The sequence below is a fragment of the Schistosoma haematobium genome, chromosome ZW, assembly GCF_000699445.3.
Source record: "Schistosoma haematobium chromosome ZW, whole genome shotgun sequence".
NCBI classification, from domain to species: domain Eukaryota; kingdom Metazoa; phylum Platyhelminthes; class Trematoda; order Strigeidida; family Schistosomatidae; genus Schistosoma; species Schistosoma haematobium.
In genome coordinates this window covers 53,530,847-53,675,025 of record NC_067195.1, presented here as the reverse complement: position 1 = coordinate 53,675,025, position 144,179 = coordinate 53,530,847, and the positions used below count along the sequence as shown (strand labels likewise).

The 144,179-nt window shown below is 33.8% G+C and overlaps 6 protein-coding genes across 9 annotated transcripts; 4 read left to right on the top strand and 2 right to left on the bottom strand.

Moving 5' to 3' along the window:
• Window positions 1-4,040: 4,040 nt before the first annotated feature.
• PSMA7L_1 (Proteasome subunit alpha type-7-like) lies at window positions 4,041-7,635 on the top strand (the record flags this gene model as incomplete). Of its 2 annotated transcripts, XM_012941714.2 has the most annotated exons (5): window positions 4,041-4,221; window positions 4,255-4,381; window positions 4,414-4,661; window positions 4,694-4,903; window positions 7,443-7,550. In XM_012941714.2, the coding sequence occupies exons 1-5, from the start codon at window positions 4,120-4,122 to the stop codon at window positions 7,548-7,550; spliced, it is 795 nt and encodes a 264-aa protein (XP_012797168.1). In that variant the 5' UTR covers window positions 4,041-4,119. The 2 variants fall into 2 exon arrangements, with proteins under 2 accessions (XP_012797168.1, XP_051071848.1); XM_051211750.1 differs by lacking the exon at window positions 4,694-4,903 and having other exon boundaries at window positions 7,443-7,635.
• A 43-nt stretch (window positions 7,636-7,678) lies between these two features.
• On the bottom strand, window positions 7,679-48,696 carry MS3_00010421 (uncharacterized protein; the record flags this gene model as incomplete). Its single annotated transcript, XM_051218787.1, has 23 exons — window positions 48,507-48,696; window positions 48,083-48,474; window positions 47,939-48,045; window positions 47,691-47,899; window positions 45,971-46,175; window positions 44,388-44,750; window positions 43,513-43,907; window positions 41,934-42,009; window positions 40,098-40,189; window positions 38,894-39,021; window positions 35,995-36,473; window positions 32,982-33,265; window positions 30,651-30,794; window positions 29,031-29,453; window positions 27,359-27,523; window positions 24,223-24,413; window positions 20,999-21,094; window positions 20,204-20,480; window positions 18,132-18,446; window positions 14,316-14,732; window positions 11,045-11,238; window positions 9,501-9,642; window positions 7,679-7,909 (listed from the first exon to the last, which is right to left on the bottom strand). The coding sequence occupies exons 1-23, from the start codon at window positions 48,645-48,647 to the stop codon at window positions 7,679-7,681; spliced, it is 5,466 nt and encodes a 1,821-aa protein (XP_051071847.1). The 5' UTR covers window positions 48,648-48,696.
• A 7,728-nt stretch (window positions 48,697-56,424) lies between these two features.
• WBP11_1 (WW domain-binding protein 11) lies at window positions 56,425-61,105 on the top strand. Of its 2 annotated transcripts, none has more exons than XM_051211748.1 (8): window positions 56,425-56,659; window positions 56,696-56,918; window positions 56,950-57,091; window positions 57,903-58,062; window positions 58,105-58,174; window positions 59,062-59,190; window positions 59,706-59,978; window positions 60,644-61,105. In XM_051211748.1, exons 2-8 carry the CDS (start codon window positions 56,903-56,905, stop codon window positions 60,766-60,768), a joined length of 915 nt encoding a protein of 304 aa, XP_051071845.1. In that variant the 5' UTR covers window positions 56,425-56,659; window positions 56,696-56,902; the 3' UTR covers window positions 60,769-61,105. The 2 variants fall into 2 exon arrangements, with proteins under 2 accessions (XP_051071845.1, XP_051071846.1); XM_051211749.1 differs by having other exon boundaries at window positions 56,696-56,793; window positions 56,831-57,091; window positions 60,644-60,839.
• Window positions 61,106-75,828: 14,723 nt separating this feature from the next.
• On the top strand, window positions 75,829-90,988 carry MS3_00003880 (uncharacterized protein). 2 transcript variants are annotated; one of them, XM_051211747.1, is made up of 4 exons: window positions 75,829-75,860; window positions 83,139-83,265; window positions 86,214-86,311; window positions 87,075-87,454. In XM_051211747.1, the coding sequence occupies exons 2-4, from the start codon at window positions 83,140-83,142 to the stop codon at window positions 87,280-87,282; spliced, it is 432 nt and encodes a 143-aa protein (XP_051071844.1). In that variant the 5' UTR covers window positions 75,829-75,860; window position 83,139; the 3' UTR covers window positions 87,283-87,454. The 2 variants fall into 2 exon arrangements, with proteins under 2 accessions (XP_051071844.1, XP_051071843.1); XM_051211746.1 differs by lacking the exon at window positions 75,829-75,860 and adding an exon at window positions 80,319-81,241 and having other exon boundaries at window positions 87,075-90,988.
• A 6,829-nt stretch (window positions 90,989-97,817) lies between these two features.
• MS3_00003878 (uncharacterized protein) lies at window positions 97,818-110,539 on the top strand. Its single transcript, XM_051211744.1, has 10 exons — window positions 97,818-97,921; window positions 100,912-101,136; window positions 101,172-101,317; window positions 101,354-101,532; window positions 103,065-103,316; window positions 104,772-104,972; window positions 106,332-106,456; window positions 107,155-107,322; window positions 108,892-109,148; window positions 109,814-110,539. The coding sequence occupies exons 2-10, from the start codon at window positions 100,983-100,985 to the stop codon at window positions 110,021-110,023; spliced, it is 1,692 nt and encodes a 563-aa protein (XP_051071842.1). The 5' UTR covers window positions 97,818-97,921; window positions 100,912-100,982; the 3' UTR covers window positions 110,024-110,539.
• A 4,238-nt stretch (window positions 110,540-114,777) lies between these two features.
• Window positions 114,778-139,196, bottom strand: FOXF1 (Forkhead box protein F1; the record flags this gene model as incomplete). Its single annotated transcript, XM_012941708.3, has 4 exons — window positions 114,778-115,647; window positions 117,931-119,541; window positions 123,939-124,148; window positions 137,036-139,196. 4 exons carry the CDS (start codon window positions 139,194-139,196, stop codon window positions 115,547-115,549), a joined length of 4,083 nt encoding a protein of 1,360 aa, XP_012797162.3. The 3' UTR covers window positions 114,778-115,546.
• Window positions 139,197-144,179: the final 4,983 nt, after the last annotated feature.

The window sequence follows — 144,179 nt, the reverse complement described above, 5'->3', positions numbered from 1 at the left end:
TTACGAACACAATGCGTTCAATTAAACCTGCTTCCACTCGACCTCAATCAACTGATGTTTTCGTTCAACCTGACTTACGATATAGTACACACGTCTTCGTTCGTCGAGACTCACATCGACGACTTCTCCATTGAGCATACGAAGGACCATTCAAAGTTCTTCAACGAGAACCTAAGTACCATATAATCGATAAGAACGGAACCAACGATCGCATCAGCATTGATTGCCCCAAAGCAGCGTTTTTAGAATAAGTCCTATACACGTCGACTTTCCTTCAGTATAATCGAACGACACGGCTCCTACACTTGTAATACCTCACCCGACAAACAACGCACACGATCATACTTCGGTAGTATCAGAAAATAAAATTAAAACAGCGCGTTCTAGAAGAAGAGTGAGATTTCCAGACCATTTAAATGACTATTGCACGTAAGACACCAGTTAACCTTTTGCTTCATCTCGATTTACCATGGCATTATATATAATATTTAAAAAATCGGTATTTATATGCTTATATTTATATATATTTATTATTTGGCTAATATGTATACTAAAGAAATTATAAAAAACATTCTGTAAAAATCGCTTTTACGCTATCACATGTACATGAGTTTATTTTCCTTTTTTCGCTCACTTTGTGTCTTAAAGCTCGCACGAGTTTATTTCGACATGCACTTACATATTCTTTTTTTCTTTTCCAGGACGGCTGGAAAAGACAACAAAAAGAACGATGAGGTTTATGAGGAACTAAAATATTCATTGTACATTATTTTCTTACTATATTGTATTTCATGGTCCCTTAAAGTAAGGAAGAACGACCAGACGCTGCTAGACCTAAAAAGCTATCAGAAGAGTGTTTACCAACGACAAACTCGTTGGGTTTAAAATTCTGGCTGGCCACGTCTTAGGGTCATCACTACCTCACTAGGGAGGAGTAATCTGTAGCGGTAAATTAACCCCCAAATTAAATAGCTCTGTAAGTTTTCGACATTGGATGTTGACCACATTTGTTTTATTGGACTCACCTAGTTGAAGGCGCTCGGTCATGCATCCACACCAGATCACGAGTGGGAACGCCGTGCTCAACAACCCCTGCAATCGCTAGCCAGTCTAGATCACTCAATTGTCGACATATTGACAGCCTACCAGATATATCTCTTAACCTCCTCACCTTTGACTTTTGATTTCACTTGTTGGGTACGAGATATATTAGAAGGTTTTTCTGGTTAAAGCTTTGTCAGACGCCGAATACCTGTGGTATCTTCAATATTATCAAACTAACTGAACATTTGGTAGTATGTTCGTAATAAATATTAACTTTTGATATACTCAAAATGTCAAATTTTACGAATCATATTTGTGTTTTCTGTGATATAATATCATCTCTGGTTAACCTCTGGTATGATGTCTCTCACATTCATTATGAGCATCCTTCCTGTTTTCCTTCAGAAGATTCTCTTTTGAGGTATTTATTTACCACATTTGTTTATTGCATTTCGTCCTGAGTCTATTCAGACATTCAACTCTCAGGTGACATGAAGCTGAAAATGAACCAAACCGAAATAAATAATTATGAAATACGTTGAATTGTTCTATGAGTTTCCGTCCGTATATCGCAAATGTTAAATCTTCTGAGGCATTTTGTCAATAATCCTGTTGAATCCAAGTTATTAGACGAAATGTGTGGGACAAATTGAAAGAGATATGAACCTGTAAATAAATTGTTCTGTACGTCTTAGACATTGATGCTGACAGCATTAGTCTTAATGGTTTCACCTCGTTGAATGCGCTCGGTCACCCATCCACACCAGATCACGTGTTGATACCTCGAGCTACGTAATTCTCACAATTGTTAGCCAGTTAGATCAAACACTTCTCGGTTTATCGATAGTCTTTCAAAATTTTCTTCGAACGTCTTCGTTTCTGACTTCTGATTTGACTGGATTAGCAAATTTTGATTATGAGGGGTGTTACTGGTTAAGGCATTGTGAAGCTACGGATAATTGCGGAATCTTTGATGGTGAGGCTGACGTGAACTTTTCATTGTCTTCTCTCAGCACTATACATTTTGCATGCCTTTTTGTCTCTCAAATACTCTGCCAGACATCTGAATTTGTTGAATATTTATTATACCTTTTACCCAACATCACTTCATGTTCACTTCAAACTTAAATAATATTTTGCTTTTAACATTCCACGCTATCATTGTATAGTTTTATCCCGGTTGTCATTGATCTAACTTCACTAATTCAAATGGGATTGAATCAAAGTACCTTAAATATATCTACCTTTACTTACGCTTGTAGAGATATTTGTTTTATCCCTAACAGAATCTTATCTCCATAATCTGGGGATGCTTTTATCGAGAAATAATCATTCTTCAGTACTTTCTATCAATTTTATAGTGCCGTGGTCGTTTGTGGGTAATAATCTGCTGTAAATTATGTCTAGTACGCAGTAGATAATGCAGAAAAGAATAAATATATGTTGTGTCTAGCTGCCGAACGATCTTAGCCATGTGGTTGGCTAATAAATCCAGGACTATTGCTTGAACCATTAACAGCTCCATCCAAAGTCATTATTGCAAAGCTTGGTCTAGGGATCTTCTTGTCACTATTAACAAAAGGCTCAAAATCGTAGAACACCAATACTTCCACAAATTTTCATCGTGAGACACTGCAAGTGATGACTTCCCGATGTTGTATTTATATTTCGCAACACGTTTCAAGTGGAATACTTCACGTTTTAAATTTTAGAATTTTGGTTCATTGATATCTGCCTGCCTTTGACGTTGAGTACGGTGTTTCAGAAGTTTTGATTTACCTAACCAGTTACAAGAATCGCTTGAAAGCATAACGTCGTCAGAGAAAGGTAATAACTTAAAAAAATACTTTTTGAGGAAGATCATTCACATAAATGAAAACAAGAGTTCCTAGTACTGAATTATAAGGGATAGTACTTGATCCATTCTCATCGTGCCTAGAGCATGGAGACCCAGTCATAATTTAAGGGACTAAAGATTAAATCGAGGACTATCTACCTCATTACGTTCAGGCCTTTGATAAACATTCCGGCAGTTTATAAAAATCCACAGAAATTCCAATCACTACAGTTTTGTAGTGAATTGCAAACTCTACAGTATAATCGTGGTGATGTGTATCTTTATCCTTGTGTTAAAGTAGGTAGCAAGTCAAAGAACCAGGCTAGCTGATTGAAGTATGACTTGGTCTAACGACACTTTCGGTTTATTTTCTCTGAACTCGTTCTGGGAGATTTTTAACCCTACTGGAACTGAGAGAGATAACGGGGAAAATTATCACAACTGAGATTTTAAGCGATCGTCCGAAGATTATTACATCATGCAGCAATTACGAGATTAGTGCACCAATACGATTCATGGTTGGGACTAGATAGATGTGCCTTACTGTATAGGTATCATTACCAAGGTTTGATTTGATGATCTCGAATAAATTGAGCATTGGGTAAATTGTTATAAATAAATAACGTAATTGTAATATCCCAATGAGTAGAAAATCTATGTGCCTCACTGTATGTTCAACAATGTGACGTATATTCAGGGTTTGACAACGCTTTTGCCTGTTGTGCCGTTATAATCGAAGGGCAGCAAACCAGCCAGATCAAAATTCTGTGGTGAATAGGTTAAAAGACATATTTTTAAGGTTTTCAATCTGTTGAGCAGCGTTTGATTCAAGCTGGCTAGTAGCTGAATTGGATGTGTTGCACGGCATGCTCAATCATGACCTGGTGTGGATGGGTGACCGAGCGCCTTCAGATAGGGTGTGCCCAGTAAAAAATATAATGTCAGCATCAATGTCGAGGACCTACACAACTATTCATACTAGGTATTTATTAGCCGCTACCGATTCAACTATTTGTGCATATCAGCATTGTCGTTCATTTAACAACGAAATAAGGAAATTAAATCTTATAGTCAAATCTTTTATTTCAAGGCTGTCAAACAAAAGTTTATAATCAAGTCGTTGGTTAAATTTATGCAGTATTTATTAAATGGCCAATAGGTGAAAGCTAAAATGACCGCTACAAACGACCTTACGGCGTTACTGTGATTAAGCCGTCGTATACGTGTTTGCACATATCATGTCGACAAAATATGATAGGGCGATTACCATCTTCTCTCCGGACGGTCATCTTTTTCAAGTAGAATATGCACAAGAGGCAGTCAAGAAAGGTTCAACTGCAGTAAGTATATTATTTAAGTTTCCTAGTCTTTAGATTGGTGTTAGAGGGAAAAACTGTGTTGTTCTGTGTGTCGAAAAAAAGGCAACAACTAAGTTGCAAAATGATAGAACTGTCAGGAAAATAGCTCTTTTGGATGATCACGTCGCAGTTGCCTTTGCAGGTAAACAATTCTATTTACTAATTGCTTCGTAGGGCTCACTGCGGACGCTCGTATTTTGATCAGTCGGATTAGGGTAGAATGTAAAAGCTATAAACTTACTGTCGAAGATCCTGTGTCTCTGGAATATATTGCTAGGTATATGGCTCAGTTGAAGCAGAAGTACACTCAAAGTAACGGTCGTCGCCCTTTCGGTGTGTCGACATTAATATGTGGATTTAATCAAGACGGCACTCCCCATCTTTACCAGACGGACCCTTCTGGAACTCACTTTGAATGGCTGGTAGGATATTATCAACTTAAGTTCACTTTAAGGCTAATGCTATCGGAAAAAATGCAAAAGTCGCACGTGAATTTTTAGAGAAAAACTATACCGAAGACGCTGTTGCAGATGAATATGGAACTGTCAAACTTGCAGTTAAAGCACTGATGGAGGTAGTTCAGTCAGGCGCTAAATACATGGAGTTAGCTGTAATGAGGTGGAAAGCACCATCTAAGCCTGGAGAACCATTTGTAGATTGGCAGGTATGTTAACAATATCGTGATTTTAAACAAACTATCGATTTTGGGGAAGTTACAATAGAAAATTTTGGGAAAGTGCTACAAATACCCCAAAATTTCTCCGGACTGTAGGGAAAATTACTACTTTTCATATGACTTCGGGAAGAAAACCTGTTGTTTTTCAAAAAATTGAGAGATTGGGAAGAATGTTTTCAATTTAGTTTGTTTTCCAGTGTAAATTTTCTAACTTCACTTACCCTCTAATGTGCATATTTGACTTTCATTCATAGTTCTAACTATCATGAACGTTGTATTCGAAAATTTTCGCACTTTATATCTAGCACAGAAATACTACATTAAACTAAGTAACTTATTATGGGTTGGGGGTTGATACTTTTCAAATGTTTTGGGATATCACCTTCTAAACGTTAATAAGCAGAGCATCACAAGCGCTTTGGCGTATCTAATATCAGGCCTCTGTTAAATATCTTGATGTCGGCTCATCCATGTTCTTAGGAAACTTTTGTAATCCAGTGCTTTTTTTGTGAAATTTCAGTGCATAGATTAGCTTTCATTTCTGTAGTGATGTCGACTTCTACTTATGAGTACCATAGTGACTAATAAATCAAGTACTGGAACTTTAAGACATTTCATCTGTATTTACTCCTGTTATATGCTCTATGTTTTTAAAAACGGTGATAATAGATATTCATGAATGTCAATCCTATCTATAATTATTAAAAAAAACTCGTTACATAAAGGGAGTTGAAAAGAACCGTAAGCTAAGTAAAAAATCCGGTATCTTTTTTTCGATTGCTTTCAACTAAAATGGATTCTTATTTGGATATGAATAATTGTTTTAGGGGAGTCAAACCAAAACTTGTCACTGGTCCATGACATCAATAATTGTTGGCCTGTGGTATGTTAGCAGACAGTATCTGGTAGTCTTCGCTTTCAGTGATAGGGGACATTGGGTGACGGTTCAAAATCAGACACTGGCTCAAATGCATCTATTCTTCACCTCCTTTTATATAATGAGTTCTAGTGTTCCTTTACGTATACCTTCTTACTATATTCTCACCATATAGTCTTTCCCATTATCATTGTTACTACACTATGTCTACTCCCTTACTAATCTTGTTAATATCGACTGGTCGCACTGTAGTATCCCAACACATTTGTTCCAGGCTCTAATTTCTTCATTACTGACTGACTAATCATTTAAATGACTTTTACCATTGGTTATTTTGATTAATGAAAAATCCTGATAACTATAGGAAAATAGTCTTAATGTACGCATTTTATTATAGTTTTCGTAGTCATTTGTCGTCTAGTTTTAAATCGCAAACAAATTCAAGAAACTAACGGGTTCAGCAAAAGTTGAAAGCACATCTGTCAAATTTTCACTCCACTAAACTACCTCCCGACATCATATAAGGAAGGGCAGTATGCCTGAAAGCATTGGCTACGTAACCTTTGGGCACAAATACTGGAGATAAATGGGTTTATAGATTTACAAAGCTATCGGATGAAGTGATGTGTCATATGTATTATTATGTCAGCGAAGTTACAGGTAGGGCTTAAACGTTTGAGGATTTAATACCAGATAATATAGAATCCAACATATTTTCTGAATTATTCTGAAACGTGTTGATTTCATAATTAGCATCCAACTACCTGTCAAAATTACTTTGGAAGTGTAATGTAGTATAATTAACAATCAGTGATTGTTCTTATTACTGATTAGCCTATTCGTAATGGTGGGTGTATTTTTAGTCTTCCATGTCGATCCTTTCATTGTTTTTGTTTCTACCAATATAGTCGTTCGTATTATCTTTATTCTTTTTGTCTACTCCCAATATCCACTTTCTTCAAAGCTTGACGGCCTAATTTAGTACTTTTATGTGTCAGGTCCCATGTTTTTTATATATTATTCGTAGGCTATAGGTATTTCTCAATCTCTAAACTAATCTACTTATCATTGGACTACTTATCTTATCCTGAGACTTTTTGATTTTATCCATTTCTAAATAATTAATCTGTGAAATTGTTTTGTAGTGGTGTTATTATGCTTTAAATCAGGTCATTTATATGGTTTATGCTGTCTTGTCCATAATAGTCTCTTTGATCACTGTTAATTTGATTGGTCAACAAATGTTTGGCATTTGGGACAATCGAATTGTTGTTTTCGTAGGCTAATGTAGCCTCGAAATGCAGTGAAGGTTTTGTTGGATTTTATTCGTTAGTAAACAGATATAGTTTGTTAACAGAAATTTATAATTTTTATTCTGAAGGATTACTTATCAATCCAACTAAATATCTTTGCAATCTTATCTGTAATAAACCTAATGTATTTAGACAGCTTTATACAGACAGCTGACTAAACAAATGAAATGTTCACAATGAGTAGTCTTGTAAATTGCAAAACATCCACACCAATTTGTTCTTTCGTCAACAATGTACAGGTTGTTTACTTATTGTTTTTTATTATGTGGTTGAATGAGTGTACATTGCGTTAACATATACATATCAAGTTATGATACATGCTTTTTTCATCTTCTAGATGCTCGAACTTGCTGATATCCAAAAGTATGTTCAGGCTATCGAAAAGGAGAGAGAAGAGGAAGCTGAAAAAAAGCGTCAGAAAAAGGAAGCAGCTGCAGCATTGTAATAGATAGTTATTGTGTTAAGGTGTACAATTCTGGTTCTCATGTTTTATACATATATAACTAAATTTGTTTGATTTTGTTATAAAATATGGAATGAAGTTGTTGAATGTTTTTGGGGGATATTAGGTGTTTAACAGTCATTCGTTTCGTCGCTTACGTTTCCATCAATTGCATTACCCTCATATGTAGGCGTGTCTAAGGCGTCGTTTTCAATCGTGATCTTATCTGAAGTGTGCTTATCATATTCAATTGAGGTTAAGTTTAGCGTCTTGTAAATTTTCTCCAAAATTTCGTGATCCAAATATCGGAAAATAATGTTATCTCCAATTCGCTCTTTCATTTCATTGAGACATGTCAATGCCTGAAAACAAATAAAATTTTTAGATTATCCTGTATACTTCATATCAATCAAAAATCCTACGTAAAAGTAGTTTTTCCACAATTTATTAATAAGTTCAAGCCTAAATATCAAGAATGAACAAATAAGAACCTGTAAACGATACAATGTATTTATGAAAAATCTGTATGTTCCATACAGTCGCTATTACTACTTTTACAAAATTGTGGTTTATTATCAACGTCATTTTCGATTTTATAATACGTTGCAACTTTGCCAAATAACGGAACTTGTGCTAGGTCATAACTTATTTTACAATTAGCTGATGCTATCCGGAGTTCGAGTAATTAACATATATTCTCGATAAAATCTTTTCCATCATACAGAAAGTGTATGTAACGAAACTGTTCCTGCGTATTACTAGTCCTAACTCAGAGTGAATGTTAGCAAAGTGGGTCAATCGAGGGAAAAAGATCTTGAAATTATTCTGATGTTTACCAAGTTGAATCGAATGAGGCTACATCCCTTTGTTGCTTTCTTCAGCTTTTGGATTTCGAACCGGTAGTTCTGACGGTAAATGTTTATAAATGATAAATAAGCTCTTCTACCTTGTCTGAGTCGATTAATATTCGCTCCAACAGTGTCTAAAAATGTTCAAGTAGTCCTTTTAAGGTGTAAGAATCCTAATTGTTTGAAAGAAGACAGAATATCGATAATCCCATACCAACACAGGCTTAACAAAAGATGTGACGTCATACTTAGTGGCTACTGATGTAGACATAAATTATTTTTGTATACGTTGTTTCTCTGAGCTTTAGTCAAAAATTGATATGAGCGACTATGCTCAGATCTTATTGGTAGTAGGATTCATACAACTGAGTAAACTGTATCCAAGGCTTAAATGCTATCCTCAGATTCCCAAAAGGTAATGGTGTTGCTAAATGTTCTTGAGGTTTAAACTAAGAATTGAAGGCCCGGGATTTCCGTGGTGGTAAGTAATTTTAGTTAGAGACGTTCACTTTTCCTCTTCCATTTCTGTGAAAAGTACAAGTGAACCAATCATAGTATAAAAATCCTTGTTACTCAATGGGTTTGAGTGCTAATACTATCAGATTTATTGTCTGAATACCGTTTCATCTATCAAGTGAATCTTATTGTTCGTTCATGAGTCATTCAAGAAAAGCGAGTTTTCAATATTAAATTGAATCTGTTTTTAGGAAAATTTTCATAAGGGAAAATATCGGTTGTAATAAAAGAGTGAGTATTATTGTTTGAGTGTCTCACTCAAATATTATTCGTAATTATCACTGTATTTGATAAAATTACTCATAAATAATCAAATTCTAATCATAGTATGAGGATTATTAAACTCAATCAGAATATTGAGTTACGCCGAAATATTGGATATAATACACAAGTCAATCGAAAATGCCTTGATTTACACTGTCTAGGTTAGATGATGACGTATATTATGATATAACATTTAAGCACTAAATATATCAATAAACTTAGAAATTATTTTAGTGTTATATAGTGATATTTTTTAGCAGGGAAACAATTCGTATTGATAATGTTGATTCCTCTTTAGAATTTACCAGTAATAGGATTGACTTACAGCTTTGTACTTCTCTTCCATTACTAATCCACGTATTATTAAAGAATAAATATCTCCAGGTCTCAATATATCATCTTGCCCAATATTTTCTAAAAGTGTATAACATCTTTGCATTGCATCTATTGGGTTTGTAGAAAACAACCTATTCATTTGAACGAAAAGCGCAAATATCTTATTAGTAAATGGGGGATGAGCTACTCATATTTCATTCGTTTAACAATAAGAGTACACAATTGTATTGGCAAAAGTTTATATTGTGATCAAAGATGACTACTTTTATTCCACGGACAAATCAAGTTGTTTCGCCTTACTGAAAATACTTTTAAAAAATTCGTGATTTTTGTAAATAACATTGACTTCTCTTTACTTTATTATGCGGCTAATTCGATTTCCAAATGTAGAACGTCCAGTTGTGCTCATCGAGTTCTGTCTGTCTTAAATTGGACTATACTAGTAATCCTTAATTAGCACGTCATTCCAACTAGTCCTGATTATCATAAATTTGTATATCTAGCTCTGGTAAATTACTAAGGAAATTAGTCGATTGTCTCATGCCGAGAATCAACTGCATTTGAAAAAGTGAACTTTCAGATTCCAACCGAACGGGCTAGAATTCATGTTCTCATTACAAAATTTGAAGTTCTTGGGTTAAATTCCGCGTGAAGTCATAGAGAGTCGCGAACTAAGAAGAAACGGTTTTTCCTAGTTTCTTCTGTTTTTTTTTGTTGTTGAGGGAATGACGTACTGCACTGTGCGAAAACAATCATTAATAAGAAAAATGATTAACTGAATAAAATAACTAATGTACCTTTCAATGCAAAACGTTAAAATAAATAATTCAGGTTTATTATATTATTCTGGATCAGCACACGTATATGTTACGACCATTTATTTGAGTTTAAATTGGATTTCTAGCAGAGCATAAGCTAGAAATATACACAAATAGGTCTGTGGATGGAGTCATGGATGTACTAGAGTAAAATTTTCCGTTTCCGAAAATAATACTGTGCGACAGAATCTCTTCAAGGATTTAACTGTACTTTTAGATTTACATTTTAATGTTTGACTCAGAAATAGCCGAACGCACTGATGATTTTACAATCCTATTGAAGGAAATCACTTTCGAGTAACATCAGTTTACTTACATTGCAACTCAGTTTGTGTTAAATAATGGTCTCGATTTTTATGATCGGTGAAATAATGGATAGGGTGCTGATAGACAAATGCTCTAAAATGAGGCAATACGGGCCATCGGTGGTTCCTTGTTAAACAGAATTGACAAACTTTCTGTACATATGGATCATTAATGGAAAGATAAAATATTGAATAATGCGATATGCAATTACAGTAGTACTATACTTATTTATCTTGTCAACCACTTCCCTATAGAGGTATACGTGGATAAAAAGTATAGTAACATGTAGTTTATCAATCACTAAACATTCAGTAAGTTTATGACTATAGAATAATCCACCTCCTATTTGATGTAACAAAATATAAGCACTACAATGAAGTTTAACAACTGGTGCTGATAGTCAACCTACTTCTGAATTTCTATAAACTCGTTGCATAATATTGTCTTCTTTTTTATTTGAGTTAGACGTTTCTTAAGATGACATTCATTTGTTTGATTATTATCATCATTTATAGTTGAACTTGATAATTTAACTAAGACTTTATATGCTTCAGTTAATGCATCCAATGCTTTTTCATAATTGCCAGATTCTTCAATTTCACTCTATTGTTAGTAAATATAAACAAAACCATGTACGATTGCGTTTAATGTGCTACTGATTTTAACTGATATCAATACAAATTTGACCACAATTCCATAAATTTATTATGAAAATTAACGTTTACTAAAGTGGATAACTTATTTATAAATTTTCAAAAATTAGTCAGTTAGTCAATCAAACGCAGCATAGGACCTGGCACACGAGTATATCGGTTCACGTTACCGCGAGATGAAATTGTTAGGGCGAATCCAGGAGTAGTAGAATTAGTAACAGCTTTAATGGTAATAGAAAAGATTAGGTATTCAAGATAAAATTCGGGAAAATGTAAATTTGTGAAGTGATCAGAAGAATTTGTGTAGAATTTAGGAATCTAAGAGAAGGCAGATGCGCCTGGGCCATTACAAACAACTTTTTTAACGATTTTGAAAACATCACTCTCTTTATATGAAATAAATAAATCGTCAACTGAACTTTAAATTGTGAAACCTATATTCATTTACAAATTCAAATCAGTGTTATGGAGTAGAGAGTACTTCATACATTTTATTCCTTTAAATTTTCAAATTATTGATACACAAATAATGGTTACCTTAATAATTAAGTATTTCCAACTTTCTTTTATTCTGTAACTACCCACCTGAAACAACATACTAGTAGCATTAAGTATCAAAATCTTAAACCGAACCTATGCATTCAGAGATCAGACAATCGTCAACTTATCACTGATCTAATAGAGTGATATTATTCGCTTTATTACTGCTCAGTTAGTATTATCAAGTGCAAGTTCCTGTCAGTTTTGGAAACTTTATATTTCGAAAGTGCAAAGTATATGCAGTGTTTACTGACAGTGATTGTCAACGGACGTAGTGAAATTTGGTTAGTTTGTGTATTATCAAACACTAAAACCATATCATCAATATACTGAAGGTCAAAAAGTTGTACTCCGAGAAAAATATGCAGACCGCCACTTAATTAATACGAAGCTGTTTCCAGAATGTTATCAATGGAAAATTTGAAGAAAAATTCAGATTAATTCCACTGCTGGATTGAAATAGTAGAGAGAGGTGGTTATGTGTCTTCAGTCTACCATATCATATGACCAAGTATAAAATGATAATATAGTTCAATGAATATTACATGGTATTAAATCTTGTTTGAATAAAGCACACTCATATATAAATTGGATAAGATTGTATTCAATCATAATATTCGAATGAAATATTAATTATCACAAAACGAAGTTATGAATTGAATTGACGAATTCAAGTTCTATAAATTTTATTTACTTGGCACAGATTTCTACTATTTCATATAGTAGACTATAAATATTATAATTTTTGAGGATAAATACTCAACCTACACTAATTTACAACCATGTTCATAATAATACAATTACATAGATACTGTTAACGATTTGTTCTTGAGCCATTAGTGCAAAAATAATTTTCCAAGTTTTATTTTCATATAAAGACATTTATAAATTTCTCACCAAATGTTTCAGAAAGCATGAATGTATATCACAATTTGCAAACAGGTATCATTGTGTTGATAGCATACAATTCTTTTGTAATAGAGAACGAGTAGATACATTTCAGAAAATTCTTTCAACATCTAATGCACCTTTTAATTATTTGATATTAATAATCTATTACAATGAAACGAATCTGTAGTGAAAAAGAACACAACTGTGGACAACCGAACATCTTACTAAAATCTGAGAGCCAAACATTAAATCTTTAATTTGTGAAATATCAATCCATTGTTTCAAACTTGACTTTTCCTTTTGTAAATATCAGTCCATTGCCTTAGATTTCATTGTTCATACATTTTCATACCCATTAGTTCTCCTTCCCTTTCTTTCCTTTTCCATCTTCTACTGAAATACATTCTATTTCTGACTATCGTTATATACTACTTATGTAGATATGAGTAGCTCACACCACAAATCTAGAAATCAGGAGCTGGTTCACAATCATATATATATATATATTCATTAGTTGATATTGATAGCTAGTATATCTTAAACATGGTCTATTAAGGTGCCTGTTACCTGTGTGGCTTCACCATAGGATTGAGCTATATTATTCAGATTGTAACGTAAGAACCTATTTAATGTCTGATTCTCCTGTGAAGCAGGATTGAGCTGTACTGTCCGTGTTATAAAGTTTAAGCCTGAATAGTGTCTGACTCTCCTGTAAAACAGGATTAATCTGTACTGTTTGGGTTATCACGTTACTTACTTACTTACGCCTGTTACTCCTCGTGAAGGAGCATAGGCCGCTCGCCAGCATTCTCCATCCAACCCTGTCCTGGGTAATCCTTTCCAGCTCTTTCCAGTTCCTATTGATCCTTTTCATATCTGCTTCTATTTCCCGACCTAATGTGTTCTTTGGCCTTCCTCTTTTCCGCTTCCCTTCAGGACTCCAAGTTAGGGCTTTGACGATTTGCGTAATATATGTCCTATCCATTTCCATCGTCTTTTCCTAATCCCCTCATCAGTTGGAAGCTGGTTTGTTCTCACCCACAGAAGGCTGTTGCTGATGGTATCCGGCCAACAACGGACATTGAGTATCTTGCGTAGACAACTATTTATAAATACTTGTATCTTCTTGATGGTGGTTATAGTAGTTCTCCAAGTTTCAGCTCCATACAGTGGAACTGCCTTGACGTTGGTATTGAAGATTCTCACTTTGATATTGGTTGACAGTTGTTTTGAGTTCCATATGTTCTTCAAGTGTAGGAATGAAGCCTTTGCTTTGCCAATCCTCACCTTTACGTCTGCATCTGAACCTCTTTCTTCATCGATGGTGCTCCCCAGGTATGTGAAGGATTCTACATCTCCCAGAGTTACGCCATGTGAAAGTCTATAAATGGTATCTGGTTCTCCTGTAAACCAATGTAAAATTACCCTGACTCACAATTGTATTTAACCATTATATAACTTATCCTAAACAAAACTATTATTAAATAATCTAACTTATTGTTATTATTATTATTATTATACAATCGGTATCAACCGAAAACTAATAATAATAAATACAACAATTTAATATAATTAGATAAAATTATATAAACATACATGAGCGCATGTTTCATAAAATGTAATTAATGATTCCATTGCTTGTCCACGTATATAAAATTGTATAATATTACGTATAATATTTATATTTTTATGCCAATTATTTATTGTTTGCAAATAATTTGCTGTTATAATATAAATTTCTTTTTGTTTACTAATATTAGTGAAAAATATAATTTTCTCTATGTCACCTGATTTAATTAATGATTTAATAGCTGATATATAATTACCAGCTTGAGTGAATTTTTTACATGCTAAATAATAATATTCATTTATTAAACATAATTCACCTAATTTTATAAATATATTTGATAGATCATGATTAGATAAATGATTGGTTATTGGTGTAAGTTTTTCAATTAGATCTTCTGTAATTGGAATATCATATTCATTACATAATTGAATGGCTTCCAAATACTGTAAAGTAATTGTTTTATATAAATATAAATATATATATAATATTGTAAATGGAAATAATTTATTAAATAGTGAACATATAAAATACATGACGTATTGTTATAATAGAAATTAAAGAAAGATTTACCATTTATGATGGAGTTCTTTCATTTTTTTAATTTGAACTGGATGGTTTAGTTGTGGAGTTTTTTCATGATATTATCAACAGAAGTGAATCAGAAAAAATTATGTATAAACAAAGGAACAAAAATTTAATTCATGAAAGATACGGTGAGATTCTAATTTATGGACAAGCCAATCAGAAGCGTTTGAGGGATTTCAAGGTCACAGCGACAACTTCAGTACTTAATGCTAACGTACGATCGGATTTTATACAAAACATGATAATTGAGCGACTATGACAAATAAAATGGCTGGATTATAATTAATGGACGAACCAATCAGGTATAAGATAACAGATCTCAGATTTTGGCTCGAAAGTCTTTCATCCATTTGGTTAGAGTTTTGGCATTATAGCTGATTTCAGTTCGTGATGAGAACCCCATATATAGATTCCACGTATAAGAAGTGTATCCACCTTATTTCCTTGGTTTTGCATAATATATTTTTACTCTATATTGACTGATTCCTGATTGGCTAATATTTATCAAAGTCACTTAAGATTCGTTCAAAGGTCGTCCATAAATTAGAGTCTCTCCGAATAAGTTGTGAACCACATGTGGAGAAATTTGAACACTCCGTTTCTAAATGAAGTTTGTGCTGATAATATCGTTCAGAAGAACGATAAAAACTCTATGAGTAAACCATCCAGTTCACAGAATAAAACTTCATCAAAAATCATCCATCTGAGTTACAAATATTTCTTTTGAAACTCATCACCTGGATATCCCGGTATCTAAGTGTTAATATTCACTTTCCAATTCAAAATCTCAATGATATATCTATTATGCTGTTTAGTCAATTTACCAGCTAAATTTATTCAATGCACATTATGTTTATATAATTATTAGGAAGGGTTTAATCTTATTCTGCATATAATAATAGTTTTCTGAATTTATTCGATGAATGTATCAACTTTACATGGAACAAAATACTCGTTTTAAATTCTATCAGTCTATTTTCTTATAAAGTTCTAACGAAATGACAATATCGACACAAGATACGCATATCTCAACAACGACTGATGAAATATACTGGTAATTATTTTACTATTAATGGCTTTAATCAATATTAAATTTTGGTACAATATAGAATTTTCAGCACGAGGTATTTCAACAAGTTCCTTTCACAAAAAAAGAAAGGAAAAAGGTGGAAAAAAGATCTGAATCTGTACAACTTTTCGAATTAGAGACATGATTAAGAATACAGGTAATTGACTAGGTTAACTCTAACAACCTGTTCGTCACAGAGTATATTTGTTAGGTAAGGTATTACAGAACTTTTTTACCTTTGCTTGCGTGCATGGATTTTAATGTATTTACGTCTCATTATACTAGAAGATATACAAGGAGAAAGATATGAGTGAAGGGGATGGTTAGTATCTGATAACACCTGACAGAAGTTTGCAAGACTTTAGATGTCTATCCACAATCATTTTAATAATGACCTCGAAAGATTCACCACACACCTTGCTAACTGCCTTCGGCACTATCCGCAATACAGCGAAGTCTTTTCTCAGGACAGAATAATGGAGAACAGTAAATAATAATAGCTAATATGCAGGAATTGACAAATTGTAATAATATATGTCGAGTAATTCCGAAAGCATGCAGCCTCTTTATGTGGTAAGTCAGACGGAAAACCTTCTTTGATAACATTAAAACATGAGAAGAGCAGGAGAGATCAAAGGAAAGTAACACCAAGATAATTGACTTTTGACACTGTGTTTATCAAAGAGCCTCCAATGGCACAAGCATTATGGGATCTCAAAATGGTGTTTAAATGCCGTTCATGTCTCATGCTAAAGTTAACAGCTTGACATTTAGACGGATTAAGTATGAGACCATTACCAACAGACCAACAATCAATGAGAGACAAAAACTCATTCATTTCTATGGGATGTAAAGAAGTAGAAATCGGCACACATACATTGAGATCATTCGCATATTTCAAAAAGGTTTTCTGTGGAAGATGGAAGATCATACAGAGAAAAAGAGAAAAGAAGAGGTGAAAGAACGGCCCATTGTGGTACACCTTCATGAGACAGTAGAGACGTTGAACATTTTCCTCAAAACACAGTGTACTGTTCTCTTTCAGAGAGGTGAGAACATAGTCGATTGGTTATCCAGCTGTCACTGTTGACGCTGATTAACTTATTAAGTAAAAGTTGTCTTGGAATATGATCAAAAGCAGAAGTGTAGTCCAGATTTTTGAGGTCACGATGGCATAGTAGCCTATATATATATATACTAAAGCAGTACTTGTCAAATATACTCTAGATACGTATCCGTTAACTAGCCACAATTACCATGTTTACGTGATGTTACAAGCTTATTTGTAGCTGTTTTACTATTTTTACCCTTATCATTTGTGATTGACAGATGATCATTTTTTAAGTCAGTAACGTTAAATACCACCTTTACATCTTTACTTCTATTTATGACCAGTTTTTTGACAGGCTGTGCAAGCAATTCGCAAGTGAATCATTACTAACTTATGGTGTTGAGCTGTCATCTTTTCTATATCACTTACTTTGATTTAACTACTTTGGTTGATTTTTAGTTAATGTAATCTATCTGTGACACATATTTTAGTAGGAAGAACTTCAGTTGTTCTCTGTAAATTTACAATGTCAATTTTATTTGTGTTTTAATTGTACGGTATTTCTAATTATATGTGGTATGTACTTGTTTAAATTTCAAATTTTGTTTGGAATAAATAATAATTAATTTTAATAGTGTTTAAAGAATCTTATATTATAGTTAAAATGATTAATCTATTAGTCGGTTTTTTTAATTCAGCAGAGAATTGAAGATGTGAAAGAACATCGTTTAATGTGGAATCACTAACTCTTGACGCGGTAATTAAAGTTTTAATAGCATTGACAACTTCTTAGTTAAGATTAGGAGTGTCAATAATTCCAGATATCGAATTGCTTGCTAACCTGGTTTATCTATGAGATTTAACTGACTGTAAGATCCCTTGAGTTCACAGGACGATGAAGTGGAGATTTCTAGACAACTACGAGCTATACATCATGAAAAAACCTGTTAAGATTGTAGGTAGGAGGCTTTAGATTCCGAATACCTCAAAGAATACGCATCGCAATAATAACCTACCGTGATATAACGGACTGATAATACTGTTGATATAAAACATAGTATTACATACTACCTAATCATCAATTTTACTAATCTTTTGTAAACATTTATATTATGAGTGAATATTTCATGATATTACCTGTTTACCAGCTGCAAGTATTTCAACAGCTCGATCAAATTGATTATTTTGTATAAAGAATTCTGAACATTCTTTTAACATAACTGAATCTAATTGTTCATCATTTAAAGAACTAATAATAGTTTGTAAAGCATCAAACTGATGATTATTAATTGCTAATTCTATAGCACGATTAATTTTACCAGCTTTATGATATAATAATACTGCTTTATCAATATAATCAGGATAATTTTCCAAATGTTTTGCTGATTCTAATATATCATCTGATCTGCCTAATTGAGCTAAACTAAAAAGATGATCATTACGATTATGTTCCTGTAAGAAATATTTGAAAAGAAAAATAACAATATGGGAAATATTAAAAATATCTTCTGTTATTAAAGTGATAAATATAGTAATATACTAAAGCATAGTTCAAGATATGAACAAGTTTCACCAAATAAATAATGAAATATCAAAGATTTTTGAAAATCTTTATGTCATATCGATAAGTATCTATGCGATTTTTGGCATTCTTAAGACATGAAAATAACTAACAAACTTTAAGTAGATCGTTTATTGATCATTTATGTACAAATTCTTTTACTGTAAGATAGATATTAATAATAGTCGATTTATTTGATTAATCATTGAGGTCCCCCCCCGATTTCCAGGTATGTACAGGTAGTTTTCTTAGGAGACCACTTCCCGAACGTTCGACTCAAATATCTACCTCAAAGGCAGTTAAGCGATGTCAGAATTTACAGTCTAGTGTCAGGCAGTGAATGGGATAAGTTCTTACCTTATTCTCTAAGGGCTCTTGAGCATGATATTCAACATGGATTAGGGGTCGGAGTTTTATAAACCCCAAAAATGGACTATCTGTATCTAGCAACCCGGTTTAAGTGCTAGAATTCTGTTTTATTTCCCCTTTTGTGAAAACCTCTACCACATAAAAGCGATGAATAGCACTTCCTTAACAGTGGCTATAAGCACATGGCTATGTAAAAGTATTTTGAGATGGAGAATCAACTTTCTAACTTTGTTTGTACCAGTCCATTTGAGGGCAAGGTGGACTTTAATATTTGACGACTAATGAAAATTCTCGATATAAGATTATGAATGGGACATAATATTCGTAGTTTTCAAGTCAGTGATTAGTGTTATTTTTTCAAATACAAGACATCAGCTTTATTAAGAAATTTTCGTTCATCCATCATCCAACGAAATAAAATGATATAAAAATACGTAGATATATGGTGTATGGTAAAAATAACTAAAAGCAGAACTGGTGTAAACCTTCGCAATTAAAATGTAAAGTGAATTTAATTTAAAAATGTCACGAATATTCAGGACTTGACAACGCTGTTGACAGTAGCAACCTAATGGTTGAGGATACCTAGCGCAGTCAAACCAGGGATCAGGAATGAAGGAATCGAAGATATATTTGAAGAACAATTGATGTGTCAAGAAGTATGTGACCTAAGCTGACAAGTTATTGAAAGGGGGGCGAAGCACGGCGTGCGTAATGGTGATCTGGTGTGGATACGTGACCGAGAGCCTTTAGCTATGGTGTATCAGGTAGAACTAACGAGGTCAGCATCAATGTTGAAGGCTTATAGAACTATTTATTGTGGGGATTTATTTACCACTATAACGTTCATGGTAATCAAAACACAAGTCACCCAATTCCGGAATGATAATGATCAATGTTCTTTAATGTATGATAGGATATGTTCAAGTCCTGAAGTCAGATAACTCTTGATAAATGCTAGTTATTATACCTGTTTTTCAACATAAGCAACATTATGATCATTTTGGGTGGTTGAAGTTGGTCGGTAAAAAAACTCTGCAACAACGTTTCCTGTCAGTTAGCACTATTCATCAAAAGATATCTGAAATTGTTAGGAAACTGATTCTTCCCATAGGATTCAAGTTTCACATTGAAAAACGTTACCATTAAGTTATTCGGGGTGCGACATACCCTGAGTGGGACAAAGGTATTTAAAATTGACTGATCAATTAATCATTACCGATTTCATGTTAGTCTAATTTTTAGTGTTGATGATATTATGATGATTCGATTTTATTACCTTGCATAAACGTATTGCACTTGAATAAGCTTTTGCTCTTGTCAATAAACGAATTGCTTGATCTATACAACCTTTCAATTTTAAATGATTCCCTAAATGATGACAAGCACCAGGATCATCAGTTTCATTACATATTATTTCAGCTTCTGATTCTTCACCAAGACAACATAGTACACGTACTAATGATAGGTAATCTTTCGAGTTAGAATAATACGTTTTCGCTTCTTCGAGACACCCCTGAGCTTCTAGTGTTTTTGCCCACCAACTTTTGATATTTCTAAGTTCAAAAAGAAAAAAAAGAATGTTTCAACGTTTAGTCAGTCAATTTATATTTTTTTGAGGTTTCCCTACAGTTAGCGGTACAGAATGAGATCATTTCGTAATCATGTTGGAAGGGTCTTATTTTTAAAACTATCTACACAGTCTTAGTTTTCACTTTTTGCATATCTGGATTTTCACAGTTGAAATAACAAATCGGTTTGAGCTAGACCATCATTAAAACCCTGAAAGCACTGAACGGCCGTTTCGTCCTAGTACACCACTCCTCGACATGCACACACGGAAGTCGGAGCCAGGACACTTGACCCTGCGTATGAATCTTTAACCTCTAGATCTATCTATCTATCTATACACAGCAAAAACTAGATTATGTATTCTCAGATTTGTTTTACTTCAACTTATATTACATCCATGCATATTTACCATTGAAAATCTATTCATGTTCAATGAAAATAATGATCAATATCAATACAATTTAACAAAAATGTTTTATTCAAATAAATTAAGTATACTTACTGATCATTTTGTTTATTCACAAATGATTCTAATAATTCTGGATTATTTTGTAACATTCTAGGAACTTCAAACTGATAAGTTCCTGATTTAATATAACTAAATATTAAATATGAATGATCTTTTTTTATTTTAAGAAATTAAAGTCAATAAAAACAAATGTGAATCTAAAAACGGTGAGACTATAATTTATAGATGAACCAATCAGATTTAGGCGCGAAGTTCATTCACCCATTTGGCCAAATATCATTTTGGCATTTTAGCTGATGTCAGTTCGTGATGAAATACCGTAAATCTAGTTCCTAACCTTACCTATCTAATTGTAAATCATAATCCTTATTCTTCAAACTACTTTATAACCCTCATTTAACCCTAGTAAGTAGGGAGACACTCTGAAGGTCACTTTGGTTTCGCTCAAAAATCGTCCATAAATTATAGTCTCACTGTAAAAACATATCAGGATCAATGTTTTAACGGCATAAATTTATAACGAACAAAATGTATGGTATAGTAAAATATAGATAATCACAATTTGATGAAGTTTATCTTAGTATTATATCATTATAATTATTGTTAGATGTTGTAAGTTTAACATTGTAAATGAAGCTACGATATGAAGACTATGGATCATCGGTGATTCCTTCTTCTTGCATTTTTTCTCTGATTGGTTGCTTAACTTAAATTATTCTTTTTATCAAACTGTGTTTTATTATCAATATTCCAATATAAAATAATCAGGAATATTGGAAGATAATTTCACTTGCGTCCTTGAATTTACAAAATTTCAAACATTCCACTGTGGAAACCCAAATGGATCCTCTTATCCCATATGGAATATTGTATATTGTAGAAATGCCATTATCTTACAAATTAATTTTTAATGACTGTGTTATATTCTTACGCAGATTAGAATAAGTTCATGGAACGTAGTCAGTCAGTCAGCCAACTACAACGTAGGACCAGGCACATATATGCATCGGTCCAAGTTCCCATACCTAATTAGCACAACAAGATGAACACAAAAGTAACAGAAGTAGTTAATTCAGTGGTGGTAATATGCATAAGAAATATTGCGTATAAGGACGTAGTACACGAAGAAAGAATTAGTTCGTAGAAAGAAAGATACGAAGCGATTTTAATGTCATAGTTTAAGGGAAGACCAAGAGTGTACACACCGACGCCATTGTGATCGATTCTGATCCATGTCACCCAGAGTCTCTAACCATTGGTTATCATAGTCACGCGGACCCCAACCAAGTACTTTGCATCTACCAACATGGCTCAGACTAGAAGTTAGTGACTTCAAGCACTAATGCCATGTTTTGGTTTGGCCGCCCCTAACTTAATTCCAATCATCCCCTACACTAGTCAGCATTGAGCGTCGCGGTAATCGGTGTTCAGGCATACGTAACACGTGGCCCAATCATCTCAGTCAATGAAGATTCACAACGTAGTACCACTAGTTCAGGTCATAATACAGCTACATTTTATGAACACAATGAAAAAAGTTATAATCGAGTTAATCCTATCTATTTATTCTATAACACATGCTTGCTGATATCCAGTTCTACATAGTCTTCATGACACTAAAACCAGTTTATTTTTTTATATATTTATTTATATTGTGTAAGATTTGTGGAAATACCTGACTGATGGTATTTCAATTAATATAAATACCTTCTAAACTGTTTTTAATGATTTGTAATTTTGCCTACTGAATTTTTAATTGAATTTTCCTATTCGAATATATCAAGACATTCGTTTAAACTACTGATGTTCTTGAAATCAAGACTATTAGTATTTAGTCTTCTGATATAATACATTTTTTTACAGTTATCGGTTTCAAGCTAATACTTCGGGGGTTTATTTGTCATTTCCTTACTGATATATATCTTTGTTGAATTGAAAATAACTTATTTCCATTATAAAACTAATGAAGTTAATGATATCATGTTTTAAAAGAATAAACTGTTACTTGTTTGTCTTAAAAAAACAATTTCCATGATTTTGACAAGAAAATGATGTATATTCCAAATGTTAAATGAATATGAATTTTACAAAACTAGCAAAGATCTTTTTATTTCCAGTAAGTACGAAACATAAGTCATTATGTCAATAGTGGTGTGGGCTACTGATGTCGACAGATATAAGTAGTATGTATTATCAATCGGATGTGAAATATCTGACGGCAGAAGGTTAAGAAGATCGGAAAAAAAGAGAACAAGAACCGAGAATGCTTGATGTGGAGAAGAAGGAATAATCAAGTCTGCGACAATCGGTTGACATTTTGCACATGAAGTATTCACTGTATGGCTCACAGATTTTACTGAGCGATTCCTTGATTGTGTTCTCGTTCACTATAATAGGATAATGAAAAATACTGTCAAATCTCATATTATTTGACTGTCTGTTCAAAAACAACTATGTAAGCATTTACTGAATATATTTTAGTGAAAATGTTGAATTTCTTCGATAAAAATCAAATTAATTAACTGCCAAAAGCTGACAGTATCATCAAAATGACAGATGGACTAGCTTAGAATCCCTGAAAGTTTAAATTTCCATCCTACTAATCGTGAAGTTTGACAATATCTACCTTGTACTTGCAGTTAAATTTATGATAAAAGGATATTTTTAGTTGTAAATAACCAGTTTTTCTAAAAAGATAATACTAAATAAGATTATATTGGGCATTTAGAAATAGAACAAAAATCTCAGGATACTTTCGATGATACTTTCAATAAGGACGAATTCAAGCAGCTAAATATTTGACTTGAGAAGCTTTAATTATCAATATCAACAATGTTATGAGGAATTATTTCTTAATAAGTAGAGTAAATTAGGAAAATAGCTCATTCTACAGTAGAATATCATAAATATAAATAATGGTCAACCATTTTATCTATAAAACTCACCCTTGTCTCGTCTAGCAACATATTATTTAGTCTTACTACTATCTAAATAAAAACACTTAATGATCTTCAACAAACCTTTTAGAATTCAAAGTATGATCGTTTGTGAGTGTAAATATTAGTACTTAAAAACTGTTTTTTGTTACAATATTATAATCATTGTTATATAGATTTCCATTAGAATGACAATGTTTAAATGTTTGAAGTCAGTGTCTTAACAGATGTTCAAGACAAGTACAGTTCTTTATCACTTTTAATCGGGTAGCTAAACTATTTTAACAATAAAAAAAATAATTTTGAAGTAATAAAACTTACTGTTCAATAGCTTGCTGAATGTTACCCACAGACTCCAATTCTTTAGCATAGGCATAATGAATACTACGTAATAACATACGATTATGTTGTTCAGCCGTTATCAAAGCTTTGTTCCAATTACCAAGCGACTGATGTAAACGAATTACCAAGTCCCAACGATTACATTGAATGAATAGTTGTTCAGCCTCCTCCTTAATAAATTAAACCAACATGAAGTGTTCAGAGTTATCAACCTTTCAAAGTATCATCGTACCATACCTTGTCTAACTAATGTATGAGATATACAAAATATATCATGGATTTTAATATCCATCTATTTTCAGTAAATCAAATACAAATCAGTGTCTTGCGGCAAAAAGTCACATGAAGATGTCTGTTTTGCACGAATATTTTGAGCCCAAGAAGTCATTATGTAACTCTACTCTAGCTAGTGAATGAATAGTACGGTATGCGATAGTTAGTTTTAAACAAAGTATTAGACCAGCTTCTGCAGATATTTTTACCATAACTTCAAACTGCTGACTAAGGCATCTGAATTCATTCTTAGACTTGGTTCTCATCTTAAGCTGTATTCATTAAAATTACAGAAAAAATAATTTTAATGGCATTGTCCTTCTTTGAACTAAGTGCCTTAATCAACGAAACCTTTTCAATCTATATAATGTCAACTAAGGGACGTAATAACAATGCCAGACAAGTAGAACATTGTCTAAAAAATTAAATTGTCGCAACTATGTGAAACATCATACCGAAGGAAGATGTCTTCTTCATTTCCTTCATAATTCAACAGTTTCAAATCTCATGACATAGCTCCGCTCAAATGAACACATGTTACCTAATGTTACCAAGATTTTCATTGGAAAAGTGTTAAAATCGTCAAAATAAAAAACGAAAAAAAGATTAAAGGATTTTTAGAAGCATGTCACTCATGTCATTTAACAATCAAGAGATTTGTTGGAATACCTTCAGTTTATTAGCTATTGAGAAAAATGTTAAGTAACTTCAAGATCAAGGATTAGACGAGTAATGAACATTTTATAAAAACCTGGTCACCCTTTACAATGCAATTAGTGACAAAAATCAATCCCATTCCTATAGTCAGTAGAAAGTATAAGTAAATCCTTACAAAAAAACTTTGTGCATAGACCAATCAGTTTACAGAATCCATTATCACCAATTCGCTTAGACCGTTTAAACATTATTTGGGAAAGTCTTTTGATCTGTTGTTATTTTCAGAGATCAAAAAACCATCTAGGTAGATTGCGTTTGTTACAAAATCTACAGTTCTATACAGTTATTATTAACAACTACTTAAAAGTAATCTAAATGAGCAGTTTCATTTTAGTAAAATGTTCATAGAATAAAACAGTAAATATTAACTCCAATTGTTACCATTAACAAAGAATATGCTATCAAATACTTAAGAAAATCTTATAAATGTTTTATTTGGAAAAGATTTAATACAAAAACACGCGTAAAGGGGTTTTTGGGAGCTATCAAATATCATACTATGCATAACGAACTAACCTTAGTTATATAACCATTGAAAACTAGGGAACGGTAAACAGCTTTTTCGCCCCGATTATGTGACTCTTTAGCGATACACAAACTGACCTCATATGTAGTACAATTGTAAACAATGAACGACTGGAAGTACATTGAATAATACTAATGGTTGTGTTACTAACTGAACATGACATTCTGTGGTTAGATCCCTGACAGTATCATCGACGTGCATTTCTGAGTTCCACATTAAGACAAAATATGTATCTACTGCTTTATAGTCCTCAGTGGTTATCTAATTTAAATCATTTCGTGATATAAACCTTAAAATAAAACAAGTATAGTTGTAAAGTAAAAAGATAATAGTCATTTTGGACTTCAGAGTTAGATTTTAATTCTATACTGTTTACCTAGAGATTTAAATTTATAGATCCCTGGAAACAACTTAGATTAAGTTGGATCAGTTTTACATCAGTATGGTACATATATCAATAACTTATTAGCTGACAAATTATTGTTAATGACTATAATTGTATGATAATAAAGTTCATTTATTTATTTCACGAAAATTAATAAGACTTTAATACTGTCAAATTAGCAATAACAAATTAGATAACTACAAAATACTAAACACTAGAAGAGGATTTCAGCTTATGTTTCAAATCATATCTTAGAACCACATAAGTGATATCACAAATTTATACATACGATTAAGGACTAAACGTATTTATACCTTAGATCACAATCTGAAACAATGATAGTTAAAAAAAGGATAGGAATCTAAAGGAGATTTGCAGAAATCTAAAGAATTTTGTATATATTTTACGTAAACAACCTAATCATCTACTCCAAAATACAGTATTCGCTGGGGTAAGAATACAATAGAATAAATCTTAACACCGTAAGAAAGCAAAAAATGACATATTTGTCTAGACTAACTGTAACTAGTGAAATGTAGATTGTAAACATCATGAACGAATTCTATCAAATATGGAACTAATGATTAAACAGTCTTTTTTAAAAAATGACTAATACGACTGTTTGTGGTATAACCAGTGATAAAGAAGAATTACTTGCCTACCGATATAAAAAGCGTTGTGAGGAATTAGAAATGCAGCAAACACTCATTCCTTATACGAAATCATTCACTGATACTTTTGTTCATAATGCCTCATCTCGATTCATGAATAAAATGAACTTTAGCCGGATTAAACTATACTAATGATCAGTATCAAAAAGAATTCCCAAAGTTTCTATAAAGAAGGCATACTTAGTGAAATCCAGTCAACTTGCTAGTGAGTCAGATATCCTTCCCCCGCACTGAATGATGATAGCGCTTTGCTGTAAATTAACTAAATTTGAAAATATGAATCATTAAATTCAGGTTAATTATCTTTAGAAGTAAAGTGCTCTCTCTCTGTGAGACACAAAAGCCCTTAGTTCATTCTCTTACAGGTGTACAATTTTAAGGGAAGTCTAAACTATGATATTTAATGTTTTCTGGCTTATAATTTTTCTGGAGATAATTTAAACCTATGACGAAAACCAACGACAAAAAAATCTTCCTAAAAAAATCTTTTAAAATATTTGAGGAATAAGACAATTGAATAGCAAATTAAAGTTTAACACTTACAGTCATACCAATTTGTAAAGCTAATTCTCCTGCTTGAGCTTCTAATTCTGGTTCTTTGCTTTTAAATTCACGTAACATTTTTGATCCCATTGGATTATATATTTTTCCTAAGCAAACACGAGCAACATCCAACCGACAAGTAGTAACACACATTTTAGCCATATTCTATAAAAAATTATTTTTTTTTCAAGAAGAAAAAGAGTTTGTTTAGGCAAATTGTATCATAAAGAAAGTTTAATTAAGGTGAAAAAATATGTGTACAAACTCATTCATAAATATATATCTACTTTCCTAAGAAAATTGGGCCACATTTTGAATCAATAGTGTGTGGTCGTCTTCCTCAGAAAATCAAGCCCAATCTTGAAAAATAGCGCACACTCATCAGCAATGCTCAGTTATTGTTTGACCTTGAATTGAAATGTTTGATTGATCAAACCTATCAATATGTAAGGTGGCTGCGAGTAGTCTGTTTAAACATTAGAACTAGGTTTCGCAGTAGTGAGCACTCACCACGATGTCTTACTATGAATCTTGAGGCTACTGATGCTCTCTATGGGATTTAAACCATAGTCACTTAGATTCATAGTTTAAAATGTTGAAAGTGAGTTTTTGAGTCGCGACTGAATCTTTGCGGGTTCGAGATATTTACATTTACTCATGTTTCCGTGGTCCTTAGTCCTGATAGAAATCGATCATTCAAGTTATGATTTATTCGCTTTATAAACCTTGTTATAAGGTTATATGAAATATTAGCCTAGAATCCCAATTTAAAAGTTATTTTAACATGAGTAACAGACCATACTAAATTGTTTCACAGTTGAATAGTTTCTTTTCTCATAATAACTATGATTATTATTAATGTCACTATTATCATTTAAATTTTATATCAAATCACTCAGTACAAAATACATCTTGTGAAAATCTATCAGAATCCACAATATTAACGGATGATTTGAATGACCCCATTTTTATCAAATCATGATTATTAGTATGAGAGTTTGTGTAGATCACAGTATTTCCACAGTTGAAATCACGAGTCTATCTAAGCTAGGCCGTCAATGAAAACCTGGAGACACTACTGAAGAATCTTATACTAGAACGAAACGGTCGTCCGTTTCACCCTGGTATGGAAATCGTCGGCAGTGCACATCCATGATCCCGCATGAGGTACTCGAACATAGGAGCCTCTGACTCGCGCGCAAACACTTAATCTCTAGACCGCTAAACTGGCATCCAGCGGTGTTGATTTATAACTTCAATCAATCCATAATCTTGTGCAACCCTTCATCCATTGCCTGAGGTAAATAACTGTCCGACACCCGACATGGATTGGACTCCGCTGGTCACGGCTACTCTCTAGAACTCCATAAGTTACATCTTGAAGCTAATCACTAGTGATTACATGTTTGTAATCAGTATGGGGATTTGTAGTCGAGACTCATACCAGGACAAAGTGGTCATTCCGTGCTTCTACGTTCTCACTAGTGGTCTAGCTTAAATCCACTCATGATTCCGACTTTGGGAATCATTATTGATCGGGTTTCGTAGATGACAAAGTCAAACTCAAGTGTGAGCACTGTATTTTTGTATGGTAAGGTAATTAAATAAAATATTTGTTTAACTAAGTCATTATACATTTCCCTGTATCAACGAATGATTTACTATAGCATACCTGCCAAACTACTGGACTTTTAATCAATTTCATGGCTCTAAATGCAGAATCCATTTCACCTAATGCTAAATAATAGCTGAAATTTAGCATAGCTTCACGTGTTTTCTCATCATCATCTTCAAGACCAATAAAATTTTGCATTACACATCTAACAATATAATGTACTCTATTCTGAGTTGTTGATTCATCACCATCATTCACTTCACTATTCATTGATTTCCTTCTTGAATGACTATTGATATCATCATTATCATTCAATTCTTCATCTTCTCTATGCAATGATGTATTCAGATCTAAACCATTATTATGATTACTTGTAATTGTTGATGTACAATCAATTTTATTGATTATGGGACGATTAGATGTAATCTTTTCAAAACGATTTCGATATTGTCCATCAAGAATAAGATGATTTAAATCACACTGAAAAATTGAGAATGAATTAGATTACTACTTTTGATGTATTACATGGGCACATAATAGGATCAACTAATTGAATATAAATGGATGACATTTTCAAATGATATATAGACGAAAAAAGATCATTTAAAATGGGCATATTAATTTAGAAATAATTGTAACATCAAAGTGACCAAAATAATTAACTTCGAATATCGATACCCTTTTATATCCTCTTAACAACTATTTTTATTGTAAATGATTACGATTTATGTATAATGGATAACATAGACTTCAGGACATCCTTTACATATTTATCTTTACTTTCTCTTGATAGTATGCTAAAATTGTTTAACTTTTTAGGATAACTACTGAAGTATAGAATGTTGGTAAATCTGACTGAAAAGTCCTTTAGTTTTACAAGTCAATATGTATGTGAAGAAAAATATGACAATAGTTTACACCTCGCTCTGCAATCATCTGGAAGGTGAACGAAAACTAATATGAACCAAATAGTTGTTTCTCTGTAATCTAGAAATCTTCATCAGTTCAAGCGTTCATTACATTACACATGATCAAACTTATAATTTGCAAATTGACTGGGGTTCTAATCATGACTGGCTGGATTTTCACTCTATGAGTTAAAATTGTATCGTACTTATCGTAGAAATGTTTTCCTGATTTTGAATATCATGAACTGTCTTGGGATAGTGTATATAATCAGCACTATTTTCAACTTTAATGTATCGCATTATGAAGCGAATTTTCAAATTCAGGTTTTGCTAGTTGAATATTATCAAAAAGTAGAATGTCATGAGTGATAGTTTATTCCTAGTTTAAAACTTTTCAGCATTTCGTTACCAGTTGCCATCGGACGGGTTAAACAAAGAGTCCCCAGATTATATAACAACCTCCTTTATTGATGGGCACAATGTTAACATTTTCCTACTTTCATCAATCTATAAAATAGCTAGAACGTTCTTCACTTGTATCATATGTTAATTGTCACCCTTACAACATCGTTAATTTTCGTACCTTTTGACTTCTCATTAGAATTTTGGGAACTTTAACTCTAAGCAAATCACATGCCAGCCCACAGTTATCATTTTCGCTTATTTGTTTGTTCTAAAAGTAGTTCACGTCAGAGATTTGTATAAATTTTCTTAATAAATATAGTTTAATAAGGTTTTGCTTGTATAAACGTAATAAGTAGTAACGTACACGAACAGAAAAATATATGAATGGTACTTCAACACCAATCAATGCACTATGATGAAAAGACATTAGAAATGATCCTTGAATTATTGTATCATTTCGATCTGGACTAATAAACAATGAAACAATCGAAGTAGAAACTTTCGATTTCTAAAGAAATAAAAATGGAGAAAAGCAAAGTAAAATTCATCAGTACAAGATTGTACTATTAGTTGTTTGACATAAATAGATCAATGGTTACTAAAATACATTTGTTTCTGGTAGATTTGTTTATCAAAAATACATCTCTTTCATGATAATTTATCCATTAAGTACTACATATTTGTTAGTATAGTGAACATAAAAGCAGTCACAAGTTTATTATATGTAAATTAATTTTAGTCTAAAATATATCATATTAAAACATCAAGGTGGTTAGTCGAAAACTACAGCTTAAATCTTTGAGGAAAACCGAAACTTAGTTAAAACAAAAAATTCATTGCTTGATCGTACCAAGCCATCATAATCTGTTTTATGTTGTAATGAAGAATAATTTCTATTCTTTTATTGAACGAAGGAAATCGTTATCGCAACTATAAAATCAGCTGTACTGCATTGAACATAGAATTAGTTACAAAGTATATTAACAGTTCCAATTAAACAAAAGTAACCAATGAACAATCGTGGAAGTAGTCAAGGTCAGGTTCAATATCTATCAGTTTAAAACTATAAAAACAAACAATTCATTAGCATGGTTTTTTTTAAATTTTCATTGAGTATACAACTGTGTGATGTCATCTTTAATATAAACTACAATATAAAACCCAGTAAATTTGGTAAATTAGTTGTGGTGTATTTGATATTTTCACTGATTACCTACATCCAATCAAAATCACATTTTGTAGTTTCACGTCAACGTCCAACCTTAGTTAGAGAGCCATTTAAATCCAGAAAATACTGGAAAGCTAAGCACCCGACTAACGAACACTTTACCTGCATTTAGATCACTGGGCTGGTATTCAGTAGATCACACTTCTAAATTTAGTCGATTAAAAATGTTCCATGGTCATCATGGTTGAACTTCACTAGTCAGTAAATTCCGCTATAGAATAATACAAAGTTCGAAACTCTCCACATCCAAATGTGTTACGAAATAATAACCAATTAATCAAACGCTTCAAACAACAAGATTCCTTTCTACTTTCAACTTTTTGAAATAAACAAGGAGTAGTAATGATAATAATTATAATTAAAAGGTCCTTATTTGTTTGTATATCAAATAAAAGCAAAATTTTGGGATGTTTAAGGAGTACGTTGTGAATTATGTCTGTAGATAAAAGTGTAATCAGCTAATTCGGACATTAAACACTGAATCAATCTGACCATGGTATAGTATTGTGGTGCATGCTACTTATGTCTGTCGACGTATTTAACACCAATCAGAATTTTAATGGCTGGCAGCCGAAGGTTGAGAAGATCGCATTGAAGTGAACAGGAATGTAAACAGAGAGTTATTGTAATAACAACAGGAATGAAGGAACGATACGTTTCATAATAGTCAACTGATGGATGATATACAAATGAATTATTTAATGTGTAGTTTTTGTACTTTATGAAGACAATCGGTAATTTTGTATTAACTAATAAATTGGTCTTTCCCCGGTGGGTGTTCGTTCACTATAGGATGTCTTTACTTCAATAACAGAATACCTTGGATCACTTCAGTTATATGGAATACTAGTTAAGATATGCTAACTCAACCAGCTCATTGTAGACTCTTATTTCGACTGATATACTTTAAAAAGAATGGTTGTCATTTTCATGTTATATATATTGAATTACGGTTACCAGTAGAAAACCCTAAGGCACTGAAGTTCAACAGAATGCCAACAATGAGCATCGACTAAAATAGAATGTATTATTTACATTCATCTATCAGCCAATAACATTAATAGCAAGAGAGAGAGCGGTTTTATTCAATGTAACCTTGTGCAATAGAAAACTGGAGTTTATTACCAGTGATACGTTAAAATATTTAAAGTTGCAAATCAAAATTATGAAAAATTTCTACAACCATATTCATGCGAACATAAGGAGTTTCAAAATAAGACTGATTGAATCTAAATAATAATAAAGGATAAAGGCTTATACATTTTTTTAGCCCAATAATCTTCAAACTAACACTCGGTAAATTTTGACCAAGAAGATATTCAGAATACTTTTATAAATGTACAAAACAAATTCATTTAAAATGAGATTGTTGATAAGCAAGCAACTAAACTGACTAAGGATAAACTAACATCATACGAAGAAAATTCATTTGTAAGTTATTTTGTATTTTTGGTAAATAATTCATACCCTTTTACTAGATGATCGATTATCCACAGTAGTACATTGATCAGTATCATTATCAATTCTATAATTAATTCCAGAATGTTCATTATTTAATTTTTCAAGTACATTTAATTTAGATTTTAATATCGGATGATCAGGTGAGATTGGTGCAGCTTCTACAACTAACATTCTTGATTCATATTGATCCCAATAATGATGTTTTGGCCATCTTCTCTCAATAAGATTTGTACTATTTAAACGGATTAGGTTTAAATTAACTGAATGATTATCACTTTCAGGATTGTTTACTAAAATAGATAAACCAATATAATGTAATGAAGAAAATAATTAGCATAAATAAACAAAAAAACACTTAATTGATATACCTTCAAATTTTATCAAATCTAATAGTTTTTATCAAAGACCTACAATATCAAGGAATAAAGAACAATTATTTCAATTTACATCGAAACAGCTTCTAAATAAGAGCACTTAAATCTTATGACTTATAACAAATAGATTTTCATTTAGCAATTCGACTGTTTAACCTCCTAGTTTTTATTCTTCTAATAACAATGTAGATATCCCACTATCCATTTCAAACCAAATTATTAAAATGAATTGAAATTGACGTTTAAGTGATTTTTGATTAAACTGAAGATAGCTTTCTCTGTTTTACAAATACTCCTCAATTTTTTTAGGCAACTTTCAGCAGATGCTTGTTTTTAGTGATCCCTGTCGGATAACTTATCAACCACTAAACCGATTTATTTCCTACTTTGTTCAGTTCTGAAATCAGTATACAACGATTGATTAAACTGTATAGCTGTATATGTCTTGCAGACAGGGCAGTAACATACTATGGACAGTGAGGTGAATAATTTACTTAAACTTAATTAATGGAACCGTCTTTAACACTGAATATGTAGATAGGTACTCATTTACCAAAGATATACGGACTACCGAAGGTACACAAACTGGATATTCCATTGCGACGAATCTGTGATACGTACGATTCCCCTTACCATACTGTAGCAAAGAGGTTGGTAACAATTTTAATACCACTCCACAAAGACCTAGTGAAACATAGTATTAGGGATGTATTCCTTTGTAACGACCATAGTGATCGGGTAAAGACACTCAATAGATTTAAAGAAGTTCTTCCGTTTAATAAATTCACATGTGAGAAAGAAAAGAAAAGAAAACTCTCTTAAAATGTTCTTCTAACAAGGATAATAGATGGTTCACTAGGAAGAAACTTAGACAAGAAAACTAGTTCAACTGGCTAGTAAACAAATTTGATTAGTTTTGTTCCACTAGAATATAAAAAGAACCTGATCAAGGCGCCTCATTATAGAATCAAGACAATTTACTTGCTAAATGCGGTTGAAGAAGAAACAAAGGCACTGAGCACTACTTTGAAATAAAATGGATATCCGGAAAAATTTATAAACAAGCATCTAGGCATGAGAGAGCATAAAGAAGGCTTAACTGTAAGCAAAACGTTTCTGTATATACGTCTACAATTTAGAGACGATACAACCAGCACAATGCTAATATAAAAGTTGCATAGAGCAATCCAAAGGACTTTGAATCCAGGTAAACTGCAATTGTTGTTTTCCACACATCCGACGGTCACTCGGAGATTGAAGGGTAATTCACCTAGACTACCCGCTTCTTTGTGTATCTATCAATTCAATTAAAGCAATTCACATTGGCAAGTATTCTAGAAACTTGTATTTTCGTGCTTGTGAATACTTCCAAGTGTGAATAAGCAAAGGTTTAGTTAAAATTGTTTACAGCTCGATGTTAACTCATTTAGTACAAACGCGTCACACAACCAACATGGAGTACTCATTTACAATAAAATATCGTGTTAAGAGCTTGAATCTGCTTATATCCGTCAAACTAAGGATGGCTGAAAAAATAGCTATTCAGATCAAAACGTTGGGATTTAGCGTCCAGAAGATATATGTTCAATTGCTCTTTTTACCTTGGTTAATTTCAGGCGTAATTAGTTAATAATGATTTTGATGTATGGTGACGTAATTCGACTAATGTTCATACAACCTTTCTTTTTGTATTTTCACAGCTTAAACGTATTCACATATATTATTATCATTATTAAGAAAACACTTCCAAACGTTTTTGAGAAATTTATTCAGCATCCAGCCCTATTTACTAATTCGTACCCGATTCGTACTATTTAACATACCACGTGATTTCTGATTTGTGATTACATTATTACCTCTCTCATGCCATGTTAACCATATTTATTCCGATCATCAGTTTCAAAGTTCCATTTAATGTACAACATTATTCGAGTCAACACTCTGTATTAGTTGTCCCAACATTAACGATTATATTTTATTTGACAATCATAAATTCACATGCTATAATTCTAAACGATGTAGTTTGCCTCAAACCTGGCCACTTCTTAGATTAATAAGTTGACATATAGATGCAGAACCTGATAAGAATTTATTGAAAGGAATATTTTTTGTTCATATATTTCATTTATTCACCATCGATATTCTATGTTTCTGAGATAAACTGAAGCACTGTCATATTGATTCACATCACTCACTATAACTACAAGTGACACTCATAAGTATAAACCGATCGGAAAACTTGTTTCTTGTATATCATATCTACCAAATTTTAGTAGTCAGGATACAGCATAGTCACACACAAGGAAACTATATTCCATAGATTTTCGGCTCTCTACCTCATCAGAGCCATCAAAGAAATTATTCCTGTAAATGAACCAACAAATGTAACAACTCAGTGCTTTCTACTTCATATCAAACCAAATAACCAACTTCTTAGTGACAACACAGTTTCATTCAAATTTAAAGGTTGTTTCATTGTCGCATAACAACAAAGTTTCTCATGATTAAATAAATTATCTCCCCGATTACAAATAAACATAATGGCTCCAAAGTAATTGATGCATATCATTTATAGCTTTCAAATGTAATAAAAATGTCATTCATATTTTACAAATACACATATAGTATGTTTAATGAATACTTACTTGTACGAGGTATATCATGAATAGAATTTGTTAAAGTTTCGAAAAAATTGAAACATTTCAATTTATCTTCATCTATATGATAAATATAAATATTTGGATCTGGAAACCATTTTTTTAATAAATTCTCTTCTTTATTCATAATTCCATTTATGGTTCTTTCCATAACTTTGTCATTCACTTTATCTAATTGCATTTTTGTTAATGAATCCATAGAATTTAACCATAATAATTTACATAATTCTCCATTGTATAAAATTTCTATTGTAAATGCTATTGAATTACCAGAATTATTAATTGAAATCCATGAAATATTTAATTCATTGATGAACAAATTATCTGAATTATGTAATAATGTAATAGTCTCTTGTAAAGATGTAATTGAATGGTTATATGTTGAAGTGTTCTGTGACATATAATTTAATAATTTACATATAATTAATTTAGTTAAAGATTTTGTTATATTTGTTGATTTGATTTCTCTAAGTTTAGAAAATATATCAAATAGAAATAGGACAAATAAGCTTAATTATAATTTGTATATTAAAGAAGAATAGAATTTACTCATTGAAATTAATCGAATATGGCAGATTGAAGAATTCTATTATATAGATGCCAGCTCAATGATCTGATAGTTAGGCGCTCGCGTACAAGACTGATAAACCCTACGTTCGAATCTTGCGGTGGGGCGGGATTGTGGATGCATACTGCTGAGAAGTCCCACAATAGGACGAAACGGCCGTCTAGTGCTTTCAGATTTTCCATGACTGTCTAGCTTCAATTGACTGATGATTTCAACTATTGAAATTACTAAAATCTTCATAAAACTACTTCTGATACTTAAATAGTAGTATAAATATTAAAATTACTAAGAATGAATGATGGTTTAAAAGTATAAAACTAGAAATTAAGGTATTCAGAATGTCAGAAGAGGGGTTTTTGTGGATATTATGGTAGTTTCAATGGTTGGAATCATATGTTGATTGAAGCTAGACCACCATGGAAAACCTGGAAGCATTGGATGGAAACAGATTTCTTGTATTAGTAGCAACTACATAAAACTTGTTATTTGGGTGAAATATACTCAAAAAATCAAATAATACGTTTGAAACATTTTAAGGAATTATTATAGAAAAAGGGTCTTGTGAAGATGAAAGAGTTTCTTGTTAAGAAATAATAAGAGTTATTAACTTTGAAAACATATCATAGTTTGTGACAGACATCTTAAGAATCTTTGTTAAGAAGATTGATGTGATTGCGTTAATTCTAGAATTTATTAGCAAATATTATTTAGAGAAAATTGTACAGTGGTTTTCCTATATTTGAATAATCATATAAGACCATCTTCGTTATGAACTAATGTTCGATCCAGTTACTGATGAACGTTCTTGAGTGTTCGACACCCTTCTTATGGAGACTCAAAAATCTGCATCTGAAGTTCTGCTGCAAAAAGCTGAGTAATAATGTACACTACCCATGAGTACATGTAAGTTAGCGGACTTATACAAAAAGTGACATATTTATAGTGACCTGTAGTCGGTGGATAATAACGTTTACCAGCACGGATATACTTGAAACTCTTACTTACTATATAGTCTTGAAGCATCATATAATTCCTCAAGACTTCCTTAATTTATAACATTTAAGTGAGTAGAAGATATCTGAGGTCTAAATTGTGATTTTTATGTTACTAGACTCAACCTCACTCAAAGGTCATTCAAATCAGTGTCACTCCATTAAGATTTCGTTAAATACTATTGAGCTAGCACTTTGAAACTTCTTGAGGTTATTTTCAAGGCATTTATGACTTTAGTGGCTCCATTCTCTTGGCTAAAGACACCTTATCTATAGTAGTTTATATTTAACTCTCCAAATTTACTATGTGGCAACATTCTCCAAACAATCATCATACACATTGCTAAAGTATAATGTGAAGGAAGAATGAGATGAATAAAAGCACTGGAAAGAGATACACTCTTGAAATATTGATTTTGTACCAAATTATTGATATAGGTTACCATAACAGTAAACATGAGAATAAATGTAAATATATCTAGAAAGAATATATTTATTGTTTAAAGATACTTTCTGTATAACTATTTGCTTCTTTCTGAACATTGCGCTAAGGATTTAAAATTTTTAAAAATGAGAAAACTGCTCATTCTAACAACAAAGTTTTTATGGTATATTTATAATATCATCACTATTTATATCTAGTTTATCTTAAATTTTGATTAAAACAACTATAGTCTTCATTTTTTGATTGAGATCATGAATCGATTGATGTTAGACCACCATTGAAAACCTGGAAACACTTGACGGCCGTTTCGTCCTATTGCAGAGGAGTCCCACAATAGAACAAAACGGCCGTCAAGTGCTTCCAGGTTTTCAATGGTGGTCTAAGATCAATCAATTCATGACCTCAATCAAAAACTTAACAATCTCCACAACCCCTAACCTGATATAGTCTTCATTAATTATCGGATTATTAATTTTGTTCAATCAAATTCCATTAGCTTTACTTCCATCTTTGATATTCGTTTGTTAAAACTGAACATTTGGTTTTAATTTCAAAATAGATAATATAGAAGCAATCTACTCAGGTTGCTCATCTACCAGAAGAGACTAATCAATCGTAGATCTTAACAACAACAATGGGAAAATACAAACCTTGATGGCTGAATTATAGTCTAAAACTTGGAAAAAAAATCATTATCAAGTGGAAGTTAGAATTTTAATCAGTATGCGATCTTCAACATTGAGCTTGCAAGTGTTTACAATAATTAGACGGTCCTAAAATCAAACAAAATCTATAAAACATTAGCTAGTATAGTGATTGAACATTAAATTGACAGATTATCAGGGTGTTACATAAGAAATAAACATTTGAAAGTCGATTTACCTTCTGCTTAGATCAAATACTCGTATTTTGTTTTGATCAGTAAGACATGCCATATAATTGCCACATTGAGCAGTCATAGTAATACTGCCCTCTATTTCTGTAAAATTGATTAACTGTTTAACATAACCCTAAAATATTGAATTAAATACAGCTTTAATGTTCAATACAATATCCACTGAATAAATGTTTAAGTAAGTGTGGACAATGGTCACGACATAATCGGAAATAGTAATAATAATTGTGTTTAAGATTGAAACGATCATCATTAGACAAGCCTACTGAACAAGCGTTCTATTCTTTTTAACGTTTTTTCAGTAATAGACCAGACTGGAATTTTTTTTAGATTGTGAACTAAGGAGCTTTGGATACTGCACAGACATTTATCTCTGACTCAGTGATTTGATTATATAGCATTCTCTGAACATTAGATTTGTAGAGAAGGTAAGAAATAGTAAACTTATATATCCCAAACTGTCGACGCTTTTAATACACTCGTTAAACATTTCAGTTATGATAACATTACAACAGATATCTTTCTACTACACGTCGAGATCATCTGTACCAGAAATCTCAATTGTAACCTGTATTTCGAAGAAAATAAATGTTATTGAAATCGTGAAGCGATCTATGATATAAAACAACTGGAAGCTTGTAAGCAATGTGCAGCTGTTTTATTCTAGTGATCACCCAAGATCCGACAACTGAGGACCAAACGTAGGACCTACGTTCTCGTACAAGAATTCTTTGAATTCATTTCAATGACACAGGACCCTATGTTAAGCAAGTTTAATTTCAGTCAATCCACAATATTACGTAATTATCTTCTATTGTCTTCAGTGAGTACCTTTTTCACACCCAATAGAGTTACACTCCACTATTCATGGCTTTTCACTAGAACTCTGGAAATTTTCTCACTATACTAATCACTATTGAACAAATGATAAATAAAGGTTTATTATAGCACATTTCATGAAGTACAATAAATATAAAATGGTATGATAATATTTCTGTTAAAAATAAATATTTAGGAATACAACTTTAAGATCTTTCCATTCGGAATTTATCTTTGATTTAGTCAAGATATAAAGAACAGAAATAACTTTAACAACGCATCATTGTTATTTTAATGTTTACGAAAAAAAAAGAAAAAAAACGTTTTTTTCTTTAGTTGAACTAATTTTGAAATTACAAAAAAAAGAATTACCTCCAAATTACGAACTTGTAATTTATATGGTTCAATTGTAAATATATTATGTTGATACATTCCAATCAATTTATATTCACATGGGAAATTAGCTATTAATTACAATTACAAATTAAATGATTATTAATTATTAGAAAAGATTTTGTGGAGATTTTAGTAATTTCAATAGTTGAAATCATCAGTCAATTGAAGCTAGACCACCATAGAAAACCTAGAAGCACTAGACGGCCGTTTCATCCTATTGTTGTGATGATGTCTTAGACAGTTGTTTTCAGCTAGTAATTACTATACCAATAGATCATTTATTTGGAATCCAGTGATCCATGATAACATGTTCGATACGTTTGTAATCATCACTTAACGACATCAATTATATTTATTTACCTTTTGATACAGCTAAACGCCATTATATATTCTTCAAGTTAGTCACCAATAAGCACATGGTTATTACTAATCGAGCAGAGAGTTTTCGGTGGTTATTTCATTTAAAGTTAATTTATATACTATGAATTTGATTCATTTCATTTATAAAACTTATCTACAAGTAAAACCATCTATATGAATATTTTGACAAGCTAAGTAACTTTTCATCATCTATATATAAATTTCCTGTGCGAAAGATTCGCACTTAAAAAATCGTTCATTCAAGTAGAGATGTTATAAATAAATACTGAGCTGTTTGCTGATACTGTGTGCCGTTACATTTAAAAAGTTTAAATCATATCATTTATGGTTGCTGGAGATAACAAAATGTCTTTCCCAGGGTTAAGCACAGACAATTATTTTTATAAAGAGGACCAGGATTACATTTACTAATCTGCATTATCGGTAGTACCGTAGTTGTGAATATTAAACCATATAACTTTATGAATTCCTACTTCACGTCTATAATAGCTCTGTGACACAACTTTTTAAAAAGCCTGTAATAAGTATCTATGCTCGTTTCATTATCAGGTGGCCTTTATTAACTTCACTATTTCTCTAACAATATGTTCAGATGATTTTCTCTTGAGAACTCATGTCTAGTGATTGGTATTTTCATGAAAATTGTTTTGCTTTGAATCAAAAATGAATTTCTTCAACAGTGCCCCGAGTTTTATCTGACCTTCGAATATTTCACTTTTACCAGTGATCCTTTTTATTGTTGTTATTACGTGATTTTGATTATCAATTTTTTCGGCATTAAGCTATTTTCATATACATTTTAGGAAACTCCTCTCCATGAATTTTCATATTATTTAAGATATAATTATTCACCTATTCGATCATTTTCTATAATTCTTCCATAATGATTTCTGCTTTATCATTCTTTATTGATGTAAACATTTTCAATATTATGATACAAAGTACTAGCACACCAACTTTTAATAATTTAAACTGGTAGATCCTGGATTCTAATATCGCGGTGGGCAGGATCGTGGATGCGCACTGCTCAGGAGTCCCACAATAGGATGAAACGGCCGCCCAGTGCTTCCATGTTTTCTGTGGTGATCTAGCTTTATCTGACTCATGATTTCAACTATTGAAATTACTAAAATCCTCACAAAACCCCTCCTGATTATAAGGAACTGATAAGAAACCATCAAATGAAATAAACTGCTACGTTTGTTCTCTTAGCTCTATCCAAATTTATTAACCAAGCTGAAAATCGGGTCAACCAATATAACATACCTATTTTAACTTTAAAATAAATAAGGATAAAAAAGAATAGATTTAATTGCAGCTTTAATAAATCCATGAATGGTATAATGAGCTACAAATCAACCAATTGATATCAACCATTGATTTGTTTCTGTAAAATGATTTTTATACTTCAAACTTAGAAGTTAAACTTACTTAGGTGGATTATGCAACCTTTAGTGGACTGTTTATAGACAAAAATATGATGACCATTCCAGTATGTAACATGTTCCTATGATCGAAAAAAAAACCAAATACATATATAGTGATTTAATTTATATAGTTTCAGTGAACGAAAAATGAAGGCACAAGTATTCAAAATGAAAATACCAAACAAGAATTTTATGAATCTATAGATGCATTAAACAACACGTAATATCTTAAAAGATGTTAAACTGCAAAACAAAGATGTGAAAATAAGTTTCAAATACTGATGAAGGCTAGAAACATCTTAAAATAACTCATCACCAACATTGTGAACTACCGAAACATTCGTCAAATACAGAAATAGTAATGTCATAAACAACGTAGACCAAGACTTCACAATTCATATCTGGATATCAAAAGTATATAAGCAAAATACATAGTGTGAATAAATTAGTCATAAGGAATACAATCCAAAAGAACCAGTGAAGTCGAGTTCTAAATAAATGGCGTAATGTTCATAAATAAACATATGCAGGAGGATAATGAATACGTCTGTTAATGTCGGTGATCGATTTTGAGCCTTACCATTCAAGGTCCCCAAGGTCTGATTATGATTAAGTCGAGGTCCCCAACAAAATTACCTAGATCTCACCACACCATAATAAGTAAGTTAAACTGCTGAAGACTTTACGAACTGGTACCTTGAGTTGACTCAGGTTTACATAGCTTTCATCTTACTTGCTTCTACCTTAGGCAAAATTGTACGCCTGAGTGTGCCATGGAGTATAAACAATATTGAGTCAAAAAAGTAGCCTCATACCTAGGTCCAACAAAATCAATGTGTTCCCATGCTTTACCCGTATTGAAAATATAAGTCTTTTTAATGTATACCAGTTCTTAGCGTAATGAGCTTCATTCACTTAAAATACTACCTAAACTCTAACCAAGTTATAGATTCTCCAGAACTTCTATAGCTTTAGGAGGGATAATAAATTTATTTACCAAGATAAAATCATCCAGGTGACTTAAGTAGAGATTCTGGTTCGAAATTTACAATTTCCCAAAAAATATCATTCAATTTACACAAGTCAGGTCGAATTTTTTAATTCATTACCATGATCAACAGTTGAACTAAAGCATATCAAATCAATATCCAAAATGATCCATTCTTTTTTTATATCTAGAAAGGCATATAATGGGTATAAAAAGGTTGACTGGACGTAGTAAACGGTGGGAGATGGACTTCACGAAGATTTTATTACTGAATAACTTTTAGTACCCTAAGAGCGGTAAACAAAAATATTGCCAAGTTGAAATATTTGACAGAAAATTGACGTTAAGCCGGCTAATAACATTTCATGTTGTAATAAACGATGAGATATTTGTTAATATTCTCTGAATTATTATTGCAGACATTCCAGCTATATAGAGGACAAATCTTGGTTACCAGTAGCTGTTATCACCATCTAGCATCAAATCAAAACTGAACTTTAATCAACTACCGACCATTTTGCACGAAGAAAAAAAAAGCACATGGATTATAAGCAATACAATTAACACATTTTGTACAGAATAATCTAAAACATACTTGTGTGCAATATACAGCCTTAATTTGGTCTTCAACCTGCGCCTCGTACTCACAAAGCGAACAATTGTCTTGACTAATGAAGCCAGTAAAATTCTGATTTATATCTTTACAAATCTCTAGTTGTTTTGGTTTGGTTATGAAAGATCCGCGGCAATTCTCGTAATTTTCATCTTCAATCATATTCATTTTCCCTTTTATATTCTCAGTAGTATTGTTTATTATCGATATATTCTTTGAAGCGCTTGTATTTGTTTTGTTTACACGTTTATTATATATTGTGGTAAGTACTGCCAATGATCTTGAACCAGTTTGTACAACAGCACATCCGTATCCATAGAAATGCATTTGTGGTGATTGCCGTTGAAGTATATACACAGAAGACTTGGTTTGGGTACCTGAAAGTTTGATAGTGAGTTTGATATTTTACCAAGCACCACCAGTCCAGTTATCAAATAAATGATATGTTCAATGTACTTATGTGACTGAAAAAACCTGGGGACTTTATGGCATGTGTACTATGGTGACTTTGGAGTACTATCGATTTAAATCAACTATTCAGTAAAATATGATCTTAGTTACCGTAGGCTTAAGTTTGAATAAGTTTGCCAAAGAGTTAGCGATATAATTACTCCGAACTTTGTAAAGATAAGTGACTATCCCAAAACACTGACGAATCACTGTTTTTGCAGTTTGCTACCTTTAAAAGATAAGTTCAGTTGGTAAGCTGTACTGAAGGTATATAATATTATCTAAGCGTGGTCAGAAACATGATAACATTAAAAACTTGATAGACAGAAATAACAAAGAAAAATAGCTCCTATTTAAATAAAACTAGTAACACATTAGGAGTGTCCGTCTATACAGTTAAAAATTACCTTGGCTTTCATATGGCTTTTCTTTTGACTGATGTGGTATGAGCGTAATTGCTAACTTTTCCTGCTGACAATCCCAGGCTAGTAAATGCGAATGGTATTTCAAATCCTCTGAAATTGAAAACAATTCATCTTCTTTGTTTAACCAAAAGGTACTTGGTTGTGGATGCCAACTGGTCTCCGGTGTTTTTTCTGCCAAAGTGTTTGTGGAACTAAAAAGTTCATAACTACTTATGTAATCACAGGGATTTTGATTTGACGTCAAATTTGACCTCTGAACGTTAGACAAATATTTGAGTGATTCCATTTCTGTACAGTATTGCCAAAATCCCACCATTCCATTGTTAAAACTTGCTGCCAGAATACCTTTCGTAAATTCCAGAAAAAGTTTCGATTTTAGACATAATATTGTACATAAACTACATAAACTAGAATCCTAATACATATGAGCTGATTTAAAACAATTACAGTATTACTTCACTATGTATAGTTAATCCAAGAGTTCATTTTCGCACCGTTTTCTTGAATCTTCCCAATAATGTTTGGGACTGCAATTGATCAGGCTCTTATTGGCATATGTGCATCCCGTGAGGATTGCCTCGTTATTGCCTTGAGCCACAAGCATTTTGAGAAACGATGGATAGTGGCTAGTAGCGGAATCCAGGATTCAGTAGCTTAATGGATAGCGTAATGGCGTTCTAAGAGAACGGTATGTGGTTCGAATTCTTGAGTGAGCATCATCCCTGAGATGCAGGTATATCTAGCCGACAAATCCCAAATAAGACGAAACGTGCGTCCTCAATTTCACTGCCAACCACCATTCATCTTTGCTTATAATCAATACATTAGTTTTGCAAACAATTTTTCTAATAACATATGAGACTTTACCTGCTGGAATAATGAGCGAAAGTAATATAGTATTTGTAAACAGTTTCTTTATCCCTGATTCACTTTGTAATAAAATAAATCAATAGTCTTTCCGTCATTCATTATAAAATTACGGCAAACCAGCCTTCCGTTCTTAATCAGTCGATAAATCACAAGGGACCTAATATCTAGCATATACACGTATAGCCCTACGTTGTCGCAATATATCAGCACAACGGGATAAAGTTATAACGACAAGTGATAAGGCAATAAAAATAGTAACACCATCAACGGTAGTAAAAACTACAATCTGAGAGGAAAAGGTGAACTCCATTCTTAGAAACAATAACCTTGTGTTATAGATAAAAGAGAACCGTCTGATGCTGATACGATGCTTTAAGAGCCATACTTTGATTTACAAAACAAAACCTTCATGAAATGTTTCCCATGCAAATTAGCATTGTTGTATAACTTTTTCTTACGCTACCACTCTTTTTGTTTATGATACAATTTCAGTTGATTTAATGTTAGCATTAATCGTACTACTGCTACTTTATCTAACTAAAAATCAGCTATTTAGATTTAAAATTGAAATTTTACTTTAACAACGAAACACAAAAATCGTATATACACATAATAATCTGTACAAATCTATTTTGATACCATACACTACGTTTTTAGAATAGACATATGTCACAAAAGTATAGTTTGCAACTTACAATATGTTTCCGAGTAAGAAACACTGATCACCTTCAGTTCACTTGTACTGCTTTTGGAAATAAGCATGCAGGGAGCTAAGGTATAGTTATCGGCTCTTTCGACATCCCATAGTCTAACATTTGTTTCTCCAAGTGCCATAGCAAGCGTAGTTCCTCCAGCCCATGTAACGGACGGTTGATTGCACATTGCCAAAGCCAGTTTCATCTAAAAGATGTACAAGTATGTTTTGTCTTTATTACCAAAAAACAGCAGCAAAATACTTCGTAAAATGCAGGTAAAACTGACCGATAAGTAAGTTAGAATAAGTGCTTTCAATTCATTTTCATCCCGTTTTACTTAGAGCATAACGTTTTGTTATTTATTTCTTTGTATTACATTAGCCTAAATATGACAATTCTCCGCAAGTAACCGATTTTGCGGAAATAATAAAATATCTCAAGAAATATTCCAATTTGCGTGAAGCAAATTATCAACTACTTTAAATTACAATCGTATTATAACCACTGTGAAATTACAACATCTTGCCCATTTTTCACCAAATAAATTAAGCAACTACTCTCTATGCAAAATATTATAATGAAAAATCAAGCCAAAACCATGCGAAGTAATTAACTGCGTCCATAGGCCGTGTTTAAAAGCAAACGCCTTGAGTCTTACTGTCATAGATGCTACCGTTACATATTCATCCATATTTAACCCAATAATTTTCCTACAAATCGATGGTTTATAGTGATAGCTTGACGATAGCCTGCTTGTGCAATGTTCTATACCACTTATCTATCATTTGTATCATGTAAAATTCTGTGTCCTTGATTTATAGTGTTTCGAATAGCTTCAAAAGTTTTTTTACACTAGAATAAATCGATGGTTTTATGACCAGTTTGGTTGAATTAGGTGATGGATGACCTTGAAGTTGCTATCTAAGCTAATATCTCATACGGTCGCTAATCGGACAAAATATACAAAACACAAGTTTCAAGTAGAAAATTTACATCTAACTAACAATTTCTCTAATAATTAACTAATAACAATTCGAGAACTGTAACTATATGAAATCTAGTCAGTTGTTATATCTCTCTTAAAATACCATTTGGTCATGGTAAGACCAAGATGATGAACATTTTTCCGATAAAATGAATTTTTCCTCATACGTAAACTCATACTTTATTCGTCTGGCAGTAATTTTTAATAACTATTGTGTTTGATATGATTTAAACCTGTGACATATATGCTGGTAAAAATAGCCTAATATATTATTACAATAAAAATCGTATTACTCCAGATGCAACGGAACCTGAGTAAAATGCAAGATTTCGATTAATTTGAACTTAATAAATTTTGAACACAGCTATAATCGGGAACCTCATTTAAAAACTATACAATCTGAGATGTTTTCTGAACTTGCATGCATATGAACTATCACAAAATATTAAGATTTTAACGGTTCGAAGAACAAAAAGCACGCTTATCATGGATCATTTTCAGTTGATCATTTAACAATCTAAAGTTCTCAGTTTTCTTGTATATACCAGCATATTTGCTACTCGGATCGATCCAAGACTTCAGAAATTCCTGAGTTTTAAGGGTGAATATATTTTTTTATAATAGTGAGCGAACAATAAAACAGCATGATGTGTTAGTATTTCTAAAACCACACTGGACTTTTAAAGAAGTTCTTAGATTATAGATAATAGTGCCCAAGTAATAGTCTTTATTTACCTTTGTTACTTCCTTGATTGATATTTCAGAGTTTAGCTTGATATGATAGTGATATAAAAGACCTTTCTCAGTGACGGCCAACAAAATATTTGTGCTTTTGTGAGAAATCATATTTAAAATACATCCTTCACAGCATGCTAAGTTATTGGCTTGACTCACTGCAATCTCATTCTCTTTCGATTTATCGTACTTAATGTACATTATACGTCCTGCAGACCTTTGCGAGTTTACGTAAAATTATTAATTACCATCGTAGCATCCAAAGAGATAGAAGCCTAGACACAAAAACTTCATCATGTTACTTGATTTACATGGAGTTTCGGTGACGGCGGATTCAGCAAATTTATTTTCCTCACTGGAAAATTCTATTGAGTATATACCACTTTTATTACCTAGAACTTGAATACAACGGTGCAAGAGTTATACATGAACTTAATTCATCGGGATTTCGGGTACTGAGCATAAGAGCACATGATATATTTGTGTTGACTTTCAGAATGGATATGGGCTTTGCACCAATGTCTACATTTTTATGCCACCGGAAAACATAAACAGATCCTTTATTGTCTGTTGCAAACACAGAGTACCCATCAAAAGTCCAAACTAGTGACATCACAGACCCTTCTAGTTTATAATCCATATCGAGAGCGTTATGCTCAGAATAGTAACAAACAGTCGTACAGCCATTATTCCATCCAACCAATAATACTGGCTCATAAGGATGCCAAGAAATACACGTAGGAATACAAGGCCTTGTAATGGTTGCATCTTTACAGTTTGGGACCTGAATAATTAGTAATGTTTGTAGAAATTTACTTTCAGGGCCGAAATTGTAACTTCACCTGACTCTTTTCCAATATGTGATGCGACCGCTAAAATAAACGTGCGAGGATGCCATTTGATATCAGTAATTTTTCCAGAGAAAATACCTAATTTCTCACTCAAAAATACTGACATCGTGACCTAGAAAAATATCACAAAACCAGCTTAGCAACAAAAATATAGTAATTAGTTATTAGCATGATTAAACAAAACTTCTCAAAACAACTGACGAAAGTTCCTTCAAGTTAAATCATAATAAATGCTTCAGTGTTCTTTGCACACAATTAAAATTTCATTTTACAACGTGATTTTCGTATTTTCATCCACAGACATCGAGTTAACAGTAGCAGAGAACTCCTAAAATGATCGACTTTTTGTATATTTGAAACTATTTATCACCATTTTATCGTAAATGGATACTTTGGATAAATGTGGTCAGTTAGTGGTTGTGGGCACATTTCTGTACACTAAATGAGATACTTGTATTCTTGCAGTTAGTCAGCTTTTATAAAACTTATTTGAGCGGTCTGTAGAATTATACCATTTCTGTCTGGTCCTTTGTATAAAGTTCCTGACAATCATTGTGAGTATGCTTCCTGTTTTCCTTCGTGATATTATTTTTAAAATATTCATTTATTAACATTTTTATTCGGTTGCCTTCAGTCTATTCAGACATCTAACTCTGAAGCTACACGAATCTGAGTTGACCGAGTAGAAATAAATGAATTGTGAAAAACGTTGAATTATTCTATAAACATTCGTCCGTATGCCTCAAATGTTAAATATTACGAGAAATTATATCAATAATACTGTTAAATTCAGATCACTGTAGAATAGTCTGAAAGATATTTGAACCTGTAAATAAATTTACGAAATAAATTGTTCTGTAAATCTTAGACATTGATGCTTACCGCATTAGTTTTCTAGCAGAAGGCGCCCAGCCACGCATCCTTCAGAAATATCTACGAACCTCTATTTCCGACCTCTGATTTGATTGAACTGGCATATTTCGATTATGATCGGTGTTACTGGTTAAGGCGTTATCGAACTTCCAATACCTATGACATTTTAAAACCTCTAAGTTTTAGGGCCAGCAAAATTTCACTGCGCCTTAGCCGAATCATCTTCCAGGCAAATCACCTGATATCGAACAGTCTACCGATCATGGTCAGCGTTAAGGACATTCAACGCGCATCGATCAGTTGCATACAAAGGGTGGGCACATCCGATAGCGTTTCCTCCTCGTACTTTCTTAGTTTGATAATATTAATATGTCCTGTTGCCAATTGGGTGTCATTCTAGCCTATCATCTTGGAATTCAATTCACTTGGTTGCCACAACTGCACAGTTACGGGAGAACTAAAGACATTTGGCTGATTACAACCTTTACATTGTATATTATTAAGCTTACTGTGTTTTTTGGATGTATTTGTTCTACTCAACTTCTGAACTTGTTTGTTTATATCATTATTTTCGGACATTTTTGGTTTCTTTTGTCTTTGTTTTGTTATTTGAGAATTTTTGCTCCGGGAACCGACAAATTCGAAGAACGACATCTAGGTCTACTATTTATAAATTGCGAATAAACTTTGGTACCTAAATTGGAGTTTGGTTCTATTGTTAATTTGGGTTCGTATATTGCAAATAGATCGATATACCGTACTTCAATAGCGGGAAAGAGCAAAACCTTTAACGTAGCAGGCACAATGCAGTTTAAGTATCAACTGTGGAGTGTGAATTTGATGTAAGATATGGGTTTACACTTTTCCCTTTCATTAACAATGAACCTCCTACATCGACAAAGATCACTAATGTCGGTAACTTGGAAAATGTTCTCGATTTAGGTTACACTACTCACAGCGTTTTAAACTTATACTGTTAGGTTTGACCCGTTCATAATGGAATTATTTTGAGTTATCAGATCAATTGCAGACTACCGAGCGTTTAAAAAAGGGGCAAGTGACTCTCAACTTTGCTGTGTTAACTATGGTTTTTAGAATCCATAGAAGCCTCTCGGTTGATGAGATTTAATTCCAATTACTTTGATCTTATTTCAGGTTTAATTAATTAATTAATTTCTCTTCCTGCTTTATTCAGAATTTATTGCGATATTCAGCACATTTTCGCCCTTTTATTAAGTATTCTCATTGCTTGTATATTGTTTGAAGAGTCTAGATCCTAGATTGACTTATAACTTCGTGAAATTTCAAAGCACCTGTCAGCATAGACAACGAATCGCTTCTTTTTGAAGAATAAGAAGTAGAAGAAGAAAGAGAAGAGGAAGGTGATAGTACGAGAACATCAAGTTGCTTCTTGGTAAAAGGACAGTGCATCAGTTAATAACTAGAAGTAACATAGGCCAGCATAACAAAACATAATTGCAAATCTTTTTAGAACACAAGCTAAAGTCAAAATGTCTTCAGAATGATCATAAGCGATACGTGATAATCGGTCGATCCATATCCTGAAGTTATACAAGGTAGGGGTGTTTATCAATTGAACATACCAACAATCTGTTGAGAGGAGGTAGAAAGAAAGAAAATTATTGAACACATGTCATGAAGACTCCTTTAGATGGTACTGTAGTAAAGGAGAATACAAGTGAGGACAACCGAATTATATTCGGCACGAAATTGCAGAGTTACTTGCTAAAATAGAAAAATCATACTATAATACTTAATTTTCAAAATGTTCAATAATTGTCTCGAACTTCATTGTTATTGCATTTCCATACTAGTCGCTTTCTATTCCCTTTCTTCCTTTCTTGATCTTCACGGTCTTCTGCTGCCAGACATTACATTCCTGATACGCGTTATATACTACTTATGTCAATATAAGTGGCACGCACCACAGTACTACTACCTGAAACGCTAGTAAATCTCCTCTTAACTGGACAATACGGATTTTCGGTTAGAACCTAGTATTTTACTAGAGGTTGTAAAAATGAAAGAAAAAACGGCTATAGACAAACTTGAAGCCTTTTTACAGAATTAGGACCTAGTCAGAAGCTACCGTACCAGTCCACAAAAGTATATCTGAATCTCCAAAAATAGGCCCAGACAAACACTTGACTATGGGAATCACAATCCTAGCTTACATATCGGCGAAATCACCAAGTGTTGCTGATACCCCACTATTTGTTGAAAGTAAGGAACAGTGGATGGACGTTCAGAAAAGAAATGTCAATAGCTAGGCTCCCAAAAGGTCAAAAGTAGGTACCAAAAACTTCAAACGGAACTCTGATTTTATCTCGTGTCCCAATGCCGAGGAGTAGTTTGTTAGAAGGCAGGGCAGCTTTTGATAAAGAACATTGAGTCAAACACTATACAACGATGGAAAAAGGCACCAGTTCAGCCAAGCCGTGCCTCCAGTATAAGTGCCAGAACGTAAGCAAAAATACACTCTCTTCATGATGGGTAACTTTATATTTAGGGAAAATTTTACCGATATCCCAGAGACCATCGGTTAAACGATTCTCCCAAGTCTGATATAGACACGACAAATGGTGGGTGGTAGTGCAGGCCTCCAAAAAGTCATCAGACACCGGAGAATCAATCGGCATTGTGGCTCACGGAGTGCCTGTATTATTAGTCGGTAATCGGGATGAAGCTCACGAACAGAATATGCAACAGTGGCGTTGGTTATTCCGTAAAATAAGCATTTACACAGCTACTATAAGTAGCGTGCCCAAGATACTTCGTCCGTTTAACCCCGTGACCATTTGGTCTCCGCCTTTGATGTCTGTGAACTTCAAAAACCGAGAAGACGTAACTGAGGCGCAACTCTGAAGCGACACAAAAAGCTGTTCGTACGGGATTAGGAAGTACACATTAAACAATGAGCTGCCTTAGAACTAGAAGACAGATGCTGTTATATATGATCACTAGGTAATGAGAAGAACCATCATATGCCTATAAAGCACTGTAAGAGGACTAAGGAGCAAACCAGGAAAAGTCCGAAACATGCTTTCAATTAGATTTGAAGATCATCGTTCTAGCTAGATTGTGGCTATCGACCGACATCACATATTCAGAAGTGGGCATGCAGAGCATGACATTTCCGGTAAATTAGGGTGCATAAAATAGAAGGTGGCTATAAACATTAACGGTTATCTCATAGAAGTACCAACATACGATTTCGAATTAACTAAGGTGGCAGAATTATGCCAGTGTTGCTCAATGTTAATGGAACGAAGTACCTGATTGGAGGAGCATACCGGCCTCCACATATTCTAACACTCGAAAAGATGTGATAATGCAGGCGATATACGGCCATTACACCTGCAGTTTGACAAGTGCTGCAAGCTGGAGACTTCAACAATCCATCCCTACATCTCAACAAACAGGTGACAATCCTCACGAGGTGGTTGCATAAGCGGCTTGCCATATTCATCAGAAGTTCAGGACAGACGGAAAACCCCCAAACAGAAATCATTTACTGACAAGTTGTCAGCTGCCAGTTGAGGATTTCGACGTCCACGCATCATTAAGAAGTAGCGACCACGGTACAGTCATTTCCAACACGAGACTCCGAACGGAGCAGAACACTCCTTATTTGAGCCGCACTAGAACAGACCACACGACGATAAGGAAGCAATTTCAATACGCACATTGGTGACGAGAGTGGTTGGGATAACAGTGGATGACCAATGTGACGTAGTCACGGTCATCATTCAGAATCCCAACGTCTCTCAGACAACAAACCTGAAAATTAAAAATCTTGGATTAAGAGAGGCACAAAACGCTTGCTACAGGCCAAACAGAGAACCCGGAACAGAAAGAAAGTCTCCCTGTGGGATTGAAAAACAGATGCAGCACCAAAGTCCGGTGTGATAGATGTTTTCAAGCTATTATAGCAGTTGCAACGCAAGCTGATTCCAAATATCCTCACATATTCATAACCAGGAGAAAACTCACAAGCCATGGGATCTGTATTATCGTATGGTTAGATGGCAAAGACCCTACTAACTTACAGATGATAGACATCTTCAATGTCAACTCCACACACAGTAAAACTAAGGGCCCGCGAACTTGAAGCACCTTACAACTCTAGTCCCATTTGAGTGTCCGGGAGAAATTCAACTAACTCACAGGTTATTAATAAGGATAATGAAATCCCTGCTCCCAGGAAAGTCGCTAGGACGTGACAGAATTCATCCTGTAGTCCTGATACAGTGAGCGCGAAACATCAGCACACCAATATGACCCGTTCAGGCACTCAATGGATTCACATCAACTCCCAAGAAAACAGAATAGGCTCACACTCCAATATTCGAAGGAGGATACAAAAAGACACAGCCTGTTACAGACCAGTCGCATTACTTTTGAAGATAATGAAGGGATCGTTCGGTGAAAAAATAAGGGAATACACGAATAAAAACAAAATTCATGAAATCCAACATGGGTTCAGAAAAAGTAGGTCATATGCTTCCCATGCGATTGCTGGACAGACTGCTAGAACCAAAAGACATTGGTTCATGCAATATTCCTCGACTTCGAAAAGCCTTTGATGCAGTACCTCATGTACATCTCATATCGAAAGATCGAACGATGGGTTCCACTGACCGACTTTTATTCCGGCACAGCAGCTACCTAAAGAATGAGATATTTTGTACGAAGATGGAGTCCACGCTGATCAGAGTCTCTCGACATCAGGAGTTTCACGATGAACAATCTTAGGTTCGCTCCTGTTCATGATCCTAACTAAAACCTGTAAAATAAAATTAGCTTGGCGGCACTGATCTACGAAGGTGACGCAAAGATCTGGAGGACGAAAGTGAATCACTTGAGCTTCAGAAGGACCTTACAACGATAGAGGGATGGATATCAGATAATGTAGTAAAACGTAACCTGTCGAAATGTCACGTTATAAACACTATACCTCCCGCGAAAATCTGCTACCGACTGTCTCCTCAGTGCATGAGTTCGGACTTCTGACAACGGAAAGTTTAAACACTAGTGCAAATCACATAAGGGATGTACATAAGACAATCCCAAGTCTCCACCTTATGCGAAGATAACGTAGCTGAACCATCCCAGACTTGTTCCTAGCACTGTTAAACCTACACACGGCCTCACCTTGAAGTTCGCAAGGCACCCCTCCTGCTAAAAAGACAAGTCTATAGACCAAGCACAAGGACGAGCAACTAAGCGGGCGGTAAGTCTAAGACACAAATCGTACGAAAACAGACTCCAACACCTAAGTTTATTTTTATTCAGCCACGGAAGAATAAGAAGTTATAATAGTATAGAACATATTAAGTATACCAGGCCACGCAGACAAATGTACATTACCAGAACATCCCCACCATGCTCCCAGAGGGAACTCACACAGTATAGCAGCAAGTAAGTAAAATATTTATTTATTCTTGAGACAATTGTCTTCTTTTATCACTCAAACGACCACTTCATTATTTTCACATTACAACCAACCAACGTCTTACCAGGTAGTCTGATGGCTACCTGGTGTCCAGAAACCCTGCTTCCCTGAGGCAAACTTACTCAAACTTCAAAAACTTCAAATCCATAAAAAACCGCTACACTGACTAGACTTAGTGGGGCTGAGGGACTGGATTATCCTTCATTAGACTCTACAAAACACCTAGAACCGTACCGAAACATTGGGAGATGAGAGCAGAGAAATCATTTGGTTAATATGGACTTGACAAATAGATATTGCACGCTAGACATTAGGAGGGAATCCCTGGAGATTTAGGTTCCCGAAAAGGAGAATTCATACAAACTTCTCCTGCTCTGCGTAAGTGGTCTGTTAAATAAACAAGGTCATCGATTTTATTTCTAAAAGATGACATTGAGGTCTGGTGACTCGTGGGGAGTTTTATGATAGAATCGCACCTGAAATCACCAAACCTTTACCCGTTATAGTACAGGAGTCTTAGAGGTGACCTTCTAATGACATACGGTATCCCAAACACTTCAGGGCATCCCCTCAAATACCTATTTCAGCTCACCCCCAACAAAAGCTCACGGAAAGCACACAGAAACTGGGGAGCGCAACACAAAACGGTGGATTTAGCTGCCGAATGAGCTAGTCCAAGAGAATGGCCAATTTGACGGGAGAATTTTTCACCTAATCTTCAACAATTTCATTCCTCCCCATCCAGAGTACGGAGAAATAGTATTTCCTCCCTCACTTCAAAAGGATAAGGACACTCTGAAACGTATCTAACGGCAAGTCATAAAATGAGTCTGAGGACACAAATTCAAGCCCTATGAAGAGCGTCTCCAATCATTAAACCTTTACTCGTTAGAACATAGACGTCTTAGAGGCGACGTTCTAATGGCGTACAGCATCCTTAACACTTCTGAACATCCCCTCAAACACCTACTTAAGTTAAGCTCCAATACATGCATAAGGGGTAATACCCAGAAACTGGAGACACGGCTCAAGAGAGCGGACTGTAGACACAATTTTCAATCCCTAAGAGTAGTCAATGGCTAGAATCTGCTCCCGTCTAAGATAGTTCAATCGACTTTCCAGGAGTCCTTCAAGAGAAAACTTGATATATTCTTAAGGAGTAAAGCTAGTATCTTACTTTGATTTACCAATTTCTCTATCCTCTTTTATTGTTAATATACCTAAGTTCCTGCCTGGAGGCATTGGTGATCCACTGCTGCTGGAAACAAAGGCCAGTTAAGCAAAACCTTCTTTCATTCCGTCCACAACAATTTGAACCATTTGAATTCTCAGGGGTCATCCAAGATGAGACTTGACATATTCTTAAGTAACAAGGACAGTATCTCTATAATTTACCAATGTTTTTCATCTTTTATGGAAATATATTTGCTTAGATTTGTTCCAGACTGCTTATTTCATATATCGCTTCAAGTTTAAAAACAAAAATGTACTTTTTCACCACACACATTTTGGACTTAAAAGTTTATAGGTCACCAACTACCATCGGCGGTCTTTCCGAAAAATCTGCAAATTGTGGAAAATGGGTCGTCGTTCGGTGAATACTACAAAAAGTGGGAAGTTTATGAACCCAACAGATCAAGCGAGAAAAGAAGCAAGAAAACGGGAATTGAAGAAAAACAAAAAACAACGCATGGCTGTGCGTCATGCAGTGCTTAAATCCAAAGACCCTCTACAATTATTAGAAGAAACGACTCTCTATGATAAACAAGGTAAATTGTATTAGGGTTAGAATAATTTAACTTCAGAGTATGATCCCAGTGTTCAAGCTCAACTTAGTGAAAGGGTCATTCAGGAAAAACGCCGAAAGCTGTTGGAAACATTCGACCGTCTTGTTATGTTATACGTAAATGATTTCATATTGTTGTTAAAATTATATTCAGAGGAAAGAAGATGCAGAATATGCCAACCGGCTCCAAGCAGCTCGTCAAGACTACGACAAAAGACGGCATGAGATGATGCTTTATTACGGTAAGCATTTATTCTTACTTTATGTCCACAGAACAAGTAAAGTTAGCTGAAAGAGTAAAAGCTAGTGAAATTCCGCTCCCAAAACTGCCGCAATCACAGATGGGTCTTATAACGTCCGACATACCGTTGCCTCCTGGAGGTTACGCTAAAGGTATTCTGAAGAAGTCATTAGGGTTAGTTAAAATATTTGTCAATATCAATTTCACTCACGATACACAATAATCTTTTCCATCTATAAACTAAGGGTTGGCTCATTATTGCTCTCTGTAATTGCACGATTCATGTTGGTCTGTCTATGCACTGGTTCATGCTTCCGTATATAGTTGTATCTTGTGGACTCAAAACTACAAATATACAAATAACAGCTTTGTTGGTGGGACTATAATTTATGGACAATCTTTGAGCGACACCAAGGTGACCTTGAGAGTGTCCACCTAACAACTAAGACTGGAGGAGGGTTATGAACCAGTGTGAGGAATTAGGATTTACAGTCGATGGTTGAGGTTATGAATTAGATTTAGGGTCAACATAAATATACGTACGTGAAAATTAGTTGTTATGAAAGTAAAGTTGATAGAAAATTGCGATTTCGCTTATCAAGTAACATGAAATCGTCTGACCGAATCCCAGAATAATAGAGATTACAAAAGCACCAATGGTAATAGAAATATTAGGCAAATATTTATACTGTTCTCAATCAACAGTTACAATCGATAAAATAAAATGTTACGGTAAGCTGTCCGTTGTCGCCTCCACACTGCATCAGCAAAAATCAGGTCACAAGTGATTTGACTTAGACGAGCATTGGTTGAGAATATAGCACAATTTCATACTATTCGCGATTGTGGTTTTTGTTTAGCTAAGTCTGATGACGTCTTTGGGAGTAAACTCACCTAATAATTTTGTGATCTCGTATTAATACCACTGCATTAAATTCCAAAACAAGAAACTTAGTTTTTATTTGTCTTGTTTTCATACCGACAGAGCTCCAGGGCTTCCACCTAGTATACTTCCTGCAGGTCGTAAGCCGCCTGGACCACCTCCAGGAACACCTCCTGAATTGTCAGATAGCGAAGAAGAAGATAATTTTGCTGATAATACGACAAAGCAACGCAAAATCCGGTTTGCTGATGCAGACCCTATGGTATGTAAAGTGGTATATATATGCAATAACGTTTCTTTATAGCCGGAGCAAGAAGAACTAATTGGTGATTCATCTCTGCATCTCGGCGAAAAATTCACCGGTGGTTTTACAAGTAAGTCAAGCTCTCAACCTCTTTTTACTGAATTTATATTTATTTATTCGAGCACAAAATGGTACAAAGGGGCACCAGATACAATGATTGAATTTCCTCATTAGACCAAACAGTGATAATTTCTGGATTTTTGTCATGTGTTGCGAAGTCGGCATTTTCGGAATATTAAACAATAAATATAGGCAGCGAGAGTTGTTAAAGCACGTGACATGTGGCTTCACATCATATTGATTTACATTCGACTCAACATTTATTGAATTTCACCAAAGTCGTATCCCACTTAACTTCATGCATATGGCGTTGCGTACTGACTGTGCCCTATGTTTGTGTATTGACTTCATGTTTTTTGACTATCTATGCCTTTGCATGGCATTGCAGAATGAGTCCACGTAACTAAAAGAAATCACTGTCTAAATACTTTTAACCTCACCCACCTAAATATTTATATAACTATTTATTATTTATTTGAACACAAGGGGTATTATCGCACAGTAAGACAATATCATCCTTATATTCAAGGTCGAGAAGTCCTTCTCCAGGCAACAGGTCCACGCCGTCCAAAAATTAAATATATGGTCATTCTCCTCCAAATTTTGTTACTAACCTATACATCTTTCTACCGGTGGGCATGCTCTAGTCAAAATCTAGGTATTATTCAGAGTAAGGAATTTCAAAACTCCGTCTTTCTAAAACTTAATAGAAAATATTGGTCTAATCACTACATGGTGTTTGTCCGTATTCTTCTGATATATTTTCCATTCACCATTTCTAGTAAGTCAACTGCTTTAAATCAGTTAAGGAAACATTATAGTTGCGAAGTGTTTCAGAGCTTCGGTCAACTCTTAGCAATTAAATCATGTGACTCTGTTTCTTACTTTAATTTGCAGCTATTACTCCTCCACTCTCTCAAATCCCTTTACCGCCGCCCATGGCTTTACCGTCCTTTACTGGCCTTATTCGTCCAGGATTTCCGGGAGCACCTCAGCCTACTCTAAGTCGTTTCACTTACCAACGCCGTAAGTCATTTTCAAAACATTGCATTAATTATATCTGACACTCTCGTTCCAGGTTAATTAACTAAGGCCAGTCATTGTGCATTTAATCAGTATTAAAAATGAGTCGCATAAAATTTGGTTATGAGGGCTTTTTGTTTTAAATATACTTTGGATCTACTTTAGTTGTATATCGTTAGTCTAATACACCTTTTTCTAGATGTATGTATTTATCAAGGACGGGTGTGAAAACATTCTTGCTACCAATACGCATATTTTAGTTATAAGCTTTTATAGGGCAAGTCCTTCCAACAACACCAAAAATCTGGGAATTCTGAGGAACTGTTACTGGTAAATGTAACTTTGTGCGACACACCACTTCAACGTAGTTTTTTTACTTTACATCAGTCCGGTTTATTAGATTAAGCCATCATACACTTCTAATTATTGATGTAAAATTATAAAACCTCGTGTTCATTTAAATAAAAAACGTTTCTTTATTAGTTTCTTAACCTAATCTCAACCCTGTTTTCATTCAGCCACTGGGCCTATATTATCAGCTCCACCCAGTTTACACTTTCGTGATCCACTTGATAATGCGGAACTTGTAAGTGGTCCAGCTGTAGCGAGCATTCCAACAAATCAACCAAATCCAAGTGGAACTACTATAGAAGCAAAACCTCAACTGAAAAATTTAATAGGTGACGCAACACGTTTTGTCCCTACAGCTCTTAAAGTACGCAGAGTTGTTCGTGATACTAATGGTCGTCTAGTCACTACAGGTGGAGGGACAGCTGCATATGGAACAGGAAGTGAGTTTACATTATAGTAATGTATAGTTTCAAAAGGATCAGTCTATTTAGTATTTTGGCGCATAGGATACCTTTGTAAACGTTTTTATATTATTTCTGTATATGTAACAAGTTAGGTCCCCCCCCTTACCCTGGATATGACGGGACAATATCAGTTTGTTATTACTAATTACTGTACCAGGAAATTGGATATTTCATAAATAGTTCTTTAAAAACACGTATTATAATGCTCGGTTAGGAATTATCTGTGAATGCAGTTCTACACACTACTAGATCATGACACTAAGCTGGAGTTCGACAGGAGGATATATGATCGAGACAGTTGTTTCAAAGTAACCGTTTTTCAACCATGCCTTCTATACATCATTATTTACGATAGGGAATGTTACTATAAGGTCACCTCAAGTTCAAGTATACGAGAAAGAGATTTAGGTGTTTTAAGCGCTCATCGTGAGTTTGGAAAGACCTATCACAAACTTAGTTCCACACATTGAACATGTTCGAGTGTGATAGCATCCCTAATTAGACATGAACTAACTGCTTGGATGCGATACTCTAATTGAAGCCTCACGTAAATGTGGTTTAAAACCCGAAAATTTTCAGTCAAAGTGTTACCATATATCCTACCCAAATAATCCAGTCATTGTTTTTTATTTCAATTTTAGAACAATCGAATGCTGTTTATGATCGTGTTGCCAAATCTGATAATACAGGAATTAATTCTGGATCAGCGACTAGCAAAGATGATGCATATGAAGAGTTTATGCGTGAAATGGAAGGCCTTATATGAGAACAGTTTTCAGACTCCATGTATAGTTTTATCTTATTTTGAAATTGTCTTTCATATACTGTATATTTCAATGCGTCTTTTTACTCATATCTATCTGAAGCAAACATTTTTCATTGAATCCATCTTAAATCAATTTTTTACATGTCTCAAATTATGAACAAATGTTTCCATTGAAAATTCTCGATAGATACCATTTATTATCGTAGAATTATACTCTGCTAAGTGAGACTTATCAAAACCATCATCCTAATTGCGTACTAGGTTGTTTCTATATATGTAGACCACAATATCAAATCAGTTTATTTGAAATACATTTTTTGTTCATCTTATACACAAACATTCAAATATATGTCTGTATATGATCATCCAGTTAAACACCATTTAGATCCTGGTGCATACGGGCATCAAGTTGGTGCAACACAGCGAAATAATGTTATTAAGACAAAAATAATAGTAGAAGAAGCAGTTACAGTACCACTGGTAGTATACGACTCGAGAAAAGATGGATTTGTGAATCGATAAAGCATCATATAGTTTCGAAAATCAATATTTAAGAGAAGGTATATAGTGAATCCATTTACATAATTGCGACCGCTCCTTAGCCATGTCACTCAACGTCTCCAATCACTGGTTGTGATATTCGTGCGGCCCCCAGCCAGGTAGCTTGTATCTACCAACACAACTCAGTCCAATGGTCAGTGACTTCATGAACTGATGGCACGTTTTGGCCTTTACAAAGTCATCCTGCCTATCTTTGTAGAGATTACATTACACGGGAATCAACAGGCCTTATTCGCTAAAGTTTTACCTAGCTTATTAACTCGTAAAACATAAATAGTTTGAGGTTTGTTTTTTTTATCAATAACGTGTATAAAGACTCATTAAGTATGAACCGTAATCACGTTACGGTTAATGTATCTGGCTAGTTACTTACCTCTTACTTTTCGAATCCCCAGCTGTCGATTCCTCACATTTGCTGTTTCGTGAGGCTAATCAAGTAGCCAGATCAGTTTCAACTATTTTATCTGCTTAAAAATAGACTGCTTAAATAAATGTCAGTTTACACTAAAAAGTTTGGGAGTTCAAAAGTTTATCGTTGTCAATTCATGACAATATAGTTTCTTTAACTAATAAGGATAAACATTTCATTCTAGTTTTCATAGACTCTTGAGTGTATTTCCTGCAACAATTCTTATTAGCTTCTTCACATTTCCTGAACATCACTTGCTCTTTTCATTTTATTAGTATTTTACTAATTGTCCGCAACATAGAAATCATCTGTCGTCCTTATTCTGCTTTGGCAATTTATATAAATATGACGAGGTTCTACTGTTATTGAGTGTTACTATTCAAATAGGTTTGCCTAGTTATAATAGCTCATAATCATATGGGTGGAAACCCCGTAAAATTATTATTCAGAATATTTGCCTAGGTTTATTTGACTAACACTCGTGGGCAGGTCAGCGTGGCTTTGATTCCGGACTAACTCTTCTCCATCAGAAAAATATCTACAGAACTGCTTTAAAAGCCCCAATATTAGGGGCACAATATTTACGTAAATAAACGAAGTCATAACTATTTACCCCCAAATGCCGTGGTACAGTCGAGAGTGGGGAGGGCCCGCCCTCCCTCTCGAAGTGCTCTCATATGGCCACACGTATACAGCCTCTGCCAGGGAAGTTCTACTCACTGCCTTCTCGTGGCGGGGGTGTTGTTTACGAAAATGAGAGGATGAAAAGCGAATTTCCGGCGCTTTAACCGGATTCTAAACCAATGGTGCACATGGGCTCCAGTACCCTGAAGGAACAAATGGCGTATGAACCAATTGTTGGTCACCGGCTTCCATGGGACTGCATCTCCTTACGATGCTCCACTGCCTTGTGGATCAGACCTTCAGGTCGAAGGCTCGGGGTGTGGCCCCCTAAGAAAACCACATGCTTCGGTTTGGGCACCTGGGTAGTATCACAGCCCACACACATAGAATGAAATGACGATAGTTACTGAAAAGACTGTTCACGCTTCGATTAACAGTCAAACAATTCACATTATTATTATTGTTTACCACGTCACTTATTCACTCTCTTTTATTCCCACTCTGTGTATCCTTATTTTTCGACTTATACAGCAGCTCGCCTATGGTGGAAACTCGGTTCTATCTAAACGTTTTCGAGTCACTGCCCGGTTGAAAATTGTATGCTACAACCAAATATGAATACTGAAGCAGTTTTTCTGAAACCACGTACCTGCTTGTACTTCGACCATGCCCTAATACAGGCACGCATCTGTTTGCGCCTCACTGGATGCAAAAACGCACACTAAAAAGACCCATTAAAACTGAATTGAGTAATGAGGAAACCAAAAGTAGATTCCAGGAACAACTGAGGTCACACTTAGGTAGTTCTGGAAACGAGGCTGACCCAGATGTTACTTGGAAAGACATACAAGCAGCTGTGGAAACAGCAGTGACATCTATTAGTGACTTAAACCACAGAGTTACAAAGAACCAGTGGATTTCTTCAAGGTCTATCACACTGATGGATTCTCGCAAACTCGTCCCATCAGGTTCTGAACATAATGAAGAGCGTAAACAAATCAGATCTAGGTTAAGAAAAAGTCTAAGAAACGACCGTGAGCAGTGGTGTGTAACGAAAGCAAAAGAGATGGAAAAGGCGGCGACTATAGGGAACACAAGACAGCTTTACAGACTAATAAAAGAAACTGGGATTAATAAGTCAAGTGTAAGTCAGATTATTTCGGAGAAAGACGATACTCTCATCTGCTTCCAGTCCAGACGTTTAGAACGATGGGCGGAACATTTCAGAGAACAGTTCAGCTGGTCTTCAGCTACTCTACAACTACCCTCCATTCCCAGACACTGGATGTGACATTGAAGTAGGTCCCTCAACTGTAGCTGAAGTTCAAAAGGCTATAGTTAATCTGAAACGTGGAAGGGCAGCTGGTCCAGATGGATTGGCTCCAGAAGTGTTTAAGGATGTTGGTCCAATTTTAGCGATTAGGCTGACTAATATTTTAGCTAAGACCTGGGAGTTAGACGTTATTCCATCTGACTGGTCTCAATCACTTATCGTCCCAATATATAAGAAAGGGTCAAAATCATCCTGTGACAACCATAGAGGGATTAGTTTAACTAATATAATATCTAAAATACTAGCCTCGATAATTATCAGACGCCTAACTAAGACTCGTGAACTGCAAACACGAGAGAACCAAGCTGGCTTCAGACCTGGTCGTGGCTGCATCGACCACATATTCACCATTCGTCAGGTTCTAGAACACAGGCATACTTATCGGCGTCCGACAATGGTGGTCTTTCTTGACTTAAAAGCAGCATTTGACTCGGTAGACCGCAAGATACTCTGGCAGTGTCTGTCATTGAAGGGCGTACCTCAGAAGTACATAAACCTTGTAAAGGCTCTTTACTCGAACACTACTAGTCGAGTCAGAGCTTATGGCGAACTGTCATCTTTTTTGCAACCTCAAGTGGTGTCCGTCAAGGCTGTCCACCTTCTCCATTTTTGTTTAACTTCATCATAGACCTATTGATAGAAATAACATTCTCGTCGACTGAATTCTCGGGTATTGATCTCCTTCGAGGAGATCCACTTATCGACTTCGAATACGCAGATGACATAGTCCTGTTTGGTGAAGACGCCGATAAAATGCAGAGTCTTTTGGTAGCACCAAGCAACAATGCCAGAATGTTTGGAATGCGCTTCTCTCCCTCTAAATGCAAGTTGTTGCTTCAGGACTGATCTGCGTCAACACCTGGACTAAGGATAGGATATGAAGTGGTCAAACGTATCAACAGCTTCACTTATCTTGGAAGTCTGATCAGCCCTAATGAGTTGATGTTTGATGAAATCTCTGCACGGATTCAAAAAGCTCGTTTGGCTTTTGCCAATTTACGTCATCTATGGCGAAGGCGAGATATCCGTCTATCAATAAAAGAACGAGTATACTGCGCGACAGTTCATTCTGTTTTAATTGACGGTATCAAAAGATGGCCATTAAGAGTAGAGTATACTCGTGAGGCACTAGTATTTGACCACAGGTGTCTTAGAAATATTGCTGGGATCACCGGGTAAGTAATAGTGAGGTTAGACGCAGGGTATTAGGGAACGATGGTAAATCAGTTGATGAGGTTGTGAATCTTCATCGACTGAGATGGTTGGACCACGTGTTACGTATGCCTTAACACCGATTACCACGACGAGCAATGCTGAATAATGTTGGAGAAGGATGAAATAAATTTAGTGGCAGCCAAACCAAAACGTAGCATCAGTCCACAAAGCCACTAACTTCTGATCTGAGCCATGTTGGGAGATGCAGACTACTTGGTTTGGGTCCGCGTGACTATCGTAACCAATGGTTGGAGACTCTTGGTGACATGGCTCAGAATCGATCACAATGGCGATGGTGTATATACCCTCTATCTTCCCTTAAACTAAGAGATTAAAATTGCTTCAGATCATTCTTTCTACCGACTAATTCTTTCTTCCTGTACTATATCCTTATTGCAATCTTTCTTTTATATAATACCACCTCTAAATTAACTACTTTTATGAATCCGGTGTCTATCTTGTTGTATTAATGAGGTATGGCAACTTGGACCGATGCATATATGTGCCTGGTCCTACGTTGTAGCTGACTGACTGACTCTGAAATCACGTGCATCATTCAAACTGGCTGCCTTCAACTTCCGCACACTCATGCAGGTCGGACAACAGATAGGGCTGGCTATTTCTTTGGAAAGTCTTAATATCGACGTTTGTTGTCTATCCGAGACCCGTATTCAAGACTCTGGTGAAGTACTACAAATTCGCTCTCCATCTGTCGCTTCAAAAGGTTTGTTTTACGTGCGTTTATCCGGGGACCCTGTGGCATCTTCATCTGGTTTTGCTGGCAATATTGTCACTAAGCGCTAGAGCTGAGGCAGTACTAACCGATTGGATCCCCCATTAACAGTCGGTTATGTGTTCTTAGATTAGAAAGTTCCATCAAAGTGAGAAGAAATCGGCGTGAGAAACGATGTGTTTTCGTCATCTCCTTCTACGATCCAACAGAGAGCAGCCCAGATGGGATAAAGGATGAGTTTTACCACCAGTTAACAGTTCTACAGAAAGTGCGTCCGACAGATTTTGTAGTACTAGCCGAAGACTTGAATGCTCAGGTCGGGCGTCTAGGCACAGAAGAGAGTCGTTTAGGTGGCCGATGAGGACTTGCTGGTCGCAAGTCAGATAACGGGGACCGTCTACTGCAACTGTGCATAGACCACAACCTGTTTCTTGCTAGCGCTAACTTCTGGCATAGTCATCGCCGATATGCCACCTGGCGTCCACTCTCCGCATCTCAAGCCTGGACTCAGATTGTTCACATAGCGATAAGCTACCGCTGGCTTGGTTGTGTACAAGACTGCCGCTCCATTTGGAGTACCTCTCTGGACTCTGATCATGCCCTGGTCTGCACCAATCTTACCTTACTTTTCAGTGGCCAACGAAGTGACCGCCACCAAAGGACTGATGTTAGCAAGCTGGTTGCAACTTCTGTTGCTAGTAAGTATCGAACCGAGCTAGTTTCTAGGCTAGCTACCATTCCACCGAAAAGTATAGATGAGCATTGGCTGCAATTGCATGACGCCATGAAAATGGCGGGTACAGTCAATTGTGAGTTCGCGAAACGTCCCGCTTTTAAGCACTGGGTTTCTTCTGGTTCCTTACGACTAATCGAAGCCCGTCGGTCTACTCCGGGTGACCGTGAGTTTGACCACAAACGAAGGGTGTTACGTAATGAAATTGAGCAAAGCTTGCGTAAGAACCGAGGAGCCTGGTGGTCGGAGCATGCTAATGAGCTGGGAGCAGCAGCTGCATCTGGTAACTGCTGGAAGCTCTTCCAACTCATCCGAGACACTGGCAGCAAGAAATCTGGTGTGAGCGAAACAATCTGTGAGGATGATGGGATGCCAATCACTAACATCCATCGACGTCTTAGACGATGGGCAGAATTTTTCGAAGGGTAGTTCAACTGGCCTGCTGCCCCGGCAACATCGGTCAGACTGTCCTGCCTTCCATGGCCGGTGACGACTGATCCACCAAACGAGGTGGAAGTCCTCAAGGAACTCCAACTCTTGTAGCGTTACAAATCACCGTGCCCAGATGACTTACCTCCGGCCTTTTTTAAAGATGGTGGTGACTTTCTGGTTAAGATAATGACTGTGTTGTTTACAAAGGTCTGGGAACTAGAGAGTGTACGAACGTCATGAAATGAATCGGTAGTTGTCCCTATCTTTAAAAAGGGTTCACGTCGTTCCCGTAACAACTATCGGGGGATAAGTCTACTTCCGATTGCGTCCAAGCTGTTGGCTTCCGTCATAATTCGTAGGTTGTTCAAAACCCGAGAAAGATTGACTCGCGAGGATCAGGCTGAGTTTCGTTCTGGTCGAGGATGTATTGGTCATATCTTCACCCTCCGCCAAATGTTAGAACACCGTCATACTTATGAAAGGCCAACAATCGTAGTGTTTCTTGACATCAGGGCTTCCTTCGATTCGTTGAACAGGACTGTTCTCTGGGATTGTCTATTGAAGAAAGGTGTACCTGAGAAGTTTAATAACATCTTAAAGGCCCTATATACAAACACCTTAGGTAGAGTGAGGGCATACAATCACCTTTCTCCATTGTTCCATTCGAGTAGTGGGGTTAGACAGGGTTGCCCAATCTCACCATTCCTCTTCAATTTTGCCATCGATGACAGTCCGGAAACAACCCTAGTGAATGTAAGTAATGGTGGTATGGATCTGTTGCCTGGAGAAAAACCCCTCGACCTTGAGTACGTGGGTGATATCGCCTTACTATGCGATAATACTCAAGCTATGCAGTCCGCACTTAATCAGTTGGCAATCAGTGTCCGTAGGTATGGTATGTGCTTTACACCTTCGAGGTGCAAAATTACTTACTTACTTACGCCTGTTACTCCAAACAGGGCATAGGCCGCCGACCAGCATTCTCCAACCCACTCTGTCCTGGGCCTTCTTTTCTAGTTCCATCCAATTCTTGTTCATTTTTCTCATGTCTATCTCCATTTCTCGGCGTAATGGGTTCTTTGGTCTTCCTCTTTTCCTTTGGCCTTGAGGATTCCATGTGAGGGCTTATCTTGTGACGCAGTTGGGTGCTTTCCTCAATATGTGTCCTATCCACTTCCAGCGCTTCTTCCTGATTTCTTCCTCCGCTGGGATCTGGTTTGTTCTCTCCCACAGTTGGTTGTTGCTAATAGTGTCCGGCCAATGGATCCGAAGTATTTTGTGTAGACAATTGTTAATAAACACCTGTATTTTCTGGATGATGGCTTTCGTAGTTCTCCAGGTTTCTGCCCCATATAGTAGAACTGTCTTGACATTTGTATTGAAAATCCTGACCTTTGTGTTGGTTGACAGTTGCTTTGAGTTCCAGATGTTCCTCAGTTGTAAATATGCTGCTCTTGCTTTGCCGATCCGCGCCTTCACATCTGCATCAGATCCACCCTGTTCGTCAATGATGCTGCCCAAATACGTAAAGGTTTTTACATCTTCCAAATCTTCTCCGTCAATTGTGATTGGATTGGTGCATTCTGTGTTGTATCGGAGAATCCTGCTTTTCCCTTTGTGTATATTGAGACCTATTGCTGCTGAGGCTGCTGCCACACTGTTCGTCTTCTCCTGCGTCTGTTGTTGCGTTTGGGATAGAAGGGCCAGATCATCTGCGAAGTCTAGATCATCCAACTGCATCTTAGATGTCCATTGTATCCCGCGTTTCCCTTCAGAGGTGCAAAATACTTCTACAAAACTGGCAGGATTCTAATCCTGCACTCACTCTGGATGGTGAACAGATAGAAGTAGTCGAGAAGTTCGTGTATCTGGGTAGCTGCATAAGTGCTGGTGGGGGTGTGAGTGATGAGATCAATGCATGTATAGTGAAAGCCCGAGCGACTTATGCCAATCTGGGCCATCTTTGGCGCCTTCGTGATGTTAGTCTGGCTGTAAAAGGTCGGATTTACAACGTGTCGGTGAGAGCGATTTTGCTCTATGTTTTTGAGATCTGGCCTCTCCGAGTTAAGGATGTTAGACGACTCTCTGTGTTCGATCATCGTTGTCTCCGAATGATTGTTGACATCCAGTGGCAATACCATGTTAGTAGTGCAAAGGTTCGGCATCGTGTGTTCGGGCACAGAGACGATAATCCAATTGGTGTGACCATCTTGAAACATCGACTTCGTTGGTTTGGAAGTGTTTTACGAATGTCGTCCCAGAGAATCCCACGTCGTGCATTATTTGCCGTCACTGGGACTGTTTGGAAAAAGCGGAGAGGTGCTCAGTGTATGACATGGTGTGGCATGAAAGAAAGCTGCAAAGGGCTGGCTTCTGTTGGTCCTTCATGACTCCCTGGTCGAAGTCCTAGAGAGAGTGCAACGCAGTGTCTTGAAACGTTGTCAGAAATCGCTCAGTCAGTTCCTGAATGAAACCCTTACTCATAACTCTAGATCCTGATTTTGATTTTCCGCGTTAATTTATGTTCCTCTTCAGACCTTAACAGGTAGGTGAATCTCCTCAGGGTCATTTTTGGCGTTGCTCTAAGGTTGTCCATAGATTATTATCTCACCTTCGCTTTAATCTTTAACTGGTCTTGGAATATATAAAAACTTTCATCTAAATTTGGACGAATAGTTTCATAGTATCTGGGCAACGAATTGATGTAAGATATTAGGGGAGAATTTATTTGTAGAATCTCAGCTACTGAGTTTGAAGTAGATCTAACGTCTCTCAGCAGTCTTGTTCAAGCTTTTTCAAGGAAATCAAAACTATCGAATCGATTATGGTCTTGGAATATTTTGAGATACATCGTTATACTGTTCATCATTCATTTAAGTAGTATAAACGAGTAACTAATTTATGTCCTAATTTCATTACAACAGTATTTATTCCCTGATCTTTTCCCAAGTATATACAGTCTATTCGAATTAATGTATATAACAGTTGAGGAAGGTTGTTTTCCTGGGATGAAGTGAACTCAATTAGTTTTTAGAATTTGATCATAGACTACGTTCTCAAATGTAAGACAGTTATTCCACTTCATAGAGTTCACATACAAGTCCGTTTTCCTTCACTACTCATCTAGAAATTCTCCTACTCTTAACAGATTAGACTCATCCTAGTATCGTTCAGTATGTTAACAAAAACAGTAAAATTTCACAGTGATGTACAGGTTTACAAATCATGAAAATGTAGCAAGAAAAAGTAGGAAATTACTAGTGTAGTGAACCAGTATTTTGTCGCTTATTTATCAGTGAGTTAGCAGAGTCAAAATATGGAAGGAAATTACAATATCAACAAAGAATTCCTAATGTCCGCTTTGACAGTTCAGTAGATACGATTTGTCGGTATTAGTTTTTATCTGTCTTTAAGTACCCAACGTAATTCAGAATGACTATGTCTAGGGAAGATTTAGACATCACGAAATGTTTTCTGTAGATCTTGACAAGATTAAGTATAATTGAACTATGTCTACGATGTACCTGTGAGCTTGATACGCTAGGTTCTTCTTTAATGTTAATGTTATTATGTACAAAATAGGCTAATCTAATATTTTTTGATAAAAACGTTTATACCGTTTGTATCCACCTATGGTGGCGAATTTATAGACTGATAACCCTTGGCATATGTAGAAATGATATGACTGTCCTACATATTTCCTTATTGCACTCTGAAGACCTCATTTTCAAGTATTCATTCCAAGATACTTGTTTCATCAGAATCTCTGGATACCGTCAACAGGCTCCTTCAAACGGCGTACTCAGGTGATCTGGATAAATATAGCTTGTCTCGGAAGAGAAGGGCAGCATCAATAGGGTGAGAATGATATATACTCTCATACATAATTAAACGAAAATGAAAGTACTAAGCTAGCTACATAATGAACGGAGAGAGCATCTTACAACAGCAGTGGTGTACCAATTAAACTTGTCAGTGTTTATTCATCCTCCTTCAGCTATTTAATCAGAACTAAAAGATTCAGTAGTGACGTCAACTACTTATTCTAGAAAATGATTTTTAATTACAGTAGTGAGAAGCCCATGAACATGAATAAAATTTTTACGAGTAAACGATAATTTGCGCCTGATTTTAATTTAGAGAGTAAAAAAAATGATATGAACCTCAGATGATATATTTTAAACTGGACATATCCCTACAAAATACCTCAAATTGTTTCCAGTCAGTTTACGTTCGAGATATTAATTATAGTTATTAACCTCATTTGATGGCATATACTAACAGTGATTGTACTGTTTTTTAAGTTTAACCTAAGAAAAAGTTGGTGAAACCAGATTGCAACTACATACATATCTTAGAACACTGACTTACATTGGAATTCGACTAGGAATGAAAATAGAAAAACTTCGATCTAGAGACTTTAATGAAGCTAATATTACATAACAATCATTTGGTTGATTTATTATGACACATATAGTTCACTTCATTGTCATGCTTATGACCAACCTGTAATGGTTTGAAATCAGAATTTCACATAGTAGTGAATCTGTATCATCATGGTGGAGTGGTGATTCCAACAAAGTTTTATTGTTAAAAACAAACAACAAAACCTCACACCCTATTTTCGAAGTTATTTATTTTTGAATATGTTAGGACAGAAACCAGCGCTTTTGATACAGCAGTCAATGATTTAAACTGACTATTTTCCAAACATGTTATTACTATTATTACTGTCCAGCAGCCTCGTTATGTAATTATTTAGTATCGCAATCTTTGATTGTTATTTCAATGTTTTTCCCTTATATATCGTAAGTATTCGCTACACTAGCTTTTTTATCTAAGAGCCACTTTACTATGTTGATAAGTATTCATATCTTACCACTTTCATGATATTCTAGGTTAGTTGTAAGCAGCTGACAAGAACGGAAGGAAATAAGGATGAGCTTAGGTTATTTTCCTCAAATCTTAACTCATGCTCTCTTCATAATTTAACGTGTATACTGTACTTGAATTATTGTTACTTTCTATTTTGTAGTGAACGATATCAATGTTACAATGATCAATTTATCATATCTGTTTACCTTGATCTTTCGATTTATTTATTTTCTTTTACATGAGTTTATACTCTCCTTCTTTTCAATCCATTTCAAATTAAATTAAAACTCATACTCATTGCACGAGTGGTTATCTGGACTGGGTAACTAAGTAGACAACACGATGGAGTTTCAAGCGAACGGTCTAGTTCAAGTTCCAGAGTGAACATTAAACCTGGGATGCGAATACATTCAGCCGACGAGTTTAAGTGGGATGAAACACGAGTCCTGAATCCAACTGCTAGCAACGTCCCATCTATTGTATACTAACTTGTATCTTATTGGTTATATATAAGTATCTCCCATATGATTATCGTATTCCAACCAAATGTGATCAAATTTCAGTCAAAAATATCAACAAAAGGATAATGCAATCCATTTTAAGTTAAATTTAAACCCCTTCTTTCCGTTTAATTTAACGTGTCTACTACTTTTCAAGCTATTTTATCTTAGCTCATTAACCTTTCCCAGTAAATATAACGCGTATTTGTATATTAGTCAATTGTTATAACAACCACTACAACTATCGTTTCATGCTCTATATCTATTCTTAGTATGTTTGTAGTTTTACTCTTATTAATTTATTAAATAATTTGACGAATATCCAGTTTATTTGACTGTTCTCTTATCAATGTAACTAATGTTGCAGTCACTTAAATTTGGAAGTTTGCAATTATCTAAAATTTTCACACAGATGTATTTATCTATTTTAATGTTCAGATCCCCTTATTAATACGAGTCGTTAGATTCCACACTGCACGTATTCTTATATCCACATCTGATTAATGGTTCATGTATCCATAATAAAATAGATATCAATCAATAATAATTAATCAGCTAATTTCCTTGTGATTATTTGGAGTTATTCCGAAATCTTTGGTTTCCATAAAACTTTGGGAAATAATAGTTTTTTTTGTAAGAAAATGCATTCATTTTTAGTTTCTGTAAGCAAATGCTATATCTTAAACAGTAACCCAATACTTCAATGTCTTCCAATCTCCCCCCTCAACAAGTGCTCATCCATGATGAAACAATCACTGCAAGCCATCTAATATAAATAACAGTTCCAAGTTTGGTCATTTTCTAAAATGCCGCAGTTTCACCTTATGCTATATTCCGAAATGGTTTAATGTGAAAATACGGACAATAGAATTCGAATCCATTTCTGTAAGTACAATATTATACTCATTGTAAGCCCTGAAGATTTTTCGATCTAATGTTTCCGCAAAAATTTATATGTTTGTACTAGCGAATAATCTCAAGCTAGAATAGAACATTAAAGAGGAAGAATGTATTTGTAAAATCTTAGCGAAAGAATTTGAAGTAAATCCAACGTTTTGCCTGGCAATCTGGTCCAAGCTTTTGCAAGGAAAATATAATCAAACAACGAAATTATCGGATATAAATAGGTACTTGGCTCTCCGGTTTACTGTATGCTGAATCAGTCATCCAATCAACGTTATCAATGCTTAAAGTAGGTATTTACAGTAGTGTGTAAGAGACATGTGGTGTGAAACGAAAAGTGTTAAGATAACAGATTGTGTGTATAAGTAAGAAGAGGATATTTCATTCACTATATATTGTCTTCGGTCGCTGAACATTAAGAAAACATATAATTTTTATATATGATATGAATCAAAAATGTCACAGTATGCATAAAATGAAGATTAATAAACAAGATAAAATAATGAGTTCAAAGAGGAAAAATGTATTTGTAATTGAAATTTTGAGTTATTTTAATAATCCAGACACTTGTTTAACATAGTTGAAATCGTGAAGCTAGATCACCATGGCCAACCTCGAAGCACTGGAAGGCCGTTACGTTCTTCTGTGGGACTCCTCAGTAGTGCGTATCCACGATCCCGCCCCCCGCGAGATTTGAACCCAGGACCTATCAGTTTCGCGCGAGAGTGCTTAACCATTAGACCACTGATTCGGCATCCAACGGTGTTAATGTCTAACTTCAACTAATCCACGAAATTGCACCACCGTACACCATTGTCTTCAGTGGGCTGATATCTCACAACTGAACTGGTTGAATTCCACTGGTCAATGCTTCTCACTAGAACTCCAGGAAATCCCTCTTGAAGTCAGTCATTAGTGAGCAGATGATTATTATCAGAAGGGGTTTTGTGGAGATGAAATTTAATATCTGTTAATTAGTTAATACGATATAGATAGAATGGAATAAGGAGATCAAGTCTATTTATTAATTATTAGTTGCCATGGGACAACTTGTTGTTTTCCATCTCTCCTATTAAGGCTGTTTGGATTAGCCCATATATGTAAGGCTTCGGCTGTTAGTCTTTCTTTGTAAGAATTAAAGCCTTTTTGAAGGATTCTTATGCCATTAAAATCAATTGTATGACCCGATTCTATCGAGTGTAATGCTATCACTCATTTGTTCTCGAGTTTTTTTTACCTCAACTGAAGATTTAGGAATGTGCTTTAAGCATAGTTTGTATTCCTTCACCCTCACTTTCAGTTGTATTGATGGTTCACCTACATACGTTACATTACAGTCACTAAATCTGATTTCATAAACACAATTCTATTGTTCTTCCTTGTGTACTGGATCTTTGATTCTTACTAGTTTCAATCATAGAGTATTGTTTATTCGGAAGAATACTCTTATATTTTTTTAAATTTTGATGTTTGATTATATTTCCTTGAAAAAGTTTGGATCAGATTGTCGAGCGAAACGTTGGATTTACTTTAAATTCTTTCACTGATATTTTATAAATACATTCTTCCTCTTTAATGTCTCACATTAACTCGGAGCCAAAATACTGTGAAGTTATTCGATCAAATTTAAACGAAATTTCTTATCTAAAATAGAATAATTATGTTTTTGTTACTTGATTCTTTTTGAATTTTTATTCGCTGTTATATCATAACAGAAATTACTTTTCAAATGTACATTTGTAAAAGTTTACGTCAAATTTACTTACTTACGCCTGTTACTCCTCAAAAAGGAACATAGGCCGCTCACCAGCATTCTCCATCCAACCCTGTCCTGGGTAATCCTTTCGAGCTCTTTCCAGTTCCTATTGATCCTTTTCATATCTGCTTCTATTTCCCGACCTAATGTGTTCTTTGGCCTTCCTCTTTTCCGCTTCCCTTCAGGACTCCAAGTTAGGGCTTTGACGATTTGCGTAATATATGTCCTATCCATTTCCATCGTCTTTTCCTAATCCCCTCATCAGTTGGAAGCTGGTTTGTTCTCACCCACAGAAGGCTGTTGCTGATGGTATCCGGCCAACAATGGACATTGTGTATCTTGCGTAGACAACTATTTATAAGTACTTGTATCTTCTTGATGGTGGTTATAGTAGTTCTCCAAGTTTCAGCTCCATACAGTGGAACTGCCTTGACGTTGGTATTGAAGATTCTCACTTTGATATTAGTTGAAAGTTGTTTTGAGTTCCATATGTTCTTCAACTGTAGGAATGTGACCCTTGCTTAACCAATCCTCGTCTTTACGTCTGCATCTGATCCTCCGTGTTCATCGATGATGCTTCCCAGGTATGTGAAGGATTCCACATCTTGCAGAGTTTGGCCATCAAGTGTGATTGGATTGGTGTTCTCCGTGTTGTACCGCTACATTAAATTTACTTAACTGTTATTATAAATTGTCATACACAAAATGAATTAGTACTTATTTATAATGAAAAGCTTTAAAAAAAGTTCTTTTACAATATTTATCATTCAATCATTTATACAATCATAATATTCAGTACATTTTATATCCTATAGTATAAGGTATAATTTATTGTGATCAACACGTGCTCAAAATGGGTGAACTATTATTAATCCAATAGTAGAATACTATATCTGATCATATGATTTTAAACATATGAATTGTTGTATTACTTTATAATGAATCAGTATTATATGTTCTTGTGTAAGTTTAAAGAGAATATAAGTATTTTCAAAGCATTTTTTTCTTGCAATTCTAAGTAAGTAGATAAGAATTTTATTATTTTGTTTTTGTATATAATTAATATGACAGACATTTAAGGATTTTTTAAGTTTTTGTATGAGATCATGAACCGATTGATGTTAGACCATCATTGAAAACCTAGAAGTACTAGACGGCCGTTTGGTCCTATTGTGGGACTCCTCAACAGTGCTCATCCACAATCCCGCTCGCGTGATTCAAACCCAGGGCCTTCAGTCTCGCGAACGCTTAACCTACTGGACCACTGAGCTGGCATCCAATGGTGTTAGTGTCTAGCATCAACCAAATCCATTAAATTGCGTGACCACCTTCCATTGTACTGAGGTAGATACCTGTCTCTACCCGACATGGATTAACTCTAGTGGTCACGGCTTTTCACTAAAACTCCAAGAATCCCTTCACTAACCTAGTCACGAGTGAGCACATTATAATTATCATTAATAGGACTGCTGAGGAGCCCCACAATAGGACGAAACAGCCGTCCAATGCTTCCAGGTTTCCAACGGTGGTCTAACATCAATCGGTTCATGACCTCAATCAAATACTTGATAATCTCCACAACCCCTATACAGGTTTTTTAAGTTTACTTAAATGTTTAATTGATTTATAAGTACTTGGCATTCTATCCCAATTGATTTATCATAATAATTTTTATTTGAGACAATGATTTTTAATTAGTCTAATATTTTACTGTTTGTAAGTCAATATTGTTTATAAACAAAAACCAACTCGTATATATAATAAAGTTTCCTATTTTACTAACGAACTATCGAATACTTAATTGCTTGTTTTATCATTTTGTTCATTTATTCATTTGAAAGATACGGTTAGTCAAATGTAAATTTATAAGTGCAATAATCAATTAAGTTATCACATGTATTACCCTAGTCCAATTAATTAATTAGTATCTGTCTGACATTTACTACGATTACTAGAACTGTAGACCTTATCAGCTTGATGTATTTAACAATTCTAATGATAAATAGATGATATACTCACTGAAAGTTTGATTATTGGGCTTCAGATTTGAATCCCATTGTATCTATTTCACTTTATATGTCGGTTGGTACCACAAGCTCACAAACACAATGTGATTTTAAGCCAAACACATAATTTTTTACTGTTTACTACTGATAAAATGCCGTCTTTTGTTATCATTGAGCAAACATACCAGGATGTTTGGGATGTGTTACTCCCTCTGTAAATGCGAATTTTTGCTACAGGACTGATCTGCGTCAACACCTGGACTAAGGATAGGATATGAAGTGGTCAAACGTATCAACAGCTTCACTTATCTTGGAAGTCTGATCAGCCCTAATGAGTTGATGTTTGATGAAATCTCTGCACGGATTCAAAAAGCTCGTTTGGCTTTTGCCAATTTACGTCATCTATGGCGAAGGCGAGATATCCGTCTATCAATAAAAGAACGAGTATACTGCGCGACAGTTCATTCTGTTTTAATTGACGGTATCAAAAGATGGCCATTAAGAGTAGAGTATACTCGTGAGGCACTAGTATTTGACCACAGGTGTCTTAGAAATATTGCTGGGATCACCGGGTAAGTAATAGTGAGGTTAGACGCAGGGTATTAGGGAACGATGGTAAATCAGTTGATGAGGTTGTGAATCTTCATCGACTGAGATGGTTGGACCACGTGTTACGTATGCCTTAACACCGATTACCACGACGAGCAATGCTGAATAATGTTGGAGAAGGATGAAATAAATTTAGTGGCAGCCAAACCAAAACGTAGCATCAGTCCACAAAGCCACTAACTTCTGATCTGAGCCATGTTGGGAGATGCAGACTACTTGGTTTGGGTCCGCGTGACTATCGTAACCAATGGTTGGAGACTCTTGGTGACATGGTTCAGGATCGATCTCCATCTTCCCTTAAACTAAGAGATTAAAATTGCTTTATACCTTTCTTTCTATGAGCTTATTCTTTTTCCCTACATCATATACCTATATGCAATCTTTTTTAATATATACTTACACCATTGAATTAACATCTATGATTTTGGTGTTCATCTTGTTGTGCTAATGAGGTGTAGCAACTTGGACTGATGCATATATGTGCCTGCTCCTACGTTGTAGATAACTGACTGACTGAACCCAATTTCAACCCAAATATTTAAATTAGTCAAACGTATTAAGAGAGTAAAACTATTATGATTTACACTGAATTAATAGTTTATCTTTTGGTCTGTTATTATTTATGACTGTGTTAATATTGTTTTCTTATAAAAAGAAATGAAACATTCTTAGTCATCAGTTTCCCAAAATACAATCAATGTTATTGCAATGGTTAATTTTTAAGCTTTTCTACTGTACAAACTGTTTATTTTAGGCTGTAAATCAGTATATTATTCACTTTAATTAAACTAACACAGATGGTTTGTTATCTTATTAGTAGATTTATCTATTTTATCCATATTTAAAGATTATTCAATGGAGAATACTTATCTTGTATTCAACATACAATTCATTTTATCAATAAAGCTTAACATGATTGGACGATTTGTCAAATATTTGTTTGAATAAGTACAATATGTTGTCATCACACTATCCTTGATATACTCTTAAGGTTGCATATAATTAACAAGAGTTATGTATAAACAATTTATCTGGCATAATAATTAATGTTACGTCCTTGATCTGTCTACCCACTTTTGTTGCTGAGGTTAACTTGTCTAACGTACTAGATTAAGACCTTGACGCGATAGGCTGACCGGCTTAACTTTGAGGCTAGTACGCGTGAGTTCGAAGTGGGGTAGAGAGAAGAAAACTATTCTATCACCTGATTGTCTGACAAGCACGCGAGTGAGAGAAGACAAGTCAACTAGAACACTACTCGATTTATTCCCAATTCCGATCTGGTTCCCGATTTCCAGATCAGTGTAAGAACATACATGAATAAATAAATGACTAACCCGAACACAACGTACAATAATTAGGAAAATACAACTATGTCCAAAACTGGGGATTAGCGTAGAAAATAGAGTACAAAATAATGCGTTTAAATTACAATAGCTTTGGAACAAAACGGGCTATATCAGTGAATCATACATCAAACGAAAGCTTAAGTTCTCTAGAATAGATTAGGGACAAAAATAAATTTCAATGGTTAAGATCATGAGTCAGTTGAAGCTAGACCACCATGGAAAACCTGGAAACACTGGACGGCCGTTTCGTCCTAGTATGGGACTCCTCAGCAGTGCGCATCCACGATCCCGCACCACGCGGGGCTTACTGGTTTCGCTACGGAGCACTCCATGGTGGTCTAGCTTCAACTGACTCGTGATCTTAACCATTGAAATTACTACAATCTCCACAAAAAAAACCCATCTGATATTAATCAACATATGCTCACTAGTGACTGGCTTCACGAGGTATATCCTGGAGTTCTAGTGAGAAGTAGTGACCAGTGGAGTTCAACCAGGTCTGTTGTGAGATAGTAACTCACTGAAGACAATGGTGAATGTGTCGCTCAATTTCGTGGATTAGTTGAAGTTAGACATTAACACCGTTGGATGCCGGCTCAGTGGTCTAGTGGTTAAGTGCTCCGGCGCGAAACCAGTAGGTCCTGGGTTCGAGCCCCGCGTGGTGCGGGATCGTGGATGCGCACTGCTGAGGAGTCCCATACTAGGACGAAACGGCCGTCCAGTGTTTCCAGGTTTTCCATGGTGGTCTAGCTTCAACTGACTCATGATCTTAACCATTGAAATTACTACAATCTCCACAAAAAAAGAAAACCCATCTGATATTAAACAAAAATAATTGTTAATGTTTTACAAGCTTTGAATTAACTGAAATAAGTCCCGAAAAATAGCTTTCGTAGTTTGTCAAGGATTCTTGTTTCTCTGTTCACATCAATTAATTTATTCAGAAATTATCTACTAAACATAAATTTAACTTTGATAATTCTATCTGATGAGGCGTTCTCAATTATATTCAAAAAAAGAAAGGACTTAGTGTTATATCGCCCAGACAAGGGTTCAGGAATTGTCCTTATGAAGTGTTTTGACTATGTTACCAAATTATCTTCGATATTATCCGATCCTGTCAAATTCTCTAAAGAAACTGTTCAAAAAGACACAACTCAAAAAAACGGAACAGATGCTTATTAAAACTTTAAGGAAGATGAAAGATGAGTTGATTATCAGAGAAAGAAACATACAATCAGTTAATATTTACCAATTTGAGGCATTGCTTTAGCAATATATATATATATATATATATATATAAGCATGCTTAAAAGTAGTAACTTTAAAAAAAGGGAGATTCTTGTAAATACTGGAATGACAAGATACACATCCACTATTTTTCAGCTAGATTTGTATAAAATTTTAGTAGCTTCTTTTTTCCATAGATCTATAAAAATCTACATAAAAAACTGATATCACTTGAAAGACTTTCATTAAATCAAATTCTGTTGAATAGTTCTGTTGTTGTTAGTTTGGAATTCGTAACAGTATGCTTCAAAAATCTTAAAATACTAGATAGTTTACGTAAAACATTAAAATGAAAAATACTTTTTTTTCATTTATTGAAAATGTATAAAAATAGTTTTAAATTGATATCATGAATGGATCAATGTTAGACCAGCATTTGAAAACCTGGAAGAACTGGACAGTCGTTTCGTTCTACTATAGGACTCCATAGAAGTGCGCATCCACAATCCTGCACGAGGAATTCGAATATGAGGCAATTACTCACTGAAGACAATCGAGAACGTTCGCTCAATATCGTAGACTAGTTGGAGTTAGATATTAACACCATTGGATGCTCGCTCAGTAGTCTATAGGTTAGGCGTTCGCTCAAAAGACTGTAGATCCAGGGTCTGAGTCTCATGTGTGGGATCGTGGATTCGCACTTTTGAAAAGTCCTATACTAGAACGAAATGGCTGTCTAGTGCCTCCATGCTTTAAATGGTGGTCTAACATTGATTCGTTCATGATATCAATCGGAGGTAAAAAAAAACTTTCACAACCCCCTACTGACAAAAATAAATTGTTTAACTTTTCTATCGTTACATTCTTCGTTGATATTTTTACATATAAACATGCACCTAGACAACCAAAAATTTCAATAAAATCTACCATTTGTTGGCATTCATTTGATTTCATTTTTTCTTTGTATACACAACAATCATTATCTTTACTTCAATGTTTATTGATTGAATTTTGTATAATGTAACAGATTTTTGTTTTAAGAATTGTAAGCATTTTTTTATTGTTTTGGTGTCATGGATACATATGCTTATGTGTGTGTGTGTGTGTAACCACAATATACACGGTTTATAAGCTGATTGATTCATCTAGAATTTATTCATTCGATTTCATTAAAATCAACTATATTCATATCACCATATTACTAAGTGAGTTAACTAAAGATTTTTGGTTTCTAATAAATTTGATAATTATATCATTCTAATGTATTAGCAAAGGATAATTTATTATATTGGAAATTCTACCTTGTACATGAACATTGTTAAAATGCAGTTAGTCTGCTAAAAAGTTGATAATAATTAACCAAGGTACTGTAGTGAACAAGAACACATGCTGGGACAATTAAATGTACTTTAATGCAAAATTACAGAATCTTTTATTAAATTCTAAGAATCATATAGTAAATAATTCATTTGCGAAATGTCAATCAATTGTCTCAGACTTGATTGTTCCTTCGTTTTTACATCAATCATTCCCTGTTCTCGCTCTTTTCTTTTCAATCTTCTTAACCTTCTGCCACTCGACATTTCACTTTCGATTGATGACACATACTACTTATATCTGTCGACATCAGTAGCACACACCACAGTAGTGATTATCATCTTTTATCAATGTACATCTCTCAGAAATGTTTATATAGATTCTAAAACTTAGATTATATTCATTATCTACTATTCATTGATGGTAAAATCTAATTAGATGATTAAACATTTTGATCAAATATTAAAATATATCTATTAATAAAAATAAGCAGTTTACGAAGAGTGTTGAAATAAAAGTAGACTATGTACAGCTAATATTTCTAGCTTAAATGGACTAGTTATTAGTATCATACTTTCTGTAAGATTACATTGTCTTTGGAGAGTAACTGACTTACATTCGAATCCAGCGTATGGGATCGTGGATGTACACTTCTGAGGAGTCCCATACAGTTAAAATATGAAATGACTATAACGGATTATATAATCTTAATTTGATCTCTGTTCTAAGTTAATTGTCAGTATTCCTAATAATTCATTGTTTCATTAATTTGTGCAATTAAAAAAAAACTTGATTTGGTTGAAAATAATTTTTGATCGGGCTTTAAAAGATGAGAAAAAACATGGAGACAAAATCAATGTTCGATCTCATGAACTTGTTATCTTGCGTTTCAATTGTAGTGAAAATTTATTGATTACACTGTGGAAATTGTTACTAACCAATATCCCGAGTCTATTTAACAAAGTTGAGCTGAATAGTTTGAAAATTTGTATGGAACATAATACTTTAAAATATAGAAATTTATGAAAGAAATAATTAGAATAAGGATTTTCTTAACATTAATTCCAAACTACATTTAACGTTTCTGCAGTCTAATAATCAATCATGTGATTGATATTACAGGAGTCTAATCCAAAAGATCTTTGCTGTTGAAAGAAGAAATTCCGATTTGGTATAGTAAATCATCAGTTTGTTTCATGATTCCTAAAACAATATTTGTGTTTTATTTTTGGTATGAATCCTGATTTCTCATAAGTCTTCAAGACTTCCACAAACTCAGTTTCCTTATCAGGTCCCTCAAGAATAATTATCCATCCATGGTGTAGGCAACCACAATATGATAACCGTTTTCACACCTCTAATACCATTTGGAAATGTTTGGGGGCATAGGTTTTTGTTATTCCGAAATGCGTTTATGATTCTTTTTTGGAAAATTATCTAGTAAACTAGGAAATAATCTACAAAGTTAAGCTTTATCGTGCTTTCAGAGAACTAATTAAACAACTAAGAAGCACTAGTGGAAAGTTCTTTCACTATATTTTTCCTTGTTTTTCGACTAAGTCAAGTTAAATGAATAATGTTGTGCGAAAAAGTACCAACAATTAAGAAATCCAAGTAATATACCATATGGAATACCTTTGTATATGAAAAAAAATGACAGGAACTACTGAAATAGATTTTTTAATGATTAAACAATATACCGATTTTTAAAACAATCTAAAACACTATTGTATTGTGAGTGCCATGTTGATGTTTCTTCTTGAATAACTACCATTTTTTTAACAGAATGGCTATAATGTATATACTTGAAAAAGAATTTGACAGTATTGATAAAAATTCTGATGGATTTCTAAGTAGAGCTGAAATTATTAGCTGTTTGGAAAGTTTTGGTTTTCCTAAAAGTAAAGCTGAAGTAAGTATTTAGAAAATCATTGTTTTTTTCACCTCTTCATAATTAATCTTTTCCCTGAATTAATACATTTTATGAACTTAGGAACACCTTTCGATTTCTGTTATTCTTGAAATCCTCCTTCTGAAGACTTTCATTACATATCCTGAAAACCTTCTATAATTAGCGAAAACATCTGCTAGTCTAATATACGTTCAATTTTTTAGAATCACGTTACATTGATTTTAACCGTTGATTCTCATTCAAATTACTCATCATGAGGTTTATAGTAGACATCCTGTGTTGATATCAATAATTGCTTCCGCCTCCATAGGTCATGAGGGATGCACACTACTGATTGATCCCATACTGAAATGAAATAACCATTCACAGCTCCCTGATTCTACATATCACCTCAAGTGATAGCACTCGGTGATGAATACAATCCACAAATTGCATATTAATTCTTTCTAATTATTGATTTACGTTCAAATAATACTGAAATTTCACAAATACCTCTATAAAAATTGTTATCGAATCGATCTGTGTAAATCAAAAGCTTCAACCAGAATACATATAAATGGGACTAGAAGTGCTATAATATTAAAGGGATAGTAGATGTTGAAAAAATTATCTTGAGTCTAGATTTATTTTGTCAGAAAGCATGGATTTCGTTTGCTGACTTAAGCATATAACTTTATGCAGCTAATAAATGCAGTTGAAAAAACGACATTGAATAAATATGATAGGCTTCATATTAATTCTGTTGACTACAAACATCACACTCATTCATCAAAGCAGATAATTCCTGACGAGTTAAATTGGTTATTATCATTTATATATATTATGATATTTAATTAATAATAACATTTCTAATATTATAAATGACTGTTTGCAATCCTAAATATAATACACAAAATTCGAAAGTAAATTTTGTTTGAAATTACACTTTAGTTGTACACCTTGAATTCTTAATAGTTCAACTTAATTTATATTTTCTTCATTGACGTCATGAACCGATTATTGTTAGACCACCATTGAAAACCAGAAAGCAATGGAAGGCCGTTCTGTCCTGGTATGGGACTCGTAAGTAGTGCACATCCACGATCCCGCTAGCGGAATCCGAACCCACTACCTTTAGTTTCGCGTGCGAACGTCTAACCTGTAGACCACTGAGTGGGTATCCAATGGTGTTAATATCTAACTTCAACCAATCTACGATATTGCACGACCATCTTCCATTGTCTGAGGTACATACCTGTCTCTCCCTGACATGGATCATCTCCACTGGTCACGGTTTCTAACTAGAACTCCGATAATACCCTCACAAAGCTAGTCACTAATAAGTACATGATAATTATCATTATTAGGTTATAAAGATGGTAAGTTTTTTTGTTGTTCATTGAAATCCTGTATTCCATACTAGAACAAAACCTTCATTCAGGGCTTCCATTTCTCCTAATAATGGTCTAGCATCAATCGATTCATGATCCTAATCAAAACCTTAACAATCTCATCATAATTACCAATTAATCTTTCTAGTTTGTTTTTCTCTATTCATTTCATAATTCAAACTTGAAAAATTTATAATTTACATCGTAAAGTTGTTTTATTCTTCTGACGATTTGTATATATATATATATATATATATATATCATGTGGAAAGATAATGAATAAACGTGATAATCAAAATATATTCATCAAAAGAAAAAAACAAACGAAAAGAAACAATTAAAAAGAAGTACATAATTGTTTCAGTTAATAATTGTAACGAATTTTTTGACATCCATAGGAAAAAAGAAGAAAAGAAAAAGAAAAACAAAGGAAGATTCTATTTGTTTGATTGGTATTTTTAAAAAAATTAATGAGCACAACAACAAAAAAATCGTTATCCTTTTTCTCGTTTTCTTTTTTCTCTTTATAAAATGTGATAAAGGGTTTTAGAACAATATGTATAAATATAAGTGAACAATGTTGTTTTCGATTAGATCCTCATCACGCTTTATGCTAATATACAGTAATATTTATATGTATATATGAAATTATTAAACTAATCAAGGTAGTTTATCAGTCATTTGAAGTTATTTATCGTATTCCTACTGGTTGTCCTTATGGTGTTCAAGCTCGTCTCTTGCACATAGCAGAAGCTATAAGAATTCAAGCCAACAATCTAAGTCTTTGTGTTTATACGAAATTCGTAACAATCTTATCTCTCCTTTCGCCTTAATAAGTGCTTCCAGGTTTTCCATGGTGCTTTAGCTTCAATTGACTCATGATCACAACTATTGAAATTACTACAATCTCCACAAAATAACCCCTTCTGATACTGATCAACATATGCCCACTAATGATTGGCTTCAAGATGTATATCCTGGAGTTCTAGTGAGAAGCAGTGACCAATGGAGTTTAACCGGATCAGTTGTGAGATAGCAACTCACTGATAACAATGGTGGATGTATAACTCAATTTCGTGGATTAGTTGAAGTTAGACATTAAAACCGTTGGATCCTGTCTCAATGGTCTAGTGGTTAAGCGTTCGCGCGTGAGACTAATAGGTCCCAGGTTTGAATCCCGCGGGGGGCGGGATCGTGGATGCTCACTAGTGAGGAGTCCCATACTAGGACGAAACGGTCTTCCAGTGCTTCGAGATTGTCCATGATGATCTAGCTTCAATTGACTCATGATTATAACTATTGGAACTTAATAAATGAATTTGTTTATTTTTTTCCATATTTTTTGTTCGTTTGTTTCACATCCTCCCACCCATTTTTTCTCAAATATACGCTTCACGGTGTATTTATCTGGACACTTCTTATTACGTAATTTTATAATTTTAATAAATGTTATATGTATATTATTGTATATGTAGCTCTCTTTTATTTGTCAGCTTTCAATAATGTTTGTTTAGATTGGTTAATTTTTCATTTATGAACCTTCTTTTTGTACTTCTTCATGACATTTTTTCTGTAAAGGAAGTTATCAAACTGTATGATGAAAATAAAGATGGGAAAATATCTAAAAATGAATTCATGAAAGCTACAAATAAGAAACTTTCACAATCTGATGTATCGTGAGTTTTTTTTAAAAAAGATTTATTTTTTTGTACTGAACAAGTCATTTGTCGATATTGGTATTTCCTGTACTCTAAAAGTTATTTATAATTAACTGAACTGAAAGGATACAAGTTTAATTACATAGCAAGTTGGGTATCTGTTTTATATTGTTTAACTGGGCAGTTTTTTATCCCGCTAGCATAACAGAGCATTAATACTATAATCACGTCATAAGATTAAGAAGGAATTGATCATGAAATAAATAAGGACTCAAGTGGGGACAATCGAATGGATTTGAAAACATAAAATTACAAAACATCTTAGTACAATCTGAGAATCATACAGTAAATACCTAATTTGCAAAGTTTCAATCAATTATCAGTATAGGGGTTGTGGAGACTATTAAGTTTTTGATTAAGATCATGAACCGATTGATGTTAGACCATCATTGAAAACCTAGAAACACTGGACGGCTGTTTCGTCCTGTTGTGGTACTCCTCAATAGTGCACATCCACAATCCCGCTTGCGGGATTCAAACCCAGGGCCTTCAGTCTCGCGCGGGAACACTTAACCTAATTCTATAATATCTGACCTAGAATACACTTTTATTAAAAAGATTTAATTTGAAGAAAATAATTTTAATAGTTAAGATCATGAATCTATTGAAACTAGACTAAACCTAGAAGCACTGGATGTTAATCTCATTTCATTCAAACAATATCTATCTATTACTTTGTCATTATATGTTTCTTTCAATACATTACAACATCTATTTCAAGATGTGCTGCATTAAGGAAAATATTTCGTGAAATGGATCGAAATAAAGATGGAACTATTTCAAAAGAAGAAATAAAAAATTACATGAAAAATGATTGTAATTTTATATTCCCTATACAAGTTGAACAATGGGTTGATAAATATGATAAAAATAAAGATGAAAGATTAAATTATGAAGAATTTATTGGATTTGTTTCAGAATATTTGTAAATATAATTTCTTTTTTGGCATAATAATTATTATCATTGTACTAAATTTCATATTCAATAAGTATATTTTAGTGAATGACAATATAAACTACATTTTTAGTACTTTTTTATTTATTTGAATGAATTTTCAAATTTAGTATCGTTTCAATACACTTTTATGAATAACTGAAAAATGTACCTTTTTTTATTAATGAATATTGATTTTGATAGTTGAAACCGTAAAATATTTTAAAAACATGGCAGTATGTATTCCATGATGTTGATGACTTGATAATAAAAAACTTACTTACTTACGCCCTTTACTCCGACCAACATTATCCCAACCCACTTTGTCCTGAGCCTTGCTTTCTAGTTCTATCCAATTTTTGTTGATTCTTCAAACGTCTGTCTCCATTTCTCGGCATAATGTGTTCTTTGGTTTTCCTCTTTTTCTTTGGCCTTGAGGATTTCATGTGAAAGTTTGCCTTCTGACGTAGGTAAGTCTTCCACCTGGAGCCCCTCTAGGGCTACTTCCGGCTCCAAGCCAGGATAAAAGAGGAGGGTTGGGCATGGGATTAGCGACCTCACCCTGTAGAAAACTAACTCACTAAGAAAACGCTTACCAGAAAAAAACTTAATACACCAAAACGTATCCATTAATTAATAATCTTATTTTGAGGAGGTAAATGAGTCGAATCTAAGAAATACAAAAGAAATTAAATTTTTAAGCATTTTAAATAGACTTTTAGCTGAAATGTTAATAATAGTAACTTATGCGGTGTTTGTTTGTGGTCTAGTCGTAAAGCCATATATACTTAGAATGGGTTTATTTATAACAGCCTGGTCTGTAACTGCAATTTTTAATGTTAAGATTTATAGCTTAAAGTGATGACTCTCACCATCGACAACTTTTTTAATATAAACTCAAGTTCTAACAGTATTTCTATCAGTCTCTTAGTGGCTTAAAGAATTGAGTGTAGTACATTTAAATGACGAAGTACTACAATTGGTTTGGCTATATAAAGTACTTTTAAATGTTCAATCTATGAAATTGCTTGCTTATCAATCACTCAAAATTCTGACTGATTTTGAAGCGAAGCTTAGCAATAAAAAAATCTGTAAACAACTCTGTCCTGAGCTTTCTTTCCCAGTTGTTCCCAGGTCCTATTCGTAGTTCTTATGTTCACCTCCACTTCCCTGAGTCATGTGTTCTTTGAAGATACTAAGCTAAGGTTTGTCTTGTAATGCAACCGAATGGTCACTGTATAGTGTTTCCTACCCCTAGCATATTTTTCTAACTTACGCAAATGGTAGTGGGTTTGTTACTCCTCACAGTAGATTATTGCTGATGTGTGATGTTTGTATGAACTTGTGATTTGTTTGAACTTGATGACTGCCTGATTTCAAACCTTTTCATATAGTCCTCAAAAGTATCAAAATCTGAATTTATGTCCAGCTGTTCCATCACTGGTTCCTGCTCGCGACGCCGATGTGATAATTAGAAGTATCTGAATTATTATACGAATTAGGAATCCCAGAAATAACACAATATAACCAAGATGAACTAAACGAGCACGGAAAAACGTCTTTAGAATTCAAAATCAGGCAGTCATCAAGTACAAAGGACTCAGTTCTTACAAACACCACATGATGGCTTTGAAAAAATGAATCTAGAGTATCATGCGTAAACAGCTACTTATTAATACATGTACTATTTTATTGATGTTGATGATATTTCTTTACGTACGAGTTCTGCATAATGAGGTTGTTTTAATGTTAGCTTTTTAAATTCTGATTATAGTCTTAAGTTACAGTTGCTCAGACTTCCAAATATTTTTCGATAATAGGAATGATCCCACTGTCTTCACGATTCACGTCTGTATCAAGTGCTCCTTGTTTATCTATTATGCTTCCTAGACATGTAAAGGTTCCCAGCTCTTTCAGAGTTTCACTATCAAATATGATTAGGTTGGTTCTTGCTATTTTGTACTTTAGGATCTTTTTCCATTGTGAATGTTGAGTCTTATTTCTGTGAAAGCTATTGCTGTGTAGCGGTAAATAAATCCCCAAAATAAATAGCACTAAGTTTTCGACATTGGATGCTGACCATATGTTTTAGTGGACTCACCTAGCTGAAGGCGCTCGGTCAGGCATCCGCACCAGATCACGTGTGGTAACGCCATGCTCAACATCAACCGCAATCGCTAGCCAGATTAGATCAGAGAATTCCGATATATTGGTCATCGCCAAATATACTCTTCCGGTCTCCTCGACTCTGTCTTTTGATTTCTCTTGGTGGGAACGAAATATATTAGGTGTTACTGGTAGAAGCGTTGTCAAACACTGAATACCTGTGACATCATCATTGGTGAGCCCGACGTGATCTGGTACACCTAATTGCAACTGTGAGTCTGTTCCTTTTTGGGATTTTTTATATATCATTGCCTTATTTTTTATTTTTTTTAAACATTGTGATTTTTTTTCGTGTTTTTTCTTGGATATATATATATTTTCCCCTCGTTCATTATCGTACTTCATACTTCATCATGACTGAACAGACACCTAAAGTACTCAAGCTTAAGACTTTGTCCCCGCCTTCGTTTCAACTGACGCCTTTCTGGCCCGACAACATCGAAGCCTGGTTCTGCTACGCAGAAGCCGACTTCTCCGAGCACGGCGTGATCGATACACGTGCACAATTCCTCGCAGTAGTCAAGGCACTACCGCGCGAATTCAACAGGTACGTAACACCTAGTATGTTTACTAGTGATGTTTCCGATCCTTACGAAATCTTAAAACGCTCGATTCTTAAACGAGGAGACCTAACCGATCGACAAAGGTTAGATCAACTCTTCAATAACATCGACCTGCAACACGGTTCTGCGACGGACATGTTGCAACGGATGAGAGAGGTAATAGGCCCAAGAACTTTCGACGAAGGTCTATTCAAACAACTCTTCTTGTCAAAACTTCCCCAACAGGTGCAAGCAGTTCTGGTCTCGTTCCAGAACAACGCCTTAGACGAACTAGCTGTATCTGCCGACCGCATTCTAGAAATTACGAAACCTTCTACTACCGAGGTATTTTCAGTCAAAGAAAAGCCTCACACGACTCAGAATGATATAACCGACTTATGTCACACACTCACGCGTTATCTTAGTCTTCGTACCGACCGTAAGAGATCGCGCACACCACGTAGAAGCATTTCTCGTAAGCGATCTGTCTCTAGACCACGAGAGACAGATAACCCCGACTGGTGTTGGTATCATAACCAGTATGGAAAGTTTTCCAGAAATTGCAGAAAACCCTGCAATTTTCCCAACACGAAACCGACTGATTCGAAAAACAATTCGGGAAACTTCCAAGCCGGCACGCGTTAACGGCAACCGTAGCCGGCGAACAAAGCCGTCTGTTATTCGTCACAGATGTGACAACGAGAGTTCGCTACCTCGTCGACACTGGCGCAGAAGTTAGCGTTCTCCCAGAAAATCCTAACGACCGACTACACGATCCGACCCTAAACTTACAGGCGGCAAACGGAAAACCGATCGCTACGTATGGCAAAAGGTACGTTTACCTTAACGTGGGTTTACGCAAACCCATACACTGGATTTTCGTTGTTGCAGATGTTTCTATGCCAATCATTGGTATGGACCTTCTACAACACCACAATCTGATCATCGATACGCGCAAACGGAGGCTAGTAGACGGGAACACTAATTTGTCCGTTTGCGTAACTTCTTTTACTGGTTGTAGAGTATCCCCAGTCACAGTTAAACATATGATAGACCCACTCTATCAACCACTACTCGATAAGTACCCTGGGATACAACAAACTCAACCGAAACTACCGTGTGTAACCAGCAACGTTACACATCACATCACGACTACAGGACCACCTGTATTCTCTAAAGCACGACGACTAGCTCCTGAAAAGCTAAGGTTAGCGAAAAACGAATTCGATCACATGATGGACTTAGGAATCATACGACCGTCAAGTAGCCCATATGCATCTCCGTTGCACATGGTCCCTAAAAAGGACAGCAACGATTGGCGTCCAACTGGCGACTATCGGCGATTGAACGCGAAAACCATTCCCGATCGTTACCCGTTGCCTCACATTCACGATTTGACAGCTACCTTGAAAGGTACAACTGTCTTTTCGAAAATCGACTTGGTTAAAGCGTATAACCAAATCCCTATGGCTACTGACGACATACCGAAAACAGCTATCATAACTCCTTTCGGACTCTATGAATTTTTGCGAATGCCTTTCGGTCTAAGGAATGCTGCTCAAACATTCCAAAGATTCATAGACGACGTTTTTCGAGGTCTCAACTTCGTACACGCGTATGTTGATGACTGTCTAATCGCAAGTCCGGACAGAGAAACACATCTCAAGCATCTGGATCTTGTTTTCGAACGACTTCAAAAACATGGCATTACTGTAAACGTTCAGAAATGCCAATTCGGAACCGACTCGTTAGACTTTCTGGGACACACTATCGATGCTCAAGGCATTCGACCTCTTAGGACCAAAGTGGCGGCCATTCTGGATTACCCAGAACCGACCACCGTCAAGCAATTACGCACGTTCAACGGCCTCGTAAGTTTCTATAGACGTTTCATACCCAAATGCGCATTACTTATGAAACCTCTGACCGACCAACTTCGTGGAAATGCGAAATCCATTAATTTGGACGACACCGCACGAAAAGCATTCTCCACAGTTAAGGAACTGATTGCTAAAGCAACAATGCTCGCACATCAGGACACCCGAGCACCCATTAGCATCGCAGTAGACGCATCCGACTCAGCAATCGGAGGAGTCTTACAACAATGGGTTAACAACTCCTGGCAACCCTTGGCATTTTTCTCTAGAAGGTTGCTAGATACCGAATCGAGGTACAGCACATTCGGTAGGGAACTTCTAGCTATGTATTGTGCTGTACGGCATTTCCAACACTACATCGAAGGTCGTGAATTCACTCTTTTCACGGACCATAAACCGCTCACTTTCTCGTTAAGCTCTCCTTCTGACAAGTACTCTCCCCGTGAGTCTCGACAACTGGACTACATTTCGCAGTTTACTTCAGATATTCAACACATCTCTGGAGCAAACAATGTAGTTGCAGACGCCTTATCTCGCATAACTTCCTTGAACAGTTTCCAAGGAATCGACCTTCTTAAACTCGCCCAGCTTCAAAAGAAGACAGTGATCTTCAGCACGAGTTATCGTCCACAACACTTAAACTACGCATCAAACAGATGGGAACAGGTAAAGAAACCTTACTTTGTGACACATCTACAGGTAGGGATCGCCCAATCGTGCCGAAACATTATCGACGCAATGTCTTCAACACATTGCACAAACTTTCGCATCCAGGTGTTCGTGCAACCATCAAGCTTATAGCAGAAAGGTTTTGCTGGCCTGGAATGAATAAAGACGTGAGGGAGTGGGCACGCTCCTGTGTAAGCTGCCAAAAATCTAAGGTTATCAGACACAATAAATGTCCCTTAGGCTCGTTTAAAACTCCCGATGCTCGTTTCGACCATGTTCATTTGGATTTGGTAGGACCTTTACCAGATTCAAATGGATACTCTTATCTCTTAACCTGCGTTGACCGTTTCACTCGATGGCCAGAAGCAGTACCTATTAAGGACATCACTGCTGAAACAGTGGCTCGCACCTTCGTCGAACGATGGGTAGCAGACTTTGGCTGCCCTTCAACCATCACTACAGACCGCGGACGTCAGTTTGAATCTGATCTTTTCCGTCGTCTGACCACACTTTTAGGAATCACTCGCTTCCGAACGACCGCCTACCATCCACAAGCAAACGGGTTGGTAGAACGTTTTCACCGACAACTGAAAGCTTCGCTATCAGCAGCAAACGTTTCACAGTGGACCGACGCTCTTCCACTCGTCTTACTAGGTATCCGCAATGCAGTGAAAGCTGACATTGGATACACTGCGGCTCAACTCGTTTATGGAACGACACTTCGACTTCCAGGAGAATTCGTGGATCCTTCATCCTCTTCAATGAACATGGATCTAACCTCCTACACGAACAGGCTTACAAACGCAATGCGTTCAGTTAAACCTGCTTCCACTCGACCTCAATCAACTGATGTTTTCGTTCAACCTGGCTTACGATATAGTACACACGTTTTCATTCGTCGAGACTCGCATCGACGACCATTCGAATCAGCATACGAAGGACCCTTCAAAGTTCTTCAACGTGAATCTAAGTACTATATAGTCGATAAGAACGGAACAAACGATAGCATCAGCATCGATCGCTTAAAAGCAGCGTATTCAGAAGGAAATCCTATCCACGTCGATTTTCCTTCGATACAATCGAACGACACGACTCCGACACTTACAATACCTCATCCGACAACCAACACACACGAAGATACTTCGACAGTATCCGAAAATAAACTTAAAACGACGCGTTCTGGAAGAAGGGTGAGATTTCCAGAACATTTAAACGACTATTGCACGTAAGGCACTTCTCGACATTTTATATTATTTTTTTAAAAAAACAATTTTAATATGCTTATATATTTTTATTTCTATTTAAAAAAAACAAAACAAAAAAACAATTTTTTTAATGCTATTACGTGTTCATGAGTTTATTTTCCATTTTTTTTCCGCCGACATTGTGTTTTTACGCACATACGAGTGTATTTCGACATGCACTTACATTTTCTTTTTCTTTTCCAGGACGGCTGGAAAAGAACGATGACGTTTATGAGGATCCGAAATTTTCATTGTACATTTTCTTTTTTTACTATGTTGTACCTCCGTCCCATATAGTAAGGAAAGACGACCAGACGCTGCTAAATTTAGTAAGCTATCAGAAGAGTGTTTACCAACGACAAACTCGTTGGGTTTAAACTTCTGGCTGGCCACGTCTTAGGGTCGTCACTGCCCCACTAGGGGGGGAGTGATCTGTAGCGGTAAATAATCCCCAAAATAAATAGCACTAAGTTTTCGACATTGGATGCTGACCATATGTTTTAGTGGACTCACCTAGCTGAAGGCGCTCGGTCAGGCATCCGCACCAGATCACGTGTGGTAACGCCGTGCTCAACATCAACCGCAATCGCTAGCCAGATTAGATCAGAGAATTCCGATATATTGGTCATCGCCAAATATACTCTTCCGGTCTCCTCGACTCTGTCTTTTGATTTCTCTTGGTGGGAACGAAATATATTAGAAGGTGTTACTGGTAGAAGCGTTGTCAAACACTGAATACCTGTGACATCATCAGCTGTATTAGGTGTCTTTATCAGCATTTAATGTTGGTTAGGTTAGATGGTCCTAGTCATATACGAAGTTCGAATCATCTAGTTTATCCTGAAGTGTCCACTGTATTTTGTAGTGTTTCTGAGATATCGAGGCCTTCCTAATCCAATCAATAACCAGAAGAAAGTGAAAAGGTAAAATTTGGAAATCTTATTCGACGGCAGTTTTCACTTGGAGTTCATCCATGTGTTCTGTGCATGTATCAATTTAGAATCCAGTTCTTTATGAAAATTCCGTGTGATGGTGAAGATCTTATACACTCCGTAGTTTCAAAGAACATTCCACTAGGCTTTTCTATCCACTCTAGTACGGACAGTAATTGAATAACTCTCAAGTAACAATACACATTAAGATCTCGATTACATTTCATCATGATGTGGTATCCCTTCTTTCCAGTTTACTGTTTCTTGTTCTTTGCGAAAATAACATGAAGAATTTGTACAGTCACTGATATATCTGACTTGAGTGCCTCCGTATGTGCTGACTGGTATACTGCATTGCCATTCGTGATATACCTGATGGTCTAGCTACTCTCTTTTTTGTTGTTGATGAACTGTAAAAATATAGAGAGGTTTGTGTGCGTGTTACTTTAATGCACGGCTACATTAGTCTGTTCAAAAGATGTCTCAAGTCCCCAATTCACCTCAGTCATCAGTATTTTGTAATGTTTCAGACTGGTCTCTTCACTTTACTAAATCTCCCTACTAACTTCTTGGCCGCGTTACACAGTTCTTCATTATTTCCTTTTTGTGCTTTTTCTTTCAATCCTTATCAATATTTCATCTCGTTGGTCCTGATGCTCTTCTTCAGTCGCTTGCTTCAGTACATTCAACTTGAGTTTTGGCTCTCCTTAGTTTTGTTCAGATATCCTGGACATTTATCCGCTTATTTTTCCCTTTCTGAATCCTGTTCAGGCTATTTACAGAGATCCGCTCTTTATACTGATGCTTCTTTCCACCAGGAACCTCCTGGCATGATTAAATTATTGCTTCTTTAGTCCATTTCTAGTTGATATCCTCTTATTCTGGTAGGTCTTCTAAGACTCAGTTGTTATTAAAAAGGATCTTGAACTCGTTGGTTCTGTTAACTTCTCAAATGAACTCTGTATTAAACTTTAGATATTCCGTTTGTCCAATTTATCAACTCCTCTTTATAGTTAGTTTTAGCCTGGCCACAAAAGATGATCTGTAGTTATGGAATTTCCTCTGTTTGTTTATACGTCTTCTGTGTAAAATGGTGATGTTTATGACTTTATTGAAAGTACACAGGTCTTCCAGCCTCTCATCATCCTCTTCTCTCTCTTAGCGTCCATTCTGGCTCATGATGCCTTCGTACACGTTTTAAATGAAGCTGCAATATAGGTGCTGTCACTTTATCTGAAGTAATCAGAACTTCATACAGCTGCGTTAATCCATCAATATTGAGTGATCCTTTTTTAGTTAACTTAACTTTTTATCGTCTGTAGTTTCAAGGTTAGACTTATACGGTTAAGGAACACTTGACAGAGTAAAACCATTTTTAATGATAAATTTGTAGAAAATTTCTAAAATCCTGTGCTACTGATGCAGATTTACTTGGTTATTGTGTCTTACAACGAAACTTCGAATATTTAGTCTGAACTCAGAAAGTTATTCAATAGAGCAATTTTTATCTGACCACGTCAAATTCTGTTCTTCTGCATAGGGTGCGAAGTTTCTTCATGTCACTTTAATCCAAAGACTATGCCAAAACAAAACTTTTGTACGTAATTTATAGAAATTTACATTGTGACATCTTTAGGGCTAGTGATATGTCGCTATGTCCTAGTCAGATAATCTGCAGACAGCTCAATGAATGTCAAACATTCTTTCGATCCTCCTCACGGTCGGGCAAAACAGTTGCGCCTTATCATTGATCACCTTTATACAGAGGAACCAAGATTGAGAGGTTGTCAGTTGAAAATTCTTCACTTGTAAATATGAAGTTTAAACGTGACAGTGTTTAACTTTCTCTTGCGAGTTGCTAACTTCACATTTTTGAATGATCTCAAATTTTGGATGACGTCGAAGAACTGAGCTTTGTGAGAGTTGTCAGATCCAATCTACTAGTGTCCAGCCAAGTTGATTTTAGGAAGATTGAAGTCTCCTAGTATCAGGATATGAGTTTATCCGAAACAGGCACTATACAGATTGATCGGGATTGATTAACTCTTGCATGTACACTTGATGTTCCACCAAGCAACTCATATGTATAAAGCCACTCCTCCTATGCCTGTTTTTCTGTCGTTGAGAAACAAAGACATGACGAGTATTGCTAGCTCCTGGTCTACGATTAGAGATGTCTATGTTTCAGACATTCCCATCAGATGAGTATCATTAGTAATACTTAGCTTGTAGTGGTAATTGTTACTAATCTTCGGAGCCGAGCATATAATTACTGAGGAAATTTAAATACGACATGTAACATTAAGTACAGGTCATCTTATGTCTTCCATTTGAAACGCGTGAGCTTCCTCGTACCATTTATCTGAATAAACTTTTGGGAAACGTTTCCAAGTAAACACAGACGGACAATTATTGATCGATTCAAAAAGTAACAGTCAAATTGTCCCCATACTTTGCGAACCCCTATAAACCTTTAGTAAAACTAGGGAAAACAGTTATCAAAAGACAGAAACATTAAGACGTTGATCACCATTTAGAACTAATAAACGACATGATATTATTGAAACAGAGCGAATAAGGAAACAAGTTTACGAGAATATAAATAACAACGGAATCGGCCATAAATACAACGGAGCAACAAGTCATTAGATAAACATACATGGACGTACTTTCCCCGATATTTTCACGTAAAAATACCAGAATAGACGGTACATATTTCCTAACCAGAGTCAAGGAAAAATTATCTTGCGACCTCTTTTATTTGCCTCATTTAACCCATCCGTTATACTTCTTGATTTCTATTCTAACCTACAAATCTAGCTCCCCTGTCATTATGGTCAGGCATTTCACCACGACATATTTTAAACCTCAACAATACTAACCTTTTTCTTCTTTGCTGCTGACAGTTGATATCACTGTATGAACTTATTTAGGATCCATTCTATCCTATTTTTGAAGTAGGCCTCGATGATCCTGCTGGCAAGAGCTCCACACCTTCAAATCGTTAAAAAATTTTCATGACTTAATATAATAATTTACTCCATTAGGTCGATTCTTTATAAGTCATGATGGCCATAAAGATGGAAGGCAAATTTTCATACAAAAGAATGTGAATAATGTTGGTGTGACTCGAATAACAATGTAAACATTGGCGCGCCTTAAGGAGGTTGCGTTGCAACGAGCAGATGGTGGTTGAGAATAAAGGTAAGTGATTTTCGCGGGTGTTTACAACAAGAAGCAATGTGGTAAGTGCATAATCAGTCATTCGAAAAAGCCAACTTGAATGTACTGTTTTTGCGCTTCTTGGTAGTGTTCTCGGACAATCAGGTTAACAGGCATCTAGTAGGTACGATGAGACTATAAATCCTGAAATATCGTGGTATTAATGAAGGGGTGGAATGTAATCTTACGTTACATGTATTACTAATCGGTGGTACGCATGTTCAGCCTCCTCAAATATGATTAGATTGAAATCAATGCCCTCTCTGTCAATGTTTGCTGGTCAGTGAGTCCACACTCCATCCTACTTTGATGTTAGATTATTTTAAACTAATGATTAGATTGCAATTATTAATTACCCCCAACTTCCCAAGTTTAGGTCTGGATTTGATTGGAATTTTTTTATTTATTTATCTACTCGAACACACATTGGTACAGGGAGGGGGCTACAAATACCTCTACTACTACGGGATTTGAGTCGACAACTTCATCTCTGTGTTAATTTGGTATGGCAACTCTAACTGATGTACGTACGCACGAAGTTCTACGTTGTTATTGACTGACTTACTGCACCAAATACATACGCGCCACACAATAACAATTCGTAGTTATCATAGACTTATGTAAGAGCTGTGATACTGCCCGGGTTATTGTCTTAGGGAGCCATACTCGAGCCTTTGATCTAAAGGTCTAATCCACAAGGCAGTGGAGCAATGTTAGGAGATGCAGTCTCATGGTAGTCGGTGCACCTATTACCATCTAAATTAGTTTTTATCATCTCAGCCATAGCTCATTGCCTAAACTTTTTGTCTTTCAAGCATTCAGTCAGAAATTTGAAGTCCACTTCATCTACATCGTTGTAAGTAACTGTATGGTATCTTAAGCGTTTGCAGTGGGATTTAGCTCAATAATATACAGCGTGCCTTTTGAGTTATATTCAGTCAGTCAGTCAGTAACAACGTAAAACTTCGTACGTACGTACATCAGTTCGAGTTGCCACACCACATTAGCACAGAGATGCAGTGGTCGATTCAAATCCCATAGTGGTAGAGGTAATAAGAGTATAAGCAGTAATCAGGAAGATTAGGGTTTGGAGATGTTATTTAAAGAGTATAATCCAGTGAAATAAATTTGGAAAGAGGAAAAAAGGGACATGAAGAATTCAGAAGATTAGAATTTGGGAGAACACAGAGAGTGGATGCACCTGTGCCATTGCAAACGATTTCAAGCCATGTCATTCAGGGTCTCTAACCATCGGTTGATATCATCTCGCGGTCCCCAACCAGGTAGTCTACACCTACCAACATGACTCAGTCCACTTGTCAGTGACTTCATGGACTTGTGCCATGTTTTGGTTTGGCCACCCCTAGCTTTCTTCCAACCTACTCGTATACCACTGAACATAGCACATCGAGGCAGTCGGTCGTTGGGCATACGTAACACGTGTCCCAGCCATCTCAACTGATGAAGTTTCACTACTTCATCAATTGGTTTGCCATCCTTATATAGTACCCGTTTCCTAACAACTGCATTACTTACTCGATGGTCCCATGATATACGAGCAATGTTTCGAAGACACCTATGATCGAATACTAGTAGCCTACGGATATCCTCTACTCTTACCGGCCATGTTTCGCTGCCATAAAGTAGGACGGAACGAACTGCTGCGAAGTAAACCCGTCCTTTGGTTGGTAGACGGATATCTCGCCTACGCCATAAATGACGCAAGTTGGCAAAAGCTAGTCGAGCCTTCTGTATCCGTGCTGAGATTTCGTCACACACCAGACCACAAGGGCTGATGAGACTTCCAAGATAAGTGGAGCGGTCGACACACTCAACCACTTCACTCCCTATCACTAGTTCGGGTGTCGATGTAACCCAATCCTGAAGCAACATTTTGCATTTCGAGGGAGAGAATCGCATCCCGAACATGCTTGCATTGTTGCTTAGAGTGGTCAGAAGACTCTGCATTCTGTCAGCGTCTTCACCAAATAAAACTATGTCATCTGCATATTCTAAGTCAACAAGTGAACCTCCCGGTAGAAGTTCAACCCCTGGAAATTTAGATGAAGAGAGTGTTATCTCTAAAAGTATGTCGACCACAAAGTTGAACAAGAATGGGGAGAGTGGACAGCCCTGACGAACACCACTTGAGGTAATCAATTCTGATGACAGTTCGCCATAAGCTCTCACTCTACCAGTTGTGTTCGAGTAGAGAGCCTTTATAAGGTTAATGTACTTCTTTGGTACTCCTTTCAGTGACAAACACTGCCATAGAACCTCACGATCAACAGAGTCGAATGCCGCCTTAAGGTCGAGAAATACTGCCATTGTGGGGCGATGAGTTATATTATTTACTATCGATACCAGATATGTAGACAACTACAGTAAGTTAAAAGCCTATTTCCCTCTTTAGATTGTGTAACTTGCTCAAAATCTTAACAAAATTAACTGATGCTTTACTCTGGTAGACTGTGCGAGCAAATAGGATATCGAGTTGTTGTGACCATCTGTTCATGGGATGTTTTCCTCAATTTTGTTCAGGATCCGTTTGTTCGGTTTTTATGTTTGTTATCTCAGTATTCTGGGGGATATGTTTGCAAAGTGTTTTATGTGTATCAACTACTTTTTTACAGAACTATAATTCCTACTGATTTTATCTATTCATACTCTCACATTTTCTATAAATAACTTGCTTTATTATCAAGTTACCCTGATGATTTTCCCCGTCATTTTAATTTTTTGTTGATCGAAGATTATTTATATTTGAGTCGTCATTATACTGAATAAATTGAAATAATGGAATTATGTGAATGTAGACCAATAGACAATATCTTAATTTAACTTAGTGATACTTTTGTGCCATCGTCCTTACATGTGTTTGGTTCATAAATTCATACGTAAACATCCACATAATTAATAAGACGTTTTAGTAATATATTCGAACTAATCAAAAGTACTTTTCTTCATTACAGTGGCATAGATTTCCTTGAAGTCACCCTTCAATTTTTCAGATATTCTTTCATGAATTTTATTTTAACACCGAATGAGAAAAGTTTTGTTTGAATTTTCTGAATCATTTGAAAACGACGTTCATGTTCATGTCAAAGAGTGGCTTGAATTTCCTATGAGACTCACTATTTCAGAATGTGCTTCTCAACTAGCAAGTGCATATGATATTCCAGATGTCGCTTCTAAAGGTATATCCCTTAAAATTCCCTTGCTAAAAATCTAGTTTTCTATGAAAGATTATCAGATTTCATATCTGAAGAAAATACAAATGACTTTAAAGATCATTATTTAAAGTTGGTAAACGATCTAAGGTCTGATGTATCAAATATAGAAAAATTTTGTTCTGTTTTTGACTCTTCGCATCATAACGTAAGCAGTATTTAATTAATAATTCTATCTAATCAGAATTCCACTTCATCAAAACCAGCCAAACTGAACGATCAGGAAGTTTTTTCACACGCTTTCAGTCAGATGATTCATTCGCCTGCAGCACAAGATTTTATTCACTTAGAACAATTGTTTGCTCTTGAAGTCGGTTATAAACTTCAAAAACGAGATGATACCCTAAAGGAAATGGATCAAAAGTAATCTTTATTATTCTCTGTGTGTAATTTTTCTTATTATCTTTATGTGGAACACAATCCTTAGTCTCCCATATACTTAAGCATACAGATTCCTATTTCTGAGTCCATATCTCTTGTTGTAAGTCGTATTTAAATTGAAATGTAGTTATAAAATATTGTGCTCAACTTTTCTGCGAATTAGCAGCATGGGTTCACTTTGGGGCACTGATTGTCTATCAGAATCTATTTGTGTACTAAGTCATCTATATTCAAATAAGAGAGATAACTGACTGTTTAGTAACTAGGGTATCTAGCATAGATAGCCTTGATCAACAGCACTTAATATCATATTAGGACCATGCTTTGAAACCTTGATATTCAACTATCATTGTGTTGAAATTCATTCTTGCTAGTTAATATGAGTTATATAACTGACCACCACTAGCATCTATTTTTATAATTTTCTTGTTTCAACTAGTTGGAAAGAAGTCATTATGTTAACTATGATTATAAGATGGTCACTCGGTTTATTGAGTTGATATTTCAAATCATGTAATGCAAATAGTAAGCTATTTTATGGACTAATATTTTATTAAATGAGTACACGAATAACTATGCTACCTGAATTTATATAAGTTATTATAATACTCTAAAAGCGCTCAGATTTAAAACTATAGAACTTAAGTATACAAAACAATAACAACGACCACTGTTTATTGCAAATTCACTGGATTTTTGAAAGTTAACCAGTAATCTACTTGTTATAAACACTATCATTACTTAAAAGTTTTGGATTCAAATGCTCAGTGATTAGAAAGTCCCGAATTAGAAAAAAGAAATCACTTCATATACGTTTTTAGAGTTCAAAAGATTGCTCAACAGATATCGGTTTGTAATAAAAAGCTTTCATTTCATTTATTTTCCTTTAAATCTATCAGCTGAATCTTTACATAAATCACTCTTATTGCTCTAAAATTATCATTTATCAGATTTCTAATTCATATTTAAGAAAATATCGGTTTTCGTATATCGTCAGCTTGAAGAATATGACTATATGTGCTAAAACATTATGAGATACTCACAGTTACAGCATAGAAGTGTGACTTTATTGACTTGGTTCGTTTAATTTTCAGCTAATTTGATCTTTCACTTCATTTACTAACCTCTATTCAATCAGGTATTATACTATCAATTATCCTATAAGTACGCGAGGCCCATTACTTAAGTCTATAAGCATTCAGGATTCAGTTTAAAAAAGGTGATAAACAAGTCAGTTTTCATGTAAATTGCTCTTATTGTGACATATGTGTAACTCTTACCTTAAATGATTTTTTCATTTAAAACTAGTAGCCGTTTTCTTTATATTCAGAGAAAAAGTCAACTCAATAAGTATTATAAATAATCAATTGGATAGAAATCCGTATATAACATGTTTACAATGACGGAGACTTTAGTATTTCGTTTTTCTCAAGTATTAGTAGCCTTGTGACCACTGACGTATATTTACGATCTGACAATGAGTATTTTTGTTCTTTTTTAAACCAATTTTCTAGGCACATTGATGAAACTGAACGTAGTATACAAAAGCGTGGTAGCGAAGTCCCAGAGACCATCACACAACTCCAAGAGGACTATTATCTCAATAGAGAAGTCATTGTAAGTCATTGGGATAGTTGTATAAGTGCATTAAAATGGGAACATCGTCAAGCACTGAGAACATTTGTTATGTCTTATGAAGGACATATCAATAGTTTACCAACAAATAACGATCGTCCCAATTTAACCCGGATGTTCTTAAAAGATAGGTCAGTGTATGTTTTTGTTTAAAAGACTTCAGAGAAGTTATTACCTCAAAACTAGATTTTTATTTATATTCGTACCATCAATCTTTTTTTCTTGTATTTGATTTGATAAAAAAACGAATAGATATAATAAGCCATACAAGTAGAAACCTATACGCAATCGGCTAACATAGTCATATATAATTAGAAAATATATACACAACTGATCAGAATTTTATCTCGACACTTTACAATTGACAGTAAGTAGTTTCATATTGGTTTGCTTATATTTTCAGAGACTGGGACACAATGGTTTTCACTAGTAACGTGAACCCCAGTTCTTGGCTGCACTTAAACCTCATCCAATTGAAATTCTTTTCACAACATCTACGGCCGAAGTCATGGCCACAACATCATCTAGACCGAAATATTTTAAATCAAATAATATCATATCCGAGTAATTTATATATATATATATATATATATATATATATATATATATAAATTTTTCACTCTGTAGTAACGACCGACTGCCTCGACGTGCGATGTTCAATGGTATAGAAGTAGGTTGGGAGAAAGCTAGGGGCGGCCAAACCAAAACATGGCACAAGTCCATGAAGTCACTGACAAGTGGACTGAGTCATCTTAGTAGGTGTAGACTACCTGGTTGGGGACCGCGAGATGATATCAACCGATGGTTAGAGACCCTGAATGACATGGCTTGAAATCGTTTGCAATGGCACAGGTGCATCCACTCTCTGTGTTCTCCCAAATTCTAATCTTCTGAATTCTTCATGTCCCTTTTTTCCTCTTTCCAAATTTATTTCACTGGATTATACTCTTTAAATAACATCTCCAAACCCTAATCTTCCTGATTACTGCTTATACTCTTATTACCTCTACCACTATGGGATTTGAATCGACCACTGCATCTCTGTGCTAATGTGGTGTGGCAACTCGAACTGATGTACGTACGTACGAAGTTCTACGTTGTTACTGACTGACTGACTCTATAGTACTTTAGTGGCCACTTTTTCCTCTTAACATCCATGCTTTTAATTAGGAATTTACGACCAGTTGTCTGCCGGTCTCTGATCATCAGTGTTTTGTCAGCAAATTATCCTTAGCTGTTATTCAACACCGTCGCATTTGTGTTTTTATCTTAGCTTGCTTAGAGCCATGATTCTTAAGTCGATAATTTATACTGACTGAGAGCGATAAAAAGTTTGTATCCCTTGACATATTTGAGCTAAATAACTAATGGCTTCATACGTGGCATTTCCTGATAATATCATGCAGTATTTTTCATTGGTTACCCGTAACTTGCGTTCCAGCAAATGCAGAAACACTACACCAACTTTTTTCTCTAAGACTTGAAAGTATGGTTTTAATATTGCTACAAGAGCTTTAATTTTAGAAATATTTACGACAAATGTACACTAACAGTTACGCATTCCCGTTTAATGTTTTTTTATACAGTTCATCTAAAACTTTGAATTCCTTATTAAAGAAATTATCTATCATAAATAATCAAGCTATTTCTAAACGGACTGATCATATTCCATTATCAGAAACTTTCACTGTACAATTGGGTCGTCAGTTACGAACAATGTTCAATTTTCGTTTAATTAGATTAGATCCATCTGAATTATTAACAAGATTGAAAGTCCAGGAAAATCAGTTAAGTCCTTTTGTTTAGATTTTTCAAAATATTATGATTTTCATCGTTAATATTTATGACATTATGTATTGTTTTTTAAAGTTTTTAGCAATTTTTCCGACGAAAAGGTAAGTTTTTAGGCATCGCTACTACTAATGTGTCATTTTGTCATAAAGACAAGCCTTTCAGTATAAAAATAATTTTTTCTGACATTTCGTGATGTTATGTAGTTTGATTCTACGTCGGACAAGTCTAACGAATGTACACATATTTAAACAGTTTAATGAACAAGTCAGATCAAATTGTCAGTAAATACAAGTAAATGTGTGTTAACGTTTGATACGGATACAAAGGGCTCGACTAGCTTTTACCAACTTGCGTCATTTATGGCGTAGGCGAGATATCCGTCTACCAACCAAAGGACGGGTTTACTTCGCAGCATTTCGCTCCATCCTACTTTATGGTAGTGAAACATAGCCGGTAAGAGTAGAGAATATTCGTAGGTTACTAGTATTTGACCGTAGGTGTCTTCGAAGCATTGCTCGTATAGCCTGGGACCATCGAGTAAGTAACGCAATTGTTAGTAAACGCGTACTAGGTAAGGATGGTAAATCAATTGATGAAGTAGTGAAACTTCATCAGTTGAGATGGCTGGGATACGTGTTACGTATGCCCAACCACCGACTGCCCCGATGAACGATGTTTCATGGTGTAGGAGTAGGATGAAAGAAAACTAGGGGTGGCCAGACCAAAACATGGCACAAATCCATGAAGTCACTGACAAATGGACTGAGTCATGTTGTTAGGTGTAGACTACCTGGTTGGGGACCGCGAGATGATAGCAACCGATGGTTAGAGACCCTGAATGACATGGCTTGAAATCGTTTGCAATGGCACAGGTGCATCCACTCTTTGTGTCCTCCCAAATCCTAATCTTGTGAATTCTTCATGTCCCCTTTTTCCTCTTTCCAGATTTATTTCTTTGGATTATACTCTTTGAATAGCATCTTCAAACCTTAATCTCTCCGATTACTGTTTATACTTTTACTACCTCTACCACTACGGGATTTGAATTGACAATTATATCTGTGTGCTAATGTGGTATGGCAACTCGAATTGATGTACGTACGTACGAAGTCTTACGTTGTTGATGACTGACTGACTGAACGTTTGATACGATGCCAAAAGATTGAGTCTAACAGTTGGTTCTTAAGTGATTGGAGAATGATGGTTAGTTCGGTTGCGCAATTCACGTTAATTAGCATACCTTTTCTAAATAAACATAGTAGGATTGGAAATTACATTCAGTGGTTGAACTACTCTTTTTACTTTGTACGTATTGAGATTCTTATAATTATTGTCACCTTTACTTTGTACAGTTTGCTTGATGATGACTGGCTAGCTGAACGTATGAACAATGCTTTAAACATCTATTCAAACAATTTAAACGGTTTAATGATTCTAGTGGATAAACGAATTAATTCTTTCCGTGGAATTAAGAAACGTAAGTTAGTAATTTCTATAACTTGTAATAATAAAGGTTATATACCAAAGAACTGTTAAAGTATGTAACTCAATGGTCAGTCATTTGTACTCTTTTAACTTTATTCCAGATTTTTTAATTAGAGTATCTATTTAAGTCTTTTAGCATGGATGAACTGCATATGGCACACATCAATAAAAGCAACTTACACAAGAGAGTATCCAAAGGGTGCAAAGCAAATAACCTAAAGCCTGTCTTAAAATGTTATAATTAGGTATTTAGTACTGTTGTAAGGCTACAACTATACTAATGTCAACGAATGAAATCTTCAAACGTTGTACCTTAGTAGAATGGTTTTGAAGCATTAACTATTGACTATCATTTTTGGTGTTTATAATTCAACCTTAAGTGACGGAATATTGTGTAATGTACAGGATTCTTTTTCATTCTCATTACTTAATTAAATAGTTATTTTTTGTTGGTTTATGATAAATTATTGTAAAATCTTTATATTAAATAATAACCTTCCTCTATCTATAATTATTGATTCCTTGGGATTAAAACACAATTTTTAACAAATAGATCGTTAAATCGAATCCCCATTTCACTTGTTTTTGGTTAACTAAACAGTATCACTTGTGACCTTATAGAAATAATGTGGCTGGAAGTTTTGATTTTATTAATCTGTACGTTTATTCTTTATTTTTTCATCTAAATAGTTTTAGCGGATGCGTGTGAGCAGTCTGCTGAATTACATTTCCCTGAATTAGGTTCCCAGTTAGAATCTATACAGGAAACAGTTAATCGTTTGGGATCACGTCAGTTAACGGAATTAAATGGTGAATCTAAATTAAGAAATAATGATTTGTGTAGTGGAATTTCTACAGGTTGGTATATGGTTTTGTCTATTGTTATTCGTGTATACATGAGATTTAATCGGATCTTGCTGAATTGACAGTTAAATGTATATTCATTTACTCATGGTGTACACAAAAATCATTCACATTTGTTCCCTTCCCTTGTTTATCTAAATTTCAGAAAACTACCTACTTTCAATTAGAAGCTTTCCATTTGATAATAACATGAAACTATCTAGAATGAAACTCGTAGCATTGTTAATTAAGTACTCTCTCGAAATTTTTTTCTCACTTACTCCTTTCAATTGAAGCCATAGAAAAGGGACTACATGGTGTAAGCTACACTAAATGTATTTTAAAAAAAGATAAATATATACACCTCATATTATGGTCTAGATTAATAAAAATATTACTTTCACTTGGCTATGAATTAAACCTTCATGAGTCACTGGTTGAAATTGCTCACTATACACCTATGTCTAGACTGCTATTTATTTCTTATCCAACAGCATGTAACTTATAACTTCTTAGTAAACGAGTTTTTTCCACTATTGCTAGTTACTCCGCTGTTAATGTTGTGACTGGAAAGCAAAATGCATAAGCCTGCACTTTAAAAAAAGGTACATCAAACTTATCAAATATATAGTGGTTGCCGAACCCAAACCATGACATCCATCGTTTACTTTTGGATTGAGCTGTGTCAATAGGTTCAGACTTCATGGTTGTGATTTGTAAGTCAATTGTATTTGTGGTTAAGGCTGTCACTCAAGATTGGTCGCTACAGTGCAAATAATTCAATTCTCTTTCTGTCGGATTGTTAGTGTGATTATTATTTCATACTTAACATTTCATTAGCTTAAATGTCTTGACTTGATAACCATTTTCTTACTGTAAATTTCCCATTAAATTCACAGCTAATTTCAATTAGTCCCCCATGGGTAACGGTGATTCTTTGTATACATTTTTTCAATGTGTTACACTTTAAATCTTCCAAGGTTCTTAGGATCTAATCTTTAAAAAACGCTTGTAAATGTTTTTGAGATTAAAATACATCAATATAATCACAACATTACTTTCACTACTCTACTTTTGTTCCATTCCTCAAACTTATATAAATGTGTGATTTTACCGAAAAACACCCATTCAGTTTGACAGTTGTGTTATTTCCGTTTTTTAGTACCAGTTCATTTTGAAATGTCTTTAAGTTATTCAGCATCGTGAACAGTTATCAATCGGTTACATCGTGTCATTGCACATTGTCCGTTGATCAGCATTCTGATTCATTGTTTTAGCAGCCCAAAACATGTTCATAACGAAACCTAAAATTGTCCTCCTTAGCATACATAGCATATTCTCTACTATTAGATTAGTTAGTCGAAAGGAACCTATCTCATTGTCACAAATATGCCTCCTATCTTTAATATTATAATTGCATCATAATTTGCATTTTACACTCCTAGTAGAGTAATAAATTGTTTTCTACATTATAACTAACCATTCGATATATTATGACACCATGACTTGACATCTTTCTTAAATTAAGTAGTTTTAACCAATTTACATTTTTCTTCTTTAACTTTGTTTTGTTTTGTCCTATAGTTAAATCAAAATCTGACTGTTATGAACCAATTCATGGTGATGTATTAATCACTAAGCATTCTAATTTAATCAGTAGTACCGGTGATGGTATAAATGTTATTTTTCAAGTGGTCATTGATGAAAATTATGAAACTAATAATAATATACGTATTCCATCTTCATTACACAATGCCATATCAGCTGTACTACGTACTTGTTTCGAGTACGATATTACAACTTTATCCTTGCCGTTATTATTGGTTTCATCAGTATCTGAAGTACGTTGTGTGTGTTTTGTGTCGCGTCATTCATCTGACTGTTTTTGTTACAATCAGTAACTTTCTATATTTAGTAATAAAAAGATTTGTGGAATTTATTTATTTGAACTAAGATTATATATGATTCCACCACTCAACTGTATTTTCTATAAGTTGACTGTGGTAGTTGGCTAGTGTCACACAGTATTATTTGTAGTTCATTTTATATATTGAACAAAATAGGAACATACCTCGCAATAAATCACTGCTTTCGTAACTGGTACAAGTTTTAATACATTTGTTATGTGGCTAGCAGTGGAGTCCAGGACAATATGTGGTCTTATTTGGGACTCATCAGTCGGATATACGTACATTCATTTGTTGCTGCTTACATTGAGACTTAAACTTAGTGCCCAACACCAACAGGTTATCCACTAATTTACTAAGTCCAGCTAGCCACTAAAATTTTTACTGACTAAAGATATTTGTAACTTGGGATGATGTGATGTAGTATAGAAACTTAAACTTATGGACATATGTCCTAGATTGTAAGTTTTATTCGACTGACTGACTAGCTGATATTATGTTCCTTAAACATTTAATTGATATTTGTAAGTAACTGGTTATTCTTCTACCTTTCAATAACTTCCACCTGAATACTGTTTTTTGTTCAATTTTGATAAAAGAATATGGATAGATCATGGAGAGCTAAACGTGTCGAAACAGTACTTAAAGCTGTTAAGGGTGCATTGATGGAATTGATCACATGGCGTGGTCCCAATTTACGATCTATACAATTTCTCGCACCTTCATGGATTACGGATGAAGAATTGAATGTATTTCGACAAATTATTTCTAATTCATTCTTACAACCGAATCCATTAATTGTAGTGTAGTGATTTTCTTCAATATGTTACTTCTTGATTTATTCTTTTTATTTAACTAATGTAAAAATATGTTGTGTTTTCTGGTTTAATCATTTACTACTATATTTTAAATAAAGACGACTGTTTATAGTTTTCTTTGTGCAAATAGTTCTCGTCTATTTATACAGATATGTGAAAATAAACGGCAGGGTTTTGATAAGTGAAGTTGTAAATGATAACCTCTCAAAACCCCTACGTCGATTAAAGGGGTTAATGCTGAAAATTTGCTAAATGTCACTTGTACATAGAATGATCTACACTCCAACAGTTGTGTGATATTCAGTACATTAATAAGCCCTACACTATTTACCGTTGACAAGCTGAACGTTAAACTGGTGACATTAAACAAAGTCCTCTTAAAATCAGACTCAAAGGAACTAGATGTTTGCAATCTTGATCCAACTAGCGTATCTTCTCTCGTTCTCCTCTGGTTTAATTATACTACGGAAGGTCAGTTGTTTTCGTTGACAATCAATAACTGCTGAAATAGAAATTATATGACCTTTCAGCAAAATATGTAACATAGATATTGTAATTTTAATATTCATTCCAACAAATATCTATCTTCATCTACATCTCTTAAAACGCAGTGACAACGTTTGGATTATATAACTACTTATATAATAACTAGTTCCAATCCAACAGCTTTAGTTATATGTTTTATTCTTTCAGTTTATAGCTGGAAGATCCAATCATAATCATAGCTTATTTTCACATAAAACAGTTGAGATTGTATTCTAAGAAGCTTTTTTAAGTATCTGCTGGTCGATTACCCTGTAATAACCTGCAAAGTTAATCTCAAAACAGTTACATCATTGTGACAAATGGACAGTACGAATATCCATCCCTTGATTGTTCACGTGATTCATAAGTGTTCCGTATCCAATTTTCAGCCAATTCGAGATTTCATTTGCTATAATAAACCATAAAATACTAACAAGAAATAACTATTAGTCAAGTAAGTAGTGTAGAAATACATATTTCACTTAATGTAAACAGGGATTTGGTAAAGTCTATACTTACTTTGTAGATAGTTGTTTCTTAATTAATCTAACCTTATTTCGAGTATAAATTTAACGAGGCCATTACTACCTGTTTATGAATATGATTTTAGTCACTCATGACTTAATGTAAAGGTTGGTAATCAGTTTGATAATAACTGGTTCGGAATATCTGATTTTTTGTTGTGCTCTAGATTGTTTTCTTATCTGTAAAGCAAGAAAACGAAAGTTACAAAAATCACTGTTAAGTAAATGGGATATTATAACCAAGTCGCTGAAGTTTCTCCTATATCATAATAGTACGTTCCTGAGGTTGCTTTGTCGTTATTTTTCGAGTAGTTCATAGTCTTTTTCATACAGTGTTTGTCCATTGTACCCCAGACTACACTATAGCATTTAGGTGACTAAAATGTTTTATGCTAAAGATCCTTAAACTCTTTATATCTATTGTCTTACAATGTGCAATGTTTTTCAAGTCTCGACGTATAATAATTCTCTTGGATCTGTGTTTGCACGCAAAGTAACAATTCAGTATGTATTTGATCGTCATTTCACAATAAATATGGATTATCATGCAATCGATAGCAACAACTGGTATTTATTGGACTCGAACGTCGAACTAGTGTATCCATATCTTACTCAAGCCTCTAAGTATCCTTATCTTGTTGTCGTCTGAGTACGAAAAAAATAACATTGTCAGTCAAGCTACTCCACGTTATTTTCTGCCTGAACTGCTTGACGATAACCAGCTGTAAAGTCCTTAAACTATAACTTGAATTCCCACTAATTTGAGTGTCGTTATATATAGATAGCAGCCTAGAATATAGGACTTCATCGAATGCTTTTTTTGTAGTAAAGATTCCACTTTTGTTGGTAACCTCATACCTCAAATTTCGTGATGACGATCCCCATAAATTAAACTGGTTTCGATTTCAGAAACTAGATTTCCAATTCGCTTTTGAAACATCACTAATTAACATTAAATCACAGAATTCTTTCTGATATTTTAGTTTGTTTAATTGTATTACCACTATTAGTTGAGGAATTTAAGGAACTATTAATTAAATAGAGAACTGTTACTTCAGAGAGAATGACGTGAATAATGACCAAAATACTTTTTTCACAAAGAGTTTGGGTTGCATAGGCTGATATCTTCGTAAATCTTTACAAATCACTCAACTCAATAAAACATCTTAGATTAATAAACTACATCATTTAGATAGGGTTTTTCATACCATGGTCTATAAAGCTAAGTGACACATGTCCATGTCTCACAATCCGCACCAGTATCCAACACAATTTCAGATACACCTTGATGATGAGTGCCAGCTGAAATCAAACATTTGTTCAGGGTTTCCGGTCTACTACTTTAAACCACCGTGCATCAAACACAATGTACATTCCTTGAAACTAGTGGCCAAATTTCAGAAATTAAACATTACTGAGGGCTAGATAAATATAACTGGTCACTAGCCAATGATTAATCAGTGTACATTATGAACAAATAAATGCTGATTTTCACTGTTAGTAAGGAAAAAAATTATTGAATAAATTGATTAGTTAGCATTTACCTAAAGAAAACATTAGTAACTTTGACGAATCACATAACAACAACAATACTTTGAAATTCGCTAAAAAAAGCTGTCAAATAAATACAAAGCTAACTGCATATTAGTCACTGTGATTAATTTCTAAAAAAAAATTTATAAAATATTGGCATTTATGCTTAGTTTCTGATAGTAATAAAGTGACTTCCTTCATGTACCAATAAATATGTTTGTAACATAAAAAAATTCTGTCAAAAATGACATAATTAGCTGAGAAATAAGGAAAGTGAAAATACTGACTTTCTAATGAAGAATATCAACAAGATCTTTCATACCTAGTTAAGGGTAACACGAAAATAATACCTTGATACTTCGGTAAATGATGTCATTTTTCTATGGACAAAATTGACATTGGCAATCCTGAGAGTAATACATAAAGTTGCAATCAAAACAAAAAATCATCTATTCACATACAATTTAGTTAGACTAGAAGTTTATTCTTTTGATAAAAGAAAGTGTTATCAGTTCACTTAGGTCATATATTTTATATCATAATTGAAAGGAATATGAGAAAACTCTCTCTAGTGCCTTAATCAAGATAAATGACTGCTTTAAGCAACCATCTTCCCAAGATCTGTAATATAAGCCACAGATAATTGTAGTGTGATTAAAAATCCCACTAGTATAATGCACTAATTTCAGTAAGTTTATATATATATCGAGAGAGAGAGAGAGACTAGATAGATAAATTGCTTTGAGAATCCAGAAGTTAACTGGGTGTAAAATAAGTTTTCTACAATATTGGATATTTCATACTAAGAACTCTTCACTATAATCTAATAAATGATGTTGAATAAAGATGATTATCATTACAATCCAAGCTTATGGAGATTTCAACTGATAACTGGACTACAAGCTTCGCGAACTTCCACTTCAGTTGAATTATTATTCTTAGGCTTCATTTGTAATTAAACTTACTTACTTACTCCTGTTACTCCTCTTAAAGGAGCATAGGCCGCTCACCAGCATTCTCCATTCAACCCTGTCTTGGACAGTCCTTTCCAGCTTCCAGTTCTTATACATCCTTTTCATATCTGATTCTGTTTCCCGACCTAACGTGTTCTTTGGCCTTCCTCTTTTCCGCTTCCCTTCAGGATTCCAAGTTAGGCCTTGCCTCGTCATGCAGTTTGATGATTTGCGTAATGTATGTCCTATCCACTTACATCGTCTTTTCCTAATTTCTTCTTCAGCTGGAAGCTGATTTGTTCTCTCTCACAGAAGGCAGTTGCTGATAGTATCCGACCAATGAATGTTGAAAATCTTGCATAGACAACTATTTATAAATATTTGTACATTCTTGATGATGGTTGTAGTAGTTCCCGAAGTTCCAGCTCCATACAGTATAACTGTCTAGACGTTCGTATTGAAGATTCTCAGTTTGATGTTTGTTGAAAGTTGTTTTGAGTTCCATATGTTCTTCAACTGTAGGAATGTGACCCTTGCTTAACCAATCCTCGTCTTTACGTCTGCATCTGATCTTCCTTAATCATCGATGATGCTTCCCAGGTATGTGAAGGATTGCACATTTTCCAGAGTTTCGCCATCAAGTGTGATTGGATTGGTGTTCCCTGTGTTGTATTTAAGGACCTTGGTTTTCCTCTTGTGTATGTTGAGGCCTACTGATGCAGAGACTTCTGCCACACTGGCTGTCTTTATCTGCATTTGTTCGTGTGTATGCGATAGGAGGGCTAGGTCATCTGCGTAGTCCAAATCGTATAGTTGGTTCTGAGCTGTCCATTGTATGTCATTTTTCCCCTTAGATGTCGAGGTCTTCATAATCTAGTCAACTACCAAAAGAAAGAGGTAGGGAGAGAGTAGACAGCGTTGACTCCGGTCGTAAATTGGAATGCATCTGTCCTCCATGCACGACTTTGCACTGTAGTCCGTCGTATGAGTTCCGGATAATGTTGACAATCTACTCAGGAACTCCATAATGTCGTATAAGTTTCCATAACGTCCTCCTATCTACATTATCAAATGCCTTTTCATAATCAATGAGGTTGATGTATTGTGATGAGTTCCACTCAACTGATTGTAATGAAAATAACTTACAAATTCATTATAAATATAAATGATCTTCAATAGATTTATGTATAAAAAAGATAGAAATAATTATCATTTCATATTATTAGTAATATTATAGACATCAGTAGTATAAACAGTATTATATGTGTTCATTAAAAAGGAAAAAAACTGCAGATAAACAAACATATTTTCATCTAACATTTTCTTTCTTTCTTTCCTTTGTCATTGATTTATTAATAAAGTCATAGATACTAAAAACAGAATAATCAATAAAATTCAAAGATCATTATTTAATTCACAATTATTCAACATAATTTAATTTTATATATAAATTTAAAATTGTTGACTGAGAAATATGAACACATGCATTTAGATTTCAATATATAGAAATTGCATTTTGTGAATTGTCAATGTGAAAGGTAAATCACAAAAAGCTAATTCTATTAATAATAGTTAGTAGTATTTCTTCTTTTTATAATGTTTAACCACATGAATGCTGGTATATATATAAAGTTAGATAGATAGATAGATAGATGAACTTCACGAGAAGAACAACAAATAATATGATGAAGAAGACAGATGAATGATTAAGACGAAAGGTGGGTTAGTTTGGATAAACGAACTATCCAAGAATACTGTTATTTTATATTCATATATACGTCAATGTAAACGTTTAAATGAAAATATATGTATATATGTTAAACATTTGACGAAACTGTTTTTTACTTGTATATGTATATAAGGAGTTAAAAGAAACAAAATTAAAAAAAAAGAACAATCGTAAAAGTAATGAAATTTTGAATAGTACATTATACTACTCATAAACCAGTAAATAATGAATTAATTAACCAAATAAATATTCACATATAGTTATGTTTTTGTGATTGTGGACTAGTAATAAATGTTGATAATGAATCCGTTGTTGTATTGTATGCTAATATTTCATTTCCTTCATGAATTTCTACGTAAAACAAATTATAAAAATAAAATGATATGAAATTCTTTAACAAAGATTATCAAATGAATTTCAATGGATAGATACAGAAAATTTAATATAACATTTAATCACCACACAGTTTAAATGGTTTCTCAGAATTGACTAATCACTGATTCTTAACTAGTGTTATGTTTCTTAAGTCTTTGTGTAACGAATTCGATTGATGAAATGTAAACACTAGTCAATATGACTCAACATCACATACATTATGTTGAAATGTCAAGATTTGACAACCGGGTTATTCAGGTATTGAAGGCCACAAAGAGTATCAATTTCTTTAAGATTTCAGGTGTTCCATCCTATTTGATGAGTTTTAACTAGCATGAAACCTGGGTAAATAGTTTCCTGTCAACTACCTATAACCACTTAACATCTCAACATAAGTGTATCCTTAGATAGGTCTAACTATAATCAATAAAAGTAAAGCAGTATGATAACTACAAATAAATTGTAACTTTTATATAATGCTAGATTCTTGCCTGAAATATTATCGGGGTTTGTTAGAGTTTTGTTACTTCGAAAATTAATCAAATGTTAAAGAAAGATATTTCAATTATGAAAATATGAAGAATAAAATTAACATCTATTGGGTTGATTAAGAAATAAATAAATGTCAATTTTTATAAAATATCATAACCTGACAATAATTATCATTTTATAACCGGTTCATAAATAGAATCTAATCTCCTATAGTCGAAATAACTCTAAAACCAAACTAAATAATTGAAGTTAGCAACATTCCTTATATAGAATATCTCTTATATATATTCCAATTACAATCTAGGATAGTCTATTATCTAATATCACATACGAATGAATTAGTTTTCAATTACCCATATGAGGTCATCTTCATTTTCACAGAAGAGTTCACCAGTGTACCAATTGATGACTTCAATTTTACTTATACTATATATTAACCAGTTTCTCTAGATGTATACAATCCACACAAAAAATAAAGCAATCTAGATATTCATCTTTGTGAAATTATGAAATAATGAGTTCAATGCGATATCACGACCGATTCACAACTAGTAATACTGTATATAGTGTATTGTATTGTTAGATAAATGAGTTAGTTTTAAATGTTTTGATTACTGTAAACTTTAAATTAGTTAGTGGTTGTCTGAACTCAATAGCTCAGAGGATAATGCATTGGATGTTCAAAGCGTAAAGTACTCAGTTCAAGTTTTGATATGAATATCAATACTAAGATACATTAAACTCCAATGGACGAGTCCCAAGTACAACAAAAAGCTTGTATATTTTTATAAATTATATAACCTATTTTGAAGTAATTTTTTAATCATTCATACACATAATAAAATCACAGGATTTCCAATATCTTCCGTTAAGTATGGAGATTGTGGTATGGATATTTTTTAATGTTAGTGAAATTATGGTCTCTATTGTGATTTCAGTCAATCTCGTAGAAGGATGGTATTTTAACTAGACTTCTTCAAACTTGTGAGATAGTAACTCACTGATGACAATAGTGGATGTGTCATTCAATCTTGTAGATTAGTTAAGGTTAGATATTAACACCATTGAATACCTGCTCAGTAGTTTAGGAGATAAGCGTTCTCATGCGAGACCGATAGGTCCTGTGTTCGAATACCACAAGGCAGTATAATGGGTGCGCACTGATGAGGAGTCCTACAATAGGACGTAATGGCCGTCCAGTTCTTTCAGGTTTTCCACGGTGGTTTAGCTTCAATTAACTTATGATCTCAACTATTGAAATTATAAATAATTTGTTTGAAATTTTACTCGACTAAACTATTCATGTTAGCTGAATTTATCTATTAAATACCTATATAGTTTGTATAATTTTCGTTCTTTAGTCTAGTCGATAATTCTAGTGATTAGTGTTTTTTGGCTTCCATCCACTGGTGAAAAATTGTAATTATTAGTCAATATAAACTAGTTATGACTTAAAAACTACTCGTTAATTACCTTAAGCATCAATACATTCAATGTAAGTTAACAAGTTACATAAAAAATGTTCAACAATATGATTTTACATTTTTAAAATTAGAATGTAATTAATTATTAAATTCTGTAATTTCAATAGTTGAGATCATGAGTCAATTGAAGCTAGATCACCATGGAAAACCTGGAAGCACTGGATGGCCGTTTCGTCCAGGTTTTTCATGATGATCTATCTTCAATTGTTTCATGATCTCAACTAATGAAATTACAACAATCTCCACAAAACCCCTTCTGATACTAAATTATTTATTAATTTACCTTCATTTTTATTTTGACTATTTTCAATTCGTGGACATTTAGGATGACATGAATCTTTCATATGAATATTAATATCATTATCAAGTGAACTTATTGAATAATTTATTCGATTTGATTCATCGGATTTTGTTAAGTTAGTATGTTGAATGTTTGGTATATTGTTTGAATCAATTAATTGTGAATTACTTTTAGAAGATGGAGATAATAATGCTCTTGTGTATAGAGCATTATCATGTTCTTGAAATCTTTCAACTATTCTTCTTGTAGGATCATTGAAATCGTTAACAGTTGTGCTATTATTATTATTATTATTACAAGAATTAGTATTTATTTGAGAAACATTAAAAATCTCATTAGTGTATAAATTGGATTCTATTGTATTTGAAGGAATATCTGTATGATCACACCCTTTTTGATTAAACATCTGGTTTCGTTTTATAGATGTACCACATGGCCAACATACATGTTCATTAGACCAACGTACATCAAGATCACTACTTAATTGTTCATTGTTATGACTTAGTAAACTCAATTCTTTTGTATTTAACAATAAACCCTGAGAATGTTGTATAAGATTGAAGTTATTTTCATATAAATTGTGATGGTTTATTTTTATTGGGGTTGAATGTGAGCCACTTATTTGTGGATCTTTTTCTCTACTATAATATGTTGAATAATCTATTTCTATGTCTTCATGATGTTGGGTATTGTTACTTATATTCACTGAACCAATATATGCGTCAGAAACAGTAGGTTTATAAAGTGAAGAGACGGTTGTAGGATTTGAGTTTGGTATACATGGTAATGTTTTATGAATCATAGTTTGGTAAATTGGAGGCAGTTGTTGACTAACTGAGATATTACCATTATTATTTCTTAGATGTTCTGATGACTTCATAAAACTGTATGGTGAAGGATCTAAATCTCCTGAGTTTGTTCTAGAAGCATGTATATTTTCTGTAAGTTGGGTTGTTATTGTTGGAATTTCCATTGGTGAACTTGATAACTTTATCCCAAAAGAATCTGATTGTGCACGGAATACATTATCAAATGAAACTGAAGCTGGTGTACTGGATCCATGTATTTGTCCATTTAAATTAGTTGTAGTACGATTACAGAAAACACTGTCAATGGAAGACGACGAAGATGATGGTCCAATACCTTCTAGTTCTACACACTTAACTGATGTTGAATTTGTCATATTCAAATTTGATGAAATTGACAATCCGTTAGAAAGTGGTTGAAGTTTAGAAGCAGTATTTATACTATCATAATTCATACCACGAGTATTTGCTGAATTCGGTATAAAAAATCGTGTCATCTCTTTAGTTAACAATAAATCATGACCCATATTTCCTAAATTAAAACTATCAAAAGGTGTTGTGGAAATTTTATGCATTGTATTATCATGAGTTATTTGTGAATAATTATTTCCTGATGAAATATTCACTGCAACTGCTGCCGCTACTGCGGCAGCGGCAGCAGCTGCTGCTGCTGATGCACATTTTCTTCGAAAACCTCTTGGTCGTCTTCTTGATGCACCATCTTGAAACATAAATTCTGCTGCTGGATCAATAGTCCAGTAATGACCTTTTCCAGGACGACCCATACCTAAGTAGCATGACAAACATTTATAACACATTGAACATAAAAACATATAATAAAATACTTAACGGAATAAAATTAATTGATTTTCTTTTAAAATGACTGTAATATCACTGGTACTGACAATTTTTCAAAGATCCCACTAGGAGATAAAATTCTTTTTGTTGAAAAACTTAAATAATTCTATTGAATATTTTGTAAAATTGATTATAAATTAGTACATTTATATACATGAGTTCAAAAGAATAACAAATGTCAAACCACTACTCTCATTCTGGAGATAAATATAAGACAATTTTTATGTTCGATATCGCAGACTGATTAAATTTAGAAATTCAGTTGGTCTCTGGAAAGTTTAAAGATCCTAGATCCTTTTCTAAGTAGGCTCTCAGATACGAACCTCTGATGAGACACGTTACTACTACGACTTAATGAGTAAATTTCATCCATATGGGGTTATGGTGGTGGTCTAACATCAATCGATTCAAGTTCTCAGTCAAAAACTTAATAATCTCCACAATCCCATACTAATAATTACCATGTGCTCACTAGTGACTAGCTTCGTGAGAGATTTCCCGGAGTTCTAGTGAGTAGCCGTGACCAGTGGAGGAAATCTATATCAGGTAGAGACAGGTACCTACAGGAAAGATGGTCGCCCAATATCGTGGATTGATTGAGGTTAGACATTAGCGCCATTGAATACCGGCTCAGTGGGCTAGAGGTTAAGTGTTCACTCGCATAACCGAATTCCCTGGATTTGGATCCCGCTTGTGGACTGTGTATGCGCACTGATGAGGAGTCCCACAATAAGACGAAACGGTTGTCCAGTGCTTCCAGGTTCTTAATGGTTGTCTAACATCAATCGGTTCATGAGATCAATCAAAAAACAAAGTTAAATTTTACATTAAAAGATCATGTGAATTTCGTAAGGTTTTTATATTTAACTATCTATGATTCTCTACTCGTACAAACATTCCACTCATTGATCACGTCTATATATGGATATATATACTGGGACGCTCTATCTATAGGAACTTCACAAACCGTATATGTATAATATGATCATAAATAAAGACGATTTTTATTCATTGAATCACTAGAATAATTATAAACTTATTTATTCATTTATTTATTTTGAAAGTCTTAAACTAATACCTATTTGATAACAAATATCCTATTAAGTAATTGTCACAATTTGATTGTATAAATTACAATGAATATCATGTGTTGTTGTAATGAATTATTTATATAATTATTTGTGATCTATGGTATCTCCAGTATATATATGAAAATGTAAAAATTCTAAATACATACATAATGTGCTTATTACCTTTGATGTATGATAGTAATTAATAATATAATAAATGTTTCATAATGTTTTAGACGGATTTTTATAGTGTGAAAATGTTTGACATTCAATTATCATATTTAGATTATTAGAGAAAGGTTCAAAATATATATTAAATGGGTGTATAATTATGAAATTTAAAATCTGTTCATTAACATAATTTTAGAAACTTTTTCGGGATATAAACAAGATGATTAATGTATTATTAATAAAAATAAACTTGAATAGTTGAGATCATGAACTGATTGTTGTTAGACCATCATTGAAAACCTGGAAGCATTGGATGGCCGTTTTGTCCTAGTATGAGACTCCACAGCAGTGTACATCCACGATCCCGTCTCGTGGATGCGTATTGCTGATAATTCACACAATGAGACGAAACGGCCATCCATTGCTTCCAAACTCTTCATGGCGCTTTAGCTTCAATTGACTCATGATCACAACTATTGAAATTACTACAATCTCCACAAAATAACCCCTTCTGATACTGATCAACATATGCCCACTAATGATTGGCTTCAAGATGTATATCCTGGAGTTCTAGTGAGAAGCAGTGACCAATGGAGTTTAACCGGATCAGTTGTGAGATAGCAACTCACTGATAACAATGGTGGATGTATAACTCAATTTCGTGGATTAGTTGAAGTTAGACATTAACACCGTTGGATCCTGTCTCAATGGTCTAGTGGTTAAGCGTTCGCGCGTGAGACTAATAGGTCCCAGGTTTGAATCCCGCGGGGGGCGGGATCGTGGATGCACATTGCTGAGGAGTCCCACAATAGGATGAAACGGCCATCCAGTGCTTCAAGATTTTTCATGGTGATCTAGCTTCAATTTACTCCTAATCACAACTATTGAAATTATTACAGTCTCCACAAAATCCCTTCTGATACTAATAAAAAATTTATTATTTTTGTTTTTTTGTTTGTTTTTTTACTGTACTAATTCATTCATGTTTAGTGTTATTTCAAGTTGATGAATGAAGTAATCTGTAAATGAAATATTTTTAATAAAATATAAGAAGTAAATTTGCAAAAGCTTATTATCTAATATTAATCATGGTTATCTTCGATACTCATTATGTATGTTGTATTCTAATATTTTCAGCTATTTTTTCTTTTCATTTAGTATAAGACTGTAGTATATTAATATGTATTTAAACAATATTATTATTTATCAATCAGGTATTTCGACCTAAGCTATATTCACATTAACATATTAGATAGTTGTGGATAATAAATTATGTTTTTAAGCAAAGTTATTTTCTAAGTGATGGGGTTGTTGACAACATGCATAACCCTTCTCCTCTACTCGGACTTGGGATCGACAGTAACCTTAGAAGAGCTACAGGTGGAATCTAATCTTTGATGAAAAAATCATTCACATATATAGCTATCTCATTAAATGAACGGAAAAGTGGCCAAAAATAGTGGATATGATATACATACTGATCAATGAATATGTTGTGGATAACCTCAACATTTCTACCATTACTTAGAAAGGATTAACAATACTATTAATATCTGATTATAGTCGGTAGACTTTTTGTTTAAATAAGCATATCGTAAGGTGAAAATATTTATATGTATATGTTTTTTTAAATTGGTACCTATTTCCTAAATACATAGATTTATTACAGAGTATGCAAATGAATAGAAATGTACGATATTATAAAACTCACGTTCACATCTTGTTTTTGTGATAAATGGATTTCATTTTCTTCTTCTTTTTTTTCTTTTTTTAAATTTATACATCATCCTTATTATTGCTATTAATGGTATTGTTGGTTTGTACAAATTTCCCTATTAACAATTTTTTTAATACTCGGGATCAGGAGTCAATTGAAGCTAAACCATCATGGAAAATCCGGAAGCACTGGATGACAGCTTCGTCCTAGTATGGGGCTCTTCAGCAGTGCACATCCAGGATCCTACCTCATGAGATCTGAACACAGGACCTATTGGTCTCTCGGGCAAACACTTAATCTACAAGACACTGAGCCGGCATTCAATGGTATTAATGTCTAACTTTAACTAATCCACGAAATCAAGCGATACATCCACCATAACTCTAAGTTTATAACTGATAAAACATTAAAGTAACCATTTCATTACTTGATCTTAATGCGTATTCGAATGAATCATAAATAAGGTAGAGAAAAGAAAAAATGGGTACGCAACAAGAAATTGTATCATATTTGATATAGTTTTATAAGTCTATTAATCATGTTACTAGAATGATGTGCGAATTGAATGATGATGGTCTATAATATGAAAGTGAAACTGTTACTCATCTATATCATTGGACTTTAACTGAACCATACAGAGTATTTAATAAAGTTTAAAAAATGTAAATAAATAAACTCTGACTAAATAAATGATTAATATGGTACTCAACAGATTTGAAAGTTATTTGAAGTATTTTACGTCAACTTTTGCATGGTTTACAGTTACGAAGTTTCAAACAAGAATAAACGGCTGGTCAGTATTCATTCACTTTTAAAAGTTCTTTATCTTCCTATAATACAGTAATGAGAACTGTTTTGAACGTTAACAAATTTTTAGGCTGTAATCGTTACAGATTCGTTTCATTCAGAATACTGCTACAAATTGGTGGACACTAAGCAGATATCTTTTCCTGATAAAAGATTATTCACGACACTAATAAGGATCCTATCCAAGATCTACAGGTTTCGCGATAAATCCTAAACCTTTAAGACCATTGACTCGATATCCAGTATATCAGTTACAACTTGGATCGGTTTGATATATAATTCGACTATTATATGATACCACTGGTCAGAGCTGTTTCACTCAAGATACGTCTAAACTCCATCAGTCGCAACTACTTACAAGGACTTCAGGAACATCTTGAAATAAGTTACTCGTTGAATGACTTGGATTTTAGTGAAAGCTATTTTACAGAGAGTGATTTTATACACAGGTTGCATTTGTCGAATGGTACGACTAGTTCCAATGCTTAAGTGTTAACCGTAATAACTGTAACTCCATTTTAATCACTGTTTTTTTAAACAGAAATGTTAATATACACTTACCTTTTGGTAATTTAATAAAAACTTCATTCAATGATAGATTATGTCGAACTGAATTTTTCCATCCAGTATACTGTCCACGAAAGAATGGAAATTGTGTATGAAGATACTGATAGATTTCGCTTAATGTACATCGTTTTGATGGAGATGCTTTGATAGCCATTGCAATTAATGCAATATAAGAATATGGTGGTTTTTCTGATCGTCTACCAGCTATAAAAAAGAAGAAACGAAAATGAATGTTAAATATTTAATACATGTATCACATGTAATGCTTTCTTTTAAACAGATTGAAATCATTTCAATAATAGCCATTTTTATGATAATGTGATCGAGATCGTGATTTGATCATTAGTTAGATTTGTCAGTTAAAATAAAAATTCGAACCAATGATATTGGTTTAATTTATGATCCATCTTTTAAAATATTTTCAAAAATACCTTAATTCAGATCAGTTTATGACAAATATTATCTATCAATCTTCACAAAGTACCTTTGTGGAATGACTAGGTGAAGTTAAATTTGTATTAATAAACCCTTACCCAATGGTCCAAGTGCTTAAGCATTCCCCATATGAACTAAAATTCATAGATTCGAGTAAGTGGTAGTAAGCAGTTTAAAATTTTTAAAAAGTCAAATACTCAATACTCTATGAACTCAGTTGAGATTAATAAATAACAAAGACTACCTTCAAATGAAATTAATCTTCACAATATCCTTTCAAGAAAATTTTAATATACTTATGTACTGAAACCTGATGATAACAAAATTAAGTTAATATATAGTTTTATAGTTGAATTTATGAATCGATTTAAGCTAGACCATCATGGAAAACCTCGTAGCGTTGGACGGCAGTCTCGTCCTATTGTGGGACTCCTCAGCATTGTGCATCCACGATCTCGCTTCGTAAGATTCGAACCCAGGACCTATAAGACTCGCGCACGAGCGCTTAACCACTAGACCACTGAGATGGCCAGAATCCAACGGTTTTAATGTCTAACTTCAACCAATCTTACAACAAACTCAGTCGAACTCCACTGGTCACTACTACTCACTAGAACTCCAGGAAATGTCTCTTGAAGCCAGTCACTAGTTAGCATACGATACCAGTTCAGTGGTCTTGGGTTCGAATGTCATAGGGGGCGGGACCGTGGGTACACGCAGTTGAGGATTACCACACTGGGACGAAACGTTCGTCCAGTTCTTTCAGGTTTTCTATGGTAGTCTAGCTTCAATAGGCTCATAAGTTCAACTATAAAAATTTCTCAAATCTCCACAAAACTCCTTCTAATATAAAATTGTTGATATATTTAACTTTTGTTTAAGATTAATTATTTCCTAAATCATTTTTACTAGATGTCTTTTATTTTCACTCTATCATTTGATTGAAATCATTACATTTGTACTTTTTTGACGGAACCTTAAGCTGTACTTTATATATATGAAGCTTTTAAAAAGAAAAGTATCTATTCATTTAAACAATCACTATATTTCTATTATATTCGATAAACTAACTTGTTTGAAAGATAAAACATTTCAGTGTTAACCTTGTTAAACTTTAATTATGAATAACTAAATAAAGATACTTCAAATAATTTAAAAGTAAACATTATTTATTCTAATAAATGATGTTTCCTTTAAACTGGATTGACATACACTAGACATAGACAGAAAAAGGAGACAACAACAATAAAAAGATATAAAAAGGGAGTATCCATAAAACTAAGTAAAATAGTATTAATTGTAGTGTATAGAATGTATGTTTATTGAACATAACAAGTTATTCATTTCCTGAATTGTGTTATACGTATGTCTGTCAAAAGAAAACTATTCTCGAGTAATATAATAATAATAATAAATTATGATTATTACCATTATTGTTATATATGAACAGTTGAACTACAAAATGAACTGCTGGTACCTTTTTTTAGGATTGACCGGAAATACTACATTTTTGTTCATGTATTCATCGATTGTTTGCTTCTTTGCTTTTTGTTTTTTAGTTAGTCCCTTACCCATTTTCTCAGTTCTTATGTATTTTCCTTCTTGAATATGCACAGGTAGAAAAGTATATATATATATATATATATATATATTAGTTTGATGCTAAAAGATGTTGTTTATATAAAGTCTACAAAAAAATGTATACAGTTGATATGATAGATCATATGACTATTATTGAAAGATATAAACAAACTGTTAGAATTATGTCTTGTACAATTATAAATGGTATATATATCTTCGCCTTTGATCAAAGTAAAAGTTTATATTTCTGAATTGAGATAATTGAAGTACACTACATTTTACAGTAATTTGTAAGTACTATGTCTTTTTTTTATATCCTTCACTAATAATGATAACAAGCATCTGAGTAATGATGATGAAGATGGATGTTCCAGATGCTATGTTATCGTTTGTTGTTCTTTTTTTTTGATGGACATAGAGAAATTATCATTAGTTTTAGATTTTGTGTTTATCTACTTAGTCTATATTGTTTTGTTTGTTTTTTCATATCTATTTCTTGTCTTTTTCTCAGAAAGAAATACAGCTTATTCACAATTGATTGATCACTGGATGGTGATCAATATCATGTGTGTCAAGTCCTTCCTAGTGCAGATCGACCAAGTTGCAATTTGGCCACTAGTCTAAATGACTCGACATTGCGTGCACTATGTTGAGATTAGATGGTGGCTGGCGGTAGTTAACAGGGAAACCTAGAACCGGGTTTCTTGCTACTTGGCCGATAGCATTCGATCTGCACCAAGAAGGACTTCACACACATGACATTGATCACCACCAAGTGATCAATCAATTGTGATTACATCTCAGTCCTACAGGAGGTCGGTCACAGCCAGAATAGCCCAGTGGTAACGTCTCTAACTGTGAAGCTGGGTGACACTGTATCGAATCCGCCATCGAGCACCAGTTCCCTCAAGATTACAGGTACACCTTGCTGACGAGTGCCGAATTGCACGAAACCTGGGTCCAGGGTTTCCTGTTGACTACCTCTAACCACCATCTAATACAGCTTATTAAATATGTCAGAATAATTTGTAGAAATTGTCATCTATTTAGGAAAAAAGGAATTATTCCGTCATTTTTTTACTGTAGTGTTGTAATTAGTAGTGATTCGTTTCAACACTTTGACAAAAGATTTTCTGTAATTGAAACATTAGCTGTTAGATGGGTTTGAAATAACTAAAATAATGAATCATTTCCCACCGTATCATTCCCATTTAAATAAACTCCTAGAATAATTAATGTTTATTTGTAGGATGAACTGAAATTGTAGTGAACAAGAGCACAAGTGGGGACAATCGAATGTAATTGAACGAAAAATTAGAGAGTATCTCAATAAAATTTGAGAATCATACAGTAAATCTTCAATTTGCAAAATATTAATCCATTGTGTCAAACTTGACTGTTCCTTTTGCAAATATCAGTCCATCGCCTTAGATTTCACTGTTCCTACATTTTCATACCGATTCCTTCTCGTTCCCTTTCTTTCCTTTTCCATCTTCTACTGAAATACATTCTATTCCTAACTATCGTTATATACTACTTACGTGTACACAAGTAGCACACACCAAAAAATGATCAATGAATTAAGGTCAACTCCTTAGTTATACAGCTTAAGTAATAACACAGTAACTAATATATGTGGTAATAGATATAACTTTACCAGTGAATTATAACATTCCACAGAATTATTTCAAGAGATAAGAAACGAAACTTTTCCAAAAATTCCAACCAAATAGGTGACATTTTTGAATTGATTAGGTGTAAAATGATAAGAGTATCAGTTAGTAAAATCATTTCTCTTCATAATAATCTAATCAGACAGTAAATTTCCTTTCCTGTAACCGTATGCATTATACAATATGTTTAGTCTAATTTGAAAAACATCAATTTACTTGATAACACAACCAAACAGTATATTAAATCGCCAAAAGTTTGGTCGCTCGAATCTGACAGTCTAATCTAAAATATAATACTGTTTATGTTATAATAATTCGATTGGGTGACATTATGAATGAATGTATGGTTTTCAACAACGAACAACCCGTATATATATATATATATATATATATATATATATATATAGGGAGAATACATTATGAAAAAAATATGGGATACACTAAGTATTTTCAATCACTATGAGAAATAAGTCGGTTGAACAAAAAATAGATGGAATATTCAGCGATGCATTATAAAATGTAAGTTAACACAAAGAATTGACATTTGCATAATTTATGTACAGATTCTGCTTAAGTAGTTAGTATCTTTTTTTCATTTATTCGGAATAAATCAACATATTTGAATCGATCAGTAAATAACTCCTGGTTCCCATCATGTAAATTTATTCTCAATGATTATGGACAGAAAATGATGAATGAATAACTTAATAAATAAATATACATAGCACATTTTGATGGAGTTTTGTTCTTTGAGCTTCAGATAGAAGTCTGAAGTTTGTGCTGGTGATGTCATTCAGAAGAAAGATGAAAGCTCCATGACCAAACCATCCAGTTCAGAGAACAAAACTCCATCAAAATCATCCACTTGAGCTACAAATCTTCTCCACCCTACATAGCAAATATTAATTATGATTTTAGTTCACCATCATAATTTTTTGTTAGTCCGAAATATCGTAAATATTTTCAAGACCGCATTCAACTATTTTATAGACATTCAGTGCTGTGGAAAATTCATACTGTTTTAATATATATACAGAAATATCTTGTAGGGTTACATTAAAACAGTATATCCTACCTGAATACACTTTGTAATCAGTTGTACTTGATATTGAAGTATTTTTGAGTGAAAGAATAAAGAATAATACTTTATCGTTTTTTTAATCATTATCTCACTTTAACCATTAAATCTATCATTTTTTATAACTCAGTGATTTTTTTATCCTTCTTCAATTGTTTTAATGGTCTAATTACTGTTGAGTCGGCTCTACGCTTCTTCATCCAAAAAAGTCCAATAAGAAATAAATAACAACCAAACAACAGTTCATCTAAAAAGTGATTACGGTCTCCGTCTAAAATTTCTCGTACATTAGTAATAAAACGTTATATGGGCAGTTAAGTAACAATTTTTAATTTGAATATGATAAAGGTTTCTTTTTAAGTTCGAATGCCACATTACAGTAAATATTCGTTCCTCAAGAAATGGATAATAATTTAGATATATAATTTTGATTACTAATCAGTAGTATAGTTCTCGCAAGATAATTTCCATCTTTTTTATTAGAAATATTCAAATAAAAAAGTTTCTGCTACTCACTTTTTTTCAAGATTGAGCTTCAACTTATTTTGTAGCTTCCTCTTAATAGCACTGAGTATTATTTGAACTATATAACAAGAGAACTTCGTGAGATTTTAACTGTACATTAAAATATTAGTCTAATGATGATTTATACGATTTTACTATGTTGCTCTTCAAACATTCATAGATATAGGATGTCAATTAAATAAAAACTGAAGATATTTTAGGAATATGTTAACATAGTTAACGTTACTCAAATTCTTTAGAGTAGATAAGTACCAAAGCATCTTATGACTTGTGATAAATTACAAGGAAGGAATATATAAGGTTTTGGTGTTATATCTCTATTACGATACCGTCATAAACAAAATTACTTTTAAAAAAAAGACTCACTAACACATAATCATTTAAACTTCCAATATAAACTTAATATTACCAATAATTATTATGATAAAAAAATGTAAAGTACATAGATTGTCTCGTAAAGATCTGGTTTTTCTTGGATTCTAACATATAAGATCATTTCTTACTTAACATTCATAGTTTTCAATTTATTTGTACAGAACTTTTATAATGTAATTCAGTTGGTTAATGTAAAATAGTTAGTATTATCATTTAGACCATGATAAGTATGATTTATATAGAAAGGGGATAAATGAAAATTATCATTACTTAAACTACTATAAACAATATATACAAATTGTTATTAATAAAGTAAACAAAATGATTATTTTTACAACAATCAAAAAAGAAAACATTACTAATAATAATAATAATAGTAATAATAATAATAATAATAATAATAATAGTAATACGTCTAGGTACTATGAGGATCATAAGAACACATGAACACCTACATAACTTCTAGTTTATTCAACTAAACACTATACACCTATCTACTTAGTTTCCTCTCAGTTTTGATTAATCTCTTAATAGTATGATAATATATAAAATAAACAATCATTTTTCTAGTAGAACTATGTGCTTTTCTCAGTATTATAATCTTTTTTTCTCAGTTTTTCTTTTAATTTATTGAATATATATACTACATTATGTAAATGGTTAAAATCATTAAGTTTATCAATGGAATCCAGGATACACGCTCTGTCCTATTTGGAACTCTTTTACTGGTTATACCTGTATTTCAGAGTTGATGTTCACTCTGGGACTTGAATCTAGTACCGTTCGCTTCAAATGTCATCGCATTAGCCACTTAGCCACTGAGTCTTAATAGCTGTCATTGCTTATAATGTCTGTGAATTAAAACAATATCGAGGCAATACGCACAATATGCACATATACCAATAACAGACTGATCAATTGCAGTTCTAATCATCAATGGGAAGAATCAAGTAAGCAATACTAAGTGAATTTATATGTTTTCATAAAGTCCAATACTTTCTCAATTATTTATTTATTAGTTCCAGTTATTCTCTGACGTCATTTTATTCATATATTTAATTTATTTTCTATTCATTTTGATCAATTATAATTTGAATGAAGTAAAAGAAGAAGATAAAGAAATACAACTACGGTGTAAACATGAAAGATCAAGATGGATGACGTTCAAACAACTGTGGGTTTTTTTTCTGTACCTACAACGATAAATACTGAACACATGATTGCACATACGTAAAATGTAGTAGTCAGTTTATGTGTTACTGAAATATGTTCTAGGTGAACACTTTTGTTTTTTGTTTAAATACATAAAAATATAGCAATCTGAGAAACATACTCTCATTGACTATAATCATATTCGATCTTATATCTAAATTATTTGATAGCATGATTACTAGTGCTTTTTGTTATTTCAGTAGTAATCACTGTAAGAATGATTAACTTTTATATGTTACATAAAACAATAATAATCAATCATACCATTTTTTTAAATTACTAATATTATTGGGGAACAAATTTAAATAATATAATGAGGGAAGATCTGAAAAACTATTTATTAATGTGAGATCACATAAAGATAATAAATCTAAACAACATTTCCTTTCATACACATAGTTCACTTTATCATTCTTAAAAGAGCAAGAACAAAGATTCTAACAGAATAACACAAATTCACTTTATCTCATTTTACTAGTATAGGGGTTGTGAAGATTATTGAGTTTTTGATTGAGATCGTGAACCGATTGATGTTAGACCACCGTTGGAAACCTGGAAGCAATGAACGGCTGTTTCGTCCTATTGTCGGACTTCTCAGTAGCGCGCATTCACGATCCCACTCGCAGGATTCGAACTCAGGGCCTTCAATCTCATTCACGAACGCTTAGCCTACTGGACCACTGAGCTGGCATCCAATGGTGCTACTGTCTAACATCAACCAAATCCACGAAATTGCACGACCAACTTTCTATTGTACTGAGGTAGATACCTGTCTCGACCCGACACGGATTAGCTCCACTAGTCACGGCTTCTCTCTAGAACTCCGAGAATTCCCTCATGAAGCTAGTCACTAGTGAACACATGTTAATTACCAGTATAGGGGTTGTTGAGATTATTAATATTTCATTATGTTCATTTTGTTCTCGTCAGCTGCTTAAAATCATCAGCACAACTTCTGCCTGATGTTTGTGCTGATGACGTCGTTCAAAAGAATGATGAAAACCTCACAGCCAAATCATCCAGCATACGGAAAAAAACTTGATCAAAATCATCCACCTGAGTCACAAATCTTATCCACTATCTCAAAATATGTCTTCAATATAACTTCCAACCAAACTCTTTCATGTAATTAATTTGAATTCATTATGTAATTATGTTTTTTTAAATATCACAGGTCATTATTCTTTATATTATTATTATTATTATTTGTATAGTTCTGACAATTATAAGCTACGTTTTGCATTCATGAATTAATGCAATATCTTTTATTATTTATAAATTCTGAAGTAATTAACTAAAAATGTATTATTCTGTATTGTATTGATAATGTCCTGGCTATGTACTATATTAGTATTTATAAACCAATTCATATTATAATCTTGCATTCTACTAGTATAATCATATTGTGGTGTGGGCTACTGATGTCGACAGATATAAGTAGTATACATCAACAATCGAAAGTGAAATGTCTGGCGGTAGAAAGTTAAGATCAAAAGAAAAAGAACGAGAACAAAAAATGATTGATATGAAAAAGAACGAACAATGAAGTCTGAGACAATTGATTGACATTATACAAATGAATTATTTACTGTATGTTTTTCAGAATTCGGTTAGAGATTCTGTAATTTTGCATTAAAGTACATTTGGTTGTCCCTGCCTAAGTTCTTCTTCACTACAACATGTGTTATGTTTAAATAATAAAAAAATATTTATGACCACTCATTTGACTCTCTAATGTTTTTTAGTTAGTATTTCGAAATGTTAAATCTGTGGTTATTTATTCTAAGGTTATCAACATCCAACGTGAGTTACTCATATTTACTGACGCCTGTAACCTCTCATGGAAGAGCATAGGTCGCTCACCAGTATTCTCCATCCAACTCAGTCTTGGGCAATCCTTTCCAGTTCTTTCTATTTGTTATTCATCCTATTCATGTCAGCTTCCAATTCTCGACTCAATGTGTTCTTCGACCTTCCTCTTTTCCGTTTCTCTTCAAGATTTAAAGTTAGCGCTTGCCTCGTGATGCAGTTTGATAGTTTCATCAATGTGTGTCCTATCTACTTCCAGCGTTTTTTCCGAATTTCCTCCTCTGGAAACTGATTTGTTCTCGCCCACAGTAGGCTGTTGCTGATGGTATCCGATCAACAGCGTAAACAATTGTTTAGAAATACTTGTACCTTTTTTATTATGGTTATGGTAATTCTATGAGTTACTTACTTCAGGAATAATCATTATATTTTATAAAAAATAATTAATTGGTATATTTTTAAGCGTTTATTGTATTTTACTTATTGTAATAAGAGGTTTAAAAGATAAATAATTTAAACTGACTTGATGGTTTTTCCTTAACTCATATAAACCCTACATATAACTCATTTTCCACTTTATTAATGTCTATTATAATGTTTTAAATGAATCCCAAACTCTAGTCTACATTCATAAAACATATATTACTATTATTATTATTTACCCGGGTAGAGATGCTGTATTATTCAATGGTATACCTTATCCTAAAGTGATATTACCTGAAAAACGAATACAAACAAATTAAGTGTTATTTAGAATCCCTAGTCTATAATAAGTTTAATATTTCTTAATTTTTTAATGATACTCCAATGATAATACCATTATGGAAGTGATCATCATACATCCAACCAATCATTTTACATTGGATTTTAAAATAATATGGAAAAATCAAATAAACATGATAAATTAGTTAGTATGATGACTACATTAAAATATTAAATAGATCACTGGGCGAAAAGGCCGTCTAGTGCTTCCAGATTTTTCACGGTGGTCTAGCTTCAATTGACTCATGATCTCAACTATTGAAATTACTAAAATCTCCACGAAACCCATTTAGATCTAGTATTCTTAATAAGGCGAGTCTATAATTCATAGATGAACCAATCAGATACAAGATAAAGAGTTATGTATTTTGGTGTGAAATCCATTCATACATTTGGTTAATTAGAGTTTCAGCATTGTAGCTTATATCAGTTGGTTATGAAAACTCTAACTCTAATCATCAACTGTAAATCATAATCCTAACTGGCTTATAACCCTTATTTAATTATAATCAGTAGATATCTATTCTCAAGGTCATTTCAGCGTTACTCAAAGGTTGTCCATAAATTATAATCTCACCGTTAATAATATTTTAATTCTAATATACTCTACTAGTTAAAAGTTGATTAATTTAACTCTATCAGTGAATAAATATTGACTTTTAAAAGAATAAAATTATATTCAGATGGGTTTTGTAGATATTATAGAAATTTCAGTGGTTGAAGCTAGACCACGATGGAAAATCTGGAAGCACTTAAACATTGAAGTTACTATAATATCCACAAAACCCATCTGATATTAATCAACATATGCTCACTAGTGACTGGCTTCAAGAAGTATATCCTGGAGTTCTAGTGAGAAGTAGTGACTAGTGGAGTTCAACCAGGTCTGTTGTGAGATGGTAACTCACTGAAGACAATGGTGGATGTGTCACTCAATTTCGTGGATTAGTTGAACTTAGACATTAATACCATTGAATGACAGCTCAGTGGCCTAGGGGTTAAGTGCTCGCGCGCGAAACCAGCTGGTCCTGGGTTCGAATCTCGCAGGGGGCGAGGTCCTGGATGCGCACTGCTGAGGAGTCCCACAATAAGACGAAACGGCCGTCCAGTGCCTCCAGTTTTTCCATGGTGGTCTAACATCAATCGATTCATGATCTCAATCAAAAACATAATAATCTCCACAACCCCTATACTGGTAAGATAAATTTATTAGGGTAATATTTCAATTTTAATATATTCTTTAGGATAGTAATTTCGATTACTGCAAATAAATTTTTTTGATTAAAATCATGAACCGATTAATGTTAGACAACCATTAAAAACCTGGAAGCATTGATATTGGTTTAACATCAGTCAGTTCATGACCTCAATCAAACATTTAATAATTTTCACAATCCTATACTGATACAAATAAATTGTTGAATCCAACAACTTTTAGATTAGTCTTTCTATAACTATAATTCTTATAAGCAATAATAGTATTCTCATTGAATAGGAATTTTAATAGTCATATTAAAAGAGATCAAGTGATTACTAACATCTATTTAAATGACTTATAACTTAGCATCAAAAATTATATTATATCACAATTGATTGATCCCTCGATGGTGACCAATTTCATGTGTATCAAGTTCTTTTTAGTACAGATCGAATGCTATCGACCAAGTTGTAATATGGTCACTAGTCTAAATGACTCGATATTGCGTACACCAGGAGAAAGAGATAATGATTTAATTATACATATTTTTGAAAAAACTTTCATATTTCTAGTCTTTTATGAGTAGTTCATCATCAAGTGGATACTTTTAAAGAAATATTCCATAGATTGTTTCACTCCATTTCAATCTTTTTTTTTCTTTTTAAAAAAATGATTCTATGTTATATAATCTATTATTTTATATTAGTGTAAGTATACATTTTGGTTCCGTTTAAAAAAAACAATACCTATGATCTTAAATGACAATGAGATGTTTACCAGGTGAAATATCATTTTTAGTGAACGAAACAATTACAAAACATTTTAAATATTTACCATCGCTTTAACAATAAAACAAATGAAATAACATATACAAGGAATATTCTTTTAAGAAATTTAAAGTAATTAATCCTTTTGATAAATGTCGATAGTGTAATATGAAGACAAAGGTGATCAGTATTATGTGGTGATTATATAAGCGCAATACATTTTGAACAATCCGATCACATATAATATACTCGTTAAGGACATTTATATATAAAAAGAAATGGTCAACTAGACTAGAAATGAAGGATAAGAGAATACAAGGATAATAAAGAAAATAATGTGAAAACAATTTTAAACTTTACCACTCTGGATAATAAACTAATATTATCAGGGTAGATTCAAGTATATATATATGATCAGATTAGTCGAAATGTATTACGCTAATACATCACATAGTTTCGATGGTCTTTATTTTCTTATTACATATAACATTTAACCAAACATTGAATCCGTAAAATATTCAAGTATTTATTTTAAAAGAAGATTCTGTATATTATTTTGAATTCATTACCATGGTTACTAAATTAATAGTTAAATGAATATATAAATTCAAGTTAATCGAACTAATCTTTATGGAATAGTTATTACAATGTTTTAATGATTATATAATACAATGTTTATGATCAATGATCAATTGCATCTATTTTACATGAACCTTTATTTCCAATCATTGTAAATTTAACCTAATACAACAGTTATAATTAGTTATATATCTAAACCGATTATATATTCTATAAAAAATAATATTAAAAATATGAATTATCGAATATTTCTTGTTTCGTTCTAGTATGAGACTCCTCAGCAATGTACGTCCACGATCCCGCTCACTGGATTCGAGTTCAACACATTTAGTATCGCTCGTGAACACTTAACCTTTAGAAAGCTGAGTCAGTATCCAACGGTGTTAATGTCTAACTCTAACCAATCGGCGAAAATGAGCCACCGTCCATCATTATCTTCAGTGGGTAACTGCCCCTACAGCAGACCTAGTTGAACTCCACTGGTCACAGCCTCTCATTAGAACTTTGGGAAACTTATGTTGAAGCTAGTCACTAGTGAACACATGATGAGGTTTAGTGAAGACTGTGGTGATTTCTGAGATACATGAAGTAATGATAACAACAGTGAATTAATATATGATTAAATTGAAAGTAATTCAAAAGGTGAAAGTGTCCTGCTTTTTCTTTAGTTACAATTAACATACATAACTTTTGAGTTTCCTTTCGTCTTTTTTTCTTAATGAATGATAGGACATAGAATTCATTGAAATAAGATCAGATTACAACTAGACCTTACGAAGTGACCGACTGTAAACTTCTGTTTATATTAGGGACTGAAGTTGAAGATTTCTATTAGAACATATACTTAATCAACAGCTATCTTGACTCAGTAGTAAATAACGCATAGTAGGTTAGAGAATATCAACATTGGGATGCTAGAATATACATCTGATGAGTTCCAAATGTTAATAAATGAATGTTCTAGATTCTAAGACTAGCCATATTTTAAAAAATAAACTTATTTGAATCCTAAGTTCAAGCTGCCATCAAACATATATTTTAGCTTTATAAGATTGTGTTTCCAACCACTGACTTAAACAATCTGACAAACAGCTTACCTCCGTTGTTCTTTTTCCGATTATCGATATCTTTAGTTAATTCATCTTTTAATTTGGATTTCGCATTGTTAGTTGTATTTCGCTCTCTTTGGTTCGTAACATGTCCACCATCTAGATCATCGTTGTCCTCATTATCATCATCATTTTCGCAATCGGATAAGTCAGTCGAGTGATTATGTTTTAAATTCACATCACCATCTTCTTCCTCTTCTATTTCCTCCTCCTCCTCATCATCATCATCATCGTCATCGATATCATCGTCGTTACCAATATTATCATTTTGACCATTTAGTTCACGACTGTCACTGGTGCTTTTCATTAACATTTTATGAAATGGCATATTCATAGTATTATATAACAACATAGATGACGATATTGTAGGATTATTCTCATGAGTACACGTTTTCATTGTATTTGATTCATGTTTACTAATGAAATCATTTGAAATACATTTTGACGTTACTACTGACGACAATGATACTCCTGGTTCTGTGGTAGTAAGTGTCGTTGTCGCCGATGTCGTTGTAAATGTAGTCATTGTTGGTAACACTGAATTTGTTGGCACAGAATTCAAATAGGTAAAGTTTACCGAACCTAAAACTGTTGAACAACCATTGACTTGATGATCTCGTTCATTATTATTACATTGATTAGTGTTATTTATACAAGATGACTGAATTGAATGAAGTGATTCATAACTGTTTAATTCAGTATCATAATTTATTGTTTCATTTGATAGAGTTGGACATGCTTCACTAGACGACTCTTCAGGACTGCTAATGTTATGAAGATGTTGATAGGGACGTGAGTCAATATCTGGCATATAATTTGATATTTTGCTATTATTATTATCATTATTATTGAATGTTGAATGTTGCTGATCCTGACAATGATGATGATGAATATTATGATGATAATCAATATTTAAAGAATTATTTAAATAAGATGTCATTAAAGGTTGAATAGGATATGATTCATGAATTGTAGGAAATGTATTATTACTATCATTCCCCAATTGTTTATTAAGTAAATTAGATGTTGTAGACCATAAATTAGTAGACAGTATTTTAGAATCTGTTAATGTACAGTCATAGGACGATGGTGATGATGATGGAGGTGGCGATGATGATGATGACGATAATGAAGATGATATTGATAATGGTAGATTATTGGGTTTTATTGAATGATTATTTATAATACATGATGATGATATGATATGATTAGGCGGTGGCAGAAAACATTTAGTATTTACATCTGTAGCAGTCCCATTTACATTTGTACCATAACAATCAATATTATTACCTGTTAAGGATAATTTTTGATTTGTTCTAGAATCTGAATACAATTTTAATAATGTATTCTTATTATTAATGTCCGTAGATGTTATACAATTAAGGTTAGGATTTGTTGTTGCTGTTGTTGTACTAATCTGTACATCAGTAGTTATTGTTTTATCAATTTTAGTACTGAGATTAATAGAAACTATACCATTAACATAATTATCACTTGTTGTAGGTGATCTAGGAGTGGATGTCACTAACCATTGATCATTTCCTGACAAATTCAATAACGTTTGTGGAGAATGTTTACTCCAATTCTCAGTGGATAATTCATTTGTTAGATGATTATTACCAGTTGATGAATTATCATAATGAGATGATGTAATCACATTCGATTGTTTACTAAGATTAATCTGTCTTAAATTTGAATTATTTAAATGATTATCATCAGATTCATGAATATTATAACATTTAACATTATTTGTCGATGTAATTGTTGTATTAGCAGTAGTAGTTGTACCAGTTAATTTTAATAATGTCAAATGTGTTGTTCCAGAAGAACAAGAATTATTCAAATAATCCTGTTGATTACGATGATGATGTTCTATTTGATGAAGATGATGATAAGGATTATTATGTCGAGGATTATTTGGAAGTACTTGAAAAATAGATTGTGTTCCATACTTCATTGATATATCATTAAAATCATGATGATAATGATTTGTATAATTATTATTATGATTATGATTATTTGAATTGAATGTTGTCATTGGGGCTACTGAATCATTGATCTGATCAACTTTAAATTGAAATGTTTTATAATCGGAATCAACATAAGAGTATAATAAAGCTGGTGTTCTTGAAAAATAGTCTCCAGACATGTTAAAAATATTATTAACAATAAGGATATGATTATTATTATATTATTAGTCAATAACCAGTACTATTACTACTACAGGGATTATTCCATATCTGATAATTATACTGCAATGAAATTAATTAATTTTCCTGAAGAAAGAAAAAACTTTTCTATAGTGTTTGAATAATTTCAACTACTTCTGTATTCCTTGTTAAATCATAGAATGTGTGTGCAGATTATGATATGTTCAGCTGTAATTACAACTTATTATTACTATTAAAAATAGTAGTCATTAAAAATAAGCACACATAATCCATATATGTGCATTCAGTCACAATTCCCCTATGTATATATATATATATAATAATTCGTAACCAACAGAACAAAATATAGAAGGGGTAAGAAAAGTGTAAACTATTCATAAGAATATTGATGTGATGATTTGTTTAAATCTAATACCTTAGGATTTGTGCAATATTCAATAATTTTGATTGGAATATTCATGATATTCTTATTTAATAACCAATTAAAATTATTTAAAGGGAACACAAAATTCACAAATTGATTTAATTGGACAGTTAACATTATTATTAACTGTGTATATTTTGTTGTTCAACCCTCATATTAAATACAGTATTGTATGTGCGATGTTATTATATTTCTACCAAAGTACATTTACAGTGCTAATAGAACCTTATTTGATGCCATACAATTAAATATTAGCCAGTTATTAGACAGTATCTAGTGTATTATAATTAATCAAAAAAGTTTATACATTATACATTGAAGTAAATTAATATAAACACATTGCTTAAAAACTGTGAACGATATTATGTCTATTATATATATATATATATATATATATATATATATATATATATTGGGGATAAGGTTCGTGCGTTGAATAATTGGAGCCCATTTTTCCCAAACAAATTAAATACAGTTTTTTCCCATGTACTAAAGCATTACTAACCAATTTTATCATTAGTTATTATTTTGTACTTAAACTTTGTGTATTTATGAACTGAATCATATGAAATAAGGAAATAAACAGTTTTATGAACATTTAAAATTATGAACCAATATTTTAGATCATAGTTATACTGTAAATAAAAAAATAAAATTTACAAGATCAACTTCTACCAAAAAAATAGATTGTTAGACCAATGGAACAATTAGAAGTTGACTGGAAGATTTCTCATATGATTTATGGGAATAAATTTGATGAAAACAATGATTATATTATGTTAATTAATCGTTGAGTAGGAACCAATGTTATTCATTCTATGACTCAAATTATAATATGTTTGTTAGTCACTCAACATTACATGAACTATTTTATATTAAGCGGTTGAAAATAGTCAGCAGGAAATGCTGAATATATGTTTTGTGCTTGATGATATTCATCAGTAGAGCAGGAAAATCTGAATACTTGAAGGAAATAATGATGGTGGATTCTAACTTAATTTCCAATAAATGTAAGAATCTCAGTTCAATCGGAGGTCAATCGAAGTTCTCATAACTGATTTTCAGTGGTATCCCAAGCAAATCGATCCTTGAATAATACCAATTATAGATTAATCTAGTTTCAACGAAACCCAGACACTAATATTCAGGTAAGCTTAGTTACGGAAATCAATACATGACTTTTCGTTTTATTTATTTAATAATTATCATCCCTATTGGAATTCATTTCAGTATATTGATAGTCATAGTCACAAACGAACTTAGTATATTGTAAAATAAAAGTACTAAGACATTTTTGGGTTCAGTCAGATAGTTTACTGAAGATCTTGTCCAATAAACAAAACTTTCATCATAAATTAGTATCACACCAAAGAACTACTGAAGATCCAACTATTACTGACTAGTTATTTATTATTAATTTGTGATTTTTCATTTCTGTAAATTTATAGCTATACAAAATATAAAAGCGTTGGCCTTCAGATTTCATGATATTAACTATACCAGCCAGCCAACGTTTCGAATTTTAGCCTTTAATCTTTTTAATTTACAATAAAGGACAATCCTCGTCTAATATTATAGATGATTAGCTGTCTTACTTTTTAATTGATTGCCAACTAAGGTTATGGCTTCTCTTCAGTTCTTTGAATCAAGTAAAAGTTTGGTCGTGGGATACCGTGCTTGATACCCAATAAATAGAAAGAAACCTGATACATTGTATCTTGTTTGAAAAGGTTATGTATTTGAGAACTAATTAGTAAGTAAACAGTATAAACATCCCGATTTCGCAACATTTGGACTCACTTTCAGTGTGAAACTAGGTGTTAACGATTCACAGTAGTTACAAAAAATGGTAATCACACTAGGTATGAGAGTGATTAAATAGGATTACAAGTTTCAAATTAATCCTACATAATTTCAAGAGTTGAGATCATGAGCCAATTGAAGCTAGACCACCATGGAAAACCTGGAAGCACTGGATGGCCGTTTTGCCCTATTTGGGACTCCTCAGCAGTGCGCATCCACGATCCTGCTCCCCCCCGCGAGATTCGAACCCAAGACCTATCAGTCTCGCTCACGAGCGAGACCACTGAGCTGGCCGGCATCCAACGGTGTTAATGTTTGACTTAAACCAATCCATGAAATTGCGCCACCGTACATCACTGTCTTCAGTGAGCTGGTATCACACAACAGACCAAGTTGGATTCCACTGGTAACGGCTTCTCACTAGAACCCCAGGAATGTCTCTTGAAGTCAGTCACTAGTCAGCGGATGGTTATTATCAGAAGGAGTCCAATGCTTTTAGGTTTTCCATGGTGGTCTAACTTCAATTAACTCATGATTTCAACTATTGAAATTACCAAAATCTCCACAAGACCCCTTCTGATATTAATCCTAAATAATTAATGTTTTAATGTGTAAGGTATTTGTAAAAATTAGGAGTGTTATTTTTTGTGATATTAAGGTTTAGAATAATAAAACGAATGTTTAATAAGTAGGATATTGATGCTCATAGCGAGTTGATGTTCATCACTTTTAACTACAATCATTATAAGAATAAGTAGAAGAATATGGAATTGATGAATTACTCAATCTGTGATGAATACCATAACACATAGAAAGTAACTCTTAATAATATTAAACTAGTTTATCAACTTAATTATCTCTTTTTAGATGTACATTACTTTATTTTTGTTCATTTCTTCAATAATATCTTTTTTCAAAAATGTATTCAAATGAAAAATTAATCAATAATTGTCTCAATCTTTAATCAACCAATCAGAGTTATGTACTAATTAACCAATCACATTTATGAGCATAATCACTGATATAAAATACAGAAAAGTGTATGAGAACATTTTGAGTAGACCTTGTATACAAGTTGGTTTAAGATGTTTCATTGTCTGTGGAATTAATTCTATAAATAAAATCAACTCATACAACTGATATTCTCATATTAATCCATATCAAACAACAACAACAAAAAAACATTTATGAGTATTCAATAAAGTAATTGGAACTATAGTTTACTGTGAATGTTAATGACTGTAAATTTATAAAAGAAAAAAATGACAGTTTACTAATTATTCAAAACTAATTCTACATATGAACAATTTCAATATTTCTCATTACATCATAAGTTGTCTAACCATTAATTACACTTTTATCATTACCATATATATATATATAGATCAAGCCACAACACAGAATAATGATACTTTGATCTTGAAAACATAATGACAAGAATATTTTTGATCTGATCCATTCTAATAAGTAGCGTTATCTTTATTCAACTAATGAAATTTACATGGGATTATCTGAAATTCTAACATTCATTCAAGGAATAGTATTGGGATATACTTTATAAACATTATTCCTTGAAGTTCGTTGATCGATCATTGAAAAACATAGATGATACATTTTTCCCAGAAAAACAAACAAACAACGTTTCTCAAGAGAGAATAAGTTGATTTATTTGTTTAAATCAATGTTTGGATAAAAGTTTATTCATTGGAGAACTATGTACGAAAATGTAAACAGTTTGGTAAATTATATAACTTATTATGTGATTAAACTCAATGATTTTATTGAAATGAATAAATGTAATGTATTTTGGAACATATAGTCATTGAAGGATGAATTAAACTTGATTGAAAGTTATCTTTCATAAGTCGTTTAACTGAATATTGAAAAATACTGGTTTAGTCAGTTAGTAACAACGTAGGACTTCGTACGTATGTACATCAGTCCAAGTTGCCATATTGACTCAATGGATCTCAAAAAAAGAAGACAGACTGGTTGAAAATCTGGGCTACCTGTTCCTGACATATGAATATTTCAACAAGTTATCTGTTTTCTTGTTTGTTTTAACACATCATTATACCTATTAGTCGCATAAACTAATCAGGTGCGTTTGTGAAAATTTTACGACATTTGACTGAACAAGTTATAAAAAATGCCTGATCACAGACATCGTAGTTGCTGGCAATATGCATCGTGATGAATGTACGTTGATCAAATATCTATCTCTGAATTGTTAACGTCTAACTGGAGACCATTCAATGTTTATAACAAAGTTGAAACTTGTTGAAATAGTTTGTGTTGAAAATCCTATATTGTACCAAATATATAATATTAAATAAAGCCACTAATAATAATTATTATTTTTCTTTTCCGATAAGAAGAAAATTACAGGTTAATAATCGAATCACTAACAATACAGTGTTTAAGTCACATGTGGTAACCAAAATTCACTAATCAACAAATCTATAATATGATTAACAAGGTATGTAAAGTGTTAGGGTAAAATTTTACTACTTAGCATTCAAAGACTAACAATATAAACCTGGAAACACGTTTTATTCTACTTGGGGTTTACCAGTTAAATGCATCTACATTCCAGTGTTGATACTCACAATAAGACTTAAAACCAATATTTTTCATTTTGAATATTAATGTGTTATACAGTGAGTAACTGATTCTAAAATATTATAACCCTAATGATATGGATCCAAGTGCATATGTGAATAAATTGATCGCG

Coding starts and splice junctions, on each gene's coding strand:
- MS3_00003880 (XM_051211746.1), top strand. CDS start 89,807: ATGACTGAACAGACACCTAAAGTACTCAAGCTTAAGACTTTGTCCCCG.
- MS3_00003878 (XM_051211744.1), top strand. CDS start 100,983: ATGAGAAAAGTTTTGTTTGAATTTTCTGAATCATTTGAAAACGACGTT. Junction 101,533..103,064: donor CTAAAGGAAATGGATCAAAA/GTAATCTTTATT, acceptor CCAATTTTCTAG/GCACATTGATGAAACTGAAC. Junction 107,323..108,891: donor GTGTAGTGGAATTTCTACAG/GTTGGTATATGG, acceptor TTTGTCCTATAG/TTAAATCAAAATCTGACTGT.
- WBP11_1 (XM_051211748.1), top strand. Junction 58,063..58,104: donor TTGCTGATGCAGACCCTATG/GTATGTAAAGTG, acceptor GTTTCTTTATAG/CCGGAGCAAGAAGAACTAAT. Junction 58,175..59,061: donor ATTCACCGGTGGTTTTACAA/GTAAGTCAAGCT, acceptor TTTAATTTGCAG/CTATTACTCCTCCACTCTCT.